Here is a 124,798-nt window from a genome sequence, read left to right as displayed (position 1 = left end):
CCTTTCCTGGTTGCTAAAATTCTGTGACAAAACAAGCAAGTATGGTATAGAGAATCATTGTACCATCGAAACCACTATGAAATATATTTTGTGGTACAAAACTGAAAGTAAAAGCCCCAAAAACATAACTTAAGAAGAGGGAGCATAGAAATAGAGCCCATAGAACAAATCTGCTGCTTCTTAGACTTCCTTTCAAGGCGACTGAAAGATCTATAACTCCCATATCTATGTGAATTTTGACAAAAAAGGTTGCATATTGCAGCTTTAAAAATGAAGCGGCTACAGCCAGCTTTAATGACAAGGTTGAATAGACTCTGAGCTATACTGTAAGCATTTAACAACTAATTAACAATTAACCGCATCAGTATAATTGTTAATTGATCATAAAGTAATTAGAACTACAGGGTGGCAATTTACTGCTAGGTCTACATGATCAGTTCATTGACTGATGTAAGGTGGAATGCAAGTAACAAGAATCAACAACGCCAGTGTTTCTGTTGGCGTCCCCCTGTTGTTTCCACCACAACAAATTGTAGAGCAAGAGAGCACTACAGGTATCAAAAACATCCACGTAACACCTTTTCCAATGAAATGTTTGTGTGGGGATTGCTGCTCGCCTAATTTCCTCAATCTTAGGTTCTGTGTATTTCAAATAGAGTCAAATAAATATTAAACTTTTGTTATGAGGATTGAGGCTATGGTGAGTGGTGTGGCAAATTATAGATTTAAATAGCACTCAAGTTACGATCAGTGTGTCTGTGGAATTTGTTCTTGTCCTTGTTATTTGGTTGTACAGGATTGGGGGCATCGGACACATGTAAAGCATTGATCGTTGAATAGTGACTTGAGGAATGGTTGTCGAATATCTGATGTGCCAAAGTTTCCTTAACAAAGGGCAGTTTGGCCCAGTGTGAATGAACACCTTCCCCCTGTCGTTCCATTTCCTGTACTAAGGCACGGAACACCATCAGATGATTATGTCAAGTATCAGAACAGTACATAATGTGTAGAATACTGTTTCTCTTTCTCATGGATTTAAAAGGACAATTGTTTCTTCCACAAAGGGAAAGCTATCAGTCTTACTTAAGTCAAGGAGGTCTGTTTTTTTCCTCATGGGCCCTGGTCAAAAGCAGTGCACTATATAGGAAATCAGGGCTTGGAACGGGTTGAGGGAACAAAACCGTTATTTTAAAATCTTGAGAACCAGATAAAAATATTCTTTTTTGCCCCAGAAATTTTCCTAAAGTCTAGTATATCATTCTGTAGTACAATGAATTTATGATAGCAATAGCCTAAACACATTCCAACTCACTTCATGTCATGATGTGCACCTCAAGCCAAGCCCCCTCCATATCCACCACACTCTCTTCCCACCTGAGAAATGTCCGTCTGCTCGTAATATCACCTGGAATGGATATTGATTTCATTGGGAAGCCCCTGAGGCCAGGTTAAAATCTATTGTTGCTTTATGTTGGCTATAATGCCTATAGTAGGAGTAATCTTGACTTATCCCAGGAAAAAGAGGAGTTACTGCCTTAACTGTGACACTACAAACTGTATTTTAAGAGAACGGACAGACAATGTTTTCCTACTTGGCAAGTGTTTTATGTTGAACTATGTCTGTCTACTTGGACCTTGTCATGACTTGGTTGCCAAACTGTGCGGCGGTCAGCAAGGGGGGCAATTTTATTATTGTAACGGCAGATTTGGTTTTTTATTTTGGTCCGATCCTTACTCTTCAGACGAAGAGGAGTAAGGATCGGACCAAGATGCAGCGTGGTAAGTGTTCATGACGATTTGTTAAAAACAAACTGAACACTGAAATACAAAACAATAAACGATGTGATGAAAACAAAAACCGAAACAGTACCGTGTGGCGACAAACACTCACACGGAAACAAACACCCACAAACCAACAGTGAAACCCAGGCAACCTAAGTATGATTCTCAATCAGAGACAACTAACGACACCTGCCTCTGATTGAGAACCATACTAGGCTGAAAACAAAAACCAACATAGAAAAACAAACATAGACTGCCCACCCCAACTCACTCCCTGACCATACTAAAACAAATAATAAAATAACAGAACTATGGTCAGAACGTGACAATTATATAAAGTATCAGTCAAAAGTTTGGACACACCTACTTATTCAAGGATTTTTCTCTCTTTTTACTATTTTCTACAATGTGGAAGACATAGTGAAGACATAAAAACTATGAAATTACACATATGGAATCATGTAGTAACCAAGAAAGTGTTAAACAAAAAGATTCTTCAAAGTAGCCACCCTTTGCCTTGATGACAGCTTTGCACACTCTTGGCATTCTCTCAACCAACTTCACCTGGAATGCTTTTCCCAACAGTCTTGAAGGAGTTCCCACATATGCTGAGCACTTGTTGGCTGCTTTTCCTTCGCTCTGCATTCCAACTCATCCCAAACCATCTCAATTGGGTTGAGGTCGGGTGATTGTGGAGGCCATGTCATATAATTCAGCACTCCATCACTCTCCTTCTTGGTCAAATAGCCCTAACACAGCCTGGAGGTGTGTTTTGGGTCATTGTCCTGACAAAAAACAAATTATAGTCCCACCAAGCGCAAACCAGATGGGATGGCATATTGCTGCAGAATGGTGTGGTAGCCATGATGGTTAAGTGTGCCTTGAATTCTAAATAAATCACTGACAGTGTCACCAGCAAAGCACCCCCACACCATCACACCTCCTCCTCCATGCTTCACAGTGGGAACCACACATGCGGAGATAATCCGTTCAGCTACTCTGCGTCTCACAAAGACACGGCGGTTGGAACCAAAAATCTCAAATTTAGACTCATCAGACCAAATGACAGATTTCCACCGGTCTAATGTTCATTGCTCATGTTTCTTAGCCCAATCAAGTCTCTTATTATTTTGTGTCCTTTAGTAGTGGTTTGTTTGCAGCAATTCGACCATGAAGGCCGGATTCACGCAGTCTCCTCTGAACAGTTGATGTTGAGATGTGTCTGTTACTTGAACTCTGTGAAGCATTTATTTGGGCTGCAATGTCTGAGGTGCAGTTAACTCTAATGAACTTATCCTCTGCAGCAGAGGTATCTCTGGGTCTTCCTTTCCTGTAGCGGTCCTCATGAGTGCCAGTTTCATCATAGCGCTTGATGATTTTTGCGACTGCATTTGAAGAAATTTTCACAGTTCTTGAAATGTTCCGGATTGACCTTCATGTCATAAAGTAATGATGGACTGTTGTTTCTCTTTGCTTATTTGAGCTGTTCTTGACATAATATGGACTTGGTCTTTTACCAAATAGCGCTATATTCTGTATTCCACCCCTACCTTGTCACAACACAAGTGATTGGCTTAAATGCATTAAGAAGGTAAGAAATTCCACAATTTAACTTTTAACAAGGCACACCTGTTAATTGGAATGCATTCCAGGTGACAACCTCATGAAGCTGGTTGAAAGAATGCCAAGAGTGTTGCAAAGCTGTCATCAAGGCAAAGGGTGGCTACTTTGAAGAATCTCAAATATAAACTATATTTTGATTTGTTTAACACTTTTTTGGTTACTACATGTCAAAATCAAATTTATTTATATCGCCCTTCTTACATCAGCTGATATATAAAAGTGCTGTACAGAAACCCACCCTTATCTATTTCACCTGTCTTTGTGCTTGTCTCCTCCCCCCTCCAGGTGTCGCCCATCTTCCCCATTATCCCCAGTGTATCACCTGTGTTCTCTGTTTGTCTGTTGCCAGTTTTCCCCCTTGCTCCTGTCTGTTTCTAGTTCCTGCTTTCCAGTTTTCCTGGTTTTGACCATTCGGCCTGCTCTGAGCCTGCCTGCTGTTCTGTACCTTGTCACACCTCCCTAGATTATTGACCTCGGCCTGCCCTGACTCTGAGCCTGCCTGCTGTTCTGTACCTTGTCACACCTCCCTAGATTATTGACCTCGGCCTGCCCTGACTCTGAGACTGCCTGCCGTTCTGCACCTTTTGACTCTCATCTGGATCACTGACCTCTGCCTGCCCTTGACCTGTCGTTTTGCCTGCCCCTCTTCTAGTAATACACTTTTGTTACTTCGACACTGTCTGCATCTGAGTCTTCCCTAAAACGTGACAGTGCGAACTGGCCATGACTGAGCCAGCAGACTCGTACCAGCTCCGCAACGCCATCTCCTCCCAAGGAGCCACCATCAGAAGGCACGAGGAGTTGCTTCGTGGTCTTATGGAAGGGTTCCAGACCTTGGCCAAACGCCATGACTGAGCATTGAACACATTGCTGGAGCAATTCCACGGTTTGCCTGTTAGGCAGCCTACCACGACTGTAACCTCCCAGCCCCTCCCCGGCCACCTCGGTTTCCCGGGAACCCTGCTTACCTCCCCCGGAACGCTTCAATGGAGAGTCAGGCACCTGTCTGGCATTTCACTCTGTGTTCCCTCATCATCAAGCTGCAGCCTTCCTCCTTCCCCTCGGATCGCTCTAAGATAGTGTACCTCATCACGCTGATGTCCGGGAGGGTTCTTGCCTGGGCTACGGCAGTATGGGAACAGCAGTCAGCCGTATGCTTCAGTCTGGAAGAGTTTGTGGCAGAGGTAAAGAACATTTTTGATGCTCCATTGTCCGGGAGAGAGGCTGCCTGGAAAATACTCCAGCTTCGACAAGACTTCCACAGTGTTGCAGACTATGCCGTGTAATTCCGCGGGTTGGATGCTGAGAGTCTCTGGAACCCGGAAGCGCTGTTCGACATGTTCCTGCACAGAGTATCAGAGGAAGTAAAGGACAAGCTTGCAGCCCGGGAACTACCGACGGATCTCGACTCCCTCATCACCTTGACCATTCGGATCGAGGGGCAACTACGGCAATGAATGAAGGAAGGAGAGGAGATTCGATTTCACTCACCCACCCAAGGATTCCACCTCACCTCCGAGGCATCCCGGAAGTCCCCGATGGCTACATTGCTGAGAGAACCCAAGGCTACCCGAGTTCCCCCGAGAGTCTCCGAAGGCTGCCGATTCACCTCTTCCCGAGCCAATGCAACTAGGCAGAGCTAGGCTGTCTCCAGCCGAACACTTCTGCAGGACTTCTGATTTGAGCCCGTTCTGCCACGCTCAGTGCCTGAAGTCAGTGCAACCTGCCCCGGGACGTCTTCCAGGGGGCTCGGAAGTTGCCTAGGACTGCTCCGCAGGACCAGGACCACTTCGCTTCTGCCGCACCGACCCTATGACTGTGGGATTGACCTTTTCCCAGGCACCACTGTTCACTCTGTAGGGTCTGGAGACCAAGGCTTTGGATACCTACATTAAGGACTCCCTAGCTGCAGGGTTCATCCATCCTTCTGCCTCCCCTGCCAGCGCAGGGTTCTTCTTTGTGGAGCAAAAGGACAAAACCCTGTGCCCGTGTATCGACTACCGGGGTCTCAACAACATCATGGTGAAGAACCGCTACCCGCTACCCCTCCTCGGCTTTTGAGATGCTACAGGGGGCCACCGTGTTCTCCAAGCGGAACCTACGGAACGCCTACCACCTAGTGCGGATACAGAAAGTGGACGAGTGGAAGACTGCCTTCAACAAGGCCAGCGGTCACTACGAGTATCTGGGGGGAGCAGATGACCGCATGTTTTTTCCTGACGAGATCGGCTCATCAGTCCTGGAGTGGGCCCACTCCTCCAGGCTTGCCTGCCACCCATGCTCCCGTCTGACCCTGGCCTTTGTGCGACAACACTTTTGGTGGCTTACCATGATTCCTGACGTGTCCACATTCGTCGCGGCATGCACGGTCCGTGTGCAGAACAGGACTCCTCTGTAAGCTCTGGCTGTTCTCCTTCAACCTCTGCCTGTCCCTCACTGTCACTGGTCTCACATAGCCCTGGACTTTGTCATGGGTCTCCCCCCATCTGATGGCAACACCGCCATCCTGACCGTAGTGGATCGGTTTTCCAAAGTTGCAGACTTCATTCCTCTCCCCAAGCTACCCTCTGCCAGAGGAGAGACGGCCCATGAGACGGCCCCGGATCCATGTACTCCCAGTAGACATGATCTCCAACCGGGGTCCTCAGTTCTCGTCACGGTTCTGAAAGGCTTTCTGCACACTCATTGGGTCGTCGGCCAGCCTGTCGGCCTCGTTCCACCCCAGTCCAGCGGCCAGTCGGAGCGAGCCAACCAAGACTTGGAAATTACTCTTTGCTGCCTGGTCTCCGCCAACCCCACCACCTGGAGGCAGAAACTAGTGTGGGTCGAATAAGCCCGCAACACTCTTCCTTGCTCTGCTACGGGTCTCTCGCCCTTTGAGTGTTCCCTGGGCTATCAGGCCCGGCTCCTTCCTGAGCAAGAGGCATACCTTCGGCCCAGATGTTTGTCCTCCACTGTCGTCGTACCTGGAAGAGAGCCCAGTCGGCCCTTCTCAACACCACCTCCAGATATCGACAAGAAGCGGACCGCCACCGGACCCCGGCTCCATGGTATCATCTCGGGCAGAAGGAATGGCTGTCCACCTGGGATCTGCCTCTCCAGGTTGAGTCCCGCAAACTTTCCTCCTGGTTTTTCGGCCCTTTCCCCACCATTCTGCCTTCCCTGACCCTGAGCCTGCCTGCCGTTCTGTACCTTTTTACTGATCTGGATTACTGACGTCTCTGCCTGCCCTTGACCCGTCGTTTTGCCTGCCCCTGTTCTAGTAATAAACTGCATCTAGGTTTTCCCTATTTTTTTTTTTTAAAGAGAACTCAGTCCAGCTTTAAACTTACTTTTGAAAGTTGTAATAGAAGAATGCACAAGGTGTCATTTTGATGGGTAGTGCATCATCAGTTCCTCTTGTCATGTTAGTTATAGCATACCTTAGAGAGCTACATGTTTTTATAGCTCTTTATAGAAGTGTCCAGATCAACTAGCCCATGTCGGCTAACATCATTTAGGTTTTTTAGCCCATAGTTATTGTTCAAAAAAATGTTTCTCTCAAATATCACATGATATACACATTAGATATGACAAAATATATAGAATAGCAAGAAAATTTGCTTTAAAACAAGTTTTGCATCCAAATCGTGGGGACCACCCTCTGACTAATACTGACAGTGCTGCCAACTCTCATGCCTTGGGCGTGAGACACACGAATTCGACCCGCTTTCACACGCTCACACGCCACACCTCTTATTTCTGCATTGAAAAAAGTACTTATTTTCTAATTAATCCAGTGTATATTCATAGTATTAACTTTTCAACTGTAAATAAATAGTTAAATAGTTATTAAACCGTAGCATATGCGCCTGTAACGGTTTTCTTGTGTCGAAGGAGAGGCGGACCAAAACGCAGCGTGGTTATTATTCATGGTTCTTTAATAAAGAAACTATACATGAATAGACTAACAAAACCAAGAAATGTGAAAAACCAAAAAACAGCCCTATCTGGTGCAAACACAGAGACAGGAACAATCACCCACAAAAACCCAACACCAAACAGGCTACCTAAATATGGTTCCCAATCAGAGAAAATGACTAACACCTGCCTCTGATTGAGAACCATATCAGGCCAAACACAGAAACAGACAAACTAGACACACAACATAGAATGCCCACTCAGATCACACCCTGACCAAACAAAACATAGAAACATACAACGCAAACTATGGTCAGGGTGTGACAGCGCCTGAAATGTGATTGGTTATTGTTGACTATAATAGAAAACAGTTGTCAGTGACGATGTTTTTAAATTGCAGCCTAAAAAACATCAAATAACGGAGTTAATTCTGAATAAAACTCCCACATATGAACACCACAATACGAAAATACAAATAAAAACATGCAACTACAGTAGGCTAGAAGTGTCTGCTGCGCTTCATTCAGGAATTGTAGTTCATCTGGCGTGATAGGGGAGTACAGTTTAGTTGTTAGGGACCCTTCCATTTAGTCCTAATTTTTTGAGATGAAGGAATGCAACTAAAAGGACATCACTAGATGATCATGCTGAGTCAAATTTAGCTGCCGGTTATTAAGGCACAGGATTTTGGAAAGAAATAGAGGTACCTCATTCCGTTGCCTCATGGCTAAATATGCTGCTGTAGTTGTTTGGAACCATTCCATGTAGTCCTAAACCAAGTGCAATTTCAACATTTGGTAGTGCATCATCAGTTCCTCTTGTCATGTTAGTCATTGTATACGGCGGCAGGTAGCCTAGTGGTTAGAGCGTTGGGCCAGTAACCGAAAGGTTGCTAGAGCGAATCCCCGAGCTGACAAGGTAAAAATCTGTCGTTCTGACCCTGAACAAGGCAGTTAACCCACTCTTCCTAGGCCGTCATTTAAGAAAATAATTTGTTCGTAACTGACTTGCCTAGTTAAATAAAGGTTAAATAAAATACCTTAGAGAGCTCTTTATAGAAATGTCCAGATCAACTAGCCCATGTCAGCTAAACCTTTTTTCTTATTTAGGTTTTTTAGCCCATAGATATTGTTAACGTTTTTTAGTCAGTCAAATATCACATTAGACATGGCAAAATGTATAAAATAGCAAGAAAATCAGCTTTAAGACGGCACGATTGTCTTTGCACCCCATGACAACGTGTAGAATTGCAGGAAATAAGCTTTAAAACCTCTCCACCAACAAGAGGGGTGTGACCAGTTTGTGTCATGAACAGTGATTGTGCCCATAGAAATAGATGTGGCGCGTGCAGGCAGCGGGGGTGCAGGATGTTCCCCAAGGCTGGAAGGGGGGCCCTGAGTGAAAAAGTTTGGGAACCCCTGTGTTGCTGTATGTCCTTTATGCAGTATCGTTGTGTTGCTTAGGCTGGGAAGTCGTCGTGTGGTGAAGCTGACAATAACAGATTACAAATCCCATCACATTTATACACTGCACAGTAAATTAACATTACTCTCTTTTAAATCGCATACTAAAATAACTGTTACTATATCACGTTATATCTCGATTCGCATGTTGATAGCTGCAAATTAATTCTGCTTTGAGCCAAAGCTGCACAGATGAAATAATCACCTTTTTATGTTTAGCTTCAAGTCATTTGAGTACATCTGAGACTGACTCACCCATGAATTTCTAAGACGAGTAAAACATCTGTTAGCATCTCTGCAAGCTCAGCAGGTTAACATAAACATCCAACACTCTGGGGAAGAACTAACGTTAGAGAGATTCAGACAAAAATGATTAGAGCAGCATCTTATTGACCTCTCAGCTGTGCTGTTTAACTAAATCTATTTATTTTTTAGAGATGAAGGAATGCAACTAAAAGGACTTCACTAGATGACCATGCTGCAAAGTCAAATTTAGCTGCCGGGTTATTAAGGCACAGGTTTTTGGAAAGAAATAGAGGTACCTCATTCCGTTGCAGCATGGCTAGATATGCTGCCCAACACAAAGGCACCAGCAGGCTGCAGTCAGTCCTTGAGCGAGAAACATCCATCAGTGTTAAGAGTGGGGATCACTTCAGCTCAGCCACAGAATGGGCCTATGGGTCTCTTAGTCCCAGCAGCTCTGGCTCTGCTCTGCTCTGTCTGGCTGATCTATGGGCTGCATTTAAAACAGGAACTGGCTAAAGTCTCTGGGAAGCCTTTCTACCTCACTGACTGACTGTATCAGTGTGGCTGATGCTCTGTCTTCACTACAGCAATCAGGTTTGAAAGGCCTGTGTGTGTGCGTGTGTGCGTGTGTGTGTAGTGAAAAGGGTGTGGGGGAGATTACCCACCAGGAGGTTTCTGGTGGCAATCAGGCTGTGATTCATCTCTGGGCATCAGAATACAGTGTCAGAGATGATAACCTCTCACCCTCACAGGGAGGGCGGGATAAAGGCACTCTGCCATTTCAACAGCCTGATCCTGCCACTTTGTTTGATAAAATGACAGATGAGGCAGACTAGGGTAATGTAACCACTCTCAATGTGGTTATGTAGACAGAGAAATGACAACAAAAACATGAATGAGAGACTGTAATACAGCTGTCACGTTCTGACTTTAGTTCATTTGTTTTTGTCTTTGTTTTAGTATGGTCAGGGCTTGAGTTGGGGTGGGCAGTCTGTTTGTTTTTCTATGTTGGTTTTTGAGTTCGGCCTAGTATGGTTCTCAATCAGAGGCAGCTGTCAATTGTTGTCCCTGATTGAGAATCATTCTTAGGTAGCCTGGGTTTCACTTTTGGTTTGTGGGTGTTTGTTTCCGTGTGAGTGTTTGGGCCACACGGTACTGTTTCGTTTTGTTCACATCGTTTATTGTTTTGTTCGAGTGTTCAGTTGGTTTATTAAAAAGGACAGGAACACTTACCACGCTGCACCTTGGTCCTCCTCTCTATTTCCAGACGACATCCGTTACAACAGCCTAATCTTGGGTTACGATAGGTCAATTGAATTGCACTAAACTCATAAGTTATATTCTTGAGGAATAAATGAGTCACAGGCAGGAAACTGTGTGCTGTCCTAATAGCCTCTTCACTCAAAACAACATTCAATCGTTAATCGATATACAGTACGAGGCTTTAGCTCTTTGTTTGAAACAGAGGCCATGCATTGTTTCGTTTGTTACAAGAATACAAACATGCATTATTCTCACTGTCATCACAGTATGTAAAGCATGCTATATTTCTCTCACCAAGACAGAGTCTGAAACTGGTTTGATTTGAATCAGCCTTCATTTGTCTCCTTCTCAGAATCCATAGTGAAGGTGTGTGTAGCTTCAAGGCATGTCGGCATGTGCCTCTCTGTATGCACAGTTAATTTCCTTTAAACATGTACACAGTAAGACTATATGTAATGGCAGCAGCACTGTAGACATCTAGTGTAGCCATAAGGATGCATTTAAACGAAGCTGTTGTTTACTAATTGACACACGGAGTAAGATGTGTGAATACACCTGACATGTGTTACTGCATTTCAGACACAATTCCTGCCCTCACAAAATAGGAATAGATAAACATAATGATGTTGCAGGTGTTGAGACACATAACTACTGTATGTATAGACCTCTTTTAGAGCTGCAACGCACCGTTCAAACTTTTCTTACTGCTGCTCAGTAGCATACAGTCAGGGGTATTAGTATATAAATAAGAGCAGAGGGATCTTCCATTACAGCAAGGGGGGCGGGGGGAGCAAAGTATGGCACTTAAATCCAGCCCTTGAGACATAAACTGTGTATGTGTATTTTTTTATTATACCCCTTTTTTCTCCCCAATTTCGTGGTATCTCTCCAATTGGTAGTTACTGTCATCGCTGCAACTTCCGTACGGACTCGGGAGAGGTGAAGGTCGAGAGCCCTGCGTCCTCCGAAACACGACCCAGCCAAGCCGCACTGCTTTTTGACACAATGCCCGCTTAACCCAGAAGCCAGCCTCACCAATGTGTCAGAGGAAACGCCGTACACCTGGCGACCGTGTCAGCGTGCATGCGCCCGGCCCGCCACAGGAGTCGCTAGAGCGCGGTGGGTCAAGGAAAACTCGTCTTGCTGGTGAGAAGTAACCACAAGATAATGGACCTCCCATGCTTCTGGGGTCTCACTATCTATCTATCTATAATGACTCTGTAATTCCTGAGATATTATTGTAGCAGGGGATGACTGAATCATACAGGTTTGTAAGATTGTCATGATCATACAGACAGCAAAGTGTATCAGTGTGCATAGTATACAAGGTGCTTTAGATGTTATACAGTAGTATGTATAATCAGAGAGCTAGTTTCCCTAGATCATGTGTGCTATGTTGCCAAGGGGCAGGTGAAACATATAACATATGATCATGAGAAAATGACAGTCTTGCAGTGACAGTATGGCATGCAGGGTTGGGGTCAATTCCAATAAATTCAGGAAGTACACAAAAATGATAATTCCTATTCTCTTCGATGCTTTTCAATGAGTTTGGCTAACTTTTTGAGTTCACTGGAATTGAAATGGGTTTGACTCCAACCTTGTTGGCATAGTTACTTGACTCTGGCACTGAATGTGTTTTAAATAAGTGTCAGCATCAGAAATAACTTCAGGACTTTGTGATCATGCCTGAGAAGCCGGTGATGGGAGGATATATTGTAGCTGTATTTGCATTTGTTAAAGCTGTTTTCTAGTGACATTTATTTGGATACATCCATAACAATAAGCCGATGAGGCTCGATTTCGCCTGACAAAGCAAATGGACTCACTCGTCAGGATCCTGTTGTTCAGAGGAGCTAGCCAACAACACAGCTACGGTAACACAATCACTTCAAACTGAAGCTGGAAAGACTGCAAATTAGCTGCGTTTCATTTTACCTTTTTTTCATTTTTTTTTGTATATATCCATAAAAATGATGCCAGTTGAATTAGGATTTTGACTGGCTGAGAAACGCTGGCTGCTTGTCTGTCTCGTCCCGACTCACGACACGTTCATTACTATGGGACAGCAGGAGATCGAATTTGAATATTGAAACAATGTTGCAAATGTCAGAGAGATAGACAGCAAGGTTTGTACAAATCTCCGCTGTTGAAAACAAAATTGAAATGTTAGTCTAAAAGAAATGGGAGATAATGTCAAGATGCTTTTTATAGTGGAGATCAAGTTTATAAGTTGCTTGGCTGGACTGGTGAGACAATGGATTGCGCAGTCAGATGGAACAGAGAAAATAGGCATTTTAACATCCTAGATTTAGCCAGTGGTCATTTGTGGATTAGACACTGGCTGGAATGCGGTTTTAACCAATCAGTATTCAGGATTAGGCCCACTCGTATAATACAAGAAAAACACTGGTGTGCGAAATGGCACCATGTACCCAACAGTGCACAATTTCCTGAAAGCCCCACTATATAGGGATGGGATGGACACTGGTATGTGTTGATTAACAGGCAGTGGGACACTTATCACTCTGTTTCCTTTATAGCTGGTTGCAGTGGAGGCATACTGTAGCTAGCAGCAACAGAAAACCCAGCATGACAGAAAGATTAAAGAGACAGTTTATTTTGTTCTTCATTAAGGAGTAATCATGGAAGCTGCTAAACAGGATGAGGCAGTTGTCTCGTTAATTAGGCTTCGTAGCTGTAATGTTCACCGGCAATGTCCGAGTCATCTGGCTGACTGATTTGCGTGACGGCAGTCTGGATCATTCAATAGGGAAGCTGCAGCCTTCACGCTGTAGAGGGACAATACACTGCTGACAGGCACCTTTATCTCCATGTTAAATAAGACAACGAAAAGAAAACATTGACTGAGCCAGGGAGCAAATCACAACAATATTGTATGAGAAATACAAGACTTGCATTACAATACCTGCATTATTGGTCCATTTGCACGGATATTCTTAATTTTGTGTTACAGTACGCAAACTGATACACAACACACACATCACAGGCTGGGAGGAGCACGGGGGCTGTGGCAGAGCAGCGTCCCTGGAGCATTGATCCACTGGGCACACCACATCATTTCAACGTGTACATTTGGATAATATTTGGTAGAGATGTTGATCAATGAGATTTCAACCTTTATTCACCCACTCAAAAAGACAGACGGAATTTTGTTGAATTCCCAATAAAAGTACAACCAAATTTCAAAGGTAAAACATTGTCCGATTTTTTTTGTTTAGTTGTCATCTAAATGTTATCCCTGCGCTTTCAACCGTATAAAGCACAACCACATTCAAATACAGTGTCAGATATTTTGAATTTTTAACAACTTAATGTGTTATCACTGTGCTTCATCTCATAGAACAACCAAATGACCTGGATTGCAGTTGAGATTGCATTATAAGTAGCCTTAATACTGCAAGTGGTCAATGCTGTTCAAGATTCTGCACAAACAATTATAGCAATTGTGAAGATCTCCACAGACCTGCAACCTTTGCACGTGTAACAAGTGTTGAATTTCATGTTGTATAATTACACAAAATCTGAATATTTCCCATGCCTAATATTAGTGCACATTCCTTTTGATTTTGTAAGTGCCCTTTTTAATGTCACACACTTTCTTCTCCTTCTGTATTCCCCCTCATAAACATCCTGACCCCTTTACCTCTTCCCTGTCTTTCTGTACCCATGTGGAAGAGGTAGGTCACTGAAAAATGGTCCCATGAAAATCAATCAATCCTACATGTTAAAAGACAGATATTGAGTTTATATTGTCTCTGACATTGTGATATTATGGTCTTCTACCAGTATATTGTGATATTTATGCATTTCATGCATTTATTAACTTTTTATATTTTTGATTTGTGAATGCTGTTGTTGTGGCTTGACTTTTTAACATTCATCTGGAGACTTATTTAACTAATTAATTAACTATGTTTAATTGTTGCCCGATTTTAAATTGATCATGTAACAATTAACTCATTATGATCTGAGGCACCACGAGAGGGGTTCTTTAAAGAGTTACCATCTCCCGAATTCAACTCTAAAAGGTCTTTACTGATCACATCTATAAACAGTCAACTCATTAATCATAACCTCGTATCATATCACCATTCTGAACAGTCGTAACATACTTGCATCTGCAAAAACCCGAGCCTTACTTAAGTTTCAGAACTACACAAATTTGTTTAATTATTTATTTACTAGCTAATTAAATGGGAGCACAGGATAAACACACATACTCTTTACAAGTTATTGACTGGAGACTTAATATGCTGAAAACAGGTCCCTAGTTGAATGATAACCAAATGGATGCATGTTAAAGAAGAGAGGGAGATACAGAGACACTTAACATTGCCACATTCAGAAACTACTGTCACCTGCAATAATCGTAAACATTGCACACGAACTGCTGCCCGCTTTGAGCAAGAAATCATGAATGTATTTACGTGAAATGCCTGGGTTCGCCTGGGATCCTTCGGTAAAGGGGGTTGGGTCCGAAATGGTTCAAACAACTCTTCTCCTGTTGTCCTTCTTCGTAGTTGTGGGGTATCCGGTGACTTGTCATGTAGTCTTGAACAGAGTTGATTTTCCTTTCATTCGCTCTTGAAGATGCTTCTTTGAAGATAGGCTAGCCAGCTGTATCGATAGTTCCCCAGTGGGGTGATGAGTGTAGTGTAATACAATGGTTTGAGCAAAGTAACAGGATGGTCCTACTTAAATTCACTTTGAAGATACATTATTTAGGACAGCTAATCAGCCATACCAGTGACAGTCCGGAAGATGTTTGTCTCCACCTCGTGTTGCGATTCAAAGATCAAACCATTTTAAACGTGCAGGTGCAGCTTCACACTTTTCTTGTCTAATGTGTTTATTCTTAAACCATCATTTATACCTCTTGCTCGAAAGGGGTGCTTATGGCAGGCTGGCACGCTCCCTGACCTCACTTCGGGGAGGTTATTACTCACTGTGAAAAGTTATGGAAAACAATTGTTTCTTATAACTTCTCAAATCACATCCCTCTCTTAACAAAAACACTTTCATAATTTGTCATATTACATGCACAACCGATAGTATTGAAACTTCATCTATACTACCTGTCAAAAGTATGGACACCCCTTTTCATTCCAGGGTTTTTCTATATTTGTACTATTTTCTACATTGTAGAATAATAGTGAAGACATCAAAACTATGAAATAACACATATGGAATCATGTAGTTACCAATTTTTTTTTTTTTTTACAAATCTAAATATATGTTATATTTGAGATTCTTCAAAGTAGCCACTCTTTGCCTTGATGACAGCTTTGCACACTCTTGGCATTCTCTCAACCAGCTTCATGAGGTAGTCACCTGTAATGCATTTCAAATAACAGGTTGGCCTTGTTAAAAGTTAATTTGTGGAATTTATTTCCTTCTTAAACTTCTTGTGACTCCCCATCCCGGGTCCGGGAGCGTAATCATAGCCTGACACTAATTAGCATAACGCAACGGACATAAATCTTCCTAGAAAACCTTCCTATTCATGAAAATCACAAGTGAAATATATTGGAACACAGCTTAGCCTTTTGTTAATCACCCTGTCATCTCAGATTTTCAAAATATGCTTTACAGCCAAAGCTAGACAAGCATTTGTGTAAGTTTATCGATAGCCTAGCATAGCATTATGCCTTGCTAGCAGCAGGCAACCTTGTCACGAAAATCAGAAAAGCAATCAAATTAAATTGTTTACCTTTGATGAACTTCGGATGTTTTCACTCACGAGACTCCCAGGTAGATAGCCAAAGTTCATTTTTTTCCCAAAATATTATTTTTGTAGGTGAAATAGCTCAGTTTGTTCTTCACGTTTGGCTGAGAAATCGCCCGGAAATTGCAGTCACGAAAACGGCAAAAAATATTCCAAATTAGCTCCATAATATCGACAGAAACATGGCAAACGTTGTTTATAATCAATCCTCAAGGTGTTTTTCTAATATCTATTCGATAATATATCCATCGGGACAATTCGTTTTTTTAGTAGGACCGATTGGAGTAATGGCTACCTCTGTATTTTACGCGAGAGTCACCCTGGGAGTCATCAGGTGACCACGTAGCCGCCTACGGCTATTCTTCAACATAAATGTGTAAAACTACGTCACAATGCTGTAGACACCTTGGGGAATACGTAGAAAGCGTAAGCTGGTTGATAGCACATTCACAGCTCAATAGGGATGCATTGGAACGCAGCGCTTTCAAAATATGGGGCACTTCCGGATTGGATTTTTCTCAGGCTTTCGCCTGCAACATCAGTTCTGTTATACTCACAGACAATATCTTTACAGTTTTGGAAACTTTATAGTGTTTTTTACCCAAAGCTGTCAATTATATGCATATTCTACCATCTTGTCCTGACAAAATATCCCATTTAAAACGGGAACGTTTTTTTCCCAAAAATGAAAATACTGCCCCTAGAGTCGCAACAGGTTTTAATGTGTTTGAGCCGATCAGTTGTTTTGTGACAAGGTAGGGGTGTAATACAGTAGATAGCCCTATTTGGTAAAAGACCAAGTCCATATTATGGCAAGAACAGTTCAAATAAGCAAAGAGAAACGACAGTCCATTATTACTTTAAGAAATGAAGGTCAGTCAATACGGAAAATTTCAAGAACTTTGAAAGTCTCTTCTAGTGCAGTTGCAAAAACCATCAAGCGCTGTGATGAAACTGGCTCTCATATGAGGACCGCCACAGGAAACGAAGACCCAGAGTTCATTAGAGTTAATTGCACCTCAGATTGCAGCCCAAATACATTTTTCACAGAGTTCAAGTAACAGACACTTCAAATTCAACTGTTCAGAGAAGACTGCATGAATCAGGCCATCATGGTTGAATTACTACAAAGAAACCACTACTAAAGGACACTAATAATAAGAAGCGACTCACTTGGGCTAAGAAACATGAGCAATGAAAATCTGTCCTTTGGTCTGATGTCAAATTTTAGATTTATGGTTCCAACCACCGTGTCTTTGTGAGACACAGAGTAGGTGAACGGATGATCTCTGAATGTGTGGTTCCCACCGTGAAGCATGAAGGAGGAGGAGGTGTGATGGTGTGGGGGTGCTTTGCTAGTGACACTGTCTGTGATTAAGTTGAAGTCGGAAGTTTACATACACCTTAGCCAAATACAATTAAACTCAGTTTTTCACAATTTCTGACATTTAATCCTAGTAAAAATGCCCTGTCTTAGGTCAGTTAGGATCACCACTTTATTTTAAGAATGTGAAATGTCAGAATAACATTAGAGAGAATGATCTATTTCAGCTTTCATTTTTTTTAATCACATTCCCAGTAGGTCAGAAGTCTACATACACTCAATTAGTATTTGGTAGCATTGCCTTTAAATTGTTTAACTTGGGTCAAATGTTTCAGATAGCCTTCCACAAGCTTCCCACAATAAGCTGGGTGAATTTTGGCCCATTCCTCCTGACAGAGCTGGTGTGAGTCAGGTTTGTAGGCCTCCTTGCTCGCACATGCTTTTTCAGTTCTGCCCACAAAGGTTCTATAGGATTGAGGTCAGGGCTTTATGATGGCCACTCCAATACCTTGACTTAATTGTCCTTAAGTCAATTTTCCACAACTTTGGAAGTATGCTTGGGGCCATTATCCATTTACAAGACCCATTTGCAGCAAAGCTTTAACTTTCTGCCTGATGTCTTGAGATGTTGCTTCAATATATCCACATAATTGTCCGTCCTCATGGTGCCATCTATTTTGTGAAGTGCACCAGTCCATCCTGCAGCAAAGAACTCCACAACAGGATGCTGCCACCCCGTGATTCACGGTTGGGATGGTGTTCTTCGGCTTGCAAGCCTCCCCCTTTTTCCTCCAAACATAACAATAGTCATTATGGCCAAACAGTTTGATTTTTGTTTCATCAGACCAGAGGACATTTCTCCAAAAAGTATGATCTTTGTCCCCATGTGCAGTTGCAAACCATAGTCTGGCTTTTTTATTGCGGTTTTGGAGCAGTGGCTTCTTTCTTGCTGAGCGGCCTTTCAGGTTATGTCTATGTAGGACTCGTTTTACTGTGGAGACAGATACTTTTTTACCTGTTTCCTCCAGCATCTTCACAAGGTCCTTTGCTGTTCTGGGATTGATTTGCACTTCTCGCACCAAAGTACATTCATTTCTAGGAGACAGAACACGTCTCCTTCCTGAGCGGTAGGATGGCTACGTGGTCCCACAGTGTTTATACTTGCGTACTATTGTTTGTACACATGAACGTGGTACCTTCAGGCGTTTGGAAATTGCTCCCAAGGATGAACCAGACTTGTGGAGGTCTACAATTTTCTTCAGAGCTCTTTGCTGATTTCTTTTGATTTTCCCATGATTTCAAGCAAAGAGGCACTGAGTTTGAAGGTAGGCCTTGAAATACATCCACAGGTACACCTCCAATTGACTCAAATCATGTCAATTAGCCTATCAGAAGCTTCTAAAGCCTTGACATCATTTTCTGGGATTTTCCAAGCTGTTGAATGGCACAGTCAACTTAATGTATGTAAACGTCTGACCAACTGGAATTGTGATACAGTGAAATAATCTGTCTGTAAACAATTGTTGGAAAAATTACTTGTGACATGCACAAAGTAGATGTCCTAACTGACTTGCCAAAACTATAGTTTGTTAACAAGAAATTTGTGGGGTGGTTGAAAAACTAGTTTTAATGACTCCAACCTAAGTGTATGTAAACTTCCGACTTCAACTTAAGGCAACCCTTAAACACCATGGCTACCACAGCATTCTGCAGCAATTCGCCATCCCATCTGGTTTGCGCTTGGTGGGACTATAATCAGTTTTTCAACAGGACAATGACCCAAAACACACCTCCAGGTTGTGTAAGGGCTATTTGACCAAGAAGGAGAGTGATGGAGTGCTGCATCAGATGATCTGTTCTCCACAATCACCCAACCTCAACCCAATTGAGATGGTTTGGGATGAGTTGGACCACAGAGTGAAGGAAATGCATATGTGGGAACTCCTTCAGGACGGTTGGAAAAGCATTCTAGGTGAAGCTGGTTGAGAGAACGCCAAGAGTGAGCAACGCTGTCATAAAGGCAAAGGGTAGCTACTATAAAGAATCTAAAATCGAAAATGTATTTTGACTTGTCAATCCCCACTAGTTCTTTCCTTCCCCCTCTACTAGTGAAAGGGGGTCTGATTGAAGTTATTCATTGCAAACCTTATTTGACCTATTTGGATTCTCGTGGTCATTCATGACACTGTACATTCTAACTAGTTACTGTGCTTTTCTCTGTGCATGTCGTCATTGAACTAGAGGAGTTGGTGCTTAAGGGCAGCACAACATTTCATTGATGGGATGCTGTTTGTTTCTTTATCAGGTATGCCAAGTGTTCTTATGCACGACGCACCGCGGAGCGCCTGGATACAGCCCTTAGCCGTGGTATATTGGCCATATACCACAAACCCCAGAGGTGCCTTATTGCTATTATAAACTGATTAACATTGTAATTAGAGCAGTAAAAATAAATGTTTTTGTCACACCCGCTGTCAACCAATCAGCTTTCAGGGCTCGAACCACCCAGTTTATAAAGTACATTGGATTATATTATATCATTGTCAAACTAGATTGTTATTCTTACCCTTTCTACTGTATCCATGTGGAAGATAGGAGTTGGTGCATAAGACCAGCACAACATTTCCTTTATGGATGTTTGTTTCTTTATCAGAGAATGAAAGATCAAAACCAACCCTGATCTGTTGATCATATGTAAGCAGATCAGGTAGCTAGCTAGTGGTTAGAGCATTGGGCCAGTAACTGAAAGGTTGCTAGATTGAATCCCCGAACTGACAAGGTAAAAATCAGTCGTTCTGCCCCTGTACAAGGAAACTCACTGCTCCTAGGCCGTCATTGTAAATAAGAGTTTGTTCTTAACTGACTTGTCTAGTTAAAGGTTATAAAAATAAAAACGCAACACAATCTACACTGGTCACGTTATCTTGAACATGTTGATGTTTATTGACATGAGTCTTGCCTTGGAGGCAGAACTAAGAGGTTTCTGCTAGATGAGCCAGCTGAAATGTCAAAATTGGCTATATTGTAAAAATTCATGAAAACACAAATTCCCTTTTTGGTTTTAATTTAAGGTTTGGCATTAGGGTTAGCAGTGTGGTTTAACATTATATTTTATGACTTTGTGGCTGTGCCAGCTAGTATCCTCTCTATAGAGCTGCCTCCAGGACAAGACTCATGACAATAAATGCCAACCTGCATCTTGAATATGCAGGCTTTCTATGATTACATAAGAATATATTTATAGTTCCATTAAGCTAACCCAAACAGTTATTCTAATAAGACTCCCCCAGGGAACCTCATTATGAAAAACTGTATGTCCTTAGGCACAGATTGGATCATAAATCGTGTTATTAATGTCAAAATCCACGCCAACATTCAGATTTATAAACCTTGAACTTGAATGTGAAAGTATGTGATTATCTTTGATTAACTTCTTCTTTCTCTTTTTGGTCTCAAACTATTGTGTACCAATGTACAATTTCATACGTTACAACACAAGGTTGTTGTTGTTTTTGGGCCATATGTTAGGTTATTGTGTATGTTATTGTATATGTTGTCCATAGGTTATTGTGTATGTTGTCCATAGGTTATTGTGTATGTTATTGTATATGTTGTCTATAGGTTATTGTGTATGTCATTGTAGATGTTGTCCATAGGTTATTGTGTATGTTGTCCATAGGTTATTGTGTATGTTGTCCATAGGTTATTGTGTATGTTATTGTATATGTTGTCTATAGGTTATTGTGTATGTTATTGTATATGTTGTCCATAGGTTATTGTGTATGTTGTCCATAGGTTATTGTGTATGTTGTCTATAGGTTATTGTGTATGTTATTGTATATGTTGTCCATAGGTTATTGTGTATGTTGTCCATAGGTTATTGTGTATGTTATTGTATATGTTGTCCATAGGTTATTGTGTATGTTATTGTATATGTTGTCCATAGGTTATTGTGTATGTTGTCCATAGGTTATTGTGTATGTTGTCCATAGGTTATTGTGTATCTTATTGTATATGTTGTCCATAGGTTATTGTGTATGTTGTCCATAGGTTATTGTGTATGTTATTGTATATGTTGTCCATAGGTTATTGTGTATCTTATTGTATATGTTGTCCATAGGTTATTGTGTATGTTGTCCATAGGTTATTGTGTATGTTGTCCATAGGTTATTGTGTATGTTATTGTATATGTTGTCCATAGGTTATTGTGTATGTCATTGTATATGTTGTCCATAGGTTATTGTGTATGTTGTCCATAGGTTATTGTGTATGTTATTGTATATGTTGTCCATAGGTTATTGTGTATGTTATTGTATATGTTGTCCATAGGTTATTGTGTATGTTGTCCATAGGTTATTGTGTATGTTGTCCATAGGTTATTGTGTATGTTATTGTATATGTTGTCCATAGGTTATTGTGTATGTTATTGTATATGTTGTCCATAGGTTATTGTGTATGTTGTCCATAGGTTATTGTGTATGTTGTCCATAGGTTATTGTGTATCTTATTGTATATGTTGTCAATAGGTTATTGTGTATGTTGTCCATAGGTTATTGTGTATGTTATTGTATATGTTGTCCATAGGTTATTGTATATGTTGTCCATAGGTTATTGTATATGTTGTCCTTAGGTTATTGTATATGTTGTCCATAGGTTATTGTGTATGTTATTGTATATGTTGTCCATAGGTTATTGTATATGTTATTGTATATGTTGTCCATTGGTTATTGTGTATGTTATTGTATATGTTGTCCATAGGGTATTGTGTAGGTTATTGTATATGTTGGCTATAGGTTATTGTGCATGTTGTCTATAGGTTATTGTGTATGTTGGCCATAGGTTATTGTATATGTTGGCCATAGGTTATTGTATATGTTGGCCATAGGTTATTGTATATGTTGGCCATAGGTTATTGTATATGTTGTCTATGGGTTGTGTTGTTGCATATCTTAATAATTCCCGTCCTTAATCATTCCCGTCCGGTCCAAATCAAGGCCTGGGTGGTGTGGTGTAGGATGATAACACAATCTAGCTTTGGATGGGTCCCATGTGTTTCTGTGGAGACACACTGCTGTCCTTAGATTATAGAGAATATGTCTGGTACGTTATGGGGGGAAACGCAGATACCGTTTGGAACAATACAGTGGCCGTTGCTGGGTTACGCTAACATAGTCATCTCACTTGGAAAGTGACAAGTTCTCTGTTACAACACACCCCTAGCTCACAACTAGTGTATGTAAGTTTAAACGTTTTCTTGTCCAAACAGTAGTAGATTTTACATACCAGAGCCATACCAATCATAGGACAACTTTTGTATGTGGGCCATCAACACCTAACTAGGCAGGTAGCCTAGTGGTCAGTGCGTTTGGCCAGTCATTGAAAGGTTGCTAGTTTGAATCACCGAGCCAACAAGGTGAAAAATCTGTCAATGTGCCTTTGAGCAAGGCCATTAAGCCTACATGCTTTAGGATCACCTGTGCAATTTATTTACTTTTTATTCACATATGCATTTAATACACAATTGTAGGCCTACGTGTGTGAAATAGGACAAATATAAGCACCCACCAAATGATATTATTAATATTATTGTAAATACAGTGTGGCCGGAGCTGATAGTGTGTAACAAGCTGTTATAAAACCACCATTCTAACAAAGCATTGTCCTGTCAGTCACTTCTACAACACGCCCCAGTATGCAGCTGGAATACGTCATTACAGTGCCTTGCAAAAGTATTCATTGTCTTCTTGGTAAGAAACTCCAATGTAGATTTGGCCTTGTGTTGTAGGTTATTGTGCTGCTGAAAGGTGAATTCCTCTCCCAGTGTCTGGTATAAAGTAGACTGAAGCAGGTTTTGCACTTGGATTTTGCCTGTGCTTAGCTTATTTTTTTTTAAATGTTATCCTGAAAAACTCCCCAGTATTTTCCGATGTCAAGCATACCCATATCATGATGCAGCCACGACCATGCTTATAAATAGGGAGGCAGTTAATCAGTGTTTGGATTCGCCCCAAACATATGCTTTTTCATTTGTACTTATACTTATGCAACGGCTATATTTTAGTTATTACATTTTTGTATTTTTGAAAAACTTTGACATAGTATTTTGTGTATATTGTTGACAAAAACAAAGACAAATCAATTTTAATCCCATTTTGTAACACAAAATTTGAAGAAATCCAAGGGGTCTGAATAGCAAAAGGAACTGCATCTATTTTTAACTTAATAGAAGTGCCCATACAAATCACAAGACAATATCTTTTTAACAAGTCAACATAGATAATCTATTTACCAGTGACTTTATCCTATTTCTTCTTCTTCTCCGTCTTCTTCTCCTTCTCTGTATTCTTCTCCTTCTTCTTCTCCGTCTTCTTCTTCTTCTGTCTTCTTCTTCGTCTTCTTCTTCTCTGTATTCTTCTTCTTCTGGCTTCTTCTTCTCCGTCTTCTTCTTCTTCTCTGTATTCTTCTTCTTCTGTCTTCTTCTTCTCCGTCTTCTTCTTCTTCTCTGTATTCTTCTTCTTCTACGTCTTCTTCTTCTGTCTTCTTCTGTCTTCTTCGTCTTCTTCTTCTCCGTCTTCTTCTTCTTCGTCTTCTTCTTCTTCTTCTGTCTTCTTCTTCTCCGTCTTCTTCTTCTCCGTCTTCTTCTTCTTCTCTGTATTCTTCTTCTCTGTATTCTTCTTCTCTGTATTCTTCTTCTCTGTATTCTTCTTCTCTGTATTCTTCTTCTCTGTATTCTTCTTCTCTGTATTCTTCTTCTCTGTATTCTTCTTCTCTGTATTCTTCTTCTCTGTATTCTTCTTCTCTGTATTCTTCTTCTCCGTCTTCTTCTTCTCCGTCTTCTTCTTCTCCGTCTTCTTCTTCTTCTTCGTATTCTTCTTCTTCTCCATCTTCTTCTTCTCCGTCTTCTTCTTCTCCGTCTTCTTCTTCTCCGTCTTCTTCTTCTTTGTATTCTGTCTTCTCCGTCTTCTTCTTCTTCTCTGTTTTCCACTTCTTCTCCGTCTTCTTCTTCTTCTCTGTTTTCCACTTCTCCGTCTACTTCTTCTCTGTCTATTTCTCCTTCTTCTCCGTCTACTTCTTCTCCGTCTATTTCTCCTTCTTCTCCGTCTTCTTCTTCTTCTTCTTCTTCTCCGTCTTCTTGAATGGTTTAGCCTATCAAATTCTAATTAGCCTGGCCTATACATCTCCCTGCCCCTCGAGAGAAACGCAGTGAGATTTGAAAAATGATGAATAACAAAAGAGATTAAAAATAAACAAATCTTGACAGAGAAGAAAATTAAAATTGATGTGAGGAAAATGAAAGTGCAAATTTTAAACTGAGCATTTCATTTATGGAAATCTCTCAAGGCCAAGTGTGTTCCTCTTCTAAAAGGCCGTGGTGTCTTATGAATCTTTCTGGCAGCTGGCTGGGTTAAATCATTGGGGCTGCGTCTGAAATTGCACCATATTCCCTATGTAGAGCATTACTCTCGATAGTCAAAAGTAGTGAACTAATCAGGGAGTAGGGTGCCATATTGGATGCACATTGGGTTTATAATATATCAGAGAGACAGAACGAGGCATAACTGAGAGAACAGAATAGGTCTTTTACTGATGTAATGGATGACAAGTCTCATGTTTTATAGAACATAAAGCTTGCAAGGCGAAGGAGATTGCATCATGCCATCATGTTACAATCAGGTCATAAATCTGGGGAACACTGGTTGCATTCCAAATGGTACCCTACTTCCTATATAGTAGACTACTTTTGACCATAGGTCTCTGGTCACAAGTAGTGCACTATATAAGGAATAGAGTGCTATTTAGGACTTAGTTACTGTCAGTGCATATAAATTATTCCTCACAAGTAACTCTTACAATGTCCATTCATTATTTAACATGATTTAATGTAGCTATCACAAAGGAATAATTAATTAAAGATATTGAACGGAATCTTAAGGACTTACAAATTATAATAACTGCAGGACGTAACATATCATATGAAATTGATTGTTGTACACAATTGTGCACAATTTACGGGGAGCCATTTTGTCTCATTTGCACTACTTTCACAAAATTACAGGCTGAAATGATAGAAAACATTAACGCGTTTATAAAACATAGAACTACTTATGTGTTTATGAGGCTATGATGATCTTAACAAACCCAGTTATAAAGATAATTGCTCATAGAAAGGGGTAAATATTTCACCATTATGTATATTGATTAAGTTCTTATCAATATGTATGTTAATTACTGTAGCCTTAGGACTTTATTCAATCAGATCAGCTTTAGCCAACTACCGCATAGCAGTTGTTTTGATGGTGTCAGAGGTGGAACTGCTGTTAGAGCTGTCAAATCCCCAATTGGCTCTAGACATACCTAAAGCGGACATGGCCATTGGCTGTATAGCTTCTCATTAACAGCCTTGTTTACAAGTACAAACACTGGGATGTGAAATGTGATCTACACCTCGATCTAGGCCTTATTGTAAAGTGTAACCATTTCATCTTTCCATTAGCCCATTATCTGGTTGTCTTTCAAATAGAAAAATCCTGTGGAAAAGCATCTTCAGACAGTAATAAAGCATTCCCACTAGGCACAGACGTCAATTCATTGAAATGACGTGGAAACAGATTGGATTCAACCAGTGTTTTCCCAGTGGGTAGTGACTAGTTTCTGTTTGCTGAACCCTCAACCCAGCAGTCAGGACACCCATCTGTCAGTCTGCCTCGCTCCCCCTGATTTCCATCAACAACTCCTTTCAATTGCTGAAACTATTTCTCCAAGCTGACTTCTATGTTGGCTTTCAATCTACTGTGAAAATTGAAGCTCAGATGTCCCTTCCCCCAGTGTGTGGATGTGTGTGTGGTCTGCTTCTGTGAGAATGAAAAGACATGAGTTGAATCCACAATCAGGGCTGAACTTACACAACCTAACAATGTGAATGTCATTCCTGTGCTGCAGCAAATTGTGTATTTCTTTCTCTCCTGGCCCGAGGATGTATTCCTCATAATTAACAAACATGAAACGCACCACCACTCTCTCTGAGGTCAAGCAGCACAATTTACTAACTAATTCATGGGTCAGAAATGATATACGTTCTATATTATAATTCGTAATTGGATATGGAGGAGATACTCTGTGAGAAATGTTTCACATGTGGTGGTGATACAGTAGGAAATAACTGCTTAATTTTGCAGTTATTTGAATGCCTTTATCTATACGGTATAAAGGGGAGGGGATCCTACAACACAAGCGTTTTCAGTGTGAAGATGTAGGCACCAAATGGGAGAAGATGAGAAATAAAGGAATGGAAATAAGATGGTAAAATAAATGCAGTTCATCTTGTTGTGCCAAAGAGGACCAATGGTGTCTGAGGACTGCCATTCTCAAAGGTCGTGTCAGAATTTCAGACATAGCTAAGTGAAGGAAATGTGTTGTAATTTTTAAAGTTTTTAAACCTGGCAGCATCTAGAATTCATTATGTTAGTTCATGAAAGGGATTCAACCCAAGGTCAACAGAACACTAGCAGACACAAAACAAAGAGTACTGTCCTCTACACTCTTAGAAAAAGAGGTGCTGGACAGGGGCGCAGCCATGGGTGGGCCTGGACCATCCACTTGGGAGCCAGGCCCACTCACTGGGGAGCCTGGACCAGCCAATCAGAATGAGCTTTATTACAGATAGAGACCAGCTGTCCAGTTGGCTGGTCTCAGACGATCCTTCAGGTGAAGAAGCCGGATGTGGAGGTCCTGGGCTGGCGCGCTTACACATGGTCTGCGGTTGTGAGGCCGGTTGGACATACTGCCAAATTCTCTAAAACAACGTTGGAGGAGGCTTATGGTAGAGACATTAAATTATCTGGCAACAGCTCTGGTGGACATTCCTGCAGTCAGCATGCCAATTGCACACTCCCTAAACTTGAGACATATGTGGCATTGTGTTGTGTAACAAAACTGCACATTTTAGAGTGACCTTTTGTCCCCAGCACAAGATGCACCTGTATTATTATGATAGGCAACATAATTATGATATGCAGCATGTCAGGTGGATGGATTATCTTGGCAAAGGAGAAAATGCTCACTAACAGGGATGTAAACAAAACATTTGAGCAAAATACAATTTTCCCTACACATAAAAAGCTATGGGATCTTTTATTTTAGCTCATGAAATATGGGACCAACACTTTACATGTTGCATTTATATTTTTGTTCAGTATAAATACAGGTATGCCACAGATTTGTTAAAAAAGTTTGAAATATCCAATAAATGTCGTTCCACTTCATGATTGTGTTCCACTTGTTGTTGATTCTTCACAAAAAATACAGTTTTATATCTTTATGTTTGAAGCCTGAAATGTGGCAAAAGGTCGCAAAGTTCAAGGGGGCCGAATACTTTCGCACGGCACTGTAATTCAAAACAACAACATAGCCTACTTCGAAACAACACTGTTAACTCAAGGACATCTAAATGCATATCCCCATGAAACTGATTGAGATCAAATGGTTGGCAGGCTGCATAGATGTTTCATGGTAAAACCTGAAGAAGTATCATTAATGATCAGTGAGAAATGTGAAGGGAGGGTGACCACAAAAAAATGTATGATTAGAGGTAAAGAAACACATGAGCAGAACGTAGGGCGGGATGGGGGCATTTACCTCCGGTTCCGCAGCCTCGACTTTGAAAAAGAAGCTTGAAAATCTCAAGTTTAGAAGAAAACAAACTAAAACTGAACATAATTCATGATGGTTTTTATTTTATTTTGGTTCGTTTTGGTGTGTCAAATATAATTGTTTTAGTTTTTCAAACAGGTTTGTTAATCATTTTATTTCAGTTTGCGAAATTGATTATTTTTCGTTTTTGTTTCAGTTTTCGTTTACTATAATAACCCCAATCTGCAACCAACCACAGGCATTAAGGAATGCACTTGGCACCCCCCTCTCCCAATTTTTACTTTCAGCAGTAAAGAGAATATTCAGTCCCCAGCCAGCCAATGGAGCAGCGTGATGGAAGCAGCATGGTGGTTCAGTCTGGGACTTGACTTGGATTATCTGTCACATTGTTTGTCAAGAGTTCTGATAACTAATGAGATTTCATCAAGCAGGGTGTTTAATGGAGGGTAGACAGAAGGGTAGACCGACTACTGGAGAAGGAGACTGGACAGCTGGGGTGGGAGTGATGTGGGGGCGGGAGCAGAGCAGAGAAGCAGCTGCCTTGTTAACAAACTAAAACATTCCTTAGAAGAGGAAATTAAATGAAAGCTTTGAATGGTTGTTTTTCTCTGACTGTCTTATCCAGTACTGCCTGGGGTTGGTGTTTCTCAGCCTGACTGAAAAATTGAAGATTAGAGTATATTATGTACCAGTACTACAGTAGTTTGAAAACTAGGGGTAAAATGTTTCTGAAAAGTGTATCTTGAAGATTTGGAAATCCTAGAGCAGGGGTATTCAACTCTTACCCTATAAGGTCTGGTCCCTGATAAGACGGGAACAGTGAAAAAATGCAGTGGAACGAGGTCCAGGGTTGACTTTTAGGACCCTAGAACCTTGCTTTTAGTCACAAATGTATCATTTGTGATGCAATCTATTAGACAGAAACACTCATTCTCAGAATTTGCATACCCAGCAGGCATTTTACGCCATAAAGATTTGAAGGCAGTCAATTCAGAAAGTTAAATGAAAATTCAATTTAGTAATTGAAAAAATATGATTTACTTTCAATGACTTCCCTATAAAATGAAATGTAGAAGCTATTGAGTTCAATTAAAATCACTTCCTGAGTTGACTGCCTTCAAAGTCTTAGTTCTTCAGTAGCAAAATTGGAAAGGAATACCACCCACAATGTTTTTTCAGATAATAATGTACTTCCTGCCGTTAGTCTCCTTTGAGTATCCTCCAACCTCTCCTCCTCATCTTCCTATTCACACTAAACACTCCAGTTCTTTTCTTCCCGAAAGTCACTTTACATCTAAACTTCAAGATTTGCAAAGGTCACAGTCAATGCAGCAGTCATCCTTTATCTATGGCACTGTGTACTGTATGTCTACCACACTTTAAACCAACCCCCTCATAGCAGTGTTTATCCACTATACGGTTTGTCAATGACCGATCCTGTACCTCTATTTTGTCCTCTATATGTGACCGACCATCTCGATTTGGACTTATGTTGCAAAATTTGAAATGGTGTTTTTTTTACATTGGATAAAAGTAGAGACTCAGAGCTACAACATGGGGGAACAATGGGAAAGCAATTCTGCTTTGAAAGTTGATAATCTTGTAACCCCACTTTTGTGAAAATGGCTGCACAGATCATACACGTAACGTTAGCTAATTAGCCAGCAAGCTAATATTCACTAGCTTGCTACGCTTTAATGGAAATGACTTTCTGACAAAACTATAAACGTATCATATCTGAAAATGTAGCTAAACACAACCCAACCCAACCTAGCCGTACTGCTTCTTAACACAGCGCGCATCCAACCCGGAAGCCAGCCGCACCAATGTGCCGGAGGAAACACCGTGCACCTGGCAACCTTGGCTAGCGCGCACTGCGCCCGGCCCGCCACAGGAGTCGCTGGTGCGCGATGAGACAAGGACATCCCTACCGACCAAGCCCTCCCTAACCCGGACGACGCTAGGCCAATTGTGTGTCGCCCCATGGACCTCCCGGTCGCGGCCGGTTACGACAGAGCCTGGGCGCAAACCCAGAGTCTCTGATGGCACAGCTGGCGCTGCAGTACAGCACCCTTATCCACTGCGCCACCCGGGAGGCACTTTATACATGGATGAACACTTCACGGCAGACTAGAAACCCTTTAACTCCATTTTGTTTGTACAACTTGTTTGGCCCGCGTTGTGTCATGTCTCTATGGTTCACACTGACCTTGTGCAGAAAGTAGTCCATCACAACTTTTTCCCACTGATCTTTGGTGATAGCACCTGCTAAATTCAGGGCAGCAATGTTGTTGAGAGCAGTAGCAACACTTTTGCAGTTTTCCATGGCTAAAGATATATCTTTATAAAAAGCCACGGTAGCAAGGATTATCTACACATACTGAGCAGCTCATGTTATAGACAGAAGAATGCCACATGGCAGACCAATGCAAACTCATCTCTTGGCATGTCCAGCCCACCCATTATCTCAGCCAATCATTGCTAGCGGGAATGTTCCTGTTTTTTTCTGTGGCTAAACCAACGGGGCTCATAATTTAAGTTATTTTCATATTTACAGATGGCATACAAGTTTATTATTAAGGCACATGAATGTTCACATGTTCCAGAAGGCATTTCTGCCAAAAAACTAATTTCAATTTTTTTTTTTAAAGCCTCTGCTGGGAGGTAGTGACGTGCGACATATGCCTAGCTTCCTGAAACGGGTCACATACAGTATTTCAATGGCCTCCTATTTGTCCCGTTATGTCCTCGGCAGGCGTCTCCTGTCCAGTCCTGTTCATAACAGTGTTAGAAAAGGACATATCAGCATTACACTCAGAGAAATCAGAGCAGATAAAATTAGGCTGCCCAGCCTACATGCAGTAAAGGTCAGAGTAGACATGTATGGATAAGGTTATGTACATGGATCCAGACCTTTATTATAGGTGACGAGAGAACTAGAGAGGTTAACAAACGGTAGAAGGTTATTACTGGGAGAACATGTTATTAACACCAGACAAACTCTGTTCTAACGCACATATCTCTCTGTTGCTGTTCTTTGTTGTTGTGACAACTCCCTGTGGACCTCACCATGAAACAGGGTTTATTTTGAGACTATACCTGGAAATCCTATGGCAACAGTACTAGGTCTGAGGAAACTGTGGGATTCTCTTGGCCACTTCGAAAGGGGCGAAAATAAATCTGGGGAGGCTGCTCTTCAGATAGACAACTCTCCCAACAAATAACAAGTTTGGGTAGGGGGGCCTTAAAATGCAAGAGGGAATTGTGCTCTTGAAGAAGAATCCCCTTGGAAACATGACAGAGAAGGACGCATGCGGACGAAGAAAGCTAGGCTAATTATAGCCACAGTCAGCTTATAACGCTAACATTAGCTGTCATTGCTCATTCAAAATATACATTGACAATATCCATTTAGCTGTGTCCGGTGAGGTTGTTTAGGCTAGGACACAAATGGATAAGGCCCTGGATGGATTTCCTGCACATCCATTTGCGCTTAACCCAAACGACATGTATGCTGAAACATTGTTAATGCGGGAGGCAACCCTTCTGCCAAAGGAGACTAGCCTATACCCTCTCTTCTTCAGAGGCAGTTCATGTTGAAAGCAAGCAAACAAACTTAGTTAGAGAGAAATGGACGAGGAACAAGTCACTGTGGAAATATAGGTCACACATGATCATTTTGCATATTATTATGTTTTTCTCGATTGGAGGAGAATGCATAATTAATCAAGGATATTGAAAAACTGGTAGAGGACTCCTACAAATAAGGGACAGAGCATATATACTGGGTATATGGGATATAAGAGAGGTATAATATGCGGTATATACTGGGGTATATGGGATATAAGAGAGGTATAATATGTGGTATGTACTGGGGTATATGGGATATAAGAGAGGTATAATATGTGGTATGTACTGAGGTATATGGGATATAAGAGAGGTATAATATGCGGTATATACTGGGGTATATGGGATATAAGAGAGGTATAATATGCGGTATATACTGGGGTATATGGGATATAAGAGAGGTATAATATGTGGTATGTACTGGGGTATATGGGATATAAGAGAGGTATAATATGTGGTATGTACTGAGGTATATGGGATATAAGAGAGGTATAATATGCGGTATATACTGGGGTATATGGGATATAACAGAGGTATAATATGTGGTATGTACTGGAGTATATGGGATATAAGAGGTATAATATGCGGTATATACTGGGGTATATGGGATATAAGAGAGGTATAATATGCAGTATATACTGGGGTATATGGGATATAAGAGAGGTATAATATGTGGTATGTACTGGGGTATATGGGATATAAGAGAGGTATAATATGCGGTATATACTGGGGTATATGGGATATAAGAGAGGTATAATATGTGGTATACACTGGGGTATATGGGATATAAGAGAGGTATAATATGCTGTATATACTGGGGTATATGGGATGTTGTTGGCCAATAACCTAAGGGGAAAGACGGGGAGATTGCAGAGTAGTAAGAGAGGAGGGAGGGAGGGGGGGGGGGGGGGGGTTGCAATTCCAGAGTTGAGCAGAGAAGTAGAAAAGCAACTGCTGGGCTCTGTCTATGCTGCTATGGTGACCGCAATATACAGCTATAGTAGTCGGCAACTGCAACTGCAGGCACAGTGCATTACAGATTGTACCGCAGCTCATCTGCCATAGCTATGCATCTCATCTGCAGGTATTTACAGTACCAGCAGCAGATTATGTGGTGGATTTGTGACCAGAGGGAACGGAGAGAACGGAGGGTTAACCTTTATGCAGTATGCTTAAAACAAACGAGAAGCTGTAGTATTTCAATCCCTACTCAGGTGAGTCAAATTTAGGAATTGAAAAACTGTAACTGAATGATAATTGACTGGAGAGGACAGAATCAATGTTATTTACATAATATGGAGAGAAACCTTAACATGAATGATACAATTAGTGGAATTGTCCCCGACTACCCTGATACATGTTCGATTACATACATTGTGTCACATACTCACAACCCAAGGTAGATGACATTGGGTGTAATATAAAAGTATAATGAACTTCACTCTAAAGGTTTTACAATGGCCTTCCTTCCTCTTTAGTGTGTAATGGAGTTTTGATAAGACCATGAGACTCTTCCCCTGGGTTGGAGTCTCAGAGAGAGTTTCCCTGAGGTCCCCCCAGCCCAATGGGAAAGGAGAAAGAGAAGAGCAGGAGGGAGGGAGAATCAGCATGGGAATACACTCCCTAAACCCCCTGTGAACCTTCTCTCTCTCTCTCTCTCTCTCCCTCCCTCCCTCCCTCTGCAGATGTGGGTTAATTAAGAGATGGACAGAATATCAGAAATCCAATTAACTAATGAGCACGTCCATGATAAAGACATCTGAGGAGGAAGTTCCCTGATTGGCTGTAAACCTGTACATTCAGTGCATTGGACAGAGAGACCAGAGAATACATTCCATAACATGTTCACACGCACATAGCATAGGATTCTTCTATGTGTACTGTAAATGAGCCATTTACAGTACCTTCAGAAAGTATTTACACCCCTTGACTTTTTACACATTTTGTTGTTACAACCTGAATTTAAAATGTTTTTTAAAAATTGTCACTGGCCTACACACAATACCCAATAATGTTAAAATAGAATTATGTTTTAAAAATGTTTAACACATTCATTAAAAATGTAAAGATGAAATGTCTTGAGTAAATAAATATTCAGCACCTTTGTTATGGCAAGTCTAAATAAGTTCTGGAGTAAAAATGTGCTTAACAAGTCAAATAATAAGTTGCATGGACTCTCTGTGTGGGGGACAGAGATGACTACCTCATCTCTGTACCCCACACATACAATTATCTGCAAGGTCCCTCAGTCGAGCAGTGGATTTCAAACACGGATTCAACCACAAAGACCAGGGAGGTTTTCCAATGTCTTGCATAGAAGTGCACCTATTGGTAGAATAACAAAAGATGACATTGAATATCCCTTTGAGCATGGTTAAGTTATTAATTACACTTTGGATGGTGTATCAATACACCCAGTCAACACAAAGATACAGGCGTCCTTACTAACTTGCCGGAGAGGAAGGAAAACACTCAGGGATTTCACCCTGAGGCCAATGGTGACTTTAAAATAGTTACAGAGTTTAATGGCTGTGATAGGAGAAAACTGAGGATGGATCAACAACATTGTAGTTACTCCACAATACTAACCTAATGGACAGTGTGAAAAAAAGGACGCCTGTACAGAATACAAACATTCTAAAACATGCACCTGTTTGAAACAAGGCAGTAAAGTAACTGTGACAAAGCAATTCACTTTTTAGTCTGAATACAAAGTGTTATGTTTGGGGAAAATCCAATACAACATTTTACTGAGTACCACTCTCCATATTTACAAGCATAGTGGTGGCTGTATCATGTTATGGGTATGCTTGTAATCGTTAAGGACTGGGGAGTTTTTCAGGAATAAAAGTAAATAGAATGAAGCTAAGCACAGGCAAAATCTCCAAGTGTCTGGGAGACAAAATCACCTTTCAGCATGACAATAACCTAAAACAAGGCCAATTCTACACTGGAGTTGTTTACCAAGAAGACAATGAATGTTCCTGAGTGACAGAGTTTCAGTTTTGACTTAAATCTGCTTGAAAATCTATGGCAAGACTTGAAAATACCAATGACCAATTTGACAGAGCTTAACTTTTTTTTTAAAGAATAGTGGGCAAATATTGGACAATCCAAGTGTGCAAAGCCATTTGAGACATAGCCAGAAAGACTTGCTGCCAAAGGTGATTCTAACATGTATTTATTCAGTGGTGGGAATACTTATGTAAATGAGATATTTATGTATTTCGTTTTTAAAAAATGGTAACATCACTTTGTCATTGAGGTATTGTGTGGCGATGGGTGAGAATTTTTTTTTAATCCATTTTGAAGTCAGGCTGTAACGCATCTAATTGTGGAATAAGTCAAGGGGTATGAATACTTTCTGAAGGCACTGTACATGCAGAAGGACCATGTATGAGGAATCAGAAAGACTGGTTGTTATCAGTAACACAATTCTCAGTGCAGGCTCAATTTCCCCGACAGCCATAACTTGCCTGTCCTTCACTTAAACAATGGAGAAGAACCAGAAAGTTTTAGGCTAATGGAATTCTTTGCAGTTTGGTTGTCCAATGGGGCATCCTCACAGGTCAACTTGTGGGACCACTCAGTTCACATACCCCAGGTGAACTGTCAATCCCTGTGTGGTAATCAATAAAACCAGACGTACAGGCCTCTTCAAGGATCATTTTTGGGTCCTCTTCTCTTAACGTAAATATACCCAACCTTCCAGATATCTGTTCTGAAGCGAATATTCAAATGATCAAATATTATATCTGTGGTGATCAAGGAATGGTTGAACAAAGTTAATGTAAACTAATTATGCAGAGTAAAAACAAGACACTTATCCTCAATTAAATAATGTACCTTTTCATAAAGCACATATACAGTAAACTGTTTAGTTTAAACTGTTTAGTTTTAGTTTACTCAACTATTATGTCAGTGTTACCATAACTTAAAAAAAATTGTTAGCCTAAACTTAGCTCCAACTTCAAAAAACATAGGCTAGTGACACCCGTCACATTAAAATAGTGCTTATAAAATGGTCTATGTACATGTTTGACATACATGATTACATTGTGCATGTTTAGTTCTACAGTAATTATTATTCAACATGTCCTCACCTGGGATTTGAACTCACAACCTCTTGGTTTATGACATTCTTAACTTCCTGCTACGCCACCATGTCGGTGTCAATGACTGATTTCACCTGTATTCCTAGACTTTGCACTTCAAAGTAAATTTCAGCTCTGTTAAAACTTCTTAGGGCTGCAATCCCGTTAACGGGATCGATATGACAACAGCCAGTGAACGTACAGGGAGCCAAATTCAAAACAACAGAAATCTCATAATTAAAATTGCTCAAACATACATGTATCGTATACCGTTTTAAAGGTAATCTTGTTGTTAATCCCACCACAGTGTCTGATTTCAAATAGGCTTTACAGCGAAAGCACCACAAACGATTGTTAGGTCACCACCAAGCCACAGAAAAACACAGCCATTTTTCCGGCCAAAGAGTCACAAAAAGCACAAAAGAGATAAAATGAATCACTAACCTTTGATGATCTTCATCAGATGACACTCATAGGACTTCATGTGACACAATACATGTATATTTTGTATGATAAAGTTCATATTTATACTTAAAAAAATCTGAGTTTACGTTGGCACATTATTTTCATTAGTTCCAAAAACATCCAGTGATTTTGCATAGCCACATCAATTTTACAGTAATACTCATCATAAATGTTGACGAAAATACAAGTGTTACACATGGAATTATAGATATACCTCTACTTAAGGTAACACTGAAAAATTGGTTTGACCGAAAGGCCGCTGGTTTGAATCCCTGAGCCGACTAGGTGAAAAATTAGTTGATGTGCCTTTTGAGCAATGCACTTAACCCTGGTTGCTCTGGATAGGAACATCTGTTTAAATGTTTGTCAAAACGATTTTGGAGGAAATAATATGGATCAAGTGTAATGGAGTAAATATTGATCTGGGTTTGCTTTTCCATCAATTACATGTCTGTCCCCTGTGAAAGCACGAGGATTAATGATTGTGTTTATTTACTCAGTAGTGCTGGGAGAGAGAGAGCTATTTTATTTAGCCTTGGAGGTAGAGTTATAATTATGACTGGGAGACACTTCTATAATAGGCCACTCTCTTCCAAACCCTTCCATTTCATTGCTGCTACTGACCTCACTAACTACGATGCAGATCATGTTTGTCGCAGTGTTGTCAAAGTGCTTTTCACATTCAGTAATACAAATTGTTGTATTTGTTTGGAAAATTCTAAATTGTAAATATAGAAAATGTAACTACCCCTGTCTTTCTCTCTCTCTTTCACTCACTCTCTCTCTCTCTCCCTTTCTCTCTCGTTTCTCTCTCTCTCTCTCTCTCTCCCTTTCTCTCTCTCTCTCCCTCTCTCGTTTCTCTCTCTCGTTTCTCTTTCGTTTCTCTCTCTCTCTCTCTCTCTCTCTCTCTCTCTCACACTCACTCACTCAAATGAGAGAACAGAACATCTACTTCCAGTTCATTTACTGCTCACGGCATAGAGATATAGGATTCTGTAATGATCTGTGTTCAGTGTACATATGATTATTTACCTCACATACAGGATACGTACATATCGGTACTGTACATAATGATTATTTACCTCACATACAGGATACATATATATCGGTACTGTACATATGATTATTTACTTCACATACAGCTTCAGGATACACGCAAATCGGTACTGTACATATGATTATTTACCTCACATACAGGATACACACATCGGTACTGTGCATAATGATTATTTACCTCACATACAGGATACATATATATTGGTACTGTACATATGATTATTTACTTCACATACAGGTTCAGGATACACACATATCGGTACTGTACATATGATTATTTACCTCACATACAGGATACATATATATTGGTGCTGTACATATGATTATTTACATCACATACAGGTTCAGGATACACACATATCGGGTACAGTACATATGATTATTTACATCACATACAGGTACAGGATACGTACATATCGGTACTGTACATATGATTATTTACCTCACATACAGGTACAAGATATGTACATATCGGTACTGTACATATGATTATTTACCTCACATACAGGATACGTACATATCGGTACTGTACATATGATTATTTACCTCACATACAGGTACAGGATACATACATATCGGTACTGTACATATTATTATTTACCTCACATACAGGATACGTACATATCGGTACTGTACAAATGATTATTTACCTCACATACAGGATACGTACATATCGGTACTGTACATATGATTATTTACCTTACAGGTACAAGATATGTACATATCGGTACTGTACATAGAATTGTGTAATTCACATACAAGTTCAGGATACATACATATCGGTACTGTACATAGGATTATTTACTTCACATACAGGTACAGAATACGTACTGTCGTAACGTTGTATCATTAATGTGACGACTGCTTTTTATCGAATAATTAACTGTTTATAATTATGTGATTAAATTAATGAGGTAATCATTAACTCAGTAACCTGGGGCAACATGGGAAAAGTTTGTTTAATGAATTTCCGTTTCCCAAATTAACACAAAGAATATCAGAATATCTATTTGACAGCAGTCGCTAATTCATGAATTTCCTCTACAGTCTTATCCTGAACGTCGCATAATTCATAAATCTGCACAAACCCGGGTCTCACTAATTCATTCTATACCACACCAACTGAGTTGATTATTTATTTACTAACAAGCTAAATGATAATTTAAGGTACACATACACAAACACACAGTCTAGGTTATTGATTAGAACTTAGTACAATGAAACAGGTCCCTAGCGGACCAACAGAATATGACACGTATTACACAAGATGGGGATTTACAAAGGGAGAGAGAGTGCACGAGAGAAAAGCACACTTGGATACATTTGTAAACAATGCTTAGTTTTAGCCCTAACACCTTGCCCCGAACTGCCGCTCTTATGGGTCAGAATTCTAATGATGCAATTACTTGTTGAAGGTCTCTATTGGGTATCTCTCATAAAGGTCTCATACCCCCCCTCCTATAGGACTGTGATCCACGGTAACCTGACCCGAACAGGCCAGTCATGACTACATATCGGTACTGTACATATGATTATGTAATTCACACATAGGTACATAAGATTCTATGTAATTCTATGGCTCATGGAAATAACCGAATACATTTTATACGACGTTGTCTTTAGGGAATCACAGTAGACTACTTGCGACTCCAAGGGTAATACTTTATTTGAAGGGGGTTATACATGCATAACACCTTCATGAAACCAGTCCATGATACTGGAGTATCACGTGACATCATCTCTATAGGCTCCCGTTTCTCCCCCAGAGGATCCTACATGGTTCTCCCTAAGGGTGAGGAATATTAGACTAAACCTGAAAAGCAAGTATGGATCCAATTTGTTGACAATGTCATCATATCTCTTTTCAATAAAAATCTGAAAATACCTTAAACATTTCATTTGAAATCCAGCAGAGAATCTTGGTTAGCTTTTAGGGGTGGCTACACTTATAATGTATTCATTTTGTCTTGCGTGTTCATATTGTAATGTGTTTATTTTGTCTTGAGTTTATTGTAACAACTTTATAATTGTATTGTAAAATAAGCTCCTACTGCCTGTGAATGAATTACCTATTCATTTGTGTAATCTTATATTCAAGTATACTTCATACATCCTACCTCCACTCATATCGCTAAAAAAAAACATATTGAGCTTTCACAGTGAATTCCACACAGTGGATGCTCATTGTGAAAGCACCATGAAATATAGAAAGAGGGGATTGAGAAGAAAATGCTTGAATAGACAAGGATGAAGAAAAGACAAGATTTAGAGAACGCTGCTCGCTGGTAGCCTGAGAATCCGTCTCAAATGGCCCCTATATCCTTTATAGAGCACTAGTTTTGACGAAGCTCCTACAGTTACAGCCTTGTCCCTTATAGGCTCTGGTCTAAAGTAGGGTTTCATTTTGGGACATACACTAACAGATTGAAAGCCCTATGGTCTGCTGGCTACCCATGTATTGTGAAAGTAGTGGAGGTGAAGTGGAGGTGGTCATGGAAGGTTACCTTTTCACCATTCACCACAGCTCAGAAAGACACGACAACCAAGTAATCAGAGTCAAATATATTCCACACATCTCACATAAAACCAAACAGTGCAAATACTGTAGGCTACAATACATTTTTATTTCTACTGAAAATACTATAGAACTGCTCATTAAAACATACAATAATCCAATTTCTTATGCAAAAAAACCATGACTCAATATGTGAAGCCTACAAACCCTATAACTAGCAGGAAGTGTGTCTGTACCGCAGCAGCCATCCTAACAGAGTAACCTACATTCAACCCTGTCTCATCCTACATTATACAGAGCTGTTGTGACAGACAGCGATGACACATATTTAATTCAAACAGGCCGTGTAAGAGCGAAGTGGAGTGCTTGCTCCTTTGAATGTTAATGGTCTAGAAACACCTTAACCAGTATTTGTGCATTAGGGAGCGGTCGACATTTAGTCAATCGTTACCCGGAGGAAAATGGGGGAGGGTCATACTTTTTCAACTTCAGTCAGGGGGAGGGTTTAGTATATTTTTTATTTAGTTCAGGGAGGGTAATGTAATTAGTAATTCATGAAATGTCTATACTGCTTAGTGTTTGATAATTAGTTGCCTATTATATCTCAATGTGTGCCCGATGCTGCCCCTCATTCCTGATTCTCTGCTGGGCGTGCAATGTCAAGTGCACCTGTAGCGGTCTCAGTAAAATGATTCTTTAGCCTATACGAAGCGCATGCTCGCAGAAGCACAGCACAAAGTTATATTAAAAAATATATATACTTCCTTCCTTTTTGTGTTGCTCGGATGGTGTGTATATTAAACTAGGCTGAAATTGATAGGCTATCCCAATCATGAGCCCTGGCCTGCCCTGCTCTTACTGATGTAAACGCATTTTGTGATGCCTAACTATGGCTGTGCTGTGTACGGTGGCATTTCAGTAGGCGAGTCAAAGGCTTCTACCAGAATGTTTTATTTATTTCAACAAAAAAAAAGTTTTCTTAAAGAGCAATATCAGTGCGCACAGACTAGGCCTACTGATGTCCTGTTTAGTTTGAGAGGGAGAGTGTGTGAAGATGAGAAGGAAGACCGAAGGTAAGCTTGCTAATGCTATAATTGATTTTAATAAAACAATGTGTTTTGTTGCCCGTTATAAATCTATTTATCATAGTTACTGACCTCACAACAAGCCATATTTGAGTAACTTACATCACTATGAAGCGGCAGCAGCCGTGGAGATGGACAGCGCATGGGTACTAAAAGCATGCACATTTGAGAAGGCCTACTTAATTTAAAACAGTCTTCATTTTAACTTGAATTTAGGCAACTAACTACAAGAGGGCTTCCTGTTGGAGCCTATTTCTTCCTATTCAAGAACTAAAAGGTAGGTCTACCTGCTTGAAAGACAAAATGATAGTTTATTATCAATAGATTTGGTTAGCCAGGTCCTTCCGTCACCGTGCACTCCTTACATATCTCAGTGTCAGTGAAGGGCTTGGTGTGTTCAATTAAAACCGGGGCTTAGATTGGATGAGTATGTGAGGATATTGTGGCTTTTGTTAAAGAAAACAGATAAACATGTTATCAAACAACATTCTAACTCTCAGTGAAGAGAAAGCCAGGTAGCCTAAGAAGGAACAAAAATGAAGTATTTAGGCTATGAAATAATAATAATAAGGCTATAGCCTGCCATTTAATAAACACATTGTGAAGCATGTGTGACACGCTACAGTCAACAACAGCACTTCATCAACATGCCTATACATTACGCATTTAGGCTGTAAAAATCCAATAAATATACAAATTAATTCTTAGAGTCATATAATAACTAAACGATGCCTTATTAGGCTATACAGTCATTCTACAGTGCCTTTGAATTCACTTTTAGAAATGTGTGTTTGGCCAGTCTTTGGTTTAAGGATCATGCGGGGAGCTATGCATGCCTAGTTTTTTAATTTTGCCTAATATATGCTCTTAAAAACTAGGCATCCATGTCGTCATAGTCAACACATCTATTTTGTAACAAAACAATTTAATTAAATAGAATAAATTAGAAAATGATAGTTTCCCAAATGAAAAAAAGTTGCAAGTGCATTCGGAAAGTATTCAGACCCCTTGACTTTTTACAGCCTTATTTTAAAATTGATTAAATAGTAATTTTTCCTCAAAAATCTACACACAATGCCCCATAATGACAAAGCAAAAAAAAGGTTTTCTATTTTTTTTTTAAAGTTATTAAAAAAAATAACATATCACATTTACATAAGTATTCAGACGCTTTACTCAGTACTTTTCTGAAGCACCTTTGTCAGCGATTCCAGCTTGGATTCTTCTTGGGTTTGACGCTAAAAGTTTGGCATACCTGTATTTTGGGAATGTCTCCCATTCTTCTCTGCACTTCCTCTCAAGCTCTGTCAGGTTGGATAGGGAGCATCACTGCACAGCTATTTTCAGGTCTCTCCAGAGATGTTTGAATGGGTTCAAGTCCGAGCTCTGGCTGGGCCACTCAAGGACATTCAGAGACTTGTCCCAAGCCACTCCTGCATTGTCTTGGCTGTGTGCTTAGGGTTATTGTCCTGTTGGAAGGTGAACCTTCACACCCAGTCTGAGGTCCTGAGCACTATGGAGCAGGTTTTCATCAAGGATCTCTCTGTACTTTGCTCCGTTTATCTTTCCCTCGATCCTGACTAGTCTCCCAGTCCTTGCCGCTGAAAAATATCCCCACAGCATGATGCTGCCACCCATTCTTCACCATAGGGATGGTGCCATGTTTCCTCCAGACATGACAGTTGGCATTCAGCCCAAACAATTCCATCTTGGTTTCATCAGACCAGAGAATCTTGTTTCTCATGGTCTGAGAGTCCTTTAGGTGCCTTTTGGCGAACTCCAAATGGGTTGTCATGTGCCTTTTACTGAGGAGCAACTTCCATCTGGCCGCTCTACCATAAAGACCTTCTTGAAGGTTCTCCCATCTCCACAGAGGAACTCTGGAGCTCTGTCATAGTGACCATTGGGTTCACCTCCCTGGTGTGGGCGGCCCACTATAGGAAGAGTCTTGGCTGTTCCAAACTTCTTCCATTTAAGAATGATGGAGGAGAATGTTTTTAGGGGACCTTTAATGCTGTAGAAATGTTTTGGTACCCTTCCCCAGATCTGTGCTTTGACACAATCCTGTCTCGGAGCTCTACGGAAAATTCCTTCGACCTCATGGCTTTTGCATTGACATGCACTGTCAACTGTGGGACCTTTATATAGACAGGTGTGTGCCTTTCCAAATCATGTCTAATCAATGTAATTTACCACAGATGGACTCCTATCAAGTTGTAGAAACATCTTAAGGATGATCAATGAAACAGGATGCACCTGAGCTCAACTTCCAAGTCTCATAGCAAAGGGTCTGAATAGTTAATAAGATAATAAGGTATTTCTGTTAGATTTTTTTTTTTATGTGCAACAATTTCTAAAAACCTGTTTTCACTTTGTCATATGGGGTATTGTGTGTGCAGTAGATTGATAAGGACAATTATTTATTTAATCCATTTTAGAATAAGGCTGTAACCTAACAAAATGTGGAAAAAGTCAATTTGTCTGAATACTTTCCGAATGCACTGTAGGCCTATTATATGTGACTGCTGTGTTAAAAAAACAAATGGCTTTTGATACTTCAGTTGTAGCTGATTCTGTTGTAATCCATTTTGACAGGTGATAGACAACTTTAGCACTGTTTCAAACTTAGATTACCGTAAAACTTTAATTAAGCTCAGTCTCAAATAGCCGCCTGTCCCTTTTAACAGCACACATTTCAGCAAATAAACACCTGTTTCAAATAAATGCCAGGTCGAGAAAAAACTTTTTGGGAGGTTACAATGAATCACCATGAATTGTTTAGAAAGTTTAATGTTCGATTTGTCATCCGTTTTTATATCCAGTACGAGACTGCTAGCCATTGTTTGCTAACAGCTGAGAACTGCTAGCTAACTGGCAAGCATAAAATCAGTCGGAGTACAGGAGTAGGAGTAGGGAGTACAGACCCCTAGAAATCGACCGATCACCCCCCAAAAGTAAGAATTGCCGGGGACCTCCTGAGTGGTGAAGTGGTCTAATGTACTGCATTGCAGTGCTAGCTGCATCACTACAGATCCTGGTTTGATCCTAGGCTATGTCGCAGCATGCGCTCGTTCGTTGTCATGCTCTGTTGTCTCCAATCAAGTAAAATTACAGAGAATTGCATGAAATGCAACAGATAGTGTAGGATACAGTATATTAATATGAGTGTGCTTCATTTGGGTGCTACTACACCTGCATTGCTTGCTGTTGAGGGGTTTTAGGCTGGGTTTCTGTACAGCACTTTGAGATATCAGCTGATGTACGAAGGGCTATATTAATAAATTTGATTTGATTTGAATGCATTTATAAAAATGCATTTTTTTTTTCTCTGAACCGCAAAGAAGATGATATTATAATGGAGATATTTTCATGCCTACCCTAGTCTACGGTAGTCTGCGAATCCACAATCTTCTGGCTACTTTGCCATGTAATGCCTACAAAACTAAAAACAGGTTCTGAAACTGCATATCTAAGGCTCTGGTATGTCATAGGAGTGAAGGTAAACGGTAGGCATGTTCTCTGCTATCCACATTATGTTTTACTTTATTTTTTATTTTTCTAGCATTCTGGGAGGTAAAAATAGATTTTACTGAAGGGAGGGCCGTCCTTTTTCATTTCAGAGGTCTGATTTTCTCTCGGTATCCCTCAATATAATTAAACTTGAGATCCCTAAGGGACCTCAAACGCCCAGGAAGCTCAGCTTCAAACTCCCATTCATCAGTTCTGCAAGTGTTATAATTTTAAAATATTTATGTCGATTACCAAATATGGTGGTTCACTGAGCATCTTCATTTACTCCCATTACGGCCGGTATGTACTTCCAAAAAATGTATAAATATAAGTTTACAACCCACTGTAAGAAATATCTCTTTGGCACCAATTTAAATGACTAATTACTGCCATGCGTAGGTCGGAAGTCTACAGTGCTTTCAGAAAGTATTCACACCTCTTGACTTTTTCCACATTTTGTTGTGTTACAGCCTGAACTTAAAATGTATTAAATAGAGATGTTGTGTCACTGGCCTACACACAATACCCCATAATGTCAAAGTGGAATTATGGTTTTAGAAAAGTTTACAAATGAATTAAAAATGAAGTTGAAATGTCTTGAGTCAATAAGCATTCAAACCCTTTGTTATGGCAAGCCTAAATAAGTTCAGTAGTACACATGTCCTTAACAAGTCGCATAATCAGTTGCATGGACTCTGTGTACAATAATTGTGTTTAAAGTTATTTTTAAATGACTTCCCCATCTCTGTACCCCACACATACAATTATGGTGACTTTAGGAAAATAACCTCTCACTCAATGTCAGCAAAACAAAAGAGATGATCATGGACTTCAAGAAACAGCAAAGGGAGCACCCGCCTATCCACATCGACGGGACAGCAGTGGAGAAGGTGGAACATTTTAAGTTCCTCTGTGTACATATCACCGACAAACTGAAATGGTCCACCCACACAGACAGCGTGGTAAAGAAGGCACAACAGTACCTCTTCAACCTCAGGAGGCTAAAAAAATGTGGCTTGTCACCAAAAACCCTCACTAATCTTTACAGGTGCACAATCGAGAGCATCCTGTCGGGCTGTATCACCGCCTGGTACGGCAACTGCACCGCCCTGAACAGCAAGGCTCTCCAGAGGGTGGTGCGGTCTTCACAACGCATCACCGGGGGCAAACTACCTGCCCTCCAAGACACCTACAACACCCAATGTCACAGGAAGGCAAAAAAGATCATCAAGGACAATAACCACCCGAGCCACTGCCTGTTCACTCTGCTTCCATACAGAAGGCGAGGTCAGTACAGGTGCATCAAAGCTGGGACAGAGATTGAAAAACAGTGCCTATCTCAAGGCCATCAGACTGTTAAACAGTCATCACTAACATAGAGAGGCAGCTGCCTAAATACAGACTTGAAATCACTGGCCACGTTAATAAATGGAACACTAGTCACTTTAATAACACCATTTTAAGAATGTTTACATATCTCACATTTCTCATCTCATATTTATATACTGTATCCTACACTATCTGTTGCATCTTAGCCGCTCTGTCACTGCTCATCCATATATTTTGTACTTATATATTCTCATCCCATTCCTTTACTAGATTGTGAGTGTTAGGTTTTGTTGTGGAATTGTTAGATATTACCTGTTAGCTACTGCTGCACTGTCAGATCTAGAAGCAGCAGCATTTAGCTACACTCGCAATAACATCTGCTAACCATGGGTATGTGACCAATACAGTTTGATTTGATTTCCAACAGACATTGGGAGACAATGTACCTTTCAGTAGGTCAATAACCTAAAACACAAGGCCAAATATACAGTGTTGCTTACTAAGATCAAATCAAGTCAAATGTATTTATATAGCCCTTCTTACATCAGCTGATATATCAAAGTGCTGTACAGAAACCCAGCCTAAAACCCCAAACAGCAAGAAATGCAGGTGTAGAAGCACAGTAGCTAGGAAAAACTCCCTAGAATGGCCAAAAACTAGGAAGAAACCTAGAGAGGAACCAGGCTATGAGGGGTGGTCAGTCCTCTTCTGGCTGTGCCGGGTGGAGATTATAACAGAACATGGCCAAGATGTTCAAATGTTCATAAATGACCAGCATGGTCAAGTAATAGTAATCACAGTGAACAGGTCAGGGTTCCATAGCCGAGGGCAGAACAGTTGAAACTGGACCAGCAGCATGGCCAGGTGGACTGGGGACAACAAGGAATCATCATGCCAGGTAGTCCTGAGGCATGGTCCTAGGGCTCAAGTCCTCCGAGAGAGAGAGCAATTATGTTCTTTCCGTAGAGAGAGCATACTTAAATTCACACAGGACACCGGATAAGACAGGAGAAATACTCCAGATATAACAGACTGACCCTAGCCCCCCGACACATAAACTACTGCAGCATAAATACTGGAGGCTGAGCCTGGAGGGGTCAGGAAATACTGTGGCCCCATCCGATGACATTGAATCCTCCTGAGTGGCCTAGTTACAGTTCAAACTTAAATCGACTTGGAAGTCTTTGTCAAGATCTATGGTAATCAACATATATTAGTGTTTTATTTTTCATAACGTTAGAATTGTTCTTCCACTTTGACGTTACAGTGTATTTTGTATAGATTGTGGACCAAAAAATGACAATGAAATCCATTTTAATCCCACCTTGTAAGACAACAAAATGTGGAAAAAGTCAAGAGGTGTGGATACTTTCTGAAGGCACACAATACATTGGAGGTGCTAAAGAGTCATTTTTACAATTCCTTGTACATTTTTATTTAGAACTTTTTGGTATTACATGCCGGCCATAACAGGAGTAAATGAAGATAGTTGCTCAGCGAAACTCCATATTTGGTGATCAACGAACATGTTTTGACATTATAATGCTTGCAGAGCCGGTGAATGGGAGTTTGAATCAGAGTTTCCTGGGAGTTAGCTAGTTCTCTAACGCACAGATACTGGTTCAATGAACACCCAGCTCTGTTATTGTTGCGGGCCAGTCCTCAGGTCTCTGTGTGAAGCTACTAGCGGGCCAGTCCTCAGGTCTCTGTGTGAAGCTACTAGCGGGCCAGTCCTCAGGTCTCTGTGTGAAGCTACTAGCGGGCTAGTCCTCAGGTCTCTGTGTGAAACTACTAGCGCCTAGCCTAGCATACTGCTGCTGCCTCCTTCCCTTCTTACCAGGGACACCCTCCTTCCCAGGTGTACACGTCAAACACACTTTGATGTTCTCACCCATCTGGTGAAAGAACATTTTAGGAATTACTGCTGCTGCACTTCCAGTAGTCTCTTTCTTTTTTTTTAGAAAGTTGAGAGAGATGGTCTTGAAAAAGAAAGAGACTCCTGGCTGGTGCTCCTTTGAGAGTAGAACAGTTCTTAGAGGGGGAGGAGGATGGGAGGGGGGGGGGGGGGGGGGGAGTGGGGGAGAAGGAGGAGGGGTTGGTGCTTATGTTCTCTGATGTTATGTGAAAGATGCTGCTGTCGAGGGAATAGATCTGTTAAGAAGCGTTTATATCCTCAGTCCTGTCAAGACAATTCTGGTCTCCTCACAATCATGACAATCTTGACAGCTCCACTGCAACTCTCCATTTTAATAATAGATGATGAGCTTTAGTGCAGCTTACCATTGTAATAACACATGCTGAACTTGCACTGTCTATTGTACTGTGCTATCCTCCAAAACTAAATCCTGGTCTCAAACCCGTCATAAAACACCTCGTTACAATAATAATACCCCTTACTCATATTGTTCAGTTACTGCATTTTTTAATTCCTCATTCATTATATAGAAGGGTAAAACAGACGAGGATCACGTTGTGGCAGTGATTATATAGAATAGTAAAGAACTACTGAACAGATGGAGCCGAGCGGACGATGAGAATTGTTAGGATTATTACTGATTTGTCTCCATGAGAGTAATTATCTCATATCTCCACATGTATTCAACAGTGCCATTAGGCCATACCTTAATGTTTATGTGCATGGGAGAAAAGAACGCATTTGAATCGTAAATAAGAAAGAGAACAAAAACATGGGGACAAATAAATAATATTATTTTCACTTTCACGCAAAAGGAGAGCAATTATGTTCTTTCCGTTTCTCTCTCTTGAATGTAAACCTTGAAATAACAGTCATGTGGCAAGCACAGGCAACCTGTAGTGCTGTCAATAACTACCACAATAAGGAGAATCACAATGACTTGTTGTCCCTTTCTACTTCCTTGACATTATTCTTCAATAAACGATGAAAAGGTTTCAGTAAAATGTGTATTAACGCCTACAGTAATCAAGGTTAGAGCAGTCATTAAGATTCCATTCACAGGAACCTCACAGAGAATGCCTTGGCCGTAGGTAACACTCAACATACTGTATAAGGTACAAAGTCCAAATATTAATCATTGTTGTTGCTTGTTAGAGGCAGTTACTATCAAGGCACAAGGCGAGACTCCGATGCAGACACAGGAGGCTGATGGTTGGAGTCTTACAATGTTTATTAAATCCAAAAAAGGGTTAGGCAAGAGAATGGTGGTGCACAAGCAACGTACAGTCCAACAGGTATAGAAGGGCAGGCAGATTCAAGGTCAGGCAGGATGATCAGGCGGGCGGGAAAGTAGTCTAGAGTCAGGCAGTGGTCAGAACCGGGCGGACTATCAAAAAGAGAATAGAAAAGGAGTACGGAGAAAAACACGCTGGTTGACTTGACTAAACGTACAAGATGAACTGGCACAGAGAGACAGGAAACACAGGGATAAATGCACTGGGGGGAAAAGCAACACTTGGAGGGGGTGGAGACAATCACAGGGACAGGTGAAACAGATCAGGGCGTGACCGTTACAGACTGGTAATTTTGTACAACAGCCACCATTCTCCCAGTAACAAATAGCATAATAAACTTAAACTGGAGGTCTCATAAATGTCCATTAAAAACAGTACACAATATTCACAATGCTGTTGTAACGAAGGTGGTTCAATGAAGACTTGCGTTAGCTCCCCAAGCCAATGCCTATAGACTTTCGCTCAGCGGCCGAACACCGTGTTGTTCCACAGCAGGTCTCTTGACAGAACCACCTGCACTCTGTTCCACTGTGTCAGATCAGACAGAGCATACGAATGAATCTCATTTAATAATGAAAAAATAAATGTAATTGCCTCAATCCTAATCCTGGCTGAGGCTCTCCCCTCCACAGAGATTCTGTTCCTGGCCCAAACATCAAAGGAGGAAGATACACACACACACACACACACACACACACACACACACACACACACACACACACACACACACACACACCAGACGTGTGTCTGAACCCAAGGTTTTATCTGGGGTGTAGACACATTCCCCCTTGGTCTGAATGCTGTTGTTTAGGATGCTGTAGTAACACCTGGTCCTCAGCAGAGGAACAAATCACAGTGTTTGGTGTCTGTCCCTCCCTGGAGGCTCATCCTTCTCTCATCATGTCTCCTCAGAGACAAGAGGGAGCTTTCTTCACTGGTTTTCAAGAAGGATTTGTGTTGTACATTAAATGCTACTTTAAAATTCATATTTTCTCTCTCCCTCTTCCCTTCTCTCCCCCTCTCTCTTTCTTTCCTGCAATTGGAATATAATTGGACAAAGATTTCAAATAACGGCACATCCCAGTGGATAGCCAGCTTTTCTCCTGGCAGTCAGCGGTGAATTGATGATCTGCTCTTTTAAAGGCTTCTGTGGTCTCCTCTTTTTGCTCATCCGCCTCTCCTCTCTCATCATGGGGCTCAGCGCCAGGCTGGCTGAGACGTTTTCAGGGCCACAGCCGCCTGGATCTCAAGCTGTCTAATCCTAATGACAAAGTCGCCAGAAAACATGGCCACAAAACAACAGCGTGTAAACACATGATTAGAGACTTTACACTCTGAATTCTGTATCTTTGTCCTCCGTAACGGAATGGAGTCCTCTGGGATTTCCTTACAGCGGGTTGTTACAGAATGTAGGAGATACAGTTCAAGTGTGACTGACTAGACGAGGCAGTAATCCTTGAGTTCTCGGTCTGGAAGCAGCCTACAGACAGACTCATAAAAACAAGACAAACTTCACCTCAACAATCTCACTAGTCGCTGGTGAACATTGCCATTTCAATGCTCTCTGATATAGAGTATCATCTCATCCAAGGGATGAAGCAGTTTTAGAATATTACTTTAAGTAGAACCAGCACCTGGTTTGAGGGACAGCACAGAGGCAACAGTACAGGACCAAAGTGGAGAAGAGAGGAGAAACCAACCAATAATATTCATCCATCTGAAGGGACTGTTAATTTAAAGCACAGTGATAAGGATGAAGGGGAGGAATGGGAGGCACTCATGAAGAGAGGCTTGGCACAATAATGTTAATCCTTCAGCATTGTGATGAGATGAGAAGAGAGATGCCAGTTCGCCAGATGACCTTGGTGCTCAGTGAAAAGGGTATTGCCAAAGGGCTGTAGGCTACATGCTGCTCAGTAGTTAAACCAGAGGCCTGTATGCTACACACTGGGAGACAGAGTTTTGGTTCTCATCCATCCTTCTCTGTCTCTCTCTCTCGCTCTCTCTCTCACACACACACACACACACACACACACACACGTGTTTCTTTTACTATCATTGTGGGGACCAAACAAATTATTCCCATTCAAAATCCTATTTACCTTAACCCCCTAACCCTTACAGCAAATATATGCTTGATCCGAAAATGTGGTCGGAGTCGCCTTATGGATGGTGTGACATAACTGCGGAGTCTCCGGAGTCATGCTCAATACTCAGTACTGCATCCTCTCAAATGTTTTGACAATGCGTAGGGCTCCATATAGCTCCACATTGACATGATTGGTTGTAGAGGAAGGCCCAAAGAATTGTCAAAGACTCCAGTTACTCAAGTCATAGACTGTTCCCTCTGCTACCGCACGGCAAGTGGTACCGGAGCGCAAAGTCTAGGTCCAAAAGGCTCCTTAACAGCTTCTACCCCCAAGCAATAAGACTGCTGAACAATTAATCAAATGGCCACCTGGACTATTTACATTGCATTTGATTTAATTTGAAGGTAGGTAGGTGTGGTATGTCCTGTTTAACACAAACTAACTTCCTTCACAACAGCCCTGCGCTTCTCTGCGGAGCACAAGACTTCTGCAGAGGCTGTGTCATCATAAATGCTGCACAGCCAATGCAGACGGAATGACCATGCAGCGAGTTTTACTCTTAACCTAACCCTAACCCTTACCCTAAACCTAACCCCTAAGCCTAAAACAGCCTTTTTCCTTGTGGGGACCAGCGAAATGTCCCCACTTGTCCAAATGTTCCCTGTTTTACTGTTCTTGTGAGGACTACTGATCCTCACAAGGACAGTAAAACCAAAAACACACACACTGCTGCTATAACTGTGTCAATCTCCTTCATTTTCTCATACAGCCTTTCCGTACAAAGAGCCATGGACAAATATGCCAATGTTGTAACTTTATCAGAAGTAACCTATCATGTATACCTATAATGCACTTTATCAGGGCTGAAAAACAATGCACTCTTTCATGATAATGAGACCTGCCAGATCTTACAACACCTGGATGTTTTGACTATGTTAAAACTTCATATGGCTGCAGGGGCAGTACTGAGTAGCTTGGATGAAACGTGCCCAGAGGTGCCCAGAGTAAACGGCCTGCTCCTCAGTCCCAGTTGCTAATATATGCATATTATTATTAGTACTGGATAGAAAACACTCAGAAGTTTCTAAAACTGTTTGAATGATTGATGTCTGTGAGTATAACAGAACTCATATGGCAGGCAAAAGTGGGAAATCTGAGGTTGGTCGATTTTCAACCCAGCCCCTATTGAATACACAGTGGGATATTGGTTATGTTGCACTTCCTAAGGCTTCCACTAGATGTCAACAGTCTTTAGAAACTTGTTTGCAGATTCTACTGTGAAGTGGGGACTCACAAGGGCTGTTTGCCACAGGCTCTGAGGCACGGTCACGAGAGAGTCAGTTCTCGTTCCATTGCTTTTCTACAGACATTGGAATTTTCCGGTTGGAACATTATTGACATTTTTATGTTAAAAACATCCTAAAGGTTGATTCCATACATCGTTTGACATGTTTCTACGGACAGTAACGGAACTTTTTGACATTTCGTCTGCAACTAGGGAACGCGCTTCATGACTATTTGTTTACCAAACGTGCTAACAAACGTAGCTCTTTGGACATAAATGGACATTATTGTACTAAATCAAACATTTAATGTGGAACTGGGATTCCTGGGAGTGCATTCTGATGAAGATCATCAAAGGTAAGTGAATATTTACAATGCTATTTATGACTTCTGTTGTCTACCCAATATGGCGGATATCTTTTTGGCTGCTTTGTTGTCTGAAAGCTGTACTCAGATTAGTGCATGGTTTGCTTTTTCCGTAAAGTTCTTTTCAAATCTGACACAGTGGTTGCATTAAGGAGAAGTGTATCTATATTTCCATGTCTAACATTTGGATTTTTATCAACATTTATGATGAGTATTTCTGTAAAATGATGTGGCTCTCTGCAATATCACCGAATGTTTTTAGAACTAGTGAACATAACGCGCCAATGTATACTGAGATTTTTTTATATAAATATGCACTTTATTGAAAGAAAAACATATATGTATTGTGTAACATGAAGTCCTATGAGTGTCATCTGATGAAGATCATCAAAGGTTAGTGATTAATTTTATCTCTTTTGTGCTTTTTGTGACTCTTTGGCTGGAAAAATGGCTGGGTTGTTCTGTGTCTTGGCAGTGACCTAACATAATCGTTTGTGGTGCTTTCGCTGTAAAGCCTATTTGAAATCGGACACTTTGGTGGGATTAACAACAAGATTACCTTTAAAATGGTATAAGATACATGTATGTTTGAGGAATTTTAATTATGAGATTTCTGTTGCTTGAATTTGGCGCTCTGCACTTTCACTGGCTGTTGTCATATCAATCCCGTTAACGGGATTACAGCCCTAAGAAGTTAAGCAAAGTTTATGATTTTTTTTGTAAAAGATGAATACATCATAAAAGTAATTGTTAAAATCTACACAATCGATTACAAATAAAAATACATGATAGATTAGGAATATCAAAGATGAAGACATGATAGGTAAATTAATATTATTACAATACATTTCATTATTTTCAAAGATTTGAAACCGGGGCAGGTTATCTGAATGACATGTTATTGTGTCTGGGCTATCATAAGACGGGTCCTATTAACTGGGCCAGTCCTGTTAACTGTCATCTCTAATCAGAAACACCAATACATGGTTCACATCATCCAGAATGTTGCCAAAGGTCGGGTTTCCAAGACTGACCTTTTGAGTAGCTCGCCAATTCTGAATTGACATGTATTTCTCACTTGTTCCAATGCAGACTGTCATAAACAATCTCACCAGTATCATAAACAAATCTCCCAGTATACTATCCAATCAAAGCCACTTTGATATTATCCCACCACAGGTTAGCCAGAATTGGCTTAAATAGCCAAACGTAACACAATATCCAGTGGTGTAGTGGTGCCTGGAAAAGTGGGTATATTCAAATTTTGCCAAACATTTCCCAAATAACCCACCCAGCGATGCCCTGTGTGAAAAAGTATGTTTTCCTATAGTTTGTTCATGTTTTCACTCTCAAAACCACACTTTAAAAAAAAGAAGTCCACAACAATGCTTAAACTACACCAGGAGAACATTTCTGAGGTCTGGGAAAAAGTCTAAAAAAATATTTTTTGCTGTGGGGTGTAGCTGTTCTTTAATTCAATTGCACCTAGCAAGAGACGATTTGGTTAGCGGTGTTTCTGTACTGTACAATGTTGGCCTACACAGGCGCGGTTCCAGGAAGACATGCCTGAAAGAGCACAACTAGAGCCCCAATAACACAGGGTAGATTGGTCCTACTACTGATCAAACGTACAACAAGGCATCTGAGATGTAGCCGCACACATCAACAACCATCACTTTCTATAGTAACACAAGAAAGACATGCGCCCGACTAAGATATGTGTATCCGAAATGCAGCAGTCGCTACAACATACACAGATTAGCTCGACAGGATGAGCACCACTAGCTAATCTAAGATTCTTACAGGCTTCATAGCCTAAACTTCAATCGTTAGAACTATAGGAATTTGTGACACTAAAACGCCACTTCTCCAGGTGCGCAATATTGTCTGTGTTGGAGAGTGCTTATGTGACGTTTCCTACATGACAGTAGCTCATTTGAATCTGCTGCGAATAAAAGTAAATGCCCGTTCCGAGAGCAACAGACACACACTCACGCTATAACAAGAGAGCAGAGGGTGCGCAAAAGTAAGCTGTGTCATTTTGATAGTATTGACATAATTTTTACAGTAGCCTATCACACAATGACTGTGTAATGCAAATGAATGACAGGAGTGAAAGTTTGCCTACTTGTTTTAGTAGGCTACACATGGTATTGGTCTTACAAACAATATATACAAAAATATAGAACTATCTGAAATGCAGCCATATTGACAATAACTGTCATTTTTCACACAAGAACGCACTCAACGTTGAAGAGAAGCCCCATGAAGACTGGTAGCCCCAGCTGCGCTCATTAACGGCCCACACCATAGCCATCGATTCAGGACCATGGGCAGAAGGCTACCGCCAGTCAGCGTCACCTCATTGTCCCTAAACCTGTCTAATAAGGAAAAGCTGTATATCTTGTCAATAGAAATTAGACCCGCAAAAGAAAGCAATGACATCAAGAATGAACGCAAAGGACACAAATAAAAGCAAAGGCCTAAACTATACATTAGATTTTAAAAATGTGCCAAACAACCTGTAGGCTTACATGCGAGAAGACCAATGTATGAAATGTCTATATTTCTTAGTGTTTTAGAATTAGTTGTTTATTAGGCTTTATATCGATGTGATGCCGCCCCTCATCTCTGATTCTCAGCTGGGTGCGCAATAACAAGTGTGCCTATAGGCTATTTAGTGTGGTCTCAATCAAATTATCCATAGCATATAGGCTATGAAGTGCATGTTTGGAGAAGCACAGAGCATTTAAAAGATTGGTGCTGGGATGGTGTAAATAAATGCTTTGCTCTTGCTGATCACATTTGTGTGTGCTAACTAACCAATGGCTGTGCTCTGTAGGCCTAAGGTGGCAGGTCAGTCAAAGGCTTCTTACAAAAATAATTTTGAATTAGGCCAATTCCCCAAAAAATCACTATCTTGCTCGTGGACAAGCCTATAGCCTATGTTCTGTTCAGTTTGAGAAGGAGTGTGAAGATGAGGAGGAGCAGAGGTCAACTTTGATAGTTTGCTACTGCTGTAATATATTTTATTCAAAACAATATGCTTCTTGCTCATTTTATGTATTTATCAGAGTTATTGACCTCACAATAAGCCAGATTCGAGTAACTTACATTGTGGTGCTGAAAAAGGGTGAAAGGATCTGATCGTAGACTACAGGAAAAGGAGGGCTTCAAGTTCCTTGGTGTCCACATCACTAAGGACCTATCATGGTCCAAACACACCAACACAGTAGTCAAGAGGGCACAACAATGCCTATTCCCCCTCAGGAGGCTGAAATTTGGCATGGGACCTCAGATCCTCAAAAGGTTTTACATCTGCACCATCACCGGGTCCATCACCGCTTAGTATGGCAACTGCTCGGCATCTGACCATAGCTCTACAGAGCCTAGGGCATACAACCCATTACGTCACTGGGGCCGAGCTTCCTGCCAATATACCTCTATACCAGACGGTGTCAAAGGAAGGCTCTAAAAATTGTCAAAGACTGCAGCCACCCAAGTCATAGACTGTTCTCTCTACTACCGCAAGGAAAGCGGTACCGGAGTGCCAAGTCTGGAACCAAAGGCTCCTTAACAGCTTCTAAAGGCTCAATGTACACTCATTGGACCACACACTCATGACATACTACACTGACACTCCAACACACACGCACACACTCACACAAAACACACACATGCATATTGACACCACACACACATACAGTACATTCATATGTATTCACACTCTTTACATACCTATCTACAGTTAATATCATGTTTCAGGTAAGACCCAGATGCAGACAATGTCGAATTAACAACAGTTTATTAATCATACAGGGGCAGGCAAAAAACAGGTCAAGCGCAGGAAGAGGTCGGTAATCCAGATAGGTGGGGCAAAGGTACTGGACGGCAGGCTCAGGGTCAGGGCAGGCAAAATGGTCAACAGTGGGAAAATTAGGAAACAGGAACAATCGAGAGACAGGAGCAGAGGGGAAACCACTGGTAGGCTTGATGAAACAAAACGAACTGGCAACAGACAAACAGAGAACACAGGTATAAATACACAGGGGATAATGGGGGGAGATGGGCGACACCTGGAGGGTGGTGGAGACAATCACAAAGACAGGTGAAACAGATCAGGGTGTGACAGTTACATATTACCTCATGTACCTTGACTAGCCCGTAATCCTTTGAACTGCTAGAAAACAAGCCATTTTCTCTGTAGTAATGGTGGAAACATAGCGGTCACGAGTCTGCACTAAGAGTATTCTTTATAGCAGTCAGAGGCTGAGATACAGAATATAATCACAATATTCTTTCAGTGATGTTTTCTATGTCGCACAGCTAGATATCTACGAGCAATTTAGAGCAGACCGAAATGGCTTTTGTCAACTTGAGCTAACAAACGTTAGCCAACTATCTAGCTAGGTTAGCTAAGGAAACATGCAGCAATTCAACGTTGGCTAGCAATAAATATGCTTATTTTAACAAAGCAAGGTACCTACCCAGCAGCTGCTTAAATTATTCTTCCTCTTCACAGCCGCTTCAAGAAGATATTTACTAAAATAGACTGAGCTTCATGTGTCTCACCTGACAGCATAAGTTTGCCGCCTGAAACAAATAATTTGAATCTACAGTAGGCATAAGCTATCACTGTAAATAAATACAGTATGTTAGTCATTTTTACAGGAGGCTTCTGAATTACAATTACAGTATTTTTCAGCTTTTTACCCACAATGCAGTGCAATTCACAGCATGAATGCTGTAAAACACATGTATGGTATTATACAGTGCATTCTACAGTGTTTTACTGTAGAAATGACAGAAAAGTCTTAGGCCTACCTGTTTGACAGACAAAATTGGGCTATAGGCAGCTACTGTATGGCTTTTGTCGATCAATTCCTTCACCCACCATGCACTCCTTTGTCGATCAATTCCTTCACCCACCATGCACTCCTTTGGTCGATCAATTCCTTCACCCACCATGCACTCCTTTGTCGATCAATTCCTTCACCCACCATGCACTCCTTTGGTCGATCAATTCCTTCACCCACCATGCACTCCTTTTGTCGATCAATTCCTTCACCCACCATGCACTCTTTAAATCGCCTACCTCCATGTCAGTGAAGCGCTGTTAAGTTCAAACCAAAACTCGAACTGAAGGGGTTTGACAGGGTATGCCATAGGTCTATGCCATAGGTTCTTTTATTAAAGAAAATGGAAAAAGGCACAGGCCTACCCTTCGTTTAGTTGAAGATTTTGAAGAAAATAAAGCGGATCCTGTTATATAAAGTGATCTATAACAGCGCTTTGGTCCGAGATGCTTTCTACTAGAAACCACCTGTAAAACGCCCTGGAATGACGTGACTCTGATGTATATGGAATATCCTTGTTTTATTTCTTTGACATTCAGAGGCTGAGCTACAATCTTCTGTAGCCGAGGAGACAAAAAAACATGTACTTTGATTGGAAAGCAATCTAATTCTGTCACTATCAATTGATTAAGCTATTTACTTTCTGTACAATACAAGATGTTTAAACCAAGACAGCTTTTAAGGAAACACCTGTGACCAAGCCATGAAAGAAGAATAGCCAGCAGTAAATGCTTACATTTTTCTGTGTCAGTAGGCCTATTCTGTCTGGGGTGGAAAGGTAGTCGTAACTTTGAAAGTACCATGATCAGCAACCTGTTTTCAGAGCATTTTGTATTATTCTTAACGTAAATCCGAGACACTCAACTTCGTATGGTATGTATTAATTGGTGGATGTCCATCATCCATTTCATATGATATGTTACAAATTACAATTTGTATTAAATGTTACGAATTTGAAAAACGTACGTGTTACAAATTTGCAAAACGTACAGTATGTTACGAATTTGCCAAACATATTATATGTTACAAATTCTAGCTAGGTGGCTAACCATAGCTAGGGATTAGGGGTTATGTTTAGGGCAAGTGTTTAGGGCAAGTGTGCTAATTATGTAAATTGATTGAATTGTTTGTAGAACGTATGTTTTTCTTGGACCTGCAAATACAATGATAGATTCATGCAATGCTTTTACTATAAAGGAGAACGGTGGTCTGCGAACCTAGAACCTTCTGGCCCGCAGCCCTGTGTGCTATCAAAATAATAAAACAAAGAACAGGTTCTAAAACTGCATATATAAGGCTCTGGTCTGTCTAAGAAGTGAGGGTAAATGGTAGACATGTTTTCTGCTATCCACTTCGTTTCAATTATTTAATTGAATTGCTGATTATTCCGCACACCTGTCACCATCGTCTCGCGCACCTGCGACTCATGACACTCACCTGGACTCCATCACCTCCTTGATTATCTTCCCCATATCCGTCACTCCCCTTGGTTTTTTCTTCAGGTGTTATTGACTCTGTTTTCATGTCGGTGCTTTGTTTGTGGTTCGTGTTCATTTTATTTATTAAAACACTCACTCCCTGAACTTGCTTCCCGACTCTCAGCGCACTCGTTACAGTTGGGTACACCATATGGCTGCCAGTCCACCCATTCGTCACATTCCACGGGGCACAGAGGTCGTTTCAACCTCTAGTTTTGATTTACTTTTGGATTAGTTCTCCAATAATATGAAATCAACTAAAAAATCGCCATGTCATTGGAAAAAAAGATGCGTGAAAAGGAGACGAATGCCCTTACTTTAATGACTTTTTGCAAATCCAATCAGTTTTCCACGTTGATTTAACGTCATCGCATTGTTGTTGAAATGACCTAGAAACATGATTTAAACCGATTTTGCCCAGGGGCATAACTAGAATTGGAGAAACCTTTTCTATGATTTGAGTTGTTTTTCAAAGACATATCATTACTGGAAATTAAAAAGTTGCCTAGGCCAACACATCCTATGCAGTCAACCCCATTATTACACCTCTGTCCAAACCGCTATACCTAGTCAGGATGAAAAGGGGCGTTGCGTTGCACTGTTGTGCCTCGCCAATCCACATGGCCGCAAGACCGCTTGATCGCCACCAGTAGGAGAATAGCGGTCCACTAGCTCTCCATGCGTCGGGGAGGTATCACTGAATAATAACGGACTTGCCGCTTCCAGCCATACACTCGCAGATATACCTTTTTAGTAGCTTAAGGGTGTGAACATTTCGACGTTCACTGCTCGGTCTTTTAAACTAGGCAACTGTATTCGATGAATATCGGGGTGGTTTCGCTCAGCAGCTCCTTGCTTGGATAACCTTATCGCTGTGCTGTGTGGATGCTCTGGAAAACGTGTCTCCCTACAATTCCGATCAGAGCTGTCTTGGAAATGAAAGTAAGTAGCCTATCCAGCCATTGTAGCGTTTTGCATGATCAAATATGCATTTTGTGGTTCTTTGATTTGAAATAATTAGTCAGATTATCACAGGACAAATAATGTTTAATCTATAGTTTAGGCTACTCAATGTACTGCAAGGGTATTGGGCAACTCTCCTATTCGTTGTAAGCTACAGTATTTCAAACCAATACCTCTGTAAACTTCAATATTGAAACTTTTTTTTCATCTGATAGAAAGTCTATTAAAAAAACGATCTTTATTTAACAAGGCAAGTCAGTTAAGAACAAATTCTTTTTTTCAATCACGGCCTAGGAACAGTGGGTTAACTGCCTGTTCAGGGGCAGAACGACAGATTTGTACCTTGTCAGCTCGGGGATTTGAACTTGCAACCTTCCAGTTACTAGCCCAACGCTCTAACCACTAGGCTACCCTGCCGCCCCGTACTGATTAGGTGAAATTGAAATTGTTGCAACAATGTATTTATTTCCTAAAGGCAATATAGCCTATACATTTCTGTGAGGGTAGTGCTCCCACCCCAAATGTAGTTATGTTGAGTAGTCACCAGAAGTAGAATTATCTAGTTAGTATCAGCAGTGCAAACTGTATGGACATTTCTACTGCCTCAGTGCTATCTTTTCAAGAACCGTGTTCTTGGGCTAGAGGCAAAAAAAAAAAAAAAAATGTAGGCTTTCAGACATCTTTACTAGTATAGAGGCCAGCTGTAATGCTGCATGGCTTAATATCTCTGTAATATCTCTGACAATTTACTCTTAACTGCTCAATGGTACAGTAATGACAGTGAGAACAGACCAACATCTGTTGACTGTATTATCTCTAACGTAGTAGGGTATAATGCTGCTCTCTACATTCAGTACACACAATAGAACAGAACATCAGACATTATGCTGTCATCCGAAATGGCACACTATACACTATATAGTGCACTACTTTTGACCATGGCCGATGCTCTGGTCAAAAGTAGTGCACTATATAGGGAATATTTCGGATTCACTCTAAATGCTGCTATTATAGACCTCTTTGTCTTACTGGGATTAAAACCCAGGGTGGTTATGTTATGGTTATGTGTTCTAGAAATTAATTTGAAATTGCATCTGAATTATTAATTGTCTTTCCCATTCTATTTGGAGTAATGACTGAGGTCCTTTATGTATACTAATGATAGTGTGTCCGTTAGAAGGGTTACCTTTTCATTCAATCTCCATTAGAAGTAATAAGCAAGTACAATGTCATTGCCAATATATTGTATATCAAATCACATTTTATTTGTAACACGCGCCGAATACAACCGATGTAGACCTTACTGTGAAATGCTTACTTACAAGCTCATAATCAGTAATGCAGTTCAAGAAATAGAGATAAACAAATATTTACTAAATAAACTAATGTAAAAAATACAATTAAAAGCAACAATAACAAGGCTATACACAGGGGGTACCGGTAGAGAACAGTCTATGACTTGAGTGACTGCAGTCATTTACATTTTTTTTGGGCCTCCCTCTGACACCGCCTGGTATAGAGGTCCTGGATGGCAGGAAGATTGGCCCCAGGGATATTGCTCTCCGTCTGTGATGTGACTGGCTACGGAATGACCTTGGTTGGACCAGTGTGTGCTCAGAGAGATGGAAGTGGAGGCCAGGTGTCATTTCATATTAAGGAAGAGTACAGTGTAATTACAGTAGGCCCTATGTAACTGGTGGTATAAACAATTCAGAATGTTGCTGATGTTGGAGAAACTCGGTACAATAACCCTCACCAACTGTCGATCACTCGTGCGGCTCAGTTGGTAGAGCACGGAACGCCAGGGTTGTGAATTTGTTTCCCATGGGGGACCAGTATGAAAAATGTATCCACCGGATAAGAGCGTCTGCTAAATGAATGAAACGTCAAATGTAACCAGAGAAAAAGACAAGCTGTCTGATGAGCATAAAGAGTTAGATTTACAGTAGTTGCCATACAGTTAGACACAAAGCTATAATTACACATTTAGGTACCGGCCTAAAAACTTTTTCCAAGATACTATAATTTATTCCTTTGATAAAAGAACTATGTTCCCGAGACTACTGTAGGCTGAGCAAAACTCAGTACAGTTGTTATGCTGAAAAAAGTACTGTAGTCATAAGTCACATTGTCATCTAGTCAGCACTGTAGTCATAAGAGCCAACTCATGTGGTCTATGCAGCTCAGCATCCTAAACTGTGGAGACGCCATGCTTTAACCACAGAGCCTTTCAGAGCGTTTCAGCACATCATTTTATTGTACTGTAACTGCACGGTCTGGTCTGGGCACCAACCCTGCTGCAAAGGAGACGGAAAAAGAGAGAAACCCATCCTGTGAACAGTCAGACCTCATAGCTGTGGTTCCTGGATGTGGTTATCTGAAGTGGTTACAGACAGCTTGTGAGGTGGTATATTTCCCTAGTAACCAGAGCCTGCGTCCCAAATGGCACCATATTCCCTATATAGGAATATATATTTTGTAAGGTCGCCTCGGCAGAGAGCTCCTGTACATTTTGTAAATGTGGTTAGGTATTTGTTCTTTGAATCTTTGAACTTTATTTTTTGTTTTGAATAGGCAAATGTGTATGGATTACATCTATTTGTTTCCGGACCGTGAATTCATGGCAAATCAACTTACTTATGATAGCTAGCTATCTATGCTACCAAGCTAGCTAGCTAGTGTATTTTGATTTGAATACACCAGCCTATTTCTGTTATTCCTACGGCCTCCTGACACAATGAGGAGTAGTTCAATGCATGCCAAGCTGACAGTGGCGATTGCATCCCTAAAGAGGTTTCCTCCAAAGTTCTGAGCGGGCTATCACCGTCCTCATTATCAAAAAACAATCTTCATCTTGTTCTGCAAGACCAGAGAGAGTCAACGGCTACAGAGAAGTTGTAGCCAGACGTCGGGGACGGCAAGGCGCCGGTGAAAGGGAACTGTGCTGCTGGCTTCCGGATGACCTGCTCATCTCCCTTTGCTCAAGACATGTGGTTCCCTCTTGACTGTCACCATCTTTTGGGGGCTTGTTTTGCTTTTTCAAGCGCTTTCAGAATCAGACTTGATTTTCCTTTTATGAAAAATGTGTCAACTGCTACAAAGATGTCCAATAGTTCTAATCCATATAATCACATTTCCTGTTGCTGCAGGATTATTTTCCTGCTATAGCAAACTGGCTCAAATTAAGATCCTATATTAGTAGGGAATATGGTGCCATTTGGGACACATCAGAGTCTCCCTCCAGACAGCAATGCCATAGTTGTCTCCATTCTAACCACTCAGAGCGGTCACAGACACTATTTTCCCTCCACAGTTTCTCTCAAGAGGAATTCTCTCCGGGCTTTTGGTTCACCCTCTGTTTTCATTTACAGTCTTGGCTCTTTGCCAAACACACATTTGAAGCACAGCGTCCTGCGTGGCACACTTTAAATACCAGTACACAGCTTTTTACAGCAGACTGACGTCATAAAAAATACATATTAACGTATCATTGTCCTCTTTCCCAGACGTCATGGCATGACACATGCATTAATTGTATTTAATATTTTAATAAGCGGTTATAAACTGCTGTTGAGTTTTCCTTGGCACTAACCACTGTTTCTTGGAAGTGTTTTTACCAATGCAATCAAAGTCAAATCAAATCAAATTTTTATTTGTCACATACACATGGTTAGCAGATGTTAACGCGAGTGTAGCGAAATGTGAAAGTGAACCACGTCTCTCCAATTAAGACTGAATACTACAAAACTTCTGTCTCCAAATAAACAAATGCGGTGCCCATTTGATCACACTAGAAGACGGGCAGCTGATTAAGGAGAGGACGTGTTTAAAAGGCGTCATACAGCTGCTCTGTTTCAGGCTGTGTGGATGCATTATGTAGATACCACCAGATGTTGTATCCTTTTGATGCCCTCACATCACATTTCATAGATTGCTGCGAGGAATGAGATGAGACTGATGTTTTTTTTCTCTCGTTTAGGTGGACAGATGTTCTGTCCTTGACTAGTATCAGGCTGATGTGTGCATCCCAAATGGCATCCTATTCCCTTTATAATACCTTACTCTTGACCAGAACCCTATGGGCACTAGGGTGCACTAGGTTGCCATTTGGGAAGCACCCACTGTCAGGCGTAGCCATTCTCGTGTCATTATTTCATCGTGTGTGGTCTTGTGAATAGGCCAAAGCTTACATAAAGCTTCTTCTTGAACTTTTTTATTCTTATTTAAAGTCATGTTGAAAAGGTCACACAGACCCGGACCCTGTCTGTCAGATAAAATTAAACACATTTATACTTCCTATTATAGACCGACTCCATTTAATAGCACACATTCTGCCTGATGAAGATCGTTGAGTGGAAACATTGCACAATCAACTATAGCAGCATTCCTCAGTTTGTGGGAATGTCTTTATTTCACACTCGTTTAAAAAAAAAGATACAAAAAATGGGTGTAGGACAGATTGATACTGAACACTTTCTGATCACCTTCACCTGAGGGCAATAGTTACATGGCCTTTGTTTGCTTCTAATACTGTACATAGAATTCACACATGACATACTGTACAGTACAATGTAAGGTCAATAAACACATCACTTCAAAGGAAATACTGTGCATAGAAATACTGTAGGCCTTCACTAATCTTAAATAAATTATGCCTTTCCTGTCAGCATGAATCATTCCATTTACTTTGTCATGTGTGAACATACATTTATAAACATAAGATCTCTATGGCCTGATCACCAACGGCGATGAGACAGCATACAGGGAGGAGGTAAGAGAACTGGCAGTGTGTGTGTGTGTGTGTGGAGGGGGGGGGGGGGGGGGGTCAATAGCTAAGTTCCTCGGTGTCCACATCACTGAGGACTTAACATGGTCCTCTCACACCAGAACAGTCATGAAGAACGCATGGCAACGCTTTTTCTCTCTCAGGAGTCTGAAATAATTTGGCATGGCCACTCAGATCCTCAGGAACTTTTACAGCTGCACTATTGAGAGCATCCTGACTAGTTGTATCACTGTCTGGTATGGAAACTGCACCACCCGTGACCGGAAGACCCTACAGAGGGTGGTGCCAATGGCAAAGTATTCAGACCCCTTGATTGTTTCCACATTTTATGTTTTTGCCTTTTTCTCAATTTTTTAATTTTTTAAAAAAGTTTGTCAGCAATCTACACACAATAACATAGTGAAAACAGGTTTAGCCATTTTAATACATTTATTAAAAATTTAAAAAACAAAATAGCTTTCATAAGTATTTAGACTCTTTGCTGTGAGACTCGAATGTTGAGCTCAGGTGCATCCTGTTTCCATTGATCATCCTTGAAATTTTTCTACAGCTTGATTGGAGTCCACCTGTGGTAAATTCAATTGATTGGACATGATTTGGAAAGGCACACTCCTGTCTATATAAGGTCCCAAAGTTGACAGTGCTTTCAGATCAAAAACCAAGCCATGAAGCTGAAGGAATTGTCCGTAGAGCTCCGAGACCGGATTGTGTCTAAGCACAGACATGGGGAAGGGTACCAAAACATTTCTGACCAAGCCCCTTCTCCCCCGATTACTCAGTTTGGCCGGGCGGCCAGCTCTAGCAAGAGTCTTGGTCGTTCCAAACTTCTTCCATTTAAGAATGATGGAGACCACTGTGTTCTTGGAGACCTTCAATGCTGCAGAAATGTTTTTGGTACCCTTCCCCAGATCTGTGCCTTGACACAATCTGGTCTCGGAGCTCTACGGACAATTACTTCGACCTCATGGCTTGGTTTTTGCTCTGACATGCACTGTCAACTGTGGGACCTTATCCAAATCATGTCCAATCAATTTAATTTACCACAGGTGGACTCCAATCAAGTTGTAGAAACATCTCAAGGGTAATCAATGGAATCAGGATGCACCTGAGCTAAATTTCATGTCTCATAGGAAAGGGTCTGAATACTTATGTAAATAAAGTGTTTCTGTTTTTTATTTTTAATTATCTAGAAAAAAATTCTAAAAACCTGTTTTTGTTTTGTCATTATTGGGTATTGTGAGTAGATTGCTGAGGATTTGTATTTATGTAATATATTTTAGAATAATGCTGTAACGTAACAAAATGTGGAAAAAGTCGAGGGGTCTTAATACTTTTCAAAGGCACTGTACGTCCTGGTGCTCCCCAATGTGTCCGTCTTCCACCTCTCTGTCCTGATTTCTGTTTGTTAGAAAGAGGCTAATTGTCATGCCTCGGAGGTGTATTGTTAATTAGGAGTTATCTCTCTCAGCTCCCAGCTCTTCATATGGTCACAACTTTAATTGACAGTCAAAGCTGAGCACCACCTGTCCTCCCCTTTAAAACCCATGGTTCAGCCAGATGTTCCCCCTTAACATCCCGGCCCCAGGTGCTTCCCCAGACCTTAAGATTCCAAGCAGATGCAGGGTTTTTTTTTATATAAGGACAAATTATTAAACATGAAATGCCATATCTGCCAACTGCCTCAGAAAGGTGATACAAAACAGGGTTGTTTCACACTGCGTCTCTAAACCTTGCTGCCTGTGTACAAACCATACTGTTGTTTGTGTACAAACCATACTGCTGCTTGTGTATCTGTCTAAACCAGGAGTGGTGTGAAGATGATGGAACAACCATTGCTGTTTGAGAGATCAGTGTAATCCTATTGGTTACACACATCATCAAATACCTCTTCTGTGATCTGCTATTGGTTACACACATCATCAAACCCCTAGTCTGGGGCAGCAGGTAGCCTAGTGGTTAGAGTGTTGGGCCAGTAACCGAAAGGTTGCTGGACTGAATCCCCAAACTGACAAGGTTAAAAGCAGTAGTTCTGCCCCTGAACAAGGCAGTTAACCCACTTTTCCCCGGTAGGCCGTCATTGTAAATAAGAATTTGTTCTTAACTGACTTAGTTAAAGGTTCAATTAAAAAATAAAATAAACAAAGTCTGTCAGCACTCAAAGTAAATTTTGTTTTGTGAGACTAGTTCAACTCACATGGCTGTTACATGTTTTCTAAATGGGGTGGTGACACCGATCATAAGAACGTCTATATTACGAGTCTCTAGGCTACAAGCATGACATCCATCTGATCTGAATATTGGGTGTGTTGTTGTCTACAGCAGGCTGCAAACATAACCCATCCGTTTGTGTTTGGAAGATCTGCCATGGTTTGTTTTTGTGTGGAAGAAAACAGAGCGAATTTTGAAGGATTTGGTATAATGATATTGCGGCATTGTTGTCTTTGTTCTCTATGACAAAGGACTTTTTGTATTTTCACCCCCAAAAAACTCAATAGGGTGCTTTGTGTCTGGGTCTGAATCCAGTGGCTTGGATCAGCAGCATCGCAACGTATAGGCCCCTAGGTCCTGGTCAAGGAGTGTACACTACACAAGAAATAGGGTACCATTTGGGACAGTTTTAGGTTTGAAAAAGTAGAGACATTCAAGTAGGCTAGTTTAACTGACACCTAGTTTTAGTCTTACACTAGAACTAGATTATAATTGATTAAATGTGTTTGGCAGAGCCCCATTTCTAAAACTCTGACTATTGGGGATAAAGGATTTCAGAAGTCAGACCAAGGAAGCTGATGGTGGAATCCCTATGGGTGAAATAAAGGCGGTAACCTGAACGGATTGGTCCATTGCTGTTGCCAAGGGCCTTAGTGTTGTTGTAGACTTCCCCTGTTAAGCTGGGCTACAGCTGTGTTGGGCCCCATGGTTTGGCCCTTGGGCTGTACTACCATGTGTTTTCTCCATCTCAGACCACATACAGAGAACAAACATTCTTACCCATTAGGTTTTTGTCCCAAATGGCACTCCATCCTCTATATAGTGCACTACTTTGATTATATCCCTAACAAAAGCAGTGCACTATATAGGACATAAAGTGAAGCAATCCAGGAGAGCAGAGGGTTCACTCCTTTTCATAGAAGGAGAAGAGAATGCCAACTCAGCACAGTACTTTTACTGCGCTGCCATGGAGTGGGGGTTGATGTTAACAAGACTTGCTTTACAACATTTACAAGATGTACTTTGCAACATTACAAACCAATTACACGAACAACAAATGTCAGAATAAAAAAAAAGAGTTCACAAGAAAGGCATTTCACTGTACTCTTTGGTATGATTCACCCGGGGATCAAACACCCAACATTCCAATCTCAGGGCAGACACTCTAATCACAAGACCACCGAGTTGGTGCATGTTAAATTATACGTCCCATATAATATGGGAACATGTTTTTTTTAGGGAGGTAGGAACCTATGTGAAACAAAGTATAAATAACAATGTCAGCAATAACATACTGTACACGCAACAACCCACCAAAAAAAAACACAGTTGGTCTTCAAAATGGAGAATAATAATATAAGACGTTTAGCAGACGCTTTTATCCAAAGCGACTTGCAGTCACGCTACAGAGCACCACCTTAGTAAGTCAGACTCAAACAAAACAATTACAACGGTAAATCAATTCCAAACGAACACAGGCAGTTTACTGCGGAGTAGAGGGGAATTGTAGCGTCTGTACATAATTGAAGAAAGGCTGCCACATATGGTGGAATTTCCTATATAGTAAACTACTTTTGACCAGAGGCCTATGGAGAATAGGGGGATATTTGGGACAGGCATAGATACTATCAGTTACTCATTATGTACAGTCTCATGGTTTCACATCCTGATTAAGACTCATATTTGTAGTTTATCAGTGGACAAACTACATGACTTTATACTAACGTAATCTAATACTAGCATGCTAAACTCCCACAGACATTACACTACATACCTTTTGTTTTTGCCTCTGGGGACAATTAAGTTAGACATTTCTGTTGTTTCCTAAATGCCTGTTATTAAGAAGTTAATGTATGATACGTCTTAACTTGCTGCACTTCTTCGTTCCTTTTTGTATGGTAGCCGATCCGTTGTGAACCGCAAACTTGGTTGGAAAAAAATGAAATAAAGCAACACCACGCGGCTCAACTGACACCTCTCCCCCATGTGACCTCCTTGTTGTGTGAATGTACTGACATGTACATTACCCGTCAAAAGTTTGGACACACCTACTCATTCAAAGCTTTTTCGTTATTTTACTATTTTCTACATTGTAGAATAATAGGGAAGACGTCAAAACTATGAAATAACATGTGTGGAATCATGTAGTAACCAAAAAAGTGTTAAACAAATCAAAATATTTTATATTTGAGATTCTTCAGTTGCCACCCTTTGACTTTGACAGCTTTGCACACTCTACGGCGTTAGTCATCACATTACTGTTTTTAAAATTGTCACTGGAAAAACCAGCTAGGCGGCCAATAGGTGCCTGAGTAGATGTCACTCCTAAACTGTTCTTTTAATTCTGCTCTTTCACATCGATTACTTGTTCTATGTGAACTTGCTCTAAACACTTCCTGCTGTGTGCTGTTGGACTCAAACAAGCTGCACCTGAACCTGGGTGAGTAATTTAATTATCTGTCATAGCTTTATTAGCTGTGAGGGGTGAGTGAGTGAGTGAGTGAGTAAATGTAATCTGTTATAATCAAATCATATCAAATTTGATTGGTCACATACACATATTTAGCAGATGTTACTGCGGGTGTAGCAGATGCATGTGTTCCTAGCTCCAACAGTGCAGTAGTATGTAACAATTCACAACAATACACACATCTAAAAGTAAAGAAATTGAATTAAGAATTATATAAATATTAGGATGAGCAATGTCAGAGTGGCATTGACAAAAATACAGTAGAATAGAATAGAGTATATACATATGAAATGAGTAAAGCAGTATGTAAACATTATTAAAGTGACTAGTGTTCCATTATTAAAGTGACAAGTGATTCCATGTCTATGTATACAGGGCAGCAGCCTCTAAGGTGCAGGGTTGAGTAACCGGGAGGTAGCCACTTAGTGATGGCTATTTAAAAGTCTGATGGCCTTGAGATAGAGGCTGCTATTTTTGCACCTGTTCTGACCTTGCCTTCTGAATGGCAGCGGGGTGAACAGGCCGCGGCTCGGGTGGTTTATGTCCTTGATGATCTTTCTGGCCTTCCTGTGACATCGGGTGATGTAGGTGTCCTGGAAGGCAGGCAGTGTGCACCCAGTGATGCTTTGGGCAGTTACTAGGTACCTGTCCTAAATTGTAACCAGTAGCATATCTTTTGGATTACCCAAACTCAGTAGCGTAATCAGATTACTTTGTTACTTTTTACTTTCCCCTTAAGAAGGATTAGAAAATACAATATTACCAACTGTCAACATCCATTGCAAGATAAATCTATGTCAGAGTTTACATAGCTGGCCTTAAATGGATGTTGCATTTACATTTTGAATGTTTTATTTCACCTTTATTTAACCAGGTAGGCCAGTTGAGAACAAGTTCTCATTTATAACTGCGACCTGGCCAAGATAAAGCAAAGCAGTGCGACAAAAACAACAACACAGATTTAAACATGGAGTAAACAAACGTACAGTCAATAACACAATAGAAAAATATATGTACAGTGTGTGCAAATGTAGTAAGGTTAGGGAGGTAAGGCAATAAATATCATATAAAATTTATTTATATAGCCCTTCTTACATCAGCTGATATCTCAAAGTGCTGTACAGAAACCCAGCCTAAAACCCCAAACAGCAAGCAATGCAGGTGTAGAAGCACGGTGGCTAGGAAAAACTCCCTAGAAAGGCCAAAACCTAGGAAGAAACCTAGAGAGGAACCAGGCTATGAGGGGTGGCCAGTCCTCTTCTGGCTGTGCCGGGTGTAGATTATAACAGAACATGGCCAAGATGTTCAAATGTTCATAGATGACCAGCACGGTCAAATAATAATAATCACAGTAGTTGTCGAGGGTGCAGCAAGTCAGCAGCTCAGGAGTAAATGTCAGTTGGCTTTTCATAGCCGATCATTAAGAGTATCTCTACAACTCCTGCTGTCTCTAGAGAGTTGAAAACAGCAGGTCTGGGACAGGTAGCACGTCCGGTAAACAGGTCAGGGTTCCATAGCCGCAGGCAGAACAGTTGAAATTGGAGCAGCAGCACGGCCAGGTGGACTGGGGACAGCAAGGAGTCATCAGTCCAGGTAGTCCTGAGGCATGGTCCTAGGGCTCAGGTCCTCTGAGAGAGAGAAAGAAAGAGATAATTAGAGAGAGCATACTTAAATTCACACAGGACACCGGATAAGACAGGAGAAGTACTCCAGATATAACAGACTGACCCTAGCCCCCCGACACATAAACTACTGCAGCATAAATACTGGAGGCTGAGACAGGAGGGGTCAGGAGACACTGTGGCCCCATCCGATGATACCCTCGTACAGGGCCAAATAGGAAGGATATAACCCCACCCACTTTGCCAAAGCACAGCCCCCACACCGCTAGAGGGATATCTTCAACCACCAATTTACCATCCTGAGACAAGGCCGAGTATAGCCCACAAAGATCTTCGCCATGGCACAAACCAATGGGGGACTCCAACCCAGACAGGAAGATCACGTCAGTGACTCAACCCACTCAAGTGACGCACCCCTCCTGGGGACAGCATGAAAGAGCACCAGTAAGCCAGTGACTCAGTCCCTGTAATAGGGTTAGTGGCAGAGAATCCCAGTGGAGAGAGGGGAACCGGCCAGGAAGAGACCGCAAGGGCGGTTCGTTGCTCCCGAGCCTTTCCGTTCACCTTCACACTCCTGGGCCAGACTACACTCAATCATTTGACCCACTGAAGAGATGAGTCTTCAGTAAAGACTTTAAGGTTGAGACCGAGTCTGTGTCCCTCACATGGGTAGGCAGACCATTCCATAAAAATTGAGCTCTATCGGAGAAAGCCCTGCCTCCAGCTGTTTGCTTAGAAATTCTAGGGACAATTAGGAGGCCTGTGTCTTGTGACCGTAGCGCACGTGTAGGTATGTACGGCAGGACCAAATCGGAAAGATAGGTAGGAGCAAGCCCATGTAATGCTTTGTAGGTTAGCAGTAAAACCTTGAAATCAGCCCTTGCCTTAACAGGAAGCCAGTGTAGGGAGGCTAGCACTGGAGTAATATGATACATTTTTTTGGTTCTAGTCGGGATTTTAGCAGCCTTATTTAGCACTGACTGAAGTTTATTTAGTGATTTATCCGGGTAGCTGGAAAGTAAAGCATTGCTAACCTAGAAGTAACAAAAGCATGGATTAATTTTTCTGCATCATTTTTGGACAGATATTTTCAGATTTTTGCAATGTTACGTTGACGGAAAAAAGCTGTCCTTGAAACAGTCTTGATATATTCGTCAAAAGAGAGATCAGGTTCCAGAGTAACACCGAGGTCCTTCACAGTTTTATTTGAGACGACTGTACAACCATCAAGATTAATTGTCAGATTCAACAGAAGATCTCTTTGTTTCTTGGGACCTAGAACAAGCATCTCGGTTTTGTCCGAGTTTAAAAGTAGAAAGTTTGCCGCCATCCACTGAAAGACAGGCTTCTAGCGAGGGCAATTATGGGGCTTCACCATGTTTCATTGAAATGTACAGCTGTGTGTCATCCGCATAGCAGTGAAAGTTAACATTGTGTTTTCGATTGACATCCCCAAGAGGTAAAATATATAGTGAAAACAATAATGGTCCTAAAACGGGACCTTGAGGAACACCGAAATGTATAGTTGATTTGTCAGAGGACAAACCATTCAGAGAGACCAACTGATATCTTTCCGACAGATAAGATCTAAACCAGGACAGAACTTGTCCATGTAGACCAATTTGGGTTTCTAATCTCTCCAAAAGAATGTGCTGATTGATGGTATCAAAAGCAGCACTAAGGTCTAGGAGCACGAGGACAGATGCAGAGCCTCGGTCTGACGCCATTATAAGGCTACGATGGGGTCTAAAACCAGACTGAGGCATTTCATATACATTGTTTGTCTTCAGGAAGGCAGTGAGTTGCTGTGCAACAGCTTTTTCCAACATTTTTGAGAGGGATGGAAGATTTGATATAGGCCGATGGTTTTTTATATTTTCTGGGTCAAGGTTTGGCTTTTTCAAGAGAGGCTTTATTACTTCCACTTTTAGTGAGTTTGGTACACATCCGGTGGATAGAGAGCCGTTTATTATGTTCAACATAGCTGGGCCAAGCACAGGAAGCAGCTCTTTCAGTAGTTTAGTTGGAATAGGGTCCAGTATGCAGCTTGAAGGTTGAGGCCATGATTATTTTCATCATTGTGTCAAGAGATATAGTACTAAAACACTTGAGCGTCTCTCTTGATCCTAGGTCCTGGCAGAGTTCTGCAGACTCAGGACAACTGAGCTTTGAAGGAATACGCAGATTTAAAGAGGAGTCCGTAATTTGCTTTCTAATAATCATGATCTTTTCCTCAAAGAAGTTCATGAATTTATTACTGCTGAAGTGAAAGCCATCTTCTCTTGGGGAATGCTGCTTTTTAGTTAGCTTTGTGACAGTATCAAAAAGAAGTGTTGGATTGTTCTTATTTCCTGCAATAAGTTGGAAAAATAGGATGATCGAGCAGCAGTGAGGGCTCTTCGATACTGTCTTTCCAAGCTAGTCGGAGGACTTCCAGTTTGGTGTGGCACCATTTCCGTTCCAATTTTCTGGAAGCTTGCTTCAGAGCTTGGATATTTTCTGTATACCAGGGAGCTAGTTTCTTATGACAAATGTTTTTTGTTTTTAGGGGTGCAACTGCATCTAGGGTATTGCGCAAGGTTAAATTGAGTTCCTCAGTTAGGTAGTTAACTGATTTTTGTCCTCTGACGTCCTTGGGTAGGCAGAGGGAGTCTGCCATAGTAGACCATAGTGGTGAAATAATTACAATTTAGCATTAACACTGGAGTGATAGATGTGCAGATGATGATGTGCAAATAGAGATACTGGGGTGCAAAAGAGCAACAACAAAAAAAGAACAGTATGAGGATGAGGTAGTTGGGTGTGCTATTTACAGATGGGCTGTGTACAGGTACAGTGCAGTAAGCTGCTCTGTCAGCTGGTGCTTAAAGTTAGTGAGGGTGATACGAGTCTCCGGCTTCAGTAATTTTTGCAATTTGTTCCAGCTATTGGCAGCAGAGAACTGGAAGGAAAGGCGGCCAAAGGAATTGTTGGCTTTGGGGATGACCAGTGAAATATACCTGCTGGAGCACGTGCTATGGGTGGGTGTTGCTATGGTTACCAGTGAGCTGAGATAAGGCGGGGCTTTACCTAGCAGTTTTATAGATGACCTGGAGCCAGTGGGTTTGGCGACGAATATGAAGCGAGGGCCAGCCAACGAGAGCATACAGGTCGCAGTGGTGGGTAGTATATGGGGCTTTGGTGATAAAACGGATGGCACTGTGATAGACTACATCCAATTTGCTGAGTGGAGTGTTGGAGGCTATTTTGTAAATGACATCGCCTAAGTCAAGGATCGGTAGGATAGTCACTTTTAACAAGTTATGTTTGGCAGCATGAGTGAAGGAGGCTTTGTTGCGAAATAGGAAGCCGATACTAGATTTAATTTTGGATTGGAGATGCTTAATGTGAGTCTGGAAGGAGAGTTTACAGTCTAACCAGACACCTAGGTATTTGTAGTTGTCCACATATTCTAAGTCAGAACAGTCCAGAGCAGTGATGCTAGGCGGGCGGGCAAGTGTGGGCAGCAATCGGTTGAAGAGCGTGTACTTAGTTTTTCTTGCATTTAAGAGCCGTTTGAAGCCACAGAAGGAGTGTTGTATGGCATTGAAGCTCGTTTGGAGGTTTGTTAACAGTGTCCAAGAAAGGGCCAGATGTATACAGAATGGTGTCGTCTGCGTAGAGGTGGATCAGAGAATTACCAGCAGTAAGAGCGACATCATTGATATATATACAGAGAAAAGAGTCGGCCCGAGAATTGAATCCTGTGGCACCCCCATAGAGACTGCCAGAAGGCCGGACAACAGGCACTCCGATTTGACACACTGAACTATATCTGAGAAGTAGTTGGTGAACCAGGCGAGGCAGTCATTTGAGAAATCAAGGCTATTGAGTCTGCCGATATGAATGTGGTGATTGACAGAGTCGAAAGCCTTGGCCAAGTCGATGACTTGGCGGTTATGATATTGTTTAGGACCTTGAGCGTGGTCTGTAACAGTTTGGGGATGACCACGGCAGCTTTCCAATCTTTAGGGATCTCAGATGATACGAAAGAGAGGTTGAACAGGCTAGTAATGAGGATTGGAACAATTTCAGTGGATAATTTTAGAAAGAGAGGGTCCAGATTGTCTAGCCCAGCTGATTTGTAGGGATCCTGATTTTGCAGCTCTTTCAGAACATCAGCTATCTGGATTTGGGTGAAGGAGAAGCAGGGAGGGCAAGTTGCTGCGGGTGGTGCAGAGCTGTTGGCCGGGGTAAGGGTAACCAGGTGGAAAGCATGGCCAGCCGTAGAAAAATGCTTCTTGAAATTCTCGATTATCGTAGATTTATCAGTGGTGACAGTGTTTCCTAGCCTCAGTGCAGTTGGCAGCTGGGAAGAGGTGCTCTTGTTCTCCATGGACTTTACAGTGTCCCAAAACATTTTGGAATTAGTGCCACAGGATGCAAATTTCTGTTTCAAAAAGCTAGCCTTAGCTTTCCTAACTGACTGTGTATATTGATTCCTGACTACCCTGCAAAGTTGCATATCGATTGCATTAATAGGTCATGTAGGCTTCTAACCCATTACTTTCTACTTCAATACAGATAATAAAACGAGTAGGCTGTATATTTACATTTAAAACCAGTCTGTCAGATTTCCAGTCATTCCAATTAATTAAATGCCCCTTCATCATCAAGAATATGACTTGGAAATATGGAAATGTAGATTATTCTAATTGTTAATACCTGAAAATAACCCCAAAACTAAGGATTATTAGCTTATGTTTTTGTCATGGAAGAATGATTGGGCTCATTGCTTCAAAAAATGGTTGAAAAAGAAATGCTGCTGTCTTGGATTGGCATTTTCTGAGCACTACTGAAAAGTGCTATTTGCATGACATGAAAAAGGAATGCATATGCTGCATTTAGGCCTATTATTTATGTTTTTGTTGGTGACACCATAGAATTAGGAATTAGAATGCCTAATATAATAGGATCTCTATGGTTGATACTTTGATATCTCAATCATATGCAGATGTGGAAGTCTATCAAAAGTGCGTATGTATGGAGCACAGTACCAAAGAGGAGTTTACAACATTTACATTACATTACAAGTGCTAGTGTTAGTTAACAAAAAAGCTATCTTTATTTATTTATTTATTACCTGAGAGGAACTCCCTCAAACTTTTACTCCATAGGCTGGGATCTGCACTATGCAGCTTTTGCAAGAGCGCATTTTTCACTGGGTGTCCACGGGTCGTAAAAACAATGATTGATTGGCAATTTAGCCTACGCTTCTTCAATTCAACCATTATTGGAGTAAAATACACCTATACATTTGTGAACAAATTCTACCTTTAACTAATAACGAGGAGAGTTAAAATCAATAATCAATCAAGGTATTACTTTTATTAAAAACGTATCGTAATAAGGAGGCTGGTCGCCCCACCCACGCAGGTGAGATGGAGTGAGAGTGTCCTGTACAGAGAGAACAGGATCATTTATATAGTCAAGCTACCCAATGCAAGCATATGTAAAACATGTGACACTATGTATCTGTATGTGTGAAAAGGTGGCCTCAGTCTGTTACAACTGAGTGAGGACAATAGGGGCCAGAATAACAGGAAGTCACTCAAGACATACTTCCCCTAACAGTAGATCAACAGTTCCCCCAAGGATGGACAAGCAAGTGCCTTTGACTGTCGGCCCAGATTATGTATGGTCGTACTGGTCACACACACACACACACACACACACACACACACACACACACACACACACACACACACACACACACACACACACACACAAGGTGGTGTGTGTGTGTGATGTGGTTCAACATCCCAGCTATGCCAAGTTCTGCCAACACCAAGCATACTTTCCGGGCAAATCCACATCTAATTTTGATGTTGATGTCAGCAAATGTAATTTCAACATGATTTAAACTAACCTTTTAAATTATGTTGACCTGGGGTTTTAATCTGGTTAAAGTGACAAATAAACTGTGTATATTCGAGGTTACTGTCAGTCTGATGAAAATAACATGTATTTTTTTCCCTGTCGGAAAAGACTGTTGACTACCACTCTCTAAAATGAGAGGTGTTCTCTACTCCCCTCCCTCCCAAAGATTAATCGGAAACATCCATCTTATCCTGTGTCTAAGCTTGAGTCCCAAATGGCACCATATTCCCGATATAGTGCACTACTTTTGACCAGGGCCCATAGTGGTGCACAATAAGGAATAGGGTGCCATTTGGAATGCAAGCCTAGATAACATGTTTGGGAGGCAGCCATCTTGCTTGGTCTAAAAGCTTTAACTTTGGGAAATGCTTATCATTCCTCAAACTGACCAAATTTGAATTTTCTATCAAAGTAACATTTTGATGGGATGTAAAAACAACTTGATCAAAGTCTTGTAAATTACATTAAGAGAAACTCATAAATCTGAATGTAATTTCCATGAGTGAGGAAACTCACTACATAGTATGTTATGTGTTTAATAGCTTTATGTTTTGGTGGGGGTTATTTTTTTGTACACTACAGATGTGCTGTCAGACAAGTAATAAAAAAGAGATTCAAGGGCTCATCTCTGCAAAAGTTTGAGACATGAAATTGCTCACAGGAAGCATGAGAGAAAAAACTATCTCTCAAAACACAATCCAGAGCACTTTTCTGTTGCTCCATCCTGTAAAGTTGATGACTTGTATAAGCCTGAGATTAGAGAAAGAACCTCTAGAACTCCTCAGCCTTCACAGCTTTCCCTCTCTCTCTCTCCCTCGCTCGCTCCCTCCCTCCCTCCCACTCTCTCCTTCTCTCTCTCTCTCTCTCTCTTTCTCCCTCCCTCCCCCTCTCTCCCTCTGTCTCTTCCCCTCCCCCTCTCTCTCCCTCCAGCCCTCCCTCCCTCCCTCCCTCCCTCCCTTCCTTCCTCCATCTCCCCCCTCCCTCCCTTTCTTCCTCCCTCCCCCCTCCCTTCCTTCCTCCCTCTCCCCTCCCTTCCTTCCTCCTTCATGCTCTGAAGTTTAGGCCACAGATGCTCTGTTGTTTCAGCTTTGGGAACTTTCATCAATCCAAAACTGCCAACCTCCAGCAGGACAAGGTCAGGAAACTAGACGACACACACCATTGTCAAACACAGCCAGCCACCATCTGTTATAGCATACAGTCTGTTCAGTCTGTCATCTACGGTACCTGGCCTTATGCCTCCAAGGACTCCCTGAGTTTAATACACCACCTCTCACATTAATGTGTCCATTAACCCCACCACACACACACACACACATTAACACACACACACACATATTTCCTACAAAGACTTGTTTAATCCTTAGGTGGATATGCGCTGAGGCCTGCAGTTCAGCTGTGATTGTCAAATCAAATGTTATTGGTCGCATACACATGTTTAGCAGATGTTATTGCGGGTGTAGCGAAATGGTTGTGTTCCTATCTCCAACAGTGCAGTAATATCTAACAATACACAACAAATCTAAAAGTAAAATAATGGAATTAAGAAATACAGAAATATTAAGGGTGAGCAATTTCAGAGTCCGGATTATAAATATATAGTGTATACACACAGTATACAGTATATATGTGATGGGATGTATAGACATTATGGACCATATGTAGATAGAATATATACTATACCTGAAGAATACATAGGCTGGAATAGTATATGAACAGCAACGGTTGAATAGGATGGCATTGACTAGAATACAGTATAAACCTACGAAATTTGTAAAACAGTATGTAAACATTATTCAAGTGACCAGTGTTCCATATCTATGTACATAGGACAGCAGCCTCTAAGGTTCAGGGTTGAGTGACCGGGTGGAAGCTGGCTAGTGACAGTGACTAAGTTCAGGGCAGGGTACTGGGTGAAGGCCGGCTAGTGATGGCTATTTAATATTCTGATGGCCTTGAGATAGAAGCTGTTTTTCAGTTTCTCTGTCCCAACTTTGATGCACCTGTACTGACCTCACCTTCTGGATGATAGCGAGGTGAACAGGCCATGGCTCGGGTGGTTGAGGTGATGATCTTCCTGTGACACCGGGTACTGTAGATGTCCTTCAGGGCAGGCAGGGTGCTCCCGGTGATGCGTTGTAGCCGTACCAGGTGGTGATACAGCCTGACAGGATGCTCTCAATGGTGTAAAAATGTGTGAGGGTCTTAGGGCCCAAGCCAAATTTCTTCAGCCTCTTGAGGTTGAAGAGGCACTGTTGCGTCTTCTTCACCACACTGTCTGTGTGGGTGGACTATTTCAGATTGTCAGTGATTTGTACGCCGAGGGACTTGAAGATTTTTACCTTCTCCACTGCAGCCCTGTCAATGTGGATGGGGGCGTTCTCCCCCTGCTGTCTCCTGAAGTCAGCTCCTGTTTTGTTGATGTTGAGGAAGAGGTTATTTTCCTGGCACCACTCCACCAGGGCTATCACCTCTTCCATGTATGCTGTCTCGTCGTTGTTGGTAATAAGGCCTACTACTGTTGTATCGTCTACAAACTTGATGATTGCGATGGAGGCATGCGTGTCCACACAGTTATGGGTGAACAGGGAGTACAGGAGGGGGCTAAGCATGCACTCTTGTGGAGCCCCTGTGTTGAGGATCAGCATAGTGTAGGTGTGGTTTCCTACCTTCACCACCTGGGGGGACGGCACATCAGGAAGTCCAGGACACAGTTGCACAGGGATGGGTTCAGACCCATGGCCCCGAGCTTAATGATGAGCTTGGAGGGTACTATGGTGTTGAAGGCTGAACTGTAGTCAATGAACATCATTTTTACATAGGTATTCCTCTTGTCCAGATGGGATAGGGCAGTGTGCATTGCGATGGCATATGCATAATCCATGGATCTATTGGGGCTGTATGCAAATGGCAGTGGGTCTAGGGTGTCAGGTAAGGTGGAGGTGACTAGCCTCTCAAAGCACTTCATGATGACAGAAGTGAGTGCTGTCGCGATAGTCATTTAGTTCAGTTACTTTATGAGAGTGTGATGTTTTTCTCAGACTAAACCATCCACAGAGCAATCACGATCCCTCCCACACAGCCTCGAGATGGTACGACAGGGCCCTTATCGACCACTACCGCTGCAGCCTGTGCAAGGATGTTCGTCGGGAGTTGGCCTGCAGGGATACCACCCTCACTTTCAACCAGCTGGTAGACCTGTCCATTCGGTTGGATAACCTGCTGGTCACCCGCGGACGTCCAGAGAGGGCTCTGTCGGTTCCCTCTCCCAGCACCACCGCTCCGGTGCCTATGGAGCTGGGAGGTGCTGAGCTCAGGGAGGCCGGAGGTGGGGCTTTCACGTGCACCATCTGTGGCCACAGAGGTCACACTGCCGGTCGGTGCCGGGTTGGTTCCTCTGGGGTCAAGGCAGCAGGCAGGGCACTCTGGCGTCACCCCAGGTGAGCCTGCACCACTCTCATCCAGAGCCCTCTGTTGTACCCCTGTTTGTGCATGTTTACTTTCCTGAGTTTTCCCCGCATTCCCAGCATAAGGCGCTCGTTGATTCAGGCGCGGAATGGGAATTTGGGAATTTTATCGATAGAATTGGGAATTTTATCGATAGAGCATTCGCCCAGAGGTTAGGGATCCCTATTGTTCCAGTGGTTAGGCCTTTCCCAGTTCATGCTCTGGACAGTCGACCATTAGGGTCCGGGTTGATTATGGAGGCCACCACTCCCCTGGGCATGGTGACGCAGGGGGCGTAACAAGGAGAGAATAAGTCTCTTCCTCATTGACTCTCCTGCATTTCCTGTGGTACTAGGCCTTCCCTGGTTAGCTCGTCATAACCCCACCATTTAATGGCAACAGAAGGCTCTCAGGGGGTGGTCGCGTGAGTGCTCGGGGAGGTATTTAGGGGCTTCTGTTGGTGCTACTACGGTGGAAAGTCCATACCAGATCTCCACCGTACGCATTCCCCTCGAATATTCCGATTGGCTCTCACCTTCTCTAAAAAGAGGGCGACTCAATTACCACCCCATCGTGGGGGGGATTGTGCGATAAATCTCCTGGTAGACGCAGCACTTCCCAGGAGTCACGTGTATCCCCTGTCACAGGCGGAGACGGCGGCTATGGAAACATATGCCTCCGAATCCCTGAGTCAGGGGTACATTCGGCCCTCCACTTCACCCGCCTCCTCAAGTTTCTTTTTTGTGAAGAAGAAGGAGGGAGGTTTGCGCCCATGTATTGACTATCGAGGCCTAAACAGGATCACTGTGAGGTACAGTTACCCGCCACCTCTCATAGCCACAGCGATCGAGTCAATGCACAGGGCGCGCTTCTTCACCAAACTATATCTCAGGAGCGAGTACAACCTGGTGCGTATCTGGGAGGGAGAAGAGTGGAAGACGGCATTCAGTACTACCTCGGAGCACTATGAATACCTCGTCATGCCGTACGGTTTGATGAATGCTCCATCAGTCTTCAAAGCCTTTGTAGACAAGATTTTCAGGGACCTGCACAGGCTGGGTGTAATGGTGTATATTGATGACATTCTGATATACTCCGCTGCATGAGCCGAGCATGTGTCCCTGGTGCGCAGGGTGCTTGAGCGACTGTTGGAGCATGACCTGTACGTCAAGAATGAGAAATGCCTATTCTTACAGCAGTCCGTCTCCTTCCCAGGGTACCGCATTTCCACCTCAGGGGTGGAGATGGAGAGTGACTGCATTTCAGCCGTGCGTAATTGGCCGATTCCCACCACGGTAAAGGAGGTGCAGCGGTTTTTAGGGTTTGCCAATTACTACTGGAGGTTTATCCGGGGTTCTGGCCAGGTAGCGGCTCCCATTACCTCACTGCTGAAGGGGTGTACGGTACATTTGCAGTGGTCGGCTGAGGCGGACAGGGCTTTTGGTCACCTAAGGGCTCTGTTTACCTCGACTCCCGTGCTGGCCCATCCGGATCCTTCTTTGGCGTTCATAGTGGAGGTGGACGCGTCCAAGGCTGGGTTAGGAGCCATGCCTTCTCAGTGCTCGGGCACGCCACCGAAGCTCTGCCCCTGTGCCTTCTTCTCGAGGAAGCTCAGCCCGGCGGAGCGAAACTATGATGTGGGGGACCGGGAGCTGTTGGCTCTGGTTAAGGCTTTGAAGGCGTGGAGACATTGGCTTGAGGGGGCTAAACACCCTTTTCTCATCTGGACTGACCACCGCAACCTGGAGTACATCCGGGCAGCGAGGAGATTGATCCTCGTCAGGCAAGGTGGGCCAGGTTTTTTACCCGTTTTGTGTTCACCCTTTCCTACACACCAGGTTCCCAAAATGTGAAGGCAGACACACTGTCCCGGCTGTATGACACAGAGAAGCGGCCCATGGATCATACTCCCGTACTCCCGGCCTCCTGCCTGGTAGCGCCAGTAGTGTGGGAGCTGGTCGCGGACATTGAGCAGGCGTTACGTGCAGAGCCTGCTACCCTCCAGTGTCCCGCTGGGTGTCTGTATGTTCCGTCTGCTGTCCGTGACCGGTTGATCTACTGAGCCCACACTTCACCCTCCTCTGGTCATCCTGGGATCGGTCGAAAGGTGCGCTGTTTGAGTGGGAAGTACTGGTGGCCCACCTTGGCTAAGGACGTAAGGGTTTGTTTCCTCCTGCTCGTGTGCGCCCAGTGTAAGGCTCCTAGGCACCTGCCCAGAGGTAAGCTCCATCCCTTACCTGTTCCACAACGGCCTTGGTCGCACCTGTCGGTGGATTTTCTTACCGACGTCCCCCCTCACAGGGTAACACCACAATCCTGGTCATTGTGGATCGTTTCTCTAAGTCCTGCCATCTCCTCCCTCTGCCCGGTCTCCTACAGACTGTGGAGGCCTTGTTTACGCACGTCTTCCGGTACAACGGGGTACCTGAGGATATAGTCTCTGATCGAGGTCCCTAGTTCACTTCGAGGATCTGGAGGGCGTTCATGAAACGTCTGGAGGTCTCGATCAGCCTTACCTTGGAGTTTCATCCCGAGAGTAATGGGCAGGTGGAGAGAGTGAACCAGGATGTGGGCAGGTTTCTGCGGTCTTATTGCCAGGACCGGCCGGGGGAGTGGGCAGAGTTTGTGCCCTGGGCCGAGATGGCTCAGAATTCACTCCGCCACTCCTCCACTAACCTCTCCCCCTTCCAGTGCGTACTGGGGTACCAGCCGGTTCTGGCGCCTTGGCATCAGAGTCAGACCGAGGCTCCTGCAGTGGACGACTGGTTCAAGCGTGCGGAGGAGACATGGGATGCCACCCAGAAAATCAGCGCAGACTCACACCGTAGTGAGGACCCGGTGCGGACCGGGTCTGGCTCTCAACCCGAAACCTGCCCCTCCGCCTGCCCTGCCGGATGCTGAGCCCACGGTTTGTGGGGCCATTTAAAGGCCGGAAGTGAGTGAACGAGGTTGGTTACAGGTTACAGCTTCCCCCCAATTACTATATTAACCCCTCGTTCCATGTGTCTCTCCTCGGGCCAGTGGTGGCTGGTCCACTCCAGGAGTCTGTGGTGCGGGAGGTTCCTCCGCCTCCTCTGGACAACGAGGGGACCCCAGCGTACTCTGTTCGCTCCATACTGGATTCAAGGCGTCGGGCGAGGGGCCTTCAGTACCTTGTGGAGTGTGAGGGCTACGGTCCGGAGGAGAGGTGTTGGGTTCCGGTGGAGGACATGTTGGACCTTTCAATGCTGCAGGAGTTCCACCGTCTCCGGCTGGATCGCCCTTCGCCTCGCCCTCCGGGTCGTCCCCAAGCCGCGCGTCAGGGAGGGGGTACTGTCACGACTCCCGCCGAAGTCGGCTCCTCTCCTTGTTCGGGCGGCGCTCGGCGGTCGACGTCACCGGTCTTCTAGCCATCGCCGCTCCACCTTTCATTTTCCATTTGTTTTGTCTTGTTTTCCCGCACACCTGGTTTGCATCCCCTCATCACTCTATGTGTATATTATCCTCTGTTCCCCCCATGTCTGTGTGTGTAATTGTTCGTTACGTTTATTTGTGTGATGCGTCAGACTGTTTTTATCCGGGTATTGTTTTGAACACGTGGTATTGTATTGTTGTACATTATTTTGTGTGACTAAGTGCGCAATTCGCTTTTGCCTTTGGCTGGAGTGTTGTGACGCTGTTGCGTCCGACTGTTTTGCTTCTGCCAATTACAGTGTGCCTGTTCACTCATCTCTGCTCTCCTGCACCTGACTCCAGTTGACCAGTTGCGCACACAGCCTGACACCCAGACACCCTTCACCACCACTGGTCCCCCGTCTCTCCCTGCAGGGCAGAACCAGGGTTTCCTGGTCGATTCCTCATTTCACGAGTTTAAGGACCAGACGTGAAATGGGTTTAGAATATTTATTAAGGAAATGGAATGGATGTGAGAATGAGGATTCAGTGGGGAAATGAAAATGAACTGGATGAAGTTGAGGGCTACGGATGAAGGATCCAGAGGGGCTGACTCTGTAGGGTTTGGCTTGGAGTCTCAGGTAGACATCACTGTCAGGCCGTGGTAGTTAGGCTGGTGTGGTAAAGGCAACATAAGTAAAATGAGAAAGGAGGTGGGGAAAGGGGGGGGAAGGGATGTGACACAAAACAGGAGGAATGACTCGTCAGATTAAAGTAGGATGGTAGTGGTGATTAATTCTTAAAGGACTAAGCCGTTGGGGGGGGGGGGGGGGGGGGGGGGGCTTTACTACTATATGGCCTGAACTACAATAGCCCAGAGAAACACATCGAACAACACATTCATAAATTACAAAAAACTTTGTCAAAAAATGTATCATAAGAAACAAGGTTTTGAAGTGTCTGACCTATATCTAGGAGATATAAGAAAGCTCAGGAAATTAGTTTCCTTTTTTATATACACATATTTAACCCCTTTTTGGGGTTGGCACAAAACTACCTTCATACTTCCGTACCAGTTACTTTCAGATGAGTCCCGTGACACTTGTGGGGGTTGTAGAGCATCTCCATGTCCATAGAGTAGTCATAATAGTTTGTAGGTCAACCTGTACGGACGTCACAGACTTTTTTGTGAGAAGACTGATTTTGGGGACGTCTCATAGTCTGACAAACACCGGTCTAGCTCTGCTAGACATCTCTAGCTTAAATTTACGGATTTTGATGGGGATTTTTTTATTATGTTACTTAATCAAATCAGAATGTATTTGTCACATGCGCTGAATACAACAGGTGTTTCACCTTACTGTGAAATGCTTACTTTCAAGCTCTTAACCAATGGGGGGGTCAATGTAAATAGTCCGGGTGGCCATTTGATAAATTGTTCTGCAGTCTTAGGGTTTGGGGGTAGAAGATTGCACCAGTGCGACAATCGACTCTAGGGGCTTAAGGAAAGTGAGAATAGGTATTGAGGCAGATTAGCAGTTAGTAGCAGCTGGAACTTGTTTGAGGAGTTACGTTCAAGACAACTAGTTAAGTGTTGCAAACGGTCTTTGAGGCTGATTGGCAATAGTTAGCAGCTACTGCTTGTTAAATTGCTAGGAAGCTGCATTCAAGACAACTAGTTAAGTGTTACATTCAAGTCTGTTCCTTTCTCTTACATTTTTGTTAATTCTTGACACCATCAAAAAAACACCCCAACCTCTGGTGTCTTGTGTCCTTTTGGAGATCTGTGCTAAATTGACATGCCACAGATTGTAAAGAGAAAAAAGGTGACGTTAGTATGTTTGTGGGCTAAATCCTAATTTTATCACCTTGGCCTATAATTTGTCAAGAGCGTTTTCGTTGTGGAGAATGGCCATAGACTTGCCTTGGCTGAATGTGAACAATACGGTGAAATGTTCTGTGTTTCTGTGCATTTAACAGTAAACCCGGACCTTTCTGCTGGATGGTGGAGCTCTGATGTCCTTTCATGTAGAAATAGATCCCAGGGGGTCTTCCTGCTTTTCTGTTTTTAGTATAAAGCTAGAGTTGGTTCTGGGAATACTGGAAGTTGAAAGCTGTTGAAGGGAATTTTTTTTATCACATATGATCATTCATTTACTCGGCGGTGTTTGTATTTGCATTCATGTCTCCTGTTTGTTTGCTGTCTAGGGAAATGATTGAATGGACAGGCAGTGAATGCTAGATGCACAACTCACTGACCTCACACTGTCAACAGCAGAAGAGCAGCTGGATGCATTTACTCGGCCATCGTTAAGTTGACAGGACCATCCTGGATTGTGTACCACCATTTAATTACGGTGTTATTGTTCAGCAGACGTGTCATGGACATACACAAGGATTCCTCATCTATGTGATTTTTGTCTGACCGAACATTTTTTTCTACAGAATGCCAAGGCTTTCCCTTCAAAATATAAGGAACTTGTATTCTGGTCAGCTTTTTTACTCTGAGATGTTGTTGTTTTCCAACAGAGTGAAGAGGAGCCTGTAATTGTGATGAGGAAGACAGGGACTGTTTCTGTTCATCAGAGGAACCCGGCATTCAGCCTGTTAGAGCCACGAAATCTCCAGGGGAGGAAATATTCTCAGACATCACTTGGAAATTGGAATTTTCAATAAGTTTTCTCTGTTTTTCCCTTCCTTCCACCTCCCAGACAACTAAGTTTTTAATCTACCACTACACCATGTCTCTATCGAAGTGGAGGAAGATCAGGGCATTTACTGTGTTTTCATGCATTGTAACTTTCACCACGTTCCTCTTCAGTTACACGTTGAGAGATCCCTCTCTGTACTTCTTCAAATACGCCATCCGCAAGTCGGACAGCTTCTTCTCTAAGGGCCAGTGTGGCTGTCGACAGTGTATGACCGAGCTGGAGGACGACCCCTGGTTCACTGAGAGGTTCAACCTGTCTGTCCAACCTCTGATGTCAAGGAGGAACAGCCTGCTGACTGACGACACATACCGCTGGTGGCAGGTGAGATGTTACCACTGCTAGGGTTAGGATTGAACTGGGATGTGGACATGAAGCTAGGGTTAGTTTGAACCAGGATGTGGACATGAAGTTGGGCTAGGGCTGAACCAGGATGTGGACATGAAGCTAGGGTTAGTTTGAACCAGGATGTGGACATGAAGCTAGGATTGGGGTTGTGCTAGGGTTAGGGTTGAAATGGGATGTGGACTTGAAGCTAGGGTTAGTTTGAACCAGGATGTGGACATGAAGCTAGGGTTATTTTGAACCAGGATGTGGACATGAAGCTAGGGTTAGGATTGAACTGGGATGTGGACATGAAGTTAGGGTTAGTTTGAACCAGGATGTGTACATGAAGTTGGGTTAGGGCTGAACCAGGATGTGGACATGAAGCTAGGGTTAGTTTGAACCAGGATGTGGACATGAAGCTAGGGTTGGGGTTGTGCTAGGGTTAGGGTTGAATTGGGATGTGGACATGAAGTTAGGGTTAGTTTGAACCAGGATTTGTACATGAAGTTGGGTTAGGGTTGAACCAGGATGTGGACATGAAGCTAGGGTTAGGGTTGAACCAGGATGTGGACATGAAGCTAGGGTTAGGGTTGAACCAGGATGTGGACATGAAGATAGGGTTAGGGTTGAACCAAGATGTACACATGAAGCTAGGGTTAGGGCTGAACCAGGATGTAGACATGAAGCTAGGTTTAGGGTTGAACCAGGATGTGGACATGAAGCTAGGGTTAGGGCTGAATCAGGATGTGGACATAAAGCTAGGGTTAGTTTGAACCAGGATGTGGACATGAAGCTAGGGTTAGGGTTGAACCAGGATGTGGACATGAAGCTAGGGTTGAACCAGGATGTGGACATGAAGCTAGGGTTAGTTTGAACCAGGATGTGGACATGAAGCTAGGGTTAGGGTTGAACCAGGATGTGGACATGAAGCTAGGGTTAGGTTGAACCAGGATGTGGACATGAAGCTAGGGTTAGTTTGAACCAGGATGTGGACATGAATTTAGGGTTAGTGCTGAACCAGGATATGGACATGAAGTTAGGGTTAGGCTTGAACCAGGATGTGGACATGAAGTTAGGGTTAGTGCTTAACCAGGATATGGACATGAAGTTAGGGTTAGGCTTGAACCAGGATGTGGATATGAAGCTACGGTTAGGGTTAGGGCTGAACCAGGATGTGGACATGAAGCTAGGGTTGAGGTTAGGGTTAAACCAGGATGTGGACATGGAGCTAGGGTTAGGGCTGAATCAGGATGTGGACATGAAGCTAGGGTTAGTTTGAACCAGGATGTGGACATGAAGCTAGTGTTAGTTTGACCCAGGATGTGGACATGAAGCTAGGGTTAGGGTTAGGGCTGAACCAGGATGTGGACATGAAGCTAGGGTTATGGTTGAACCAGGATGTAAACATGAAGCTAGGGTTATTTTGAACCAGGATGTGGACATGAAGCTAGGGTTAGGATTGAACTGGGATGTGGACATGAAGCTAGGTTTAGTTTGAACCAGGATGTGTATATGAAGTTTGGTTAGGGCTGAACCAGGATGTGGACATGAAGCTAGGGTTAGTTTGAACCAGGATGTGGACATGAAGCTAGGGTTAGTTTGAACCAGGATGTGGACATGAAGCTAGGGTTAGGGCTGAACCAGGATGTGGACATGAAGCTAGGGTTGGGGTTGTGCTAGGGTTAGGGTTGAATTGGGATGTGGACTTGAAGCTAGGGTTAGTTTGAACCAGGATGTGGACATAAAGCTAGGGTTAGTTTGAACCAGAATGTGGACATGAAGCTAGGGTTAGGGTTGAACCAGGATGTGGACATGAAGCTAGGGTTAGGGTTGAACCAGGATGTGGACATGAAGCTAGGGTTAGGGTTGAACCAGGATGTGGACATGAAAATAGGGTTAGGGCTGAACCAGGATGTGGACATGAAGCTAGGGTTGAGCCAGGATGTGGACATGAAGCTAGGGTTAGTTTGAACCAGGATGTGGACATGAAGCTAGGGTTAGGGTTGAACCAGGATGTGGACATGAAGCTAGGGTTAGGGTTGAACCAGGATGTGGACATGAAGTTAGGGTTAGTTTGAACCAGGATGTGGACATGAAGCTAGGGTTAGGGTTGAACCAGGATGTGGACATGAAGCTAGGGTTAGGGTTGAACCAGGATGTGGACATGAAGTTAGGGTTAGTGCTGAACCAGGATATGGACATGAAGTTAGGGTTAGGCTTGAACCAGGATGAGGACATGAAGCTAGGGTTAGGGTTGAACCAGGATGTGGACATGAAGCTAGGGTTAGTTTGAACCAGGATGTGGACATGAAGCTAGGGTTAGGGTTGAACCAGGATGTGGACATGAAGCTAGGGTTAGGGTTGAACCAGGATGTGGACATGCAGCTAGGGTTAGTTTGAACCAGGATGTGGACATGAAGCTAGGGTTAGGGTTGAACCAGGATGTGGACATGAAGTTAGGGTTAGTGCTGAACCAGGATATGGACATGAAGTTAGGGTTAGGCTTGAACCAGGATGTGGACATGAAGCTAGGGTTAGGGTTAGGGCTGAACCAGGATGTGGACATGAAGCTAGGGTAGGTTTGAACCAGCATGTGGACATGAAGCTAGGGTTAGGGTTGAACCAAGATGTAGACATTAATCTAGGGTTAGGGTTAGGGCTGAACCAGGATGTGGACATGAAGCTAGGGTTAGTTTGAACCAGTATGTGGACATGAAGCTAGGGTTGAGGTTAGGGTTAAACCGGGATGTGGACATGAAGCTAGGGTTGAGGTTAGGGTTAAACCGGGATGTGGACATGAAGCTAGGGTTGAGGTTAGGGTTAAACCGGGATGTGGACATGAAGCTAGGGTTAGTTTGAACCAGGATGTGGACATGAAGCTAGGGTTAGGGTTGAACCAGGATGTGGACATGAAGCTAGGGTTAGGGTTGAACCAGGATGTGGACATGAAGCTAGGGTTAGGGTTGAATCAAGATGTAGACATGAAGCTATGGTTAGGGTTAGGGCTGAACCAGGATGTAGACATGAAGCTAGGGTTAGGGTTGAACCAGGATGTGAACATGAAGATACGGTTAGGGTTAGGGCTGAACCAGTATGTAGACATGAAGCTAGGGTTAGGGTTGAACCAGGGTGTGGACATGAAGCTAGGGTTAGGGCTGAATCCGGATGTGGACATAAAGCTAGGGTTAGTTTGAACCAGGATGTGGACATGAAGCTAGGGTTAGGGTTGAACCGGGATGTGGACATGAAGCTAGGTTTAGTTTGAACCAGGATGTGGGCATGAAGCTAGGGTTAGGGTTGAACCAGGATGTGGACATGAAGCTAGGGTTAGGGTTGAACCAGGATGTGGTCATGAAGCTAGGGTTAGAGTTGAACCAGGATGTGGACATGAAGCTGGTTTAGTTTGAACCAGGATGTGGACATGAAGCTAGGGTTGAGGTTAGGGTTAAACCGGGATGTGGATATGAAGCTAGGGTTGAGGTTAGGGTTAAACCGGGATGTGGACATGAAGCTAGGGTTGAGGTTTGGGTTAAACCGGGACATGGACATGAAGCTAGTGATGAGGTTAGGGTTAAACCGGGATTTGGACATGAAGCTAGGGTTGAGGTTAGGGTTAAACCGGGATGTGGACATGAAGCTAGGGTTGAGGTTAGGGTTAAACCGGGATGTGGATATGAAGCTAGGGATGAGGTTAGGGTTAAACCGGGACGTGGACATGAAGCTAGGGATGAGGTTAGGGTTAAACCGGGATGTGGACATGAAGCTAGGGTTGAGGTTAGGGTTAAACCGGGATGTGAACATGAAGCTAGGGTTAGGGTTGAACCAGGATGTGGACATGAAGCTAGGGTTAGGGTTGAACCAGGATGAGGACATGAAGCTAGGGTTAGGGTTGAACCAGGATGTGGACATGAAGCTAGGGTAAGTTTGAACCAGGATGTGGACATGAAGCTAGGGTTAGTTTGAACCAGGATGTGGACATGAAGCTAGGGTTAGGGTTGAACCAGGATGTGGACATGAAGTTAGGGTTAGTGCTGAACCAGGATATGGACATGAAGTTAGGGTTAGGCTTGAACCAGGATGTGGACATGAAGCTAGGGTTAGGGTTAGGGCTGAACCAGGATGTGGACATGGAGCTAGGTTAGGTTTGAACCAGCATGTGGACATGAAGCTAGGGTTAGGGTTGAACCAAGATGTAGACATTAATCTAGGGTTAGGGTTAGGGCTGAACCAGGATGTGGACATGAAGCTAGGGTTAGTTTGAACCAGTATGTGGACATGAAGCTTGGGTTGAGGTTAGGGTTAAACCGGGATGTGGACATGAAGCTAGGGTTGAGGTTAGGGTTAAACCGGGATGTGGACATGAAGCTAGGGTTGAGGTTAGGGTTAAACCGGGATGTGGACATGAAGCTAGGGTTGAGGTTAGGGTTAAACCGGGATGTGGACATGAAGCTAGGGTTAGGGCTGAATCAGGATGTGGACATAAAGCTAGGGTTAGTTTGAACCAGGATGTGGACATGAAGCTAGGGTTAGGGTTGAACCAGGATGTGGACATGAAGCTAGGGTTGAACCAGGATGTGGACATGAAGCTAGGGTTAGTTTGAACCAGGATGTGGACATGAAGCTAGGGTTAGGGTTGAACCAGGATGTGGACATGAAGCTAGGGTTAGGTTGAACCAGGATGTGGACATGAAGCTAGGGTTAGTTTGAACCAGGATGTGGACATGAATTTAGGGTTAGTGCTGAACCAGGATATGGACATGAAGTTAGGGTTAGGCTTGAACCAGGATGTGGACATGAAGTTAGGGTTAGTGCTTAACCAGGATATGGACATGAAGTTAGGGTTAGGCTTGAACCAGGATGTGGATATGAAGCTACGGTTAGGGTTAGGGCTGAACCAGGATGTGGACATGAAGCTAGGGTTGAGGTTAGGGTTAAACCAGGATGTGGACATGGAGCTAGGGTTAGGGCTGAATCAGGATGTGGACATGAAGCTAGGGTTAGTTTGAACCAGGATGTGGACATGAAGCTAGTGTTAGTTTGACCCAGGATGTGGACATGAAGCTAGGGTTAGGGTTAGGGCTGAACCAGGATGTGGACATGAAGCTAGGGTTATGTTTGAACCAGGATGTGGACATGAAGCTAGGGTTAGTTTGAACCAGGATGTGGACATGAAGCTAGGGTTAGGGCTGAACCAGGATGTGGACATGAAGCTAGGGTTGGGGTTGTGCTAGGGTTAGGGTTGAATTGGGATGTGGACTTGAAGCTAGGGTTAGTTTGAACCAGGATGTGGACATAAAGCTAGGGTTAGTTTGAACCAGAATGTGGACATGAAGCTAGGGTTAGGGTTGAACCAGGATGTGGACATGAAGCTAGGGTTAGGGTTGAACCAGGATGTGGACATGAAGCTAGGGTTAGGGTTGAACCAGGATGTGGACATGAAAATAGGGTTAGGGCTGAACCAGGATGTGGACATGAAGCTAGGGTTGAGCCAGGATGTGGACATGAAGCTAGGGTTAGTTTGAACCAGGATGTGGACATGAAGCTAGGGTTAGGGTTGAACCAGGATGTGGACATGAAGCTAGGGTTAGGGTTGAACCAGGATGTGGACATGAAGTTAGGGTTAGTTTGAACCAGGATGTGGACATGAAGCTAGGGTTAGGGTTGAACCAGGATGTGGACATGAAGCTAGGGTTAGGGTTGAACCAGGATGTGGACATGAAGTTAGGGTTAGTGCTGAACCAGGATATGGACATGAAGTTAGGGTTAGGCTTGAACCAGGATGTGGACATGAAGCTAGGGTTAGGGTTAGGGCTGAACCAGGATGTGGACATGAAGTTAGGGTTAGTGCTGAACCAGGATATGGACATGAAGTTAGGGTTAGGCTTGAACCAGGATGTGGACATGAAGCTAGGGTTAGGGTTAGGGCTGAACCAGGATGTGGACATGAAGCTAGGGTAGGTTTGAACCAGCATGTGGACATGAAGCTAGGGTTAGGGTTGAACCAAGATGTAGACATTAATCTAGGGTTAGGGTTAGGGCTGAACCAGGATGTGGACATGAAGCTAGGGTTAGTTTGAACCAGTATGTGGACATGAAGCTAGGGTTGAGGTTAGGGTTAAACCGGGATGTGGACATGAAGCTAGGGTTGAGGTTAGGGTTAAACCGGGATGTGGACATGAAGCTAGGGTTGAGGTTAGGGTTAAACCGGGATGTGGACATGAAGCTAGGGTTAGTTTGAACCAGGATGTGGACATGAAGCTAGGGTTAGGGTTGAACCAGGATGTGGACATGAAGCTAGGGTTAGGGTTGAACCAGGATGTGGACATGAAGCTAGGGTTAGGGTTGAACCAAGATGTAGACATGAAGCTATGGTTAGGGTTAGGGCTGAACCAGGATGTAGACATGAAGCTAGGGTTAGGGTTGAACCAGGATGTGAACATGAAGATACGGTTAGGGTTAGGGCTGAACCAGTATGTAGACATGAAGCTAGGGTTAGGGTTGAACCAGGGTGTGGACATGAAGCTAGGGTTAGGGCTGAATCCGGATGTGGACATAAAGCTAGGGTTAGTTTGAACCAGGATGTGGACATGAAGCTAGGGTTAGGGTTGAACCGGGATGTGGACATGAAGCTAGGTTTAGTTTGAACCAGGATGTGGGCATGAAGCTAGGGTTAGGGTTGAACCAGGATGTGGACATGAAGCTAGGGTTAGGGTTGAACCAGGATGTGGTCATGAAGCTAGGGTTAGAGTTGAACCAGGATGTGGACATGAAGCTGGTTTAGTTTGAACCAGGATGTGGACATGAAGCTAGGGTTGAGGTTAGGGTTAAACCGGGATGTGGATATGAAGCTAGGGTTGAGGTTAGGGTTAAACCGGGATGTGGACATGAAGCTAGGGTTGAGGTTTGGGTTAAACCGGGACATGGACATGAAGCTAGTGATGAGGTTAGGGTTAAACCGGGATTTGGACATGAAGCTAGGGTTGAGGTTAGGGTTAAACCGGGATGTGGACATGAAGCTAGGGTTGAGGTTAGGGTTAAACCGGGATGTGGATATGAAGCTAGGGATGAGGTTAGGGTTAAACCGGGACGTGGACATGAAGCTAGGGATGAGGTTAGGGTTAAACCGGGATGTGGACATGAAGCTAGGGTTGAGGTTAGGGTTAAACCGGAATGTGAACATGAAGCTAGGGTTAGGGTTGAACCAGGATGTGGACATGAAGCTAGGGTTAGGGTTGAACCAGGATGAGGACATGAAGCTAGGGTTAGGGTTGAACCAGGATGTGGACATGAAGCTAGGGTTAGTTTGAACCAGGATGTGGACATGAAGCTAGGGTTAGGGTTGAACCAGGATGTGGACATGAAGCTAGGGTTAGGGTTGAACCAGGATGTGGACATGAAGCTAGGGTTAGTTTGAACCAGGATGTGGACATGAAGCTAGGGTTAGGGTTGAACCAGGATGTGGACATGAAGTTAGGGTTAGTGCTGAACCAGGATATGGACATGAAGTTAGGGTTAGGCTTGAACCAGGATGTGGACATGAAGCTAGGGTTAGGGTTAGGGCTGAACCAGGATGTGGACATGGAGCTAGGTTAGGTTTGAACCAGCATGTGGACATGAAGCTAGGGTTAGGGTTGAACCAAGATGTAGACATTAATCTAGGGTTAGGGTTAGGGCTGAACCAGGATGTGGACATGAAGCTAGGGTTAGTTTGAACCAGTATGTGGACATGAAGCTTGGGTTGAGGTTAGGGTTAAACCGGGATGTGGACATGAAGCTAGGGTTGAGGTTAGGGTTAAACCGGGATGTGGACATGAAGCTAGGGTTGAGGTTAGGGTTAAACCGGGATGTGGACATGAAGCTAGGGTTAGTTTGAACCAGGATGTGGACATGAAGCTAGGGTTAGGGTTGAACTAGGATGTGGACATGAAGCTAGGGTTAGGGTTGAACCAGGATGTGGACATGAAGCTAGGGTTAGGGTTGAACCAAGATGTAGACATGAAGCTAAGGTTTGGGTTAGGGCTGAACCAGGATGTAGACATGAAGCTAGGGTTAGGGTTGAACCAGGATGTGAACATGAAGCTAAGGTTAGGGTTAGGGCTGAACCAGTATGTAGACATGAAGCTAGGGTTAGGGTTGAACCAGGATGTGGACATGAAGCTAGGGTTAGGGCTGAATCCGGATGTGGACATAAAGCTAGGGTTATATTGAACCAGGATGTGGACATGAAGCTAGGGTTAGGGTTGAACCGGGATGTAGACATGAAGCTAGGTTTAGTTTGAACCAGGATGTGGGCATGAAGCTAGGGTTAGGGTTGAACCAGGATGTGGACATGAAGCTAGGGTTAGGGTTGAACCAGGATGTGGTCATGAAGCTAGGGTTAGAGTTGAACCAGGATGTGGACATGAAGCTGGGTTTAGTTTGAACCAGGATGTGGACATGAAGCTAGGGTTGAGGTTAGGGTTAAACCGGGATGTGGACATGAAGCTAGGGTTGAGGTTAGGGTTAAACCGGGATGTGGACATGAAGCTAGGGTTGAGGTTAGTGTTAAACCGGGATGTGGACATGAAGCTAGGGTTAGTTTGAACCAGGATGTGGACATGAAGCTAGGGTTAGGGTTGAACCAGGATGTGGACATGAAGCTAGGGTTAGGGTTGAACCAGGATGTGGACATGAAGCTAGGGTTAGGGTTGAACCAGGATGTGAACATGAAGATACGGTTAGGGTTAGGGCTGAACCAGTATGTAGACATGAAGCTAGGGTTAGGGTTGAACCAGGATGTGAACATGAAGATACGGTTAGGGTTAGGGCTGAACCAGTATGTAGACATGAAGCTAGGGTTAGGGTTGAACCAGGGTGTGGACATGAAGCTAGGGTTAGGGCTGAATCCGGTTTTGGACATAAAGCTAGGGTTAGTTTGAACCAGGATGTGGACATGAAGCTAGGGTTAGGGTTGAACCGGGATGTGGACATGAATCTAGGTTTAGTTTGAACCAGGATGTGGGCATGAAGCTAGGGTTAGGGTTGAACCAGGATGTGGACATGAAGCTAGGGTTAGGGTTGAACCAGGATGTGGACATGAAAATAGGGTTAGGGCTGAACCAGGATGTGGACATGAAGCTAGGGTTGAGCCAGGATGTGGACATGAAGCTAGGGTTAGTTTGAACCAGGATGTGGACATGAAGCTAGGGTTAGGGTTGAACCAGGATGTGGACATGAAGCTAGGGTTAGGGTTGAACCAGGATGTGGACATGAAGCTAGGGTTAGGGTTGAACCAGGATGAGGACATGAAGCTAGGGTTAGGGTTGAACCAGGATGTTGACATGAAGCTAGGGTTAGTTTGAACCAGGATGTGGACATGAAGCTAGGGTTAGGGTTGAACCAGGATGTGGACATGAAGCTAGGGTTAGGGTTGAACCAGGATGTGGACATGAAGTTAGGGTTAGTGCTGAACCAGGATATGGACATGAAGTTAGGGTTAGGCTTGAACCAGGATGTGGACATGAAGCTAGGGTTAGGGTTAGGGCTGAACCAGGATGTGGACATGAAGCTAGGGTAGGTTTGAACCAGCATGTGGACATGAAGCTAGGGTTAGGGTTGAACCAAGATGTAGACATTAATCTAGGGTTAGGGTTAGGGCTGAACCAGGATGTGGACATGAAGCTAGGGTTAGTTTGAACCAGGATGTGGTCATGAAGCTAGGGTTAGAGTTGAACCAGGATGTGGACATGAAGCTGGGTTTAGTTTGAACCAGGATGTGGACATGAAGCTAGGGTTGAGGTTAGGGTTAAACCGGGATGTGGACATGAAGCTAGGGTTGAGGTTAGGGTTAAACCGGGATGTGGACATGAAGCTAGGGTTGAGGTTAGGGTTAAACCGGGATGTGGACATGAAGCTAGGGTTAGTTTGAACCAGGATGTGGACATGAAGCTAGGGTTAGGGTTGAACCAGGATGTGGACATGAAGCTAGGGTTAGGGTTTAACCAGGATGTGGACATGAAGCTAGGGTTAGGGTTGAACCAAGATGTAGACATGAAGCTATGGTTAGGGTTAGGGCTGAACCAGGATGTGAACATGAAGATACGGTTAGGGTTCGGGCTGAACCAGTATGTAGACATGAAGCTAGGGTTAGGGTTGAACCAGGGTGTGGACATGAAGCTAGGGTTAGGGCTGAATCCGGATGTGGACATAAAGCTAGGGTTAGTTTGAACCAGGATGTGGACATGAAGCTAGGGTTAGGGTTGAACCGGGATGTGGACATGAAGCTAGGTTTAGTTTGAACCAGGATGTGGGCATGAAGCTAGGGTTAGGGTTGAACCAGGATGTGGACATGAAGCTAGGGTTAGGGTTGAACCAGGATGTGGTCATGAAGCTAGGGTTAGAGTTGAACCAGGATGTGGACATGAAGCTGGTTTAGTTTGAACCAGGATGTGGACATGAAGCTAGGGTTGAGGTTAGGGTTAAACCGGGATGTGGATATGAAGCTAGGGTTGAGGTTAGGGTTAAACCGGGATGTGGACATGAAGCTAGGGTTGAGGTTTGGGTTAAACCGGGACATGGACATGAAGCTAGTGATGAGGTTAGGGTTAAACCGGGATTTGGACATGAAGCTAGGGTTGAGGTTAGGGTTAAACCGGGATGTGGACATGAAGCTAGGGTTGAGGTTAGGGTTAAACCGGGATGTGGATATGAAGCTAGGGATGAGGTTAGGGTTAAACCGGGACGTGGACATGAAGCTAGGGATGAGGTTAGGGTTAAACCGGGATTTGGACATGAAGCTTGTGTGGAGGTTAGGGTTAAACCGGGATGTGGACATGAAGCTAGGGTTGAGGTTAGGGTTAAACCGGGATGTGAACATGAAGCTAGGGTTAGGGTTGAACCAGGATGTGGACATGAAGCTAGGGTTAGGGTTGAACCAGGATGAGGACATGAAGCTAGGGTTAGGGTTGAACCAGGATGTGGACATGAAGCTAGGGTTAGTTTGAACCAGGATGTGGACATGAAGCTAGGGTTAGGGTTGAACCAGGATGTGGACATGAAGCTAGGGTTAGGGTTGAACCAGGATGTGGACATGAAGCTAGGGTTAGTTTGAACCAGGATGTGGACATGAAGCTAGGGTTAGGGTTGAACCAGGATGTGGACATGAAGTTAGGGTTAGTGCTGAACCAGGATATGGACATGAAGTTAGGGTTAGGCTTGAACCAGGATGTGGACATGAAGCTAGGGATAGGGTTAGGGCTGAACCAGGATGTGGACATGAAGCTAGGTTAGGTTTGAACCAGCATGTGGACATGAAGCTAGGGTTAGGGTTGAACCAAGATGTAGACATTAATCTAGGGTTAGGGTTAGGGCTGAACCAGGATGTGGACATGAAGCTAGGGTTAGTTTGAACCAGTATGTGGACATGAAGCTTGGGTTGAGGTTAGGGTTAAACCGGGATGTGGACATGAAGCTAGGGTTGAGGTTAGGGTTAAACCGGGATGTGGACATGAAGCTAGGGTTGAGGTTAGGGTTAAACCGGGATGTGGACATGAAGCTAGGGTTAGTTTGAACCAGGATGTGGACATGAAGCTAGGGTTAGGGTTGAACTAGGATGTGGACATGAAGCTAGGGTTAGGGTTGAACCAGGATGTGGACATGAAGCTAGGGTTAGGGTTGAACCAAGATGTAGACATGAAGCTAAGGTTAGGGTTAGGGCTGAACCAGGATGTAGACATGAAGCTAGGGTTAGGGTTGAACCAGGATGTGAACATGAAGCTACGGTTAGGGTTAGGGCTGAACCAGTATGTAGACATGAAGCTAGGGTTAGGGTTGAACCAGGATGTGGACATGAAGCTAGGGTTAGGGCTGAATCCGGATGTGGACATAAAGCTAGGGTTATATTGAACCAGGATGTGGACATGAAGCTAGGGTTAGGGTTGAACCGGAATGTGGACATGAAGCTAGGTTTAGTTTGAACCAGGATGTGGGCATGAAGCTAGGGTTAGGGTTGAACCAGGATGTGGACATGAAGCTAGGGTTAGGGTTGAACCAGGATGTGGTCATGAAGCTAGGGTTAGAGTTGAACCAGGATGTGGACATGAAGCTGGGTTTAGTTTGAACCAGGATGTGGACATGAAGCTAGGGTTGAGGTTAGGGTTAAACCGGGATGTGGACATGAAGCTAGGGTTGAGGTTAGGGTTAAACCGGGATGTGGACATGAAGCTAGGGTTGAGGCTAGTGTTAAACCGGGATGTGGACATGAAGCTAGGGTTAGTTTGAACCAGGATGTGGACATGAAGCTAGGGTTAGGGTTGAACCAGGATGTGGACATGAAGCTAGGGTTAGGGTTGAACCAGGATGTGGACATGAAGCTAGGGTTAGGGTTGAACCAGGATGTGAACATGAAGATACGGTTAGGGTTAGGGCTGAACCAGTATGTAGACATGAAGCTAGGGTTAGGGTTGAACCAGGATGTGAACATGAAGATACGGTTAGGGTTAGGGCTGAACCAGTATGTAGACATGAAGCTAGGGTTAGGGTTGAACCAGGGTGTGGACATGAAGCTAGGGTTAGGGCTGAATCCGGTTTTGGACATAAAGCTAGGGTTAGTTTGAACCAGGATGTGGACATGAAGCTAGGGTTAGGGTTGAACCGGGATGTGGACATGAATCTAGGTTTAGTTTGAACCAGGATGTGGGCATGAAGCTAGGGTTAGGGTTGAACCAGGATGTGGACATGAAGCTAGGGTTAGGGTTGAACCAGGATGTGGTCATGAAGCTAGGGTTAGAGTTGAACCAGGATGTGGACATGAAGCTGGGTTTAGTTTGAACCAGGATGTGGACATGAAGCTAGGGTTGAGGTTAGGGTTAAACCGGGATGTGGACATGAAGCTAGGGTTGAGGTTTGGGTTAAACAGGGACATGGACATGAAGCTAGTGATGAGGTTAGGGTTAAACCGGGATTTGGACATGAAGCTAGGGTTGAGGTTAGGGTTAAACCGGGATGTGGACATGAAGCTAGGGTTGAGGTTAGGGTTAAACCGGGATGTGGATATGAAGCTAGGGATGAGGTTAGGGTTAAACCGGGACGTGGACTTGAAGCTAGGGATGAGGTTAGGGTTAAACCGGGATTTGGACATGAAGCTTGTGTGGAGGTTAGGGTTAAACCGGGATGTGGACATGAAGCTAGGGTTGAGGTTAGGGTTAAACCGGGATGTGGACATGAAGCTAGGGTTGAGGTTAGGGTTAAACCGGGATGTGGACATGAAGCTAGGGTTGAGGTTAGGGTTAAACCGGGATGTGGACATGAAGCTAGGGTTAGTTTGAACCAGCATGTGGACATGAAGCTAGGGTTAGTGTTGAACTAGGATGTGGACATGAAGCTAGGGTTAGTTTGAACCAGGATGTGGACATGAAGCTAGGGTTGAGGTTAGGGTTAAACCGGGATGTGGACATGAAGCTAGGGTTGAGGTTAGGGTTAAACCGGGATGTGGACATGAAGCTAGGGTTGAGGTTAGGGTTAAACCGGGATGTGGACATGAAGCTAGGGTTAGTTTGAACCAGGATGTGGACATGAAGCTAGGGTTAGGGTTGAACTAGGATGTGGACATGAAGCTAGGGTTAGGGTTGAACCAGGATGTGGACATGAAGCTAGGGTTAGGGTTGAACCAAGATGTAGACATGAAGCTAAGGTTAGGGTTAGGGCTGAACCAGGATGTAGACATGAAGCTAGGGTTAGGGTTGAACCAGGATGTGAACATGAAGCTACGGTTAGGGTTAGGGCTGAACCAGTATGTAGACATGAAGCTAGGGTTAGGGTTGAACCAGGATGTGGACATGAAGCTAGGGTTAGGGCTGAATCCGGATGTGGACATAAAGCTAGGGTTATATTGAACCAGGATGTGGACATGAAGCTAGGGTTAGGGTTGAACCGGGATGTGGACATGAAGCTAGGTTTAGTTTGAACCAGGATGTGGGCATGAAGCTAGGGTTAGGGTTGAACCAGGATGTGGACATGAAGCTAGGGTTAGGGTTGAACCAGGATGCTGTCATGAAGCTAGGGTTAGAGTTGAACCAGGATGTGGACATGAAGCTGGGTTTAGTTTGAACCAGGATGTGGACATGAAGCTAGGGTTGAGGTTAGGGTTAAACCGGGATGTGGACATGAAGCTAGGGTTGAGGTTTGGGTTAAACCGGGATGTGGACATGAAGCTAGGGTTGAGGTTAGTGTTAAACCGGGATGTGGACATGAAGCTAGGGTTAGTTTGAACCAGGATGTGGACATGAAGCTAGGGTTAGGGTTGAACCAGGATGTGGACATGAAGCTAGGGTTAGGGTTGAACCAGGATGTGGACATGAAGCTAGGGTTAGGGTTGAACCAGGATGTGAACATGAAGATACGGGTAGGGTTAGGGCTGAACCAGTATGTAGACATGAAGCTAGGGTTAGGGTTGAACCAGGATGTGAACATGAAGATACGGTTAGGGTTAGGGCTGAACCAGTATGTAGACATGAAGCTAGGGTTAGGGTTGAACCAGGGTGTGGACATGAAGCTAGGGTTAGGGCTGAATCCGGTTTTGGACATAAAGCTAGGGTTAGTTTGAACCAGGATGTGGACATGAAGCTAGGGTTAGGGTTGAACCGGGATGTGGACATGAATCTAGGTTTAGTTTGAACCAGGATGTGGGCATGAAGCTAGGGTTAGGGTTGAACCAGGATGTGGACATGAAGCTAGGGTTAGGGTTGAACCAGGATGTGGTCATGAAGCTAGGGTTAGAGTTGAACCAGGATGTGGACATGAAGCTGGGTTTAGTTTGAACCAGGATGTGGACATGAAGCTAGGGTTGAGGTTAGGGTTAAACCGGGATGTGGACATGAAGCTAGGGTTGAGGTTTGGGTTAAACCGGGACATGGACATGAAGCTAGTGATGAGGTTAGGGTTAAACCGGGATTTGGACATGAAGCTAGGGTTGAGGTTAGGGTTAAACCGGGATGTGGACATGAAGCTAGGGTTGAGGTTAGGGTTAAACCGGGATGTGGATATGAAGCTAGGGATGAGGTTAGGGTTAAACCGGGACGTGGACTTGAAGCTAGGGATGAGGTTAGGGTTAAACCGGGATTTGGACATGAAGCTTGTGTGGAGGTTAGGGTTAAACCGGGATGTGGACATGAAGCTAGGGTTGAGGTTAGGGTTAAACCGGGATGTGGACATGAAGCTAGGGTTGAGGTTAGGGTTAAACCGGGATGTGGACATGAAGCTAGGGTTGAGGTTAGGGTTAAACCGGGATGTGGACATGAAGCTAGGGTTAGTTTGAACCAGGATGTGGACATGAAGCTAGGGTTAGGGTTGAACTAGGATGTGGACATGAAGCTAGGGTTAGTTTGAACCAGGATGTGGACATGAAGCTAGGGTTGAGGTTAGGGTTAAACCGGGATGTGGACATGAAGCTAGGGTTGAGGTTAGGGTTAAACCGGGATGTGGACATGAAGCTAGGGTTGAGGTTAGGGTTAAACCGGGATGTGGACATGAAGCTAGGGTTAGTTTGAACCAGGATGTGGACATGAAGCTAGGGTTAGGGTTGAACTAGGATGTGGACATGAAGCTAGGGTTAGGGTTGAACCAGGATGTGGACATGAAGCTAGGGTTAGGGTTGAACCAAGATGTAGACATGAAGCTAAGGTTAGGGTTAGGGCTGAACCAGGATGTAGACATGAAGCTAGGGTTAGGGTTGAACCAGGATGTGAACATGAAGCTACGGTTAGGGTTAGGGCTGAACCAGTATGTAGACATGAAGCTAGGGTTAGGGTTGAACCAGGATGTGGACATGAAGCTAGGGTTAGGGCTGAATCCGGATGTGGACATAAAGCTAGGGTTATATTGAACCAGGATGTGGACATGAAGCTAGGGTTAGGGTTGAACCGGGATGTGGACATGAAGCTAGGTTTAGTTTTAACCAGGATGTGGACATGAAGCTAGGGTTAGGGTTGAACCGGGATGTGGACATGAAGCTAGGTTTAGTTTGAACCAGGATGTGGGCATGAAGCTAGGGTTAGGGTTGAACCAGGATGTGGACATGAAGCTAGGGTTAGGGTTGAACCAGGATGCTGTCATGAAGCTAGGGTTAGAGTTGAACCAGGATGTGGACATGAAGCTGGGTTTAGTTTGAACCAGGATGTGGACATGAAGCTAGGGTTGAGGTTAGGGTTAAACCGGGATGTGGACATGAAGCTAGGGTTGAGGTTAGGGTTAAACCGGGATGTGGACATGAAGCTAGGGTTGAGGTTAGTGTTAAACCGGGATGTGGACATGAAGCTAGGGTTAGTTTGAACCAGGATGTGGACATGAAGCTAGGGTTAGGGTTGAACCAGGATGTGGACATGAAGCTAGGGTTAGGGTTGAACCAGGATGTGGACATGAAGCTAGGGTTAGGGTTGAACCAGGATGTGAACATGAAGATACGGTTAGGGTTAGGGCTGAACCAGTATGTAGACATGAAGCTAGGGTTAGGGTTGAACCAGGATGTGAACATGAAGATACGGTTAGGGTTAGGGCTGAACCAGTATGTAGACATGAAGCTAGGGTTAGGGTTGAACCAGGGTGTGGACATGAAGCTAGGGTTAGGGCTGAATCCGGTTTTGGACATAAATCTAGGGTTAGTTTGAACCAGGATGTGGACATGAAGCTAGGGTTAGGGTTGAACCGGGATGTGGACATGAATCTAGGTTTAGTTTGAACCAGGATGTGGGCATGAAGCTAGGGTTAGGGTTGAACCAGGATGTGGACATGAAGCTAGGGTTAGGGTTGAACCAGGATGTGGTCATGAAGCTAGGGTTAGAGTTGAACCAGGATGTGGGCATGAAGCTGGGTTTAGTTTGAACCAGGATGTGGACATGAAGCTAGGGTTGAGGTTAGGGTTAAACCGGGATGTGGACATGAAGCTAGGGTTGAGGTTTGGGTTAAACCGGGACATGGACATGAAGCTAGTGATGAGGTTAGGGTTAAACCGGGATTTGGACATGAAGCTAGGGTTGAGGTTAGGGTTAAACCGGGATGTGGACATGAAGCTAGGGTTGAGGTTAGGGTTAAACCGGGATGTGGATATGAAGCTAGGGATGAGGTTAGGGTTAAACAGGGACGTGGACATGAAGCTAGGGATGAGGTTAGGGTTAAACCGGGATTTGGACATGAAGCTTGTGTGGAGGTTAGGGTTAAACCGGGATGTGGACATGAAGCTAGGGTTGAGGTTAGGGTTAAACCGGGATGTGAACATGAAGCTAGGGTTAGGGTTGAACCAGGATGTGGACATGAAGCTAGGGTTAGGGTTGAACCAGGATGAGGACATGAAGCTAGGGTTAGGGTTGAACCAGGATGTGGACATGAAGCTAGGGTTAGTTTGAACCAGGATGTGGACATGAAGCTAGGGTTAGGGTTGAACCAGGATGTGGACATGAAGCTAGGGTTAGGGTTGAACCAGGATGTGGACATGAAGCTAGGGTTAGTTTGAACCAGGATGTGGACATGAAGCTAGGGTTAGGGTTGAACCAGGATGTGGACATGAAGTTAGGGTTAGTGCTGAACCAGGATATGGACATGAAGTTAGGGTTAGGCTTGAACCAGGATGTGGACATGAAGCTAGGGTTAGGGTTAGGGCTGAACCAGGATGTGGACATGAAGCTAGGTTAGGTTTGAACCAGCATGTGGACATGAAGCTAGGGTTAGGGTTGAACCAAGATGTAGACATTAATCTAGGGTTAGGGTTAGTGCTGAACCAGGATGTGGACATGAAGCTAGGGTTAGTTTGAACCAGTATGTGGACATGAAGCTAGGGTTGAGGTTAGGGTTAAACCGGGATGTGGACATGAAGCTAGGGTTGAGGTTAGGGTTAAACCGGGATGTGGACATGAAGCTAGGGTTGAGGTTAGGGTTAAACCGGGATGTGGACATGAAGCTAGGGTTAGTTTGAACCAGGATGTGGACATGAAGCTAGGGTTAGGGTTGAACCAGGATGTGGACATGAAGCTAGGGTTAGGGTTGAACCAGGATGTGGACATGAAGCTAGGGTTAGGGTTGAACCAAGATGTAGACATGAAGCTAAGGTTAGGGTTAGGGCTGAACCAGGATGTAGACATGAAGCTAGGGTTAGGGTTGAACCAGGATGTGAACATGAAGCTACGGTTAGGGTTAGGGCTGAACCAGTATGTAGACATGAAGCTAGGGTTAGGGTTGAACCAGGATGTGGACATGAAGCTAGGGTTAGGGCTGAATCCGGATGTGGACATAAAGCTAGGGTTATATTGAACCAGGATGTGGACATGAAGCTAGGGTTAGGGTTGAACCGGGATGTGGACATGAAGCTAGGTTTAGTTTGAACCAGGATGTGGGCATGAAGCTAGGGTTAGGGTTGAACCAGGATGTGGACATGAAGCTAGGGTTAGGGTTGAACCAGGATGTGGTCATGAAGCTAGGGTTAGAGTTGAACCAGGATGTGGACATGAAGCTGGGTTTAGTTTGAACCAGGATGTGGACATGAAGCTAGGGTTGAGGTTAGGGTTAAACCGGGATGTGGACATGAAGCTAGGGTTGAGGTTAGGGTTAAACCGGGATGTGGACATGAAGCTAGGGTTGAGGTTTGGGTTAAACCGGGACATGGACATGAAGCTAGTGATGAGGTTAGGGTTAAACCGGGATTTGGACATGAAGCTAGGGTTGAGGTTAGGGTTAAACCGGGATGTGGACATGAAGCTAGGGTTGAGGTTAGGGTTAAACCGGGATGTGGATATGAAGCTAGGGATGAGGTTAGGGTTAAACAGGGACGTGGACATGAAGCTAGGGATGAGGTTAGGGTTAAACCGGGATTTGGACATGAAGCTTGTGTGGAGGTTAGGGTTAAACCGGGATGTGGACATGAAGCTAGGGTTGAGGTTAGGGTTAAACCGGGATGTGAACATGAAGCTAGGGTTAGGGTTGAACCAGGATGTGGACATGAAGCTAGGGTTAGGGTTGAACCAGGATGAGGACATGAAGCTAGGGTTAGGGTTGAACCAGGATGTGGACATGAAGCTAGGGTTAGTTTGAACCAGGATGTGGACATGAAGCTAGGGTTAGGGTTGAACCAGGATGTGGACATGAAGCTAGGGTTAGGGTTGAACCAGGATGTGGACATGAAGCTAGGGTTAGTTTGAACCAGGATGTGGACATGAAGCTAGGGTTAGGGTTGAACCAGGATGTGGACATGAAGTTAGGGTTAGTGCTGAACCAGGATATGGACATGAAGTTAGGGTTAGGCTTGAACCAGGATGTGGACATGAAGCTAGGGTTAGGGTTAGGGCTGAACCAGGATGTGGACATGAAGCTAGGTTAGGTTTGAACCAGCATGTGGACATGAAGCTAGGGTTAGGGTTGAACCAAGATGTAGACATTAATCTAGGGTTAGGGTTAGTGCTGAACCAGGATGTGGACATGAAGCTAGGGTTAGTTTGAACCAGTATGTGGACATGAAGCTAGGGTTGAGGTTAGGGTTAAACCGGGATGTGGACATGAAGCTAGGGTTGAGGTTAGGGTTAAACCGGGATGTGGACATGAAGCTAGGGTTGAGGTTAGGGTTAAACCGGGATGTGGACATGAAGCTAGGGTTAGTTTGAACCAGGATGTGGACATGAAGCTAGGGTTAGGGTTGAACCAGGATGTGGACATGAAGCTAGGGTTAGGGTTGAACCAGGATGTGGACATGAAGCTAGGGTTAGGGTTGAACCAAGATGTAGACATGAAGCTAAGGTTAGGGTTAGGGCTGAACCAGGATGTAGACATGAAGCTAGGGTTAGGGTTGAACCAGGATGTGAACATGAAGCTACGGTTAGGGTTAGGGCTGAACCAGTATGTAGACATGAAGCTAGGGTTAGGGTTGAACCAGGATGTGGACATAAAGCTAGGGTTATATTGAACCAGGATGTGGACATGAAGCTAGGGTTAGGGTTGAACCGGGATGTGGACATGAAGCTAGGTTTAGTTTGAACCAGGATGTGGGCATGAAGCTAGGGTTAGGGTTGAACCAGGATGTGGACATGAAGCTAGGGTTAGGGTTGAACCAGGATGTGGTCATGAAGCTAGGGTTAGAGTTGAACCAGGATGTGGACATGAAGCTGGGTTTAGTTTGAACCAGGATGTGGACATGAAGCTAGGGTTGAGGTTAGGGTTAAACCGGGATGTGGACATGAAGCTAGGGTTGAGGTTAGGGTTAAACCGGGATGTGGACATGAAGCTAGGGTTGAGGTTTGGGTTAAACCGGGACATGGACATGAAGCTAGTGATGAGGTTAGGGTTAAACCGGGATTTGGACATGAAGCTAGGGTTGAGGTTAGGGTTAAACCGGGATGTGGATATGAAGCTAGGGATGAGGTTAGGGTTAAACCGGGACGTGGACATGAAGCTAGGGATGAGGTTAGGGTTAAACCGGGATTTGGACATGAAGCTTGTGTGGAGGTTAGGGTTAAACCGGGATGTGGACATGAAGCTAGGGTTGAGGTTAGGGTTAAACCGGGATGTGAACATGAAGCTAGGGTTGAGGTTAGGGTTAAACCGGGATTTGGACATGAAGCTAGGGTTCAGGTTAGGGTTAAAACGGGATGTGGACATGAAGCTAGGGTTGAGGTTAGGGTTAAACCGGGATGTGGACATGAATCTAGGGTTGAGGTTAGGGTTAAACCGGGATGTGGACATGAAGCTAGGGTTAGAGAATTTGGATTAGTCCACCCTCTGATGACCTGGAGGAACAGTCTGCTGGCTGATGACACGTACAGGTGATGTCAGGTTCTGAGACTTACAGGTGAATAACCACACAGGTGAGTTTGGTTCAGTCACATCAGGTTAACCGTTCTAATGATAATCAGGACAAGGAAGAAAACATTGTTTCCATGACGATTATTAATTATACTGTACATACCAATTCCCATGAACGATACCATCTCCTAGTCAGCTATACTTTGAGGTGGCTAATTTCTAAGATTTCACCAGATAGAACTGAATGACTACTTAATGAATACCATTCAACACTACTAGAGAAGTCTAGATCCAATAAACTGAGGGAAAAAAACGTTACACTCCCTGTTTCTCAGTATTTCAGAGACGAGAGATATTCTATTTTTGAACCTAATCCGTGGCCATATTGAGTTCAAAGCGTAGGCCGATGGTATATTGAGCTGTAAATTATTCTTGCCTCAACCCTGCATCACAGTTTGTCAGTTTATTCTTGGTTTTTCTATAGCGAGGTCACGTACAATGAAGAATGAGCTGCCGATCACTTAGGAACAGCCCGGTTACAACGTCTAACAGTCAAATGGTACGCCGTTGTTCGTTTTAATTCAAACATCAAAAGTCCATTCACCCTTCTTAGAAGTCAGTTAGGAACACTTTCTTGTAAATTAGAATTGATCCTGGGGCTATTACCAGTGGCTGCCACCATCGTGACTCCATTAAATTAAATCCGGAGATACACGTTGGAGGTGGAAGGATCACATGCCCTGAGAGGGTTCTATGGAGATGAGGTTATCACATTCACCTTGACCAATTAGATGTAAGAGTAGATGGAATATTAACTAGAAGGTAACACCCTGTTACTCATAACTTGTTTCATAAGAGGTAAGGATTGATGTGTACTGTCTTGGTCCATCTACTGGCTCTGTTAAAAGTGGTGTGTGCTAGGGTTGAATGGTGGTAACCCGGTTACTGAGATTTACTGGGATTTACTCCGAAAACCACTCCCTTTTTCCGGGATAAATAACTGTTTTGAAAGCCAATACTAACTCGCATTAGCGCAATGACTGGAAGTCTATGGGTATTGCTAGCATGTTAGCCGACTTCCAGTCATTGTGTTAACGCTAGATAGCAATTGCGCTAATGCTACTTAGCAACTTACTTCAAACTGCACTCAGACATAAAAATGGTATCTTTAAGTTCATCTGACTCTGGGGAAGTAGATAAAGGGCCTCATTGCCGAAATCCAAATGTGTTCCTTTAACAATAGTTTTTTTTTATGCTGAGAACTGAAAGTATGTTTTTAAATAACATCCTTAGAATGTTCTTTAAACGTTACTAATGTTTTGAAAACCTACTTTAAATAGAACCATGAGGGAACCTGTAGGAAACGTTATGGGAAGGTTGTATGCAAAATAACCATATGACAATCATTCTCTCACCAAGCTCTAAGAAACACATGGTCCTCAGATAATTATGTGCTGGCTGGCCTGTCTCTGCTGTGTCCCTACCTCAACTGTCTCTGTTCTGGCCCGAATGGTTAAAGGCTGAGCTGAAAGGCTTGAAGGTCTCCCTCTCTCTCCAGTGGTTGCAGGCAGAGCAAGAGCCGGCCAACTTCAGCGAGGTGGTGGAGAAGTTGTTCCAGGTCATCCCTGATGCTGACCTTTACATGGATGCGGGCCCTGAGCGCTGTAGGACCTGTGCTGTGGTGGGGAACTCTGGGAACCTTAAGGGCTCCCGCTACGGAGCCCTCATAGACTCCAGTGATGTCGTCATCAGGTGACTCATCAAGCTTGTTTTTTGTTTATGAGTTACATAAAGCATTATGTTAGGAATTGAACTGCAAAGCCACAAAGGAGTGATTTTGTTCTGTATAGCATTCATGCCTGACCAATATCTAGGCTTTGGTGTTAATTACAAGTGTAATCATTGTAGTCCAGTTTCTTGATTCCCACCCCCACCGTTGATAAGATTACACCTGTGCAGGGATACAAACGGTTTTGTTCTATCAAGGCGTTTATAGCCTACAATTATCATCACAATAGCTCATGAAAGGTTATATTGGAACAAACACAAGTCTGTGATCATTGTGACATGTAGGTGTAGACGCCCCATTTGGTTTGATGTCAATATGATTTCACCCTAACATAGACCGTTCCGCCCATCATGTCACACCTTTCAGCTGCCCTAGCTGTTGTTCCCATGTCAGTTTGTCTCATAGAAGTCAAAGCCACTTGGCCCCAAAACCTGTTTTAGCATGATGTGCCATGAGATTTAGGGCTTTCGCTATTTTGTAGTAGTCAACTGGGTGGGACTTGATATAGGTTAAGGAAGAAACACAGAATTCCATCCAGGTCAGCTAATGAAATTGACTCCTGAGAGAACTTTCCTTAACTGCAGGTGGCAGTTAATCATCCTTGGTTTTATGTGTTCAGACTATACACTCTCCGGCACATAGATGGGGGTAGGGTTAGTGCCAATTCGTCCCTCCAGGATTTTGCTGGGATTTTTTTTGCTATTTGAGGGCAAAAATGCTTGATTTTTCCAAGGCAATATGCAATGATTTTGGCCAATTTGTTGCTAAAATGCGCTGATGAGGGAAAACGTTTGTTTGTGTGGCTTGATTGAACCATATTATGTGGAAACTGTGCAGTGATTGGTTTAAATTGCAAGCCCTCTTTTTGTACGACGTTGATGGGTCAGTTTAATGCGATACCTGAGATGATTTGACTGTTTTATGCTGACAATAGTGCAGTGATTGGGACCTGCCAATACACTCTGAGAAGAAGAAATAGGGTTAGGGTTAGAGCAGGAAGGGTAATGAAGCCGACTGTAGACAAAGGTCGGAGAGTGAAACCGGGGGAGGTGCATCTGCGACAGCCGAAAGTTGAACACTGGTGATTTTCCAACAGCAAGGCTCAGATCAACTTGGCAGTGTCAACATACACTACATGACCAAAGGTATGTGTACACCTGCTCCTCCTTATTCCAAAATCATGGGTATTAATATGGTGTCGGTCCCCTCCTTTGCTGCTATAACAGCCTTCACTCTTCTGGGATGGCTTTGCACTAGATGTTGGAACGATGCTGCGGGGACTTGCTTCCATTCAGCCACAAGAGCATTAGTGAGGTTGGGCACTGATGTTAGGCGATTTAGGTGTGGCTCGCGGTCGGCATTCCAATTCATCCCAAAGTTGTTCAGGGCTCTGTGGAGGTCAGTCAAGTTCTTCCACACTGATCTCAAAAAACCTTTTCTATATGGACCTCGCTTTGTGCATGGGGGCATTGTCATGCTGAAACAGGAAAGGGCCTTCCCCAAACTGTTACCACAAAGTTTGTCTAGAATGTCATTGTATGCTGTAGCGTTAGGATTTTCCTTCACTGGAACTAAGGGGCCTAGCCCGAACCATGAAAAACAGCCCCAGACCATTACTCCACCAAACTTTAAGGTTGGCACTATGCATTGGGGCAGGTAGCGTTCGCCTGGCATCCGTCAAAGGGTGATTCATCACTCCAGAGAACGAGTTTCCACTGCTCCAGAGTCCAATGGCAGCGAGCTTTACACCATTCCAACCGACGCTTGGCATTGTGCATGGTGATCTTAGGCTTGTGTGTGGCTGCTCAGCCATGGAAACCCATTTCATGAAGCTCCCGACAAACAATTATTGTGCTGATGTTGCTTCGAGGCAGTTTGGAACTCTGTAGTGAGTGTTACAACCGAGGACAGGCGATTTCTAAGGAGTTATGTGCTTCAGCACTAGTTTAGCCTACCACTTCGCAGCTGAGCAGTTGTTGCTCCTAGACGTTTCCACTTCACAATAACAGTACTTAGAGTTGACCGGGGAAACTCCAGAAGGGCATACAGTAAATATGACAAACTGACTTGTTGGAAAGGTGGCATCCTCTGAAGGGGCCACACTGAAAGTCACTGAGCTCTTCAGTACGGGCTATTCTACTGTCAATGTTTGTCTATGGAGATTCCACGGCTGTGTGCTCGATTTTATACACCTGTCAGCAACGAGTGTGGCTGAAATAGCCAAATCCAATCATTTCAAGGGGTGTCCACATACTTTTGTGTGTGTGTGTATGTAATCTCAGCAAAAAAAGAAACATCCCTTTTTCAGGACCCTGTCTTTCAAAGATAATTCGTAAAAATCTAAATAACTTCACAGATCATTGTAAAAGGGTTTAAACACTGTTTCTCATGCTTCTTCAATGAACCATAAACAATTAATGAACATCCACCTGCGGAACAGTTGTTAAGACACTAACAGCTTACAGATGGTAGGCAATTAAGGTAACAGTTATGAACATTTAGGACACTAAAGAGGCCTTTCTACTGACTCTGAAAAACACAAAAAGAAATATGTTAATCTGCTCATCTGCATGAACGTGCCTTAGGCATGCTGCAAGGAGGCATAAGGACTGCAGATGTGGCCAGGGCAATAAATTGCAATGTCCGTACTGTGAGACGCCTAAGACAGCGCTACAGGGAGACAGTACGGACAGCTGATCGTCCTCGCAGTGGCAGACCACGTGTAACAACACCTGCACAGGATTGGTACATCTGAACATCACACCTGCAGGACAGGTACAGGATGGCAACAACAACTGCCCGAGTTACACCAGGAACGCACAATCCCTCCATCAGTGCTCAGACTGTCCGCAATTGGCTGAGAGAGGCTGGACTGAGGGCTTGTAGGCCTATTGTAAGGCAGGTCCTCACCAGGCATCACCGGCAACAACGTCACCTATGGGCACAAACCCGCTGTCGCTGGACCAGACAGGACTGGCAAAAAGTGGTCTTCACTGACGAGTCACGGTTTTGTCTCACCAGGGGTGATGGTCAGATTCGCGTTTATCGTTGAAGGAATGAGCATTACACCGAGGCCTGTACTCTGGAGCGGGATCGATTTGGAGGTGGAGGATCCGTCATGGTCTGGGGCGGTGTGTCACAGCATCATCAGTCTGAGCTTGTTGTCATTGCAGTTCATCTCAATGCTGTGCATTACAGGGAAGACATCCTCCTCCCTCATGTGGTACCCTTCCTGTAGGCTCATCCTGACATGACCCTCCAGCATGACAATGCCACGACCCATACTGCTTGTTCTTTGCGTGATTTCCCAGATCTCAGTCCCATTGAGGACGTCTGGGACCTGTTGGATCGGAGGTTGAGGGCTAGGGCCATTCCCTCCAGAAATGTCCAGGAACTTGGTGGTGCCTTGGAAGAATGTGGTAACATCTCACAGCAAGAACTGGCAAGTCTGGTGCAGTCCATGAGGAGGAGATGCACTGCAGTACTTAATGCAGCTGGTGGCCACACCAGATACTGACTGTTACTTTTGATTTTGACCCCATCTTTGTTCAGGGACACATTATTCCATTTCTGTTAGTCACATGTCTGTGGAACTTGTTCAGTTTATGTCTCAGTTGTTGAATCTTGTTATGTTCATACAAATATTTGCACATGTTAAGTTTGCTGAAAATAAATGCAGTTGAAAGGAAGTTCTCCAATTGTCCACATGGCTGGCTGAATTTTGCTACCATCGGAAACTTCGGGAAAATTGCCCATTATTTCGTTTTTCTAAGGACCCAGAAAACAGCAGTGTGAGAACCTATTCAAGTAAGTAAATATTTTTTGAAAATGGTTGTTTTTAGCTAGCTTGCTACAGAAACTTAAGTGTGCAGGCTGACTCAAATTAGCTGCTAATGTAATGTTAGCTATATAGCAAACTAAATAGCTAGCTAAGTTAATTAAATATCACCAGCTTGCTAACGTCATATTAGCTAATTAGCTAGCTATCTTGATGTATTTATCGTTTAAACTAAATTCATTTGTAGCTAGCTAACAGCCATGGAAGAGGGTGAAAGATTAGCTATCAATTCAAGCTGTCAGAGAAGGGAGAGTAGGCTTCTCTGGATAGGGAAGATACCTTTTGCGGGAGGACATTTTTGAAAATATTCTCCAGTTCTAGTCAACAGCGAGGAAAAACGTAGGACAGAGAGATATAGTAACATAATATTCAGTGCTGTCTAATTTGAGTATAATGCAGCCTGTTTCTTTAGAATGTTTTCTGTTCTCAGGTACAGAGAGCAGTGAAACTCTGTCTGCAGATGAAGAGGTCCCAGTGAATGTCCCAAGAGAATAAGGGTACATCCTTGTATACCATGGATTATATGTGTACCTATGTTAGCACATGTTGTGAACAGAAATACAGTTTAAAAGTCACACACAATGTTTAAACCTATTACAACTGGAGCAGGCCAACTCTGCTGGGCGTGCAGGTTTCTGTTCCAGCCCAGCACTAACACACCTGCTTTTAATGTATCAAAATGAATGAGTTAATAGTCAAGTGTGCTATTGCTTGGCTGGAACAGAAGTCTGCTCCCCAGTAGATCACGGATCAGTGGAGCGAGATTGGCCAGATCTGATATGGACTTTCTTTTGTTCACCTGAAATTATGCTTTAGTAATAATAGCCTACTTGTTACAAAAATGTCTAACCTTTACATATGAGTTAGCTTACTTGTACACTTTGAAATAATATGAGATAGTGTTGAAGTTTAGTGTTTAAACTTGTTTTAATTGTAAACTGGCCTACAGTATGATCGCATTAGCCTTATGGGCATTTGCAAAAGACTCCTTGACAATGTTCATCTGAAGCAGAGAATAGCTTAACTCACAATTTGTTTACACATTGTTAAGCTCTAGGTTCTCAATTTAAAAACAATAACAGTAGACAATGTATGAGGCTAATCATTATCCAGGTCATCTACAAGTCTATGCTAGGTAAAGCTCCGCCTTATCTCAGTTCACTGGTCACGATGGCAACACCCACCTGTAGCACGTGCTCCAGCAAGTGTTTCTCACTGATCAACCCTAAAGCCAAAACCTCATTTGGCCGCCTTTCCTTCCAGTTCTCTGCTGCCTGCGACTGGAACGAATGACAAAAATCTCTGAAGTTGGAGACATTTATCTCCCTCGCCAACTTTAAACATCTGCTATCTGAGCAGCTAACCGATCGCTGCAGCTGTACATAGTCCATCGGTATATTGCCCACCCAATTTACCTACCTCATCCCCATGCTGTTTTGATTTTATTTACTTTTCTGCTCTTTTGCACACCAGTATCTCTACATGCACATGTTCATCTGATCATTTATCACTCCAGTGTTAATCTGCTAAATTGTAATTATTCACTCCTATGGCCTATTTATTGCCTACCTCCTCATGACTTTTGCACACAATGTATATAGATTCTTTTTTTTCCTACTATGTTATTGACTTGTTTATTGTTTACTCCATGTGTAACTCTGTGTTGTTGTCTGTTCACACTGCTATGCTTTATCTTGGCCAGGTCGCAGTTGCAAATGAGAACTTGTTCTTAACTAGCCTACCTGGTTAAATAAAGGTGAAATATATATATTTTTTTTTAAATACTAGACTTTTGTACATGCCTTGTGCTGACATGAAATTGTTTAGTGCAAATCCAACCCTTGTAATCTAGGTGATAAAATGTCTGGAAACAGGAGATGTTGGAGGTCCTTCTCTTCAAACATACAAACAACTACTACCACCAAGTTCAATGCCAGATACTTTTATCCCAGAAGGTCTGAGTGTCACTTAGTCGGGCTACTGTGACAATGAAGATGGTCTACAAGAAACCGTTTTTATTCAATGGGGCTAGGCAAAGCAGAGATGACAATACTTTTAATTTCACCCAGACAACAATATAGCGTATTATCTACAGCATGTTTACAATATCATAAACAGTAGTATTTTACATGTTCCAAATTACGTTTAATATATTCATATGGTTTAAGGGGGCACTTTTGTCAGGACGGCAAGGTGATCTCTGCTCAAATTGCACAACAGAATCATTGATTGACCAAAGCACAGCATATGACAACCATCTCGTATGACTAAGGAATGTCTCCTTTCATACCTGAAAAGGGACAAAGTATAGCTAGATTGTAGAAACTGATGCTGCTGCAGCATTGCTCATCTTCACGTCGGGAATCCAGTCGACGTGGGTGTCTTGACAGAGGTCAGCTGGTTGAACCTACAGCAGTACATAAACCAATGAAAAGCACCCCTGATGTTAGAATAGCACTTCTTTAGGTCACTTATACCATCGGGGCTCTTCATCGTTTGGTTGTTTAATTCATTCAGGTGTTTTAGTGTCATATTAAGATTAAATTGGGCTGCAACAACCAATAGTCAACACAGCAGGTTGACCTATCCTATGGAGGCCTTTGTCCTATGCTGTAATGTCCATACATTTCCCTCTTTATGAATAAAGCTCTCAACAAATTATCAATGAGTTATCATATGAGTTTTGTCCCCCAGACTATATGGATGTCATATTGTATAATTTCCCTTTTTCATGGTCATGGCTAGAAGGGATCCAGTTTTTGTCAAATGAATGTCATATTCTAGATTACATGGTTGCATTCAAGACAAGGTCGTTTTTTATTGATCTGTTGTCAGTGGCAGTAGAGTAGGACCAGGCTACCATCGTATTATAAAAATATTCTGCTAATGTTTCCATTCATATAAAGTGTAGTAGAATTGCATCAAATGTTTATCGAAGGCCACATTTTTCCTGTGCAAAGGAAAGAAATCTCTTTGATATAGCCTATAAACCTCTGTCACTACGCGCTTATTAATAGCCAAAATGATCACTTTCCAATCTGCTCATCACATTAGGAACAGTAGGCTTACATTAGTCTGCAGATGCGATGATCGAGGGCATGCAGTCATTTGTTATAAGGGTTCCATTTTATGGTGAAAAAAATAGCTCGACATATGCTAATAGCTAGACTACTCTAGCTAGCTAATTTAGTGTTCACACCTGTTTCGCATAACAGATAAACTAAACTCAAAATCAATCAGACTTGACTTACCAGTTATGAAATGATCATAGCAGACCCTGTACTGACAGCTGTCTGGGTTCAGGTCTTGACAGGCAAAAAGGTTTACTTGGTTTCCTGACAGTTCTCGAGTCTTCTCTCATTGGTGTCATCAATGTTGTTTCATGATTGCGGGGAATCTGTAAATATATCCACAGAAAATGACCTTGGTGATGAATCAACTAGTTTTAGGCACTGCTATCATGCAGTTTGAGGCAGAAACTCGGCTGTTGTTGTCAGAAGAAGTAATGAAGTGGTCTTCCAACATGGCCGCCCGGCGGTGTCATACATCAACTGCAAGCCCTCAATACTATATCACACACACTCACGAACTGAAAACATAACGTGTGTAGGCTACAATTAATTTGGTTAGACAGAGGACGCAAATATCACTTTCATTTGTATCCCATGTAGCTTGAGAATCACGGCAACTTTGATTCCTGTTTGTCATTTCTTTGGCCATTTTCGCTTGGGTCAACCAAAAGCAGCCTAATGATTGGTTGACAAATAGTGCATCCCACAATGCAGGTAATGGCTGCATTGTACAGTTTGTGAGAAGCAACTACAGCGACTTGAAGGCGACTAAATAAAAAAACTGCATTACCTTTGCTTACAAGGTATTTGTGAAGTTCATGCAGTTGATGTGTTGGCACAGTTTTTATTCCCATAATGCAACACACTGTATCGGCTCAAAGGTACACATGGACTACTTTAAAATGGAGATAGCCCTCAATGGTGCTGGCCATGCTGTCACAGAAGCATGGAAAAACAGGAGATGGGCTCACTGGTACATCTCCAGGCGGCAGGTAGCCTAGCGGTTAAGGAAGTTCAGCCAGTAACCAAAAGGTTGCTGGTACGAATCTCTGTGCTGACTAGGTGAAAAACATGTTGATGAGCAATGCACTTAACCCTAATTGCTCCTAAGTCACGCTGGATATGAACTCAAATGTAAATGTATGGTTTTTCTCCACTCACCAGCAGTTCTGTACAAATGTTACTCAATGTAAAGCTGTATGACTGCACTTATCTTCTTCAAGATCCCATGCTGTGGAGCAGCATGTTTGCTGATTTAATTACGCAGAGACTGGGACAAGAGACGCAAGACTTATTGCTTTTCTTTTAACACAATCCTTCTCTGCAGTACAGGCTTACAAGCACAGGAATTATGTACAGTTCATATCATCCTGCATCCCCTGTGGGCCCTGGTTAAAAGTAGTGCCCCATAAAGGTAATACCGTGCCATTTAGGACGGCGCCCGTGTGCTGCTACTACAGTGACTTAGATGAACGCTCGATTGCCCGACCCGACTCTGCAAATGAAAAACATGTTGTATGTACTCTGCTTCAAAATTATAGTACCCTTCCCGTTCCATGTAATGAAAATAAATATTTACCAGCAAAATCCATCTCTTTTTTTTTGTTTTTTTGTTAAAAACCTATTTATTCTGGTTCTATGAGAGCTGGTATATCACAGGTGTCAAGGAAGCACCGGGATATTTTATTAAAACATGATTAGCTTGTCTGGATAATAAGACACTGACAGCATGGACCCACTGCCAAGCGCATAGCCCAAGGTAATGTAAATTTATAGAACCTATCCCCTTTCATGTAATGATAAATATTTACTGGCAAAACCCCTCACACTTAAAAAAAAAGAAGAGCCTATTTATTCTGGTTCTATGATAGCTGCTATATCACAGGTGTCAAAGATGCACCGGGTTCTTTTATTCAAACATAATTAGCTTGTCTGGAGTATAAGACGCTTACAGCGTTGGATCAGCGGTGGATTAAACATCAATCAACTTCTGATCCGAGTATGATGGGGTAAAGCCTCAGCAAGTAACTTCATTAGGTTGGATCCTAGAGCCCAACAGATGTAGTGATAGCTATGCACCTCACATCTGTGAGTGAAAAGCCCAGTTTTAGATTGGATTTCTGCGCTGTGTTTTTCAATGAGGAGCCAGACCAACTATCAGTGTGTAAATTAGGAGGGAAGTCCTTGGCTGAAATTGATTATACTGCTCACCCCACACTCACTTAACTCACACACACACACACACACACACACACACACACAAAGATCTCCCCTTGGAAGAACGAACTAACTATATTAATTAAACAGGCAGAATCACAGCTATAGCTTTCCCCTCAATGCACTCACTGTAACTGGGACACAAATATTAACTGTATGATGTGGAGAAGCAGGAATTCCACAAACTGTCACATGCCATGGCACTACTAGGATGTGGGTATTCAGTAGATATTTACAGGAATGTCATGAAGACGGTTTATCCCAGAGCCTGATGTTGAGGATATACAGTAAGCCTCTGGTTCATCACCACATTCAAGTTCCAAATGACAGAAATGTCATTTAGATACAAATTCCAGTTTTGTACCTCCAGGCATCCCACCTTCAACAAAGCAGATATGTTGATTAGTATGTGAAAGCATTGTCATCCATTTGTTATATTTAGGTTATAAGGCAGAGAGGGGTGTGGGGTACATGGCTGAGGGCTGTTCTTAGGTACAGCCCTTAGCCATGGTATATTGCCTTATTGCTATTATAAACTGGTTACCAATGTAATTAGAGCAATAAAAAATACATGTTTTGTCATACCCGTGGTATGCGGTACGATAAACCACGGCTGTCAGCCAATCAGCATTCAGGGCTCAAAACCACCCAGTTTTTATAATGCAGGACAACCCACTTTGACTCTAACCGTAACCCTGCTCCTGCAGAATGAACATGGCTCCTACCTCTGGCTATGAGGAGGATGTTGGGAGCCGGACCACCCATCACGTCATGTACCCAGAGAGCGCCATAGATCTGGACAACACCACCAGTCTTCTGCTCATCCCCTTCAAGACTCTGGACCTTCAGTGGATCACCAGCGCCTTGACTACAGGCTCCATCAAACAGTGAGTGATCAATGACCACGCGCCACACAGTCACTACACGTTCATCAAGTTCACCTGAGAAAGTGTAGTAAGTGCACCTTAGCGAAACCTTCAATGCGAACTGTAGTGGATGCCTGTGGAATTGTTTGTAATGAATGGAAAGATGAAACCGCAAACAACGTTTTCATCCCCGGGAGGTCTGGTATCCTTTATGCTGTGTGAACAGTCTTTGTAGAAGTGCACCCGGTGCCTCCTTCAGGGCTGTTTGTCATAACCACAAGTATCCACATGTTGGCACGTACTGATATAGACCTCTTCCAGCGCCACAAGGTCGATGTTCTCAAGCTCTGTGTTAGACAATTATTACACATTACATGAATCATCTCAATTAATCACCTCATTATTACCACCAGTTAAGATTCTAAGCATGTGGATTCCTTCAACTGGGTCATAAATATGGCTTCAGCTGGAACGCTTTTGACAGTTACATCCTTATGGTGACGTTCCTGTGTTAATGATCTAATGACTGCTGAGGATGAGTGGGATGTTAGGAGGAAGGGGAGGAGGAGAGTGAGGAGGTTGTGGAAGTGCTTAGCTGCCTGTAGGAATCTTTACTGAGTATCAGCAGGGGTGCCCTGGCCCATTCTTTGCCCAGTGGGCCTGTCTAACTTGTGGTTTCTGCACAAAATGATCCTTATCTCTGTAATAATGGGGGACTCAAGTAAGAACTGGGCCAGTGTGGGCCATCGAGAGGGAAAAATGGACTGGTTTGGGGGCCTCAAAGAAAAAAATGGGCCAGTGTGTTAGAAATGTCAGGGCCGATTTCTGGTCCCAGTCCAGCCCTGAGGATCAGGGTTGAACTGTAGCCTAATAATGTTATGGGTAAGATGGTCAATAATTCTTAGCGCTATAGTTCTATCACAGCACAGCTTGAATCCTGATGAAGGCAGCATAGCTATCGAAACTTTGATATCTATTGCACTTATTTAATCTGACCTAGACTGTGCAGCTTTTCTTTTCACACAGTCTACCCTACCGGTGGGTAGACTGTGTGAATAGCATACCTGTAGTACAAATCAAATCATTCCCAAATCAATATTGGTTATATGACCTCACACATCACAATAGCGTATGACCCTTGACCTTGATGGGAAACAAGCCTCTGCTGTTTGCGATGGTATCTGTCACTGTGATCATCTGTAAAAACATAAATAATGTGAGAATTACTTTGTTTGCAAACTGTTACTATACCAACACAAACATAAAAAAACAAGTATCAAAACAGTAACCAAAACAGTATCAGTATCACAAATACACTGAACTGTAACATATCTTTTCTAACCTGAAATCGGGTTTCTTTTCCAGACGTGACAGCCTTTTACTGAACGTATTACTGGTATAGGCTACTAGTTTGTCGTGAGGAGCTCATAGTCAGTATGGCTAATGTTAGCCAATGCTGATAGCCAACCGGATGGCCACCACAAAGTAAACAAAGATGGCGGCGCCTCTGTCAGAAATAAGGTGAATTTGATCAACGATGGTGGTTTAAACTGACAGTACCAAAGGTTCTTTGGTTTCCCCTTTTATCTGTGATAATACTTTGATATTTCCTATATTATGTTGTCTTTTGTTTCTTGCAGCACGTACATTCCTGTCCAGTCCAGGATTAAGGCAAACAAGAACAGGGTGAGTGAACCCTTGGCTGCTTCCAAAATGGCGCCCTAAAGTAGAGTATTACTTTTGACCAAAGCCCTATGGGTTAATCTGCTTTAGTTTACCTTACCTGGAGACAATATAATGCAGATTTTGAAGAGCTAGTGATTGGTTGGTTGGTTCATTGATTGATAATGTTCAAGATTTAAATTATTTTCACTTGTCACAAGGTCAAAGCTGTTGTTATGTTTTGCAGGTGTTGATATACAGCCCGACCTTCTTTAAATATGTCTATGACGCATGGCTGGAGAGTCATGGCCGGTATCCCTCCACTGGCTTCCTCAGCCTATTGTTTTCCATTCATATCTGTGATAAGGTGAGCCCACCCACTTCCTTTTGTGTCTTTCTGACAAAGTTCTGTACATTATGAGAGTGTTCTGTGACTGCAAAGCATGCGTTGGGTTCGCACTGAGGTTTTACAGAGTTTAAAGCCGGAAAAAGTGTCCCAAATGCCCCAAAAAGTTTACCTCTGATGGAAATGAAGTAACCCCTTGCGTCTGCGAAATGGCCACACGCTGTGCAGCACTGTGTTATCTACCCTCCACTGCTCTACAAACAAACACATTTTGGGTGGGAAAGAGGTGCAGAGCGCCGAGTGTTCTGCTTATTATCTGCATCTACACGGGAGGTGTGAAATGCAGGCAATTACCATGTGCTAGGTGTTCTCTAGAACCTAAAAGAGGTTGACTCTAGAAAAACTCCACAGTTGCCCCAAGTGATGCAGACAGCATCCCAGTGTCCTATAGTTGTCCTATAGTTGTTACATAGAGGTCAACTGAGTCATTTAGAAGAGAAGAAAAATAAATCCTAGTAACTGTATAAGGACGTTTTTCTAATAACTGCATACTGTCATCTAGAGTTAAAGCATCATCAATAGGCATGTTTTGTAAGTTTCTCGAAAAAAACCTGCAACTGGAGAAATTAGCTCTACAAAGTCAACTGTGTGTGTCAGAGTACCAGAACATCATATCAACGCATCAATCAGTACAGCAACATTCCACCTCATCAGTTCTGTGGCACATGGCATTAGGCCAAAGCATATAAGTCACATAGAAGAGTCTGGCACCATGATGGCCAATTCCGGGGCGGACGAGTACCTCTGTATAATGGTGTGTTGTATCATTTAGGTGAGTGTGTACGGGTTCGGAGCGGATCAGTACGGGAACTGGCACCACTACTGGGAAGAGAATCACCAGGGAGGAGCATTCCGCCACACCGGAGTGCATGATGCTGACTATGAGTACAACGTTACCCTGCTTCTGGCTGACAAACACAAGATCAAGATTTTCAAAGGCTTCTGATGTCTGGAGATGTTACTGGCCTGAGACCATGAAGCCTCTTGAATGAAATTCTGTCGACTCAGAGGTTAACCACTGGGCATAAACTGGTTGAATCAACATAGTTTCAACGTAATTTGTCAACGTATTGTGACGTGGAATCTGTGTAAAATTCATTGGATTTGCCAAAAGTAATCAACTGTTGTTTTGAGGGTGAAATTTCAACCACAGGATTTTGTCATCATTGTAACCAATGTTCAACATAGACAAAGCTTGTATAAAATATGTTACATTTGTACCTTTTGAAACAATGTCAGATATTCAATGTTATATCCACTATCAGGAGAGAAAAAAAACTATAGCTGGGCAGCAACTCCTTCTGGAAAATTCTACAGCTATCTATAGCTATTCCTTTGGTCTCCCATCCTGGGTTTTAACCCAGCCCAACCCTGCTAAGCTTTGATATGTCACTGACAACCCCCCCCCCCCCCCCCCCCCCAAACAAAAAGTGTTTTGTGAACTAACACTCGCACTTTACTTTGTTCCCCCTTACTAGCTCTGACTTTGCTGATAGCTACTTAATTGAGGATAAATGTACTTACTATGCCTGTGATATGTGGTTGTTCCACCTAGCTATCTTAAGATGAGTGCACTAACTATGTCGCTCTGGATAACAGCTTCTACTAAATGACTAAAATGTAAAAATGTACAAGCTAAATAGATTCACTTTTGCTATCGGAAGTCATTCCAAGGGGTAGGTTTAACAAAGCAAATTAAATGGAACCATACTTTATCAATCATATAACATCAATGATGCTATTTAGGCCTAGTGTTTCAATTCAACCCAGGATTCAACTAAAAATAGACGATACATATAGGCATAGGGTTTAAAGCTTTGGTTGATTTTAAATGTAATCTAAAAGTTAATAATGTACTGTATATGTTGGATTCATGTCTCCATCTTAACCAAAAATCTAAGTTAAAGAATAGGACTAAATCCAACTTCATTTAAATTCCATTTACAGTTTGATTTGATTTTGTCCTATTCTTTAAGTTCGATTTTTGGTCGAGTTGGAGAAGTGAATCCAACATCTTGATTACTATTAGATTTTTTTTTACTTTTTGGGGGGGGATTTTGCCACCTCTTTCTCATTCGATCGTGTCTCATCGCTGCAACTCCCCAATGGACTCAGGAGGCGAAGTTCGAGTCATGCGTCCTCTGAAACATGACCCGCCAAACAGCGCTTCATAACACCCGGCCGCTTAACCCGGAAGCCAGCCGCATCCATGTGTTGGAGGAAACACTGTTCAACTGACGACCGAGGTCAGCCTGCAAGCGCCCGGCCCACCACAAGGAGTCGCTAGAGCCAGATGAGCCAAGTAAAGCCCCCCCGGCCAAACCCTCCCTTAACCCGGACGACACTGGGCCAATTATGTACCGCCCTATGGGACTCCCAATCATGGTCGGTTGTGATACAGCCTGGGATCGAACCCAGGTCTGTAGTGAAGCCTCTAGCACTGCGATGCAGTGCCTCAGACAGCATAACAATTATTAATGGAATTAAAGCTCGACTAAGTCAGTGGGACATATTAAACTATGCAAGCAGTAGATTAATCTCCTTTAAATGCTGGTTATTTGTTGTGTTAATCAACCAAACACAATTCACTGTTACTTTTGTAATACAGTAGCTTAAAGGTAAGGCTAACTTACAGACTAACGTAACAGTATTTATTCAAATGGGTAACACATCCATAGCCACATTTTGACGCTAATGTAACTATAACTGTCTTATCAATTAAAGAGTGCATGTTCAAGATCACAGGTCTGTGGAGATCTTCACAATTTTTATAATGAATGTCTATAATAAACGGCATTGATCACTTGCACCATGTACTATTAATGTAATATATTCTCAACTGAAATCCATGTTATTTGGTTGTGCTATTAGAAGAAGAACAGGGATAACACATTAAGTTGTATAAATAAACTAAATATCTGACATTGTATTCCCATTTGTTGTGCTTTTAAATGGTCTTCGGTGCAGTGATACACATTTACAGTGCCTTTCAGAAATTATTCACCCATGACTTTTTTCCACATTTTGTTGTTACAGCCTGAATTTTAAAATGATTTATATTCTGTGTCACTGATCTACACACAATACCCCATAACGGCAAAGTGGAATTATGTTTTTAGAAATGTATAAAAAAAAAAATGAAAAGCTGAAATGTCTTGAGTCAATAAGTGATCAACTCTTTTGTTGTGGCAAGGCTAAATAACTTCAGGACTAAAAATGTGCTTAACAAGTCACACACGTTGCATGGACTATCACTGTGTGCAATAATGGTGTTTAATATGGATGTTTTGGCCCGCAGCTGATTTTATTTATTCCCCCCCCCCCCCCCCCCCAAAGTAAATAAAAAATAAATAAGCTAATCAGCTCCAAGTGTTTTTAATTTTGGAAATCTGTTTGAAAGTGTTCACA

The 124,798-nt window shown here is 43.0% G+C and overlaps 1 protein-coding gene across 3 annotated transcripts; it reads left to right on the top strand.

The window, feature by feature from the left end:
• The first annotated feature begins 56,850 nt into the window (after nucleotides 1–56,850).
• On the top strand, nucleotides 56,851–124,312 carry LOC110496379 (CMP-N-acetylneuraminate-beta-galactosamide-alpha-2,3-sialyltransferase 1). Of its 3 annotated transcripts, none has more exons than XM_021572246.3 (7): nucleotides 59,538–59,907; nucleotides 85,961–86,784; nucleotides 109,100–109,293; nucleotides 119,164–119,343; nucleotides 120,963–121,008; nucleotides 121,232–121,351; nucleotides 122,163–124,312. In XM_021572246.3, the coding sequence occupies exons 2-7, from the start codon at nucleotides 86,494–86,496 to the stop codon at nucleotides 122,334–122,336; spliced, it is 1,005 nt and encodes a 334-aa protein (XP_021427921.3). In that variant the 5' UTR covers nucleotides 59,538–59,907; nucleotides 85,961–86,493; the 3' UTR covers nucleotides 122,337–124,312. The 3 variants fall into 3 exon arrangements, with proteins under 3 accessions (XP_090064921.1, XP_021427921.3, XP_021427922.3); XM_021572247.3 differs by having other exon boundaries at nucleotides 59,556–59,907; nucleotides 86,282–86,784; XM_090208795.1 differs by lacking the exon at nucleotides 85,961–86,784 and having other exon boundaries at nucleotides 56,851–59,907.
• Nucleotides 124,313–124,798: the final 486 nt, after the last annotated feature.

Source organism: Oncorhynchus mykiss, chromosome 18, assembly GCF_057628025.1.
Source record: "Oncorhynchus mykiss isolate SJ-2025 chromosome 18, ASM5762802v1, whole genome shotgun sequence".
NCBI classification, from domain to species: domain Eukaryota; kingdom Metazoa; phylum Chordata; class Actinopteri; order Salmoniformes; family Salmonidae; genus Oncorhynchus; species Oncorhynchus mykiss.
The sequence above is the reverse complement of the archived record's forward strand: the minus strand, read 5'-3'. Positions and strand labels throughout refer to the sequence as shown.

Coding starts and splice junctions, on each gene's coding strand:
- LOC110496379 (XM_021572246.3), top strand. CDS start 86,494: ATGTCTCTATCGAAGTGGAGGAAGATCAGGGCATTTACTGTGTTTTCA. Junction 109,294..119,163: donor TCCAGTGATGTCGTCATCAG/GTGACTCATCAA, acceptor CTGCTCCTGCAG/AATGAACATGGCTCCTACCT. Junction 119,344..120,962: donor ACTACAGGCTCCATCAAACA/GTGAGTGATCAA, acceptor TGTTTCTTGCAG/CACGTACATTCCTGTCCAGT.